Raw genomic sequence first — 144,179 nt, forward strand, 5'->3', positions numbered from 1 at the left:
GGGGGTCTAGTTTCCAAAATGGGGTCATTTGTGGGGGAGCTCCAAAGTTTGGGCACAGAGGGGCTCTCCAAACGCAATGTGGCGTCCGCTAACAATTTGAGCCGATTTTCCATTCAATTTGTTAGCGGATACCATGTTGCATTTAGAGAGTCCCTGTGTGCCCAAACATTGGAGCTCCCCCACAAGTGACCCCATTTTGGAAACTTGACCCCCCAAGGCACCTATCTAGATGCATAGTGAGCACTTGGAACCCCTAGGTGCTTCACAAATTGATTCGTAAAAATGAAAAAGTGTTTTTTTTTTCACTTTTTCATTATTACGAATCAATTTGTGAAGCATCTGGGGGTTCCAAGTGCTCACTATGCATCTAGAAAGGTGCCTTGGGGGGTCTAGTTTCCAAAATGGGGTCACTTGTGGGGGAGCTCCAAAGTTTGGGCACAGAGGGGCTCTCCAAACGCAATGTGGTGTCCGCTAACAATTTGAGCCGATTTTCCATTCAATTTGTTAGCGGATACCATGTTGCATTTAGAGAGTCCCTGTGTGCCCAAACATTGGAGCTCCCCCACAAGTGACCCCATTTTGGAAACTAGACCCCCCAAGGCACCTATCTAGATGCATAGTGAGCACTTGGAACCCCTAGGTGCTTCACAAATTGATTCGTAAAAATGAAAAAATGTTTTTTTTTTCACTTTTTCATTATTACGAATCAATTTGTGAAGCATCTGGGGGTTCCAAGTGCTCACTATGCATCTAGAAAGGTGCCTTGGGGGGTCTAGTTTCCAAAATGGGGTCACTTGTGGGGGAGCTCCAAAGTTTGGGCACAGAGGGGCTCTCCAAACGCAATGTGGTGTCCGCTAACAATTTGAGCCGATTTTCCATTCAATTTGTTAGCGGATACCATGTTGCATTTAGAGAGTCCCTGTGTGCCCAAACATTGGAGCTCCCCCACAAGTGACCCCATTTTGGAAACTAGACCCCCCAAGGCACCTATCTAGATGCATAGTGAGCACTTAGAACCCCCAGGTGCTTCACAAATTGATTCGTAAAAATGAAAAAGTGAAAATAAAACACTTTTTCATTTTTATGAATCAATTTGTGAAGCACCTGGGGTTCCAAGTGCTCACTATGAATCTAGATAGGTGCCTTGGGGGGTCTAGTTTCCAAAATGGGGTCACTTGTGGGGGAGCTCCAATGTTTGGGCACACAGGGACTCTCTAAATGCAACATGGTATCCGCTAACAAATTGAATGGAAAATCGGCTCAAATTGTTAGCGGACACCACATTGCGTTTGGAGAGCCCCTCTGTGCCCAAACTTTGGAGCTCCCCCACAAGTGACCCCATTTTGGAAACTAGACCCCCCAAGGCACCTTTCTAGATGCATGGTGAGCACTTGGAACCCCCAGGTGCTTCACAAATTGATTCGTAAAAATGAAAAAATGAAAAAAAAAACACTTTTTCATTTTTATGAATCAATTTGTGAAGCACCTGGGGTTCCAAGTGCTCACTATGAATCTAGATAGGTGCCTTGGGGGGTCTAGTTTCCAAAATGGGGTCACTTGTGGGGGAGCTCCAATGTTTGGGCACACAGGGACTCTCCAAATGCAACATGATATCCGCTAACAAATTGTCGGCTCAAATTGTTAGCGGATATCATGTTGCATTTGGAGAGTCCCTGTGTGCCCAAACTTTGGAGCTCCCCCACAAGTGACCCCATTTTGGAAACTAGACCCCCCAAGGCACCTATCTAGATGCATAGTGAGCACTTGGAACCCCAGGTGCTTCACAAATTGATTCATAAAAATGAAAAAGTGTTTTTTTTTTCACTTTTTCATTATTACGAATCAATTTGTGAAGCACCTGGGGGTTCCAAGTGCTCACTATGCATCTAGAAAGGTGCCTTGGGGGGTCTAGTTTCCAAAATGGGGTCACTTGTGGGGGAGCTCCAAAGTTTGGGCACAGAGGGGCTCTCCAAACGCAATGTGGCGTCCGCTAACAATTTGAGCCGATTTTCCATTCAATTTGTTAGCGGATACCATGTTGCATTTAGAGAGTCCCTGTGTGCCCAAACATTGGAGCTCCCCCACAAGTGACCCCATTTTGGAAACTAGACCCCGCAAGGCACCTATCTAGATGCATAGTGAGCACTTGGAACCCCTAGGTGCTTCACAAATTGATTCGTAAAAATGAAAAAGTGTTTTTTTTTTCACTTTTTCATTATTACGAATCAATTTGTGAAGCATCTGGGGGTTCCAAGTGCTCACTATGCATCTAGAAAGGTGCCTTGGGGGGTCTAGTTTCCAAAATGGGGTCACTTGTGGGGGAGCTCCAAAGTTTGGGCACAGAGGGGCTCTCCAAACGCAATGTGGTGTCCGCTAACAATTTGAGCCGATTTTCCATTCAATTTGTTAGCGGATACCATGTTGCATTTAGAGAGTCCCTGTGTGCCCAAACATTGGAGCTCCCCACAAGTGACCCCATTTTGGTAACTAGACCCCGCAAGGCACCTATCTAGATGCATAGTGAGCAGTTGGAACCCCCAGGTGCTTCACAAATTGATTCATAAAAATTAAAAAGTGTTTTTTTTTTCACTTTTTCATTGTTACGATACAATTTGTGAAGCACCTGGGGCTTCCAAGTGCTCACTATGCATCTAGATAGGTGCCTTGGGGGGTCTAGTTTCCAAAATGGGGTCACTTGTGGGGGAGCTCCAATGTTTGGGCACACAGCAGCTCTCCAAACGCAACATGGTGTCGCTAACAATTTGAGACAATTTTGCGTTAAATTTTTTAGCGGACACCATGTTGCATTTAGAGAGCCGCTGTGTGCCCAAATATTGGAGCTCCCCCACAAGTGACCCCATTTTGGAAACTAGACCACCCAAGGCACCTATCTAGATGCATAGTGAGCACTTGGAACCCTCAGGTGCTTCACAAATTGATTCATACAAATGAAAAAGTGTTTTTTTTTTCACTTTTTCATTGTTACGAATCAATTTGTGAAGCACCTGGGGGTTCCAAGTGCTCACTATGCATCTAGATAGGTGCCTTGGGGGGTCTAGTTTCCAAAATGGGGTCACTTGTGGGGGAGCTCCAATGTTTGGGCACACAGGGACTCTCTAAATGCAACATGGTGTCCTCTAACAAATTTAACGGAAAATCGGCTCAAATTGTTAGCGACACCATGTTGCGTTTGGAGAGCCGCTGTGTGCCCAAACATTGGAGCTCCCCCACAAGTGACCCCATTTTGGAAACTAGACCCCCCAAGGCACCTATCTAGATGCATTGTGAGCACTTGGAACCCTCAGGTGCTTCACAAATTGATTCATAAAAATGAAAAAGTGTTTTTTTTTTTCACTTTTTCATTGTTACGAATCAATTTGTGAAGCACCTGGGGGTTCCAAGTGCTCACTATGCATCTAGAAAGGTGCCTTGGGGGTTCTAGTTTCCAAAATGGGGTCACTTGTGGGGGAGCTCCAAAGTTTGGGCACACATGGGCTCTCCAAACACAACATGGCGTCCGCTAATTATTCAAGCAAATTTTACAATCAAAAAGTCAAATGGCGCTCCTTCCCTTCCGAGCCCTGCCGTGCGCCCAAACAGTATTTGTTCCCCAAATATTGGGTATCTGCGTGCCCAGGGGAAATTGCACAACAAATTTTGGGGTCCATTTTTTCTTGTTACCCCTGTGAAAATAAAAAAAATTGGGTCTAAAGTAACATTTTTGTGAAAAAAGTTAAATGTTCATTTTTTTCTTCCACATTCAAAAAATTCCTGTGAAGCACCTGAAGGGTTAATAAAGTTCTTGAATGTGGTTTTGAGCACCTTGAGGGGTGCAGTTTTTAGAATGGTGTCACTTTTGGGTATTTTCTGTCATAAAGACCTCTCCAAGTGACTTCAAATGTGATGTGGTCCCTAAAAAAATGGTTTTATAAATTTTGTTGGAAAAATGAGAAATCGCTGGTCAACTTTTAACCCTTATAGGTCCCTAACGAAAAAAAATTTTGGTTCCAAAATTGTGCTGATGTAAAGTAGACATGTGGGAAATGTTATTTATTAACTCTTTTGTGTGACATATCACTCTGATTTCAGGGCTTAAAAATTCAAATTTTGAAAATTGCAAAATTTTCAAAATTTTCGCCAAATTTCCATTTTTTTCACAAATAAACGCAAGTGATATCGAAGAAATTTTTCCACAATCATGAAGTACAATATGTCACGAAAAAAAACAATCTCAGAATCAGGGGGATCCCTTGAAGCGTTCCAGAGTAATTACCTCATAAAGTGACAGTGGTCAGAATTGTAAAAATTGGCCCGGTCATTAACGTGCAAACCACCCGCGGGGCTTAAGGGGTTAACTATCCAGACATTTGTTGGGAATCTCTCTCAAGTAAAACTAACAGGTCAAGCAAATTCTTATCCTCTCTTGCTGACAACTTTATCTTCCAAAAGGTAGGGGAGAAAACAAGGGGATCTGCTACTTTGGATCTAATCCTTATAAACAGGGAGGAAATGGTTGAGGAGGTAAAGGTGGCTGGGACCCTAGGAGGCAGCGATCATGCTATTATAGAATTTTGGATAACTAGAGGAGGAAGACATGTGAAGACTCAAACTTCAAGGTTAGATTTTAGAAAGGCAGATTTTAAGAGACTCAGAAAGAGAATAGGAGGGATCCAATGGCTGGATGTCCTTAAGGACAAAAATGTCCAGGAAGGATGGGAAATTTTTAAAAATGAGATTCTCAAAGCACAATCGTTAACAATCCCGAAAAGTAGGAAGAATGGGAAGCATTTAAGGAAACCAGGATGGATGAACACAGAACTTAAACACATGCTAAAAAGAAAGAAAGAAATGTTTATTAAATGGAAAGAGGGAGGCATATCTAAAGAAGATTATAATGCAGTCTGCAGATCCTGCAGGGCACGTATCAGGTTAGCTAAAGCTGACAATGAATTAAGGCTTGAAAGAGATGTCAAACGCAATAAAAAAGGATTTTGAGGGTATGTCAAAAGTAAAAGAAAGCTATAGGATTTTTACAGGATGAAAATGGAGAAATGGTAAGAGAGGATGTTGAGAAGGCCGAACTTTTTAATTCCTATTTTGCATCTGTTTTCTCTCAGAAAGAAAATGTAACATCAACTGATCTTCACTGTCCTTTTAAAGGAATAGAAGAATCCAAGTTATCTGTAAACAGAAAGATTGTGAGGGAATATTTAGCTAACATAAATGAGTTCAAGTCTCCAGGTCCAGATTAATTACACCCCAGAGTACTGAAGGAGATCGTAGAAGAAATTTTAGAACCACTCTCCATAATCTTTGAAAATTCTTGGAGAACAGGAGAAGTCCCAGAAGACTGGAGAAGAGCAAATGTTGTTCCTATCTTCAAAAAGGGGAAGAAGGTGGACCCAGGGAACTATAGGCTGGTGAGTCTGACTTCTATACCAGGAAAGATCTTTGAACAAATTGTTAAACAACATGTATGTAAGTACATGGATAAGAATGAAGTGATTAACCAGAGTCAGAATGGGTTTGTAACTAACAAGTCATGTCAGACTAACTTAATTTCCTTCTATGACAGAATCACTGACTGGGTGGATCAGGGAAATGCTGTAGATATAGTATATCTTGACTTCAGCAAAGCATTTGACAAAGTATCTCACACCATCCTTATTGAAAAAATGACCAAGTATGCAATGGACCAAGCAACTGTTAGGTGGATTCATAACTGGCTTAGTGATCGGACTCAAAGGGTGGTTGTAAATGGCTTCACATCCAGTTGGATGAATGTCTCAAGTGGGGTACCACAGGGCTCCGTCCTGGGACCTGTATTGTTCAACATCTTTATCAATGATTTAGATGAAGGAATTGAGGGTAAACTGATTAAATTTGCTGATGACACAAAGCTAGGAGGGATAGCTAATACTAGAGAAGAGAGAGAGAGGATTCAAAAAGACCTAAATAAACTGGTGCAGTGGGCAGCAACCAACAGAATGGTTTTTAACAGGGAAAAATGCAAAGTACTACATCTGGGCAATAAAAATGAAAAAAGCATATACAGAATGTGAGGAATAGAGCTAAGCAACAGTACATATGAAAAAGACTTAGGTATACTAATAGATCATAGACTGAACATGAGTCAACAGTGTGATGCAGCAGCAAAAAAAGGCAAATACAATTCTGGGATGTATTAACAGAAGCATACAGTCTAGATCACGTGAAGTCATTATCGGTTTTTACTCCTTTTGGTCAGACCTCATCTGGAATACTGTGTACAGTTTTGGGCACCACATTTTAAAAAAGACATAGACAAACTGGAGCAAGTTCAGAGAAGAGCGACCAGAATGGTGACTGGTCTGCAAACCATGTCCTATGAGGAACGGTTACAGGATTTGGGAATGTTTAGCTTGCAAAAAAGAAGACTGAGAGGAGACTTAATAGCTGTCTACAAATATGTCAAAGGCTGTCACATTGTAGAAGGATCATCTTTATTCTCATTTGCACAAGGAAAGACTAGAAGCAATGGGATGAAACTAAATGGGAGGAGACACAGATTAGATATTAGAAAAAACTTTTTGACAGTTAGGGTGATTAATGAGTGGAACAGGCTGCCACGAGAGGTGGTGAGTTCCCCTTCAATGGACGTCTTCAAACAGAGGCTGGACAGACATCTGTCTGAGATGATTTAGTGAATCCTGCTTTGAGCAGGGGGTTGGACCAGATGACCCAGGAGGTCCCTTCCAACTCTACCATTCTATGATTCTATGATTCAGAGGATTGTTCCGCAGCGGCGGCCTCCATTAGCCGCACTCCACAGGTGGCGTAGTCGGACATTATAAAACCCATATATACAAATTACCTTTGGATTGACCGCCCTGGGTCACGGACCGGGTCACCGCCACAGTCACTACAACCCCCAGCATCTACCGGCCCGGCACCGGGTACCCCACGGCCCAGGGGGCGCGTCAACTTTGGCGTAGTCGGCAGGATTCGAAACCCACCCGTTTTCATCGGTATTGTGCGCCTAAAGACTGTTTTACTGTACTGAATGTGGTGCCCGCCCCAGAAGAACGGGCATCAATATGTGCGCGACCAAAAACAACAATACAGAACCTCCCATCGTGGGCCGGATTCCAGAATGGCGCCAAAAGCAGAGCCCACCCCAAACAACAGTGATTATGTATGTGGATGTGTCCATCGACGTGGGGGGGCTGCCCCTGGGAGTGACCGACAGCAGACTGCCCTGAAAGGGGAGAGGAGAAAGGAAAACTGGGAGACAGGGTGTGGTCTGGACCAGTACAGGCAGACCGCACCCGGGAGAGGATATGGAGCGTAGCAGCACCAGCGCACCTGCCAGCAGCCTGCTGCCGGCTGAAGCACCCTATACCCTGGAGGAGCTAGTGGCCAAGCTCCCCCGGGAGGATACAGAATTCCTCCACTCCAGCATGGAAGACCTGGGCCGGAGAATGGCAAGGGCCCAGCGGGACGCCATCGAGGAATGGAGAAGAGAGATGGAGCAGAGGACGGCGGCCCGGCAGCCAGCAACGCTGCCAAGCACCGGCAGCACCCTGGCCTCCGAGGACCGAGACCAGCGTCAGGAGGCAGCGTGTGACGCGGGAGCGACCGCAGGAGCAGGTAGGAGGAGTCTCCCTGTCCCGGGCGCTGCAAGTGCCGACCTGCTCCTGGGCCCCCTGGTGGAACCGCTAACCCCGGGCGCCGCCGAAGCCACCCCACTCCTAATACCTGAACCAGGCCCTCCAGCCCTAGGCGAAACCGCAGCCGGCCCACCCTACTCACACCAGGGCAGCCCTGTACCTGCGAGCGCATCCCAGGCCCCGGAACCGTCACCTCCGGGCACCCGCGACACCGGCCTGCTCCTCGGCCCTCTCCAGGAACCGCCCCATCCGACACCCGCATGGGTGTATGGGCGTCACCCATGGGACTGGTCTGCGGAAGTAGAGGACCAGCGGCCCTCGCTCCTACCCGCTCCGCAGCCCGCCGCCGTCGACCTGAAGCCGGAAGACGAGGCCCAATTTGAATGGGATCACACTGGGGAAGACCTGATGGGGTTTACTCAGGAGTCAAGGGCAGCGGCGGCTCGCAGGAAGGAGTTCTGCCACCAACAGCTGGCGCAGTTAGAAAAGGAGCGCAAATTACGGCGCGTGCGGTGGGAGAAGTTAGAGGCCAGAAATATGGAGAAGGCCCGAGCCCGCAAAGACAGGCAAGCAGCTGGTGGTCCCAGAGTCACCGGGACCGTGGTCAAGTTTAATCTGGACGCAGGATGGGGGTTCATCCGGGACCCGCTGTCCGACACAGATCTCTTTGTAAACAGGAGAGATGTGGAATCCCATTTACAGGAAGGACACGCAGATCGGGACCTGTATCCAGGGGACCTCGTGTCCTATACCAGGCACCGAGGCGAAAGGGGCTGGTATGCCCTGAACGTCCACCGGGTGGAGGCAATGAGCCACTCTCAACCCTACAGTGCTGAAGACCCGGCTGGGTCAGCCTGCGGTGGACCAGAGCTTCCCCGGAGGGAGCACCCCTACTGTAGCACAGTAAGCGGGACTGAACTGATATTGTAAATAGTTACCCATCTGGGTGCAGGAAAAAGTTATGTGCCGGTTTTCTTTTGAAGATGTTGATCCAGTTACCCGTAAGGGTGTAAAGACATTTAGCCTGTGGACGGTGAACAGCTAAAAACTCTCTATTGTACATAGTTGTGACACGCCCCCTGGACCTTGGGGATACCCGGAGCCGGGCCTGTAGATGCTGGGGGTCGTATTCACCGTGGCGGTGACCCGGTCCGTGACCCAGGGCGGTCAAACCAGGGTAGTCTATGTGTATCCGTTTTAAATAGTCCGACTACGCCACCTGTGGGATGCGGTTATTGGGAACCGCGCTGCGGAGCAGTCCACTGAAGCTGATGGTGTGTGCAGCAAGGTGATGAGACTCCCCACAGGAAGAGTGGAGCTTCAGGGCAGCGTGTATGGATGATGGTGGTGATAGTGTCGGGATCAGTAATGATAACACGGAGTCTTTGCAGTGCAGTCCTAGGGTCTTTACTGGTGACAATTATATAAGCCCCAACGGGAGTACTTGCTAGGGATGAGGGCCTGGTCAGTCTGGGAGCAATCCTAGAATCCTCCTGGCCAGGTGGAGTTGTAGGCCTGCCGTTCTGACTGTACTCTTTGGCTATCCCGCTTATAGTCGTGTTGTAGCCCACGTGTTATGCACACGCCCGGGCTAAGCGGCGTGTGCGTGTGTTTGGTAGTGATTCCACTGGACCGTGCCGGAGAGTGAATGCCTGGAGGGGCGTGACTAAGTATTCACCCGATCCGACCAGGGTCGCACGACGGCATACGACGCCAGTGCACCAAGGAGGAACCGAGCAGAGGGACCAGGTGCTACTCCAGGACAGACCCCGGACACGGCTGTTGACCCACACAGGGGAATACAGGAACAGGCTGGTAGGCTGGCACACAGACTGGTGGGTATAGGCAGGCACGACTGGTATGCAGGCAGGCGGGTATGCAGGCAGGGGGGTAAAGGCAAGCACAGCTAGAGTGCAGACAGGGAGGCACTAGCAGGTAGGAACACAGGCGGGATAGGACCCAGTACACACCGGGACTCAGGAACAATACAGGCAGAGGGGTACAGGCAGGGCAGGACAGGACTGCCGGAGCAGCGGGCAGAAGCAGGGCAGGACAGGACTGCCGGAGCAGCGGGCAGAAGCAGGGCAGGACAGGACTGCCGGAGCAGCGGCCAGAAGCAGGGCAGGACAGGACTGCCGGAGCAGCGGCCAGAAGCAGGGCAGGACAGGACTCTGTTCACACGGAACAGACAGGAAGGGAAAGACTGAGCCAGACACCCACAGGATACTTGCAGAGACAACAAGCAGGAGATAGGTACGAGTTCAGACTCTGCAGAAAAAGGAAGGGAACGGACATAGAGGCAAAACAGGTAAAGGATAGGAGAGAGTTCAGACTGGAACTGAGTGTACGGAGGAGACCGACACTGCAGCGGGATACAGGAGCGGGTCTGGGAATACTGCCCCCAGAGAGGCGGGACGAACAGGCAAGGAGCGTGTTCAGACAGGACAGACAAGATACAGGAGCGGGTCTAGGTAATCGGCTCCTAGAAGGCGGGAGGAACAGGCTAGGAGCGTGTTCAGACAGGACAGACAAGATACACAGAAAGGACTCAGTTCAGACACGGGAACAAATACCGCAAAGCAGGAGACATACAGGACTTAGTTCAGACACGGGAACTAATACCGCAAAGCAGGAGACATACAGGACACAGTTCAGACACGGGAGCTGATACCGCAAAGCAGGAGAAATACAGGACTCAGTTCAGACACGGGAACTGATACAAAAAGCAGGAGACATACAGGACTCAGTTCAGACACGGGAACTAATACCGCAAAGCAGGAGACATACAGGACTAAGTTCAGACAGGCCTGGAAATACAGCCTCCAGGAAAGGCAGACAAGGAAACAAAGACGGGACCTGGCACCTTCAGAGTGCAAGCACACACTGAAGGAAAACACTATGCTCAGGCAGGGATAGAAGGGAGCTGCTGAGCTATATACCAAGTGTCAGACAGCAATAGGCTGAGGACGCACAAGGGGTGTGACCCACAGCAGGTACAAAAGGCAGGAAGTGATCGGGCGCCGCCCTTAAGCAGCAGAGACAGACACAAACAGACAGCATGGAGGGAAGCCAGAGAGACATTCTGGACAGGAGATCAAGTGCGCCCTCTTGCACAGTGGGAGATGGACCACCATGCAAGGACGCCGCCAGGTATGTTACAGTACCTCCCCCCTTACGCCCCCTCTTCTTCAGGCCTGCCAGAATCTTCCGCAGGGAATTCGAGGGCCAGTCGTTCACTGGGTTGGAGGGGGACAGAGACTTAAGGGTAATCTCTGCCTCGAGGTACATCTTGTCAAGCTCACAGGAAGAAATAGACGGGTTATCAGGTACATAATGAGGAAAAGTCACTGTCTCTTTGTTATCTGGTGGTATCCTGGAGGATTCAGGAAACAACTGGAGGTCCTCCGCCGGGTCAGAAGAGTACAGAGGCTCAGAGAAAACAACTGCTTCAGAGTACACTAGGTCGGACTCACTGGAGGAAGCAGGCGAGGTATCGGGTACCAAGTATAGGAAAGTCTCTGTCCATTCACCACCAGGTGGCACCCCGAAGGGTTCTGGAACCAGCTGGCGGTCCTCCGCCTGGTCAGAGGGGTGTAGAGACTCACGGGTAACCTCTGCTTCAGAGTACACTAGGTTGGACTCACTGGAGGAAGCAGGCGAGGTATCGGGTACCGAGTATAGGAAAGTCTCTGTCCATTCACCACCAGGTGGCACCCCGAAGGGTTCTGGAGACAGCTGGCGGTCCTCCGCCTGGTCAGAGGGGTGTAGAGACTCAGGAGTAACCTCTGCTTCGGAGTACACTAGGTCGGACTCACTGGACGAAGCGAGCGAGGTATCAGGTACAGGATATAGGAAAGTCTCTGTCCATTCACCACCAGGTGGCACCCCGAAGGATTCTGAACACAACTGGAGGTCCTCCGCCTGGTCGGAGGGGTGTAGAGACTCAGGAGTAACCTCTGCTTCGGAGTACACTAGGTTGGACTCACTGGACGAAGCGAGCGAGGTATCAGGTACAGAGTATAGGAGAGTCTCTGTCCTTTCGCTACCAGGTAGCACCCCGAAGGGTTCAGGAGACAACTGGAGATCCTCCGCCTGGTCGGAGGGGTGTAGAGACTCTGAGGTAACCACAGCTTTGGAGCATCCTTGGACATGCACACCGGTTAAAGAGAAAGAAGCATCTGATGCCGGGTGCAGGAAGTTCTCCTGTGTGGAGTCTGGATGGGCAGAAGTCTCTTCGGGCAGGAGAACTGGTGCACTACCCACGCACATTACCCATTGGGGTTTCTCCGGGATACAGGGAGATGAAGCTTCAGTAGGGACTTCAAGGTTGGGGTCAGGAGGTCTCAGGGAGGACAGACCCTGGCGTGACGGCTTGCCTCTAAGTCTAGCACGTCTGGACTGCCTCTTGAGGTTGAGAGAAGTATTCCGGAAAGCGTAGTCACCCTGTGAGGATTCTGGGTGGGCAGTAGTCTCATTGGGCTGGAGGACTATTGCGCTACCCACACACATTACCCATTGGGGCTGCTCCGGGATATTGGGAAGTGAAGCTTCAGCAGGAGCCTCCGGGTTAGGATCATCGAAGACCATTAGAAAGGCCACCAGGAAGGCCATTAGGTCCCGGAGGATCGGATCCTGTGTTTCATATAGGGGGTTGATCCATTCCAAGGCATCACCCGCCAGGTAAGACATCATAAAGGCCACTTTAGCCCAATCGGAAGGAAAATAAAGAGGGTAGGCCTTAAAGTGTAGCATGCATTGCTCCACAAATGCACGACACTGTCTTGGATCCCCATAGTAACGTGGCGGATCCGCAGGAACGAGAGCTGATAGATCCATCTGGACGGGTGCGTAATTCGCCTGGAACTCAGCTAAGGGAAAAAAAAAATTTATTTATTTTATTTTAATGCATGTATTCGCTGGAAAAACTTCTCAAAGAGCGAAGGCCGTGGGGCTCAACGGGAACCATGGGCTGAGCATGCTGTTATGCACACGCCCGGGCTAAGCGGCGTGTGCGTGTGTTTGGTAGTGATTCCACTGGACCGTGCCGGAGAGTGAATGCCTGGAGGGGCGTGACTAAGTATTCACCCGATCCGACCAGGGTCGCACGACGGCATACGACGCCAGTGCACCAAGGAGGAACCGAGCAGAGGGACCAGGTGCTACTCCAGGACAGACCCCGGACACGGCTGTTGACCCACACAGGGGAATACAGGAACAGGCTGGTAGGCTGGCACACAGACTGGTGGGTATAGGCAGGCACGACTGGTATGCAGGCAGGCGGGTATGCAGGCAGGGGGGTAAAGGCAAGCACAGCTAGAGTGCAGACAGGGAGGCACTAGCAGGTAGGAACACAGGCGGGATAGGACCCAGTACACACCGGGACTCAGGAACAATACAGGCAGAGGGGTACAGGCAGGGCAGGACAGGACTGCCGGAGCAGCGGGCAGAAGCAGGGCAGGACAGGACTGCCGGAGCAGCGGGCAGAAGCAGGGCAGGACAGGACTGCCGGAGCAGCGGGCAGAAGCAGGGCAGGACAGGACTGCCGGAGCAGCGGCCAGAAGCAGGGCAGGACAGGACTGCCGGAGCAGCGGCCAGAAGCAGGGCAGGACAGGACTCTGTTCACACGGAACAGACAGGAAGGGAAAGACTGAGCCAGACACCCACAGGGTACTTGCAGAGACAACAAGCAGGAGATAGGTACGAGTTCAGACTCTGCAGAAAAAGGAAGGGAACGGACATAGAGGCAAAACAGGTAAAGGATAGGAGAGAGTTCAGACTGGAACTGAGTGTACGGAGGAGACAGACACTGCAGCGGGATACAGGAGCGGGTCTGGGAATACTGCCCCCAGAGAGGCGGGACGAACAGGCAAGGAGCGTGTTCAGACAGGACAGACAAGATACAGGAGCGGGTCTAGGTAATCGGCTCCTAGAAGGCGGGAGGAACAGGCTAGGAGCGTGTTCAGACAGGACAGACAAGATACACAGAAAGGACTCAGTTCAGACACGGGAACAAATACCGCAAAGCAGGAGACATACAGGACTTAGTTCAGACACGGGAACTAATACCGCAAAGCAGGAGACATACAGGACACAGTTCAGACACGGGAGCTGATACCGCAAAGCAGGAGAAATACAGGACTCAGTTCAGACACGGGAACTGATACAAAAAGCAGGAGACATACAGGACTCAGTTCAGACACGGGAACTAATACCGCAAAGCAGGAGACATACAGGACTAAGTTCAGACAGGCCTGGAAATACAGCCTCCAGGAAAGGCAGACAAGGAAACAAAGACGGGACCTGGCACCTTCAGAGTGCAAGCACACACTGAAGGAAAACACTATGCTCAGGCAGGGATAGAAGGGAGCTGCTGAGCTATATACCAAGTGTCAGACAGCAATAGGCTGAGGACGCACAAGGGGTGTGACCCACAGCAGGTACAAAAGGCAGGAAGTGATCGGGCGCCGCCCTTAAGCAGCAGAGACAGACACAAACAGACAGCATGGAGGGAAGCCAGAGAGACATTCTGGACAGGAGATCAAGTGCGCCCTCTTGCACAGTGGGAGATGGACCACCATGCAAGGACGCCGCCAGGTATGTTACACCACGTCCCTGAGTGTGACGTGCTGTGCTCACCCGTATGGCTGGCGACTCGAATCCAGTGTATTCCTCGCTCCTCTGTGGCGGTACTGGTCCTTTCGTGTGGCTGAGCCTCCGGGCTTCTGTTGGGCCAGGAGCCCTGCAATCCCCTGCCCTGCGGTATCTGCTGCTGGACCTGAAGGGTCCCACAGCCTCGGACTCCGGTGTCCGGTCCTCTGTGTGCACTGGCCAGGACGAGCTAACTCCAGCTCCAGTCTCTGGCTCTTTACTCCTTTGTGTCCTATCGACTCCTGACACTGACTAGACTCTGCTTAGACTGACTAACCCCGCCTCCAGACCCAGTTATAAAGGGCAGGATCCTCCCCTTTCTGGCCTGGGGCAGGAGGTGTTGCATGTAGTGTGTTCCCTGACCAGGGAACTCCTGTTTTGCTCCCAACATGGTATCACTACCACTGTGGCAACCAGACCCTCTGGGGTGCTATAGTTGCACTTCTTAAAGTGTCCCCTATTGGTTTTCTATTAATGCAACCTATGACCTCAGAACAAAAACCCGTTGGAGGTGGCCGAAGACGTGGTCCAACACCTGGATCATCTATGCCCTGCAGCCACCCCAGGGCCTCCGTTGAGGGTTTTGGACGGGTCCCTCATGTTCGTGTTTGCTAGTTTGCACTTTACTAAAAAAATGGACACCTGGTTGCAAATTGCACTGTGACCAGTTGACGAAAGTGTTATATGAAGAATGTGTTGCCAAGGAAAATTTTTAATATGATAAATGCTTGATATGAAGAAAAATGTTTTATATGTGACAGATGTGTTTATAAAAGTGAAAAGAGTTTTATAATGTTTTATAAATGTGAAGAAAGTCTTATAATATTACTGAAAGAGAAAATGTACCAGTACGTTAAAGAAAAAGAGTCTCCCATAAAGGGAAGAAATGTTGTGTTTATAATTTTCTATGTGATGCATCAAAAATTTTGCATGTCTTAATTTACCCTGTCTTTTACTCTGTTCCAGCCCGCGGACGTGCTGTGTTTTACCAGGGGGGTGTGTGGCGCCCCTGAGGGTTCGGTCGCCACAGAGGTATTGCATCTCATCCAGAGGTGTGGTACCTCACTCTCAGGTAAGGAAGGAGTACAGTTCAGGACCCTAACACCTGCATTCACTACACCACATTTCCGGGGGACAGGACGAGATTGCTCCTACGGGAGAGCACAGTCCCTGGTCCCTGGCTGGAGTGGGGGGAACCACCTAGAGAGGGGGAATCATGTAGTGGATGGGGTGGAGGAAGTAGATCCTGGGAGCACTTGAAAGGAAGCTGTATTAAATGGGAAACCATCTTAGATTAATGTTCATTCAGAGGAGGAAAGTGTCAGGAGCAGAGGCTCTGTAGGAGCTCTGCTCCAGAGGCGGGCCTAGTCAGGAGGCCTGAGCCTGAGAGGAAGGAGAAGCAAGGAGGAGAGGGAGCAGGAAAGGCTCCAGGAACAAGAAGCGAAGGGACCCTAGGGGTACGGGCCGTGCAGAAAGCCACCCGTATGCCCGCTGCTACCAGGAGGTAGAGGGGTCAGGCCAGATAAGGGGAACTGGTCCCTCAACTAGTGGAGAACTGCAAGGCTCAACTAGAAACCGGAGGCTGCAGCACTTTATGTACCGTTAGCCAAAAGTCCACAACAGTCTCACTAAGAAGGTAGCCACATAGGACCCAGGGGACAGAACAGACGTCGCCCGCCAAGACCCGAGGGTACCGGATTGGAGTCACTAGGTGTGAGGTGCAGGGAGAAGGCCAGAGAAAGGACACACAGAAGGGGGTCCTGCTAAGTACTCCGGATCTACCTGGGGGTGGACTGAACCCCTCACTGAGTACGCACAGCACGACGTGGGAAGTTATGATCTGCAGTTATAACTTGGAAAGCAACAACTGTGAGTAAAGACCCTGGGACTGCACTATACTGACTCTGTGGTTATTACTGACTCCCTGCACAACAATCACCACCATCCACACACACACTGCCCTGAAGCTAACTCTTCCTGTGGGGAGTTATACCACCCTTGCTGCCAAACTATCAGCTTCAGTGGACTGTTCCGCAGCGGCGGCCTTCATTAGCCGCACTCCACAGGTGGCGTAGTCGGACATTATAAAACCCATATATACAAATTACCCTTGGATTGACCGCCCTGGGTCACGGACCGGGTCACCGCCACAGTGACTACAAACCCCAGCATCTACCGGCCCGGCACCGGGTACCCCACGGCCCAGGGGGCCCGTCACATCCACCAACGTCACGTTGCACCACAGACTGTCCAGGAGTTGGCGGATGCTTTAGTCCAGGTCTGGGCGGAGATCCCACAGGAGACCATCCGCAACCTCATCAGGAGCATGCCCAGGCGTTGTAGGGAGGTCATACAGGCACGTGGAGGCCACACACAATACTCAGCCTAATTTTGACTTGTTTTAAGGACATTACATCAAACTTGGATCATCTTGTAGTGTGTTTTTCCACTTTAATATTGGGGGTGACTCCAAATCCAGGCCTCCATTGGTTAATAAATTTGATTTCCATTGATGATTTTTGTGTGATTTTGTTGTCAGCACATTCAACTTTGTACAGAACAAAGTATTCAATGAGAATATTTCATTCATTCAGATCTAGGATGTGTTATTTGAGTGTTCCCTTTATTTTTTTGAGCAGTGTATATAGATTCTATAGAACAGGGAGTTTTGGCTATCCACCTTTTGGAAGCCACAATAATAGGTTCTGACCAGTGACAGAACCAAAGTTCTGTGGGCCTAAGGGTGAAATCTGGACCTGGACACTTTCCTCCCACCCACCAGCATGTTACCCAAATGCATGGACATCAGTAGTAAACACATATTTGGTTGCACCCCTTAAAAAAATTGTTAAATATATAAATCTCAAAGAAAACACAATATGATCATTTTCTAAGTAATACTTCTAAATAATACAGTCATACAGTTAGCAAATAACCAATATCATTAACAAATAATTACGGTCATAATTAGTGTTGAGCTACCCCCGTAGTGTTCGAGTTCGGTTCGGTTCGTCGAACACCCGTGTGTTCGTCGAACTGTTCGTCGAACACCTTCGAACACCGTTAAAACCAATGGCAGGCAAACAAAAACACATAGAAACACATAGAAAACACCTTCAAAGGTGTCCAAAAGCTGACAAACTGCTCAGAAGACACAACTAACACATGGAAAAGTGACAAGTACATATAGTCATGCGAAAAGAAAAGAGGTGGAGGAGTAAAAGGAGGGGGAGACACAGATATAGGCATGTCATGCTCTTCTAAAATCCAAAAAGTGAGAAGCCGACACGTTCAGTCCGCTCCTGCCCGTGCCACCTCCGTGTCGCCGGGTTTGTGCCAGAGCCGCCGTGAACCCTGACGGCCAGCCCCCCTCTCCCAATACTGGTGCCTGTCCGCTGGTGGGTCGAGAGAGCCCCCCTGTGGTGGAGGCAGCTCTAAGCTTTTTAATTTAAATTGTCTCTCTAATTTGAATAAATACACTTTAAATCCATTTACAAGGATCTATTGGAGGGCAAGTCTCATGCCAGCAGCCGCGTAATTCCAGCTCCAGTAGCGTCCACTAAAGCTGCTGCAGTTAAAAAGCTTTTATAAGGATCGAGCTCGGCTGTCCACCGCAAGGCATCCTACTGCCAGTCCCAGCCCCTATGCCTTGGGGTGCCTCCTGATGCTCTTCACTGAGTATCCCGTGGTCCCGAAGCATTTCCTTTGAAAAAATTAAGTGTCCAAACTACAGGTGGTGTAGCTTGCTTAACAGCCGGGATAATCCGCTGACTAGCAGACACTGCTACTAGGCACAAAGTATTTCCTGGGCTAGATGCAGTTAAAAATTTGTAATTAGATATTCTCGTTGGATGCTGAGAAAGCATTCCATAGAGTCTCCTGGCACGCCATATATGATTCTCTTAAAAAGCTTGGGGTAGGGGTCTAGGGGACCCTTTTATAGCCAAAATCACGGCCCTGTATCGCAATACGTCACCTAGGCTGAAGATAAATGGAACTGAAGCACCCTGAGGGCTCGGTTGCTACAGAGGTATTGCACCTCACCCAGAGGTGTGATATCTCACTCTCAGGTAAGGATGGAGTGTGGATCAGGACCCGACACCTGCATGCATTACACCACATTGCCGTGGGGCAGGGCGACCAATATGCCCCTGAGATGGGCACGACAGTCCCTGTCCCTGGCTGGAGTGGGGGGAGGGAACACTGAGGAAGGGGAACCCTGTAGTGCAGGAGCAGGGAGAAAGCAGTTCCTGGGTGCATTGAGAAGGGAATATAAAAGGTGGGCACCATCTTAGTTCAGTGCAGAGAAGTCTGAGCAGAAGTGGCAGGGAGCAGGGGCTCTGCATGAGCTCTGCTCCGGAGGCGGGCCTGGAAGAGGGAGAAGGAAGGAAGAGGAGCGGAGAAGGCTCCAGGAACGAGGAACGAAGGGATCCCAGGGGTGCGGACGGGCGAGTCGCCACTGCACGCCCGAATCCACCTGCATGGAGGGGTCAGGCCAAAGGGGGAGACCGGTCCCCGAAACTAGTGGAGGCAGGAAACGACCCTCAGCTAGAAACCGGAGGCTGTGACATTTTATGTGGCGCAGCCCCTCGCTACACCCGCTAGGAGGGCAGCACATAGGGTCAGGGAAACTGGCGCCAAGTTTACCAAGAGGAGGCCCGAGGCAGCCGGACAGAAGGGTTGGTAAGAAAGGCCAGACAAAGGACACACAAAGGGGGTCCTGTGAAGCATTCCAAAGTTATCTGGGAGTTGTCTGAGCCCCTCACCTGGTGAGCACAGTACGACGTGGGCAGCCGTTACCTGCAGACGTGGTCTGGATAATAAGAACTGTGAGTAAAGGCCCTGGACTGCATCACTGACTCCGTGTCGTTACTGCTGCTGCCCTGCACCATCACCCCCATCCTCCGCATACACTGCCCTGAGGCTATACTCCTCCCGTGGGGAGTTATGCTACGCTCTGCTGCACCCACAACACCAGCATCAGCGGTCTGCCCTGCAGCGGCGGTTCACTCTGACCGCAATCCACGGGTGGCGTAGTCGGACATTTAAACATCAAAACCACATAAATAGTTCCGCCACTGGTTTGACCACCCTGAGCCACGGAACTGGGTCGCCGCCACAAAGACTACAACCACCAGCATCCACCAAAAAGGGTCCGGCTCCGGGTGTCCCAAGGCCCAGGGGGTGCATCAGAACATTTTCATCACCTTTCACAATCACCAATGGGACAAGGCAGGGATGTCCTCTGTCCCCTCTCTTATACATCCTAGTGACGGAGCACCTGCTCTCATCAATTCGCCATAACCCCAATATTAGGTGGATTGAGGTGGGAGGCACCGAGTACAAGTGCTCTCTATTTGCTGATGATGTACTAGTATATATCACTCAATCACATATATCCATCCATGCTGTTATGGCTGAAATAGATCACTTTGTTACATGGTCAAATTTTAAAATCAATGCAGCGAAGTCTGAGGCCCTCGATGTCTCCCTCCCCAAATCCATATAGGATTCCATCCAGTCCAACTTTCCCTTTGCCTGGCCCTCACAGGGTATCAAATACTTAGGAATTCCTATTCATAGAGACCTCTCCCATCTATGTTATCTTAATTTTGGGCCCTTTATTGAACAACTCCATACAGACCACGGTTGGCAAGTTAGAACTGTAAGATTCACTACGTGAACCACTGGTGTTTTGTGGAAAAGCACATGTACACTGTGTTCCAAATTATTATGCAAAAAGTGTTTAGGAGTGATAAGGGAAGAATTTGTTTGTTTGTCAGTTAAACTCATTGATGGTGATGTGTGTCAGGACTCTTTATATCACTGTAAGCAATTGCAGACACCTGTGCTAATTAGTTTGGCAGGTGTGTCCAATGAAAGGCAAGACTACTTAAGAAGGCTGTCTCACATTATTAAGCAGCCTACATTTTCTGCCAAAATGGGAAAGAAAAAGGATGTGTCGGCTGCTGAGAAGCAACAAATTGTTGAGTGTTTAGGTCAAGGCATGACTACAATCAACATTGTGCGATGATCAGGATGAAGTGTCTTGGCAATCAAGAAGTATGTAGCTGATTCACAGTACACACGTGTGCGTGCTGATAAGGGCAAATTGAGGACTCTTTCCTACAGGCAATTACGTCAGGTTAAAAGAGCAGCGGCAAAAAAGCCTTGTCATAGCAGCAGACAAGTTTTTGAAGCTGCTGGTGCCTCCAACGTCCCCCGAACAACAAGATGCAGGGTCCTTCAGAGGTTTGCAGCTGTGCATATGCCATCCTGTCGACCTCCTCTATCCACTTCACACAAGCAGAAATGGCTCCAGTGGGCCAAACATTAAATGAAGACTGATTTCAAAACTGTTTTGTTCACGGGTGAGTGCCGTGCAGCGCTCGATGGTCCAGATGGATGGAGTGGAGGATGGCTGGTTGATGGACACCCCATGCAAACACGGCTACAGCGCTAACAAGGAGGAGGTGGAGTAATGTTTTGGGCTGGAATCATGGGGAGAGAGATTGTCGGCCCCTTTAGGATCCCTGAAGGCGCTAAAGATGAACTCCATAATGTATGTGGATTTTCTCAAACAGCACTTCCTGCCATGGTTCAAGAAGAAGAACCATGTATTTCACAGCAAGATCATTTTTTTCATGATAATGCACCATCTCATGCTGCACATAAAACATCTGCATCTCTGGCTGATATGGGCATAAAAGGGGACAAACTTATGGTGTGACCCCCATGCTCCCCTGACCTCTACCCCATTCAGAACCTCTGGAGCATCATCAAAAGGAGTGTCTATGATGGCGGGAGGCAGTTCACATCTAAGCAACAGCTCTGGGAGGGTATTCTGTCCTCATGCAAAACAATTGAAGCAGAAACCATCCAAAACCTGACAAATTCAATGGACGAGAGAGTTCAGAAGCTCCTTTCGAACAAGGGGTCCTATGTGAAAATGTAACATCACCTAGAATAAAGTTTTGAGTTGAAAACTGTTTGATTTCAGTTTCTAATAACCTGCTAATGCTTATAATTTCAAAAATGACCATTTTTTTGGTCTTTATTAAAATGAAAAGGTTGATCGAAAAGTTTGGGGGATCTAAGAGTGTGGCAACCCAGTAGTCATGATTACTTCGAATTCTGACAATATGAGGGTCATGTTGCAGGTAGTGCAGCAAGAAGGCACTTATGTGTCTTGCGCATCTCGGAGCCCCAAAATTATTTTCCGGGCTAGATGCAGCTACAAATTATTATTAATTTTAAATCTGGTGGAGCTTAGTATAGATGGCCTAATAGGATCAGTGCTGCACACTGCTACAAAGCCCAAATTATTTTCCAGTCAAGATACCGATAAACATGATTAGTAATTTGAAAGCTTAAAACGGTTGGTAGGGTGATTTTAACCAATCATCAAGCTTTTACTCTCCCCAGGATGACACAGGGGTAGAAAAGTCGTTTCGGATCCATGATTTGTTCATCTTTATGAACGTGAGTCTGTCTACATTATCAGTGGAGAGCCACGTGCGCTTATCTGTCAGCACACCACCAGCAGCGCTGAACACACGTTCAGACAGAACGCTGGCTGCGGGGCATGACAAGATCTCCAAGGCGTAAGTGGCTAGCTCCGGCCATTTATCCAGATTGGAAGCCCAAAAAGAGCAAGGGTCCAGTGACACAGTCATGGCTTCAATGTTTACTTGGAGATACTCCTGTACCATCGTCTCTAGGCGTTGACTATGTGTCAGACTTCTTGTCTCCTGTGGCCTTGCAAAGGATGGGCTAAAAAAGTGGTGAAATGATTCCGCAAAATTGATGTTACCAGCAGATACTGTGGTTCTGTTACGGTTTGAGTGCTGAACACTTGACGGTCCCACGGTTGGCAAGTTGGAACTGTGAGATTCACTACGTGCACCACTGGTGTTTTGTGGAAAAGCACATGTAAGATTCTGCAACAGTCTCTGCTGATACTCCTGCATGCGTGCATCCCTTTCTATGGCAGGAATAATTTCTGCAAATTTACTTTTGCACCGGGGATCTAACAGTGTGGCAACCCAGTAGTCAGGATTATTTCTAATTCTCACAATTCGAGGGTCATGTTGCAGGTAGTGCAGCAAGAAGGCACTCATGTGTGTTGCGCATCCAGGAGCACCAAGTCCCTGTTGTGTTGGTGGCGAGGTAACAATCATGCTTCCTTCCCCTGTCCTCTCCCCCCAACCTCGCACAACAGAAATGTGATCAAGGTCTCCCTCATCTGATGAGTCTTCCATCAGTTCGTCCTCCACTTCTTCCTGGGCTCCTGCACCTTCCTCACTAGTTTGGCTGCTACCATGCGCCCTGGTAAAACCATCTCCCCCACCCTCACATGCCTGCCGCCTTGGTGCTGCCGACCGTCTGGACCTTGCAGATGTTAGCCCTTCCGCATACAACTCCTCCTCCTCTACTTCCTCCACCTCCTCTTGTGCCACCACCTGACTCCGAATTCTGTTTAACATGTGCTCCAGCATGTAAATCACCGGAATAGTCATGCTGATAATGGCATCGTCAGCACTAAACATCTTCGTCGTCATTTCAAAACTGTGCAGAAGGGTGCATAGGTCCCTGATCTGAGACCACTCCTCCAGCGTGATTTGCCCCACCTCTGGATCTCGTTGGCCCAGGCTATACGTCAGAATGTATTGCACCAGGGCTTGTCGGTGCTGCCACAGTCGCTGCAACATGTGCAGAGTTGAATTCCACCGGGTAGGCACATCGCATTTTAGCCGGAGAAGTGGCAGGCCCAACGACTTCTGTAGAGATGTAAGTCGCTGAGCTGCGGGATGCGAACGGCGGAAGTGAGCACACAGCGACCGTGCCCTCTGCAGAAGGCCATCTAGTCTGGGATAGTGGGCTAAAAATTGCTGGACAACCAGGTTCAACACGTGAGCCATACAAGGCACGTGTGTGACATTACCCCGGCGAAGGACCGCACCCAGGTTTGCAGCATTGTCGCACACGGCCTTCCCTGGTTTCAGGACCAGTGGAGACAACCATTCATGAAATTGGTTCTCCAGAGCTGACCACAACTCCTCAGCTGTGTGACTCACGTTTCCCAGACATTTCAAAGTAAAAACCGCCTGATGACGTTGAGCCCTACTGCCAGCATAGTAAGGAGGTGTGCAGGATCCCTTCTGCGCAGTTAGAAAGCTTGTGGCATGACCAGACAGGCTTTGGGTGCAGGTGGAAGACCGAGAGGAGGTTGAGGAGGCAGAAGCAGTGGAGGAACTTTGACATAAAGAGGATTGACGCACAACTCGTGGGGACGGCAAGACTTGGACAGCAGGCCCTTGTCCTGCTGTCACCATAGTTACCCAGTGCCCAGTCAGCGACATGTAACGCCCCTGTCCATGCCTACTCGTCCAAGTGTCTGTGGTGAAATGCACCCTGTCACACACAGAGTTTCTCAAAGAAGCGGTGATGTTGTGTGCGACATGCTGGTGGAGCACAGGCACACCTTTCTTTGAGAAGTAGTGCCGACTGGGCATCTGGTACTGGGGCACTGCGACGGACATAAGGTCTCGAAAATCCTCTGTGTCCACCAGGCGGAAAGGCAGCATTTCTGTAGCCAAGAGCTTGCAGATGGTGAAATTCAACCTCTTAGCTTTCTCATGGCTAGGAGGAAATGGTCTTTTACTTGTCCACATCTGAGGGACCGAGGGCTGGCTATTGTGCTTAGACGGGGTTGATAAGGGTGTCCCCGGCAAACTGCCGGTCTGTGAGGAAGATGCAGGCGGACATGTTAGGTTGCCTTGATCCAAAGGTGGTGCTATCGATGTCGGACAGCGCTCAACACCAGCTGGTGTTACCACCTCCAAAGAAAATGATGACCTGCCAATCACGTTGGCTGTTGCGGGTAAAGAGGTGGCAGGTCTGTGCCCCAAAACAGGTGTGACTGCTGTCCCCCCAGTCACAGAGGATGAAGAGGCCGCGGATGCACAAGATATGGCAGACGGTGGTTGGCCCGGCCGGCTAGGCCGCATTGTAGCACACTGAGCTTCCCACTGCAACTTATGCTTCATGTCCATGTGCCGGTTCATGCATGAAGTACTCAAACTATGTATTTTTTGGCCTCTACTTAGCTTTTGCTGACAAATGTTACAGATAACACGAGTTGGGTCATCTTTATCGATCTGAAAAAATGCCCAGGCTATGCAAGGCTTAGCACCCATGCGACCTGAAGAGCCACCACGACTTGTGGTGAGAGGCAGAGTTGTGTTTGAGGATGCAGTTGTTGACGTGCTTCCAGTACTACGTCTCTGTCCAGGAAGGCGCAACCTGACCTCGTCGTCACTAGCATCTTCCTCCACCTTCTCTGCTGACCTCATCTCTTGGCTGACTGTGGGTTGACAGTAAGTGGGATCTCCAACCTCATCATCATCACCCTGTGCGTTATCACACCCGTCGTCCTCAGAGCCAACCTGTTCCTGCCCTGACAAAAAACTAAAGTTGTCGCTCCAATCAGGTATTTGAGTCTCATCATCGTCTTCCTCATTGTCTCCACCAACAGGAGTTACAGTTTGGGAATGAGGGTCTACATTATGGTCAGAACCTTCTGCGTCTGGTCCTGGATACGATTCATAAAGATTCTGGGCATCAGTGCAGATCATTTCCTCGTCTGGATTCACAGAAGCTCTGGAGCCGACCTCTGATTCCCACGCTATAGTATGAGTAAACAGCTCTGCAGACTCAACCATCTGTTCTACCTCATACTCAGACGGGCAGCTGGAGATTTGGGAGCTGTGAGGAAACAAGTGCGATTGGGGTGACACCTTTGAGGACTGGAGTATTTGTGATGTTGAAGTTGATGTGGAGGAGAGCCCACTTAAAGGAGCACTTGATATCCGTTGAAGAACCTGCTGTTTTTGTGCCTCATCTGGAATTTGTAGCGATTGGCGTGGCCGTAAGAAAGGGATCTTATCACATTGTCCACTAAAAGAAGTAGACATTTTAGTTTGGCTGGAAGATGGTCTTTCTTCTGCAGATGTTACTGTTGCTTTAACACCTACCCCACGGACACAACCTTTTTTCCCCTTCCCAACACGCCTATTCCCCTTTCCACCAGCAGCAGGCCTTTTTCCACTCATTTTGGTGGTTAACTAATTCACAACTCTGGAGTTGTTTGCACAAAAAAACAATGGATGGGAACCGAGCAGAGCTGAGTGGCCAAACTGTGGTATTAGGCCAAAACTATTGGCTGGGTTAGATGCAGAAAAAAATTATATTCAGTTTGCAACCTGATGGAGGTCAGTATAGATGGACTAATAGAACAAGTCCCACACACTGCTAGAAGCCCAAATATTTTTTCAGAGCTAGATGCAGAAAAAAATTATATTCAATTTGCAACCTGATGGAGGTCAATATAGATGGACTAATAGAATGATGCTATGCCCAAAAGATTTTACTTCACTAGGTGCAGTAAAAAAATTGGTATTCTATACACAGGTGGTATATCTTGCAACACAGATAGGCTACTCCACTGACTAACACACTCTGCAATAGGCCAAAAAGGATTAGCTTTGCTAGATTCAGCCAAATGCTGTGAAAAAAACTTGCACAGCACTGGCACAGACCTGCCTGGCAAAAACTGATAGGAACTGATGTAACCTAGTCCTGAAAAGGACTCCAATTACAATTAGTCTTTACTCCCACAATCTATCTATTTAAGAGCACAGACCTGCCTAATAAAAGTCGTAGGAAATGCTGTAACCTAGTCCTTAAAAGGACTGCAATCACAACTATTCCCTACTCCCAAGCTATCTGTAGATTTGTGCGAAAATTGGCTTGAAATTAACAAGGTATAGCGCACACAGCAACAGCGGTGCCGTCTAACACGCAGCTGCAGCAGTGAGAAAATGGTGGCGACGGGGAAAATGGCTTGGTCTGATAGGGCAAGGACATGTGACTTACACAGCCAATGACACATGCCCTTGCTTGTGTGAAAAAAGCACTTCGCTCCGTGTGTGCGCTGCTGATAGGCTGACAGATTGCACCTCCCCACTGTAAATGCGGGAAAGAGAAAAAAAAATGGAGATCTTCATTATTCCTGCAGAGATCCATCCCCTGCCCCTCCCCCCACCCCGCTGTACACTCAAACTGCGTATTAACATTAATTTTCATCATTACTGAGAAAAAATCCAGTTATGATTTTGGTGCACGAACAGTTATCGAACATAACCTCGAACAGCCGAATTTTTCTCAAATCGTTCGTGTTCGCCGAACGGCTCGAACACCGCCCAAAACAGCTCGAATTTGAGATTGGCGAACAGTTCGAGTAGAACAACGCTCATCTCTAGTCATAATCACCAGATTTTAGTGCTGAACAAATAACAATTCCTAAATAGTTCCAGATTTGTACATAAACTTCATTTACTTAATACAAAATGGAGAGGTAGAAGTTCAAAATACCTAAATAAAAGAATACTTATTTAAATTGATTTAAAAGTCATAGAAGACATAGTTTAAACATGGTTTTGATCAGTTGTATGCCAATGATCAATTTTCAAACCACGTTTAAACTATCGCTTTTAAATCAATTTAAATAACAAGTGCTCTTTTATAGCTATTTTGAACTTCTACTTCTCCTTTTTGTATGTCCTGCTGAACAAAACCCACTATACCCAGAACAATAATACCATTGTACAGTGTCAAAATAATGTCGCTACACAATGACCACATATTGCCACAACAAAGTGTCTGAGTATAACCACCATCCTGTCACTGAACAAAGACCACTAAACCAAAACCAATATAGCTATAATACCGCACAGAAGGGACAAATTCCACCACACCATGACCATATATCACCAACACATGCATTGGTGATGAAATGATACCACCATGCTAATCATTAAAAAATCACATTGTAACTAATACCAATGTTACCCCATATAGGAACAATATAGTGGTAGATACCAGTTATACATGGATGCTCTGCAGACTATATATATTTATACATTGCAGGTAAATCCATCCAGTGATCACCCCTAATGTCTCCAATTTAAGTAATTAATTTCCACTATTCCTCCTCATCTGGTGCAGATCGCTATGACTTCTTCATGGTGCTTCCAGGGGTGTACATAGGAATCATGGGGCCCCATAGCAGAAGCTCTAATTGGGCCCCCTCCCCCCCAAAAAAGTTAATAATTGTCGGGTCACCAAAGATCAGATCTCACAACTTTCCATCCTTTAGGCTGCGTGCCCACGTTGCGGATTACAAGCGTTTTTGATGCGGAATTTCCGCAGCGGAAACTCTTGTAAAACGCATGGTAATCCGCACCCCATGGTCCCCAATGGGATTCCGCAAGTTCTATGCACATGCTGCGGATTTTTCCGCAGCGTTTATGCTGCGTTCAAAAATCCGCAGCATGTCAATTAATTTTGCGTTTCCGCAAGCGGAATTGCCTTTGTCCAATGCATAAAAAATGCAAGGCAATTGCGCATGTGGAAAACGCACGATAAACGCGAGAAAAACGCGCAATAAACGCGTGCGGAATTCCGCATGCGTTTTTCCGGGAGAGGACTTGCAGAAATGAAGCAGAAATTTTCTGCTTCATTTCTGCAACGTGGGCACGTAGCCTTACATAGTAATTTTCCTCCTGCTGAAATCCTACATCTCTCTTTCATTGCCCCATAAAGTGTGATGCCAATAAAAGGGACCCCCAAACACAGTATGATATGACCATGGTGAATTCCTCCACATGCGCAGTATAATGACTCTACTGTACCCCACCTCAACTCCCAGGGCAAAGTATGCTGACCCCAACACAGTATGATCCCCCAACTGTGAGCCCCTAGAGCTAGAGAGGATTGTACATAATAAGGGAGGGTGTTATACATGATAAAAGAGGAAACGATATAACTAAGGAAGTTGACTCGCCCCCTGGGCCTGTGTTGTGCGTGCACGTGTGTGCGGGGAATACCCGGAGCCGGATCGCTGGGGGTTGTAGTCTCCGTGGCGATGACCCGGTCCGTGCCCAGGGTGGTCAAATCAGTGGCAGGGTTATTGGTATGATGATGGTCCGACTACGCCACCCGTGGATTGCGGTCAGTGGGGACCGCCGCTGCAAGGCAGACCGCTGAGGCCGGTGTTGTGTGTGTAGCTAAGAATGGGATGACTCCCCACGGGAGAAGTATAGCCTCAGGGCAGTTGGTGTGGATGATGGGAGTGATGGTGCACGAGCGCAGCAGGAACAACTCAGAGTCTGTGCAGTGCAGTTCAGGGTCTTTACTGGTGTTATAAAGCAGACCCTCCCGGGAGTACTGGTTAGCAATAGAGGCCTGGTCAGTCTGTGAGCAAGCAGGATGTCCCCTGGCCAGGTGGAGTTGTAGGCCTCCCCGTCTATCTGCACTCTTCCTGGCTACCTTGCTGTATGCGGGTAGAAGTAGCCCACGTCCCTGAGTGTACCGTGTGGTGCTCACCCGTATGGCCGGTGACTTGGGGCCTTCTGTTAGCCTCCGCTCCACGATGGCGGTGCTGGTCCCTTGCTTGTGACCGTGCCTCCGGGCTTCTATGGCCAGAGGACTTGGAATCCCCTGCCGGTTGGATTCTGCTGCTGGACCTGGATGTCCCCACAGCCTCGGACTCCGTGTCGGGTCTTAGATTCTTCTGCCAGGACGAGCTATCTGGCTTCCAGCCCCTGGCACTCGCTCCTGCTCCTACAGAGCTCCTAGTTCTTGCTTTCTCTCTCCAGGCTCTGACTGACCTAATCCCGCCCCAGACCCAGTTTATGAGGGCAGATTCCTCCCCTCCCAGGTCTGGGCGGGCGGTGTTGCATGCTTAGGGCTCCTGACCAGAGAAACCTCCCACTTGCTCTCAGACGTAATATTTCTATTACTGTGGTAACCAGACCCCTGGGGTGCCACATTCCCCCTAGTAAAATTTAGTACTCCGGGAGTAAACATATTTTTATAGAAACATAAATGCAGGGTATAACAATAACAAGACAACATGAAAAAGTACATTTTGTGGTCATGGCGTGTCCGTAACCGGGTGTCCATATCACCCAAGGTGAAGTTTTTGAGAAGAGGTAGGGGACCTGTCCAAAGAAAACCCCTTGCGTTGGCCTTGGGCGTGGCTGCAAGGCGAGCTAACTACTTTGGACCACAAGGAGGCCACGCCAGACAGGTTTTCTCTTCTGCGGCCATCTTCGCAAGAGGCACTATGTGCAACTATCTGCAAGAATTGTTCCGGTTATCCAGCGTCCATAACCTGTTAGTCCATAGAAATCTGCAGGGTAACTGAGAAACATAATTAATAACAGGCAACAACAAAAACCATAAGCATTTTCAAGAAACAGGTAAATTTACAGTGCATTACTTTATATTTTCCAGCGGGCGGGCATCTGACCTCTAGTGACTCTAGTGGACCTACGGAGCTCACTAACTGGTCCTGCACTACAGGGGGTAGGAGGTGTTATGGGTAAGCTGGGCAGCTGTCTGCGTACTCCTTGACTCACTGGGGGCACGGCAGGCTCACTACTAGCAGAGGGTTGATCCTCCCGCGCTGCTGGTGTGGACTCTTCTGCCTCCTGGGCCGGCTGCTGTTCCAGCTCTACCTGGTCTTCTGTAGGCACTTGAGGGGCTGGCTGGAGAAAGGTGAGGACGGGCACCACGATAGCGTTGTTTACTTGTGTCCAGGACCGGGGAAAGTCTCCGAGTACGGTGCTGATCATTTCCTCCTTTTCCTCTGCGGGTAGAGGGTTTTCCTGATCTTCATCCGTGCTTTGCAACTTTTCGGGGCACTTTTTCAGGTGGTCTCTGGAGACAGTGGCTGTGGTCTCTCCTCCATCCCTGCTGATGACGTACACCTTTGGATTATTGGGGCTTGAGGGCAGTACGGTGTACGGGTCCTTTTCCCACTGGTCGTCCAACTTATGGAGCCGCCTTTTTCTTTTCAAGACCTGCTCTCCAGGTACCAGGGGAACAGCGGGAGCTTGTTGGTTATAAGTCCTCTCCTGCCTTTCTCTTGATTGACAGAGACTTCGCTCGACGCTCTCCTGTACTTTCCGGTACTGCTGCTGCCGTTCTGTATCCCAGTCTGCCTCTGGCGAGGTGTCCTCGGGTGTCAGGACTCCCATATCCAGGTCAACAGGCAGCTTACCAGGTCTTGCTCGCATTAGGTAAGCCGGGGTACAGTTGGTGGAACCTACGGGGATGTGGTTATACAGGTCCACCAGATCAGGCAGTTTCTCAGGCCACAGGCTGCGTTCTTCCAGGGGCAATGTTTTTAGCAGATCTATCACCACCTGGTTCATCTTCTCGCAGAGTCCATTGGTTTGGGGGTGATAGGGCGTTGTTCTTATCTTCCGGCAGCCGTACAGGTTGCAGAACTCCTGGAAGACCTCCGCTTCAAAGGCTGGTCCTTGGTCTGTCAATACCTGTTTCGGATACCCGTGTGGGCGGCAGAAATGCTGCTGGAAGGCCCTAGCTGCTGTTTGAGCTGTTAAGTCTTTGACGGGGACCACCACTAGGAACCGGGAGTAGTGATCCACGATGGTTAGGGCGTAGACATACCCGCTTCTGCTTGGAGCCAGTTTAACATGGTCCAGAGCGACCAGTTCCAGCGGCTGCCTGGTGATGATGGGCTGCAGGGGAGTCCTCTGGCTGGCACGGTCCCTTCTTCTTAGATTGCACGGGTCACAGTCTCTACACCATCTCTCAATGGCTCCTCTCATGCCTATCCAGTAGAACCGTTCACGCAGCAGGAACTCCAGCTTCTTCCATCCGAAGTGCCCTGCCCCACTGTGGTAGGCCTCCAGCACCATAGCTGCGTCCCGTCTCGGTACCACAACCTGCCAGATCAGTTCATGTGTCCGGGAATTGACCATTCAGCGGCACAACTTCTCCTTGTAGAGAAACAGTCTGCTTTTTTCCGTCCACAATTGCTTGGTCTCTTCCGGAGCGTCTGGGTTCAGGCGGGCGTCAGCCTGGGTCAGCATCTCCTTCACCAGACGGACTGCGGGGTCACTGTCTTGCGTCTCCGCCCAGTTGTAGTGGGGTAAGGGGTTGAACGTAGCGGATCGCTGACCCCTCACACGGTGGGAATACTGGGTAATCCCATGACGGTGGAACGCAGGGAGTTCGACCTCTTCCAGTTCTTCTGGATCTTCCCCTCCGTCCGGTAGGTTTGGCATCCTGGACAGGGCTTCCGCGTTGGTATTGGAGCGTCCTGCCCGGTATTTGATAGTGAACTCATAATTGGACAGGCGGGCCATCCATCTCTGCTCCAGGGCACCAAGTCTTGCAGTGTCCAGGTGTGTCAACGGGTTGTTGTCCGAGTACACGGTGAACCTGGAAGAGGCAAGGTAATGCTTAAAACGTTCGGTTACCGCCCACACCACTGCCAGGAACTCTAGCTTGAACGAGCTGTAATTCTCAGGGTTTCTTTCCGTGGGTTGCAGTTTTCGGCTGGCGTAAGCAATTACCCGTTCTCTCCCCTGCTGGATCTGGGACAGTACGGCTCCTAACCCGATGTTGCTTGCGTCCGTGTGGAGGATAAAGGGCTGGCTGTAATCAGGGTACGCCAGGATTTCCTCCCCCGTGAGGGCCATCTTCAGCTGGCGGAATGACTCCTCTTCCAGCTCTTCCCATCTGAAGGGTGGCTTCTGGTTTTTGGCCTTCCTGGACTGGCCTATCAGGAGGTCCTGCATAGGAGCTGCCTTCTTGGTAAAACCGGGAATGGATCTTCGGTAGTAGCCTACCAACCCGAGGAACTGCCGCAATTCCTTTATGCTGGATGGTCTTGGCCAGTCCTTAATCACGGTGATCTTGTCAGGGTCGGGAGCCACTCCGTCAGCACTCACCACGTGTCCCAGGTACTGTACCTTTGGCTTCAGTAGATGACACTTTGAGGGTTTTACCTTTAGGCCATAGTTTGCCAGGGCTTCAAAAACTTCTGCCCGGTGTTCCGGATGGTATCCCGTGGGGATGTGATGTTCTACCCCCTTTACTCGCCCGAAGTCTAGCGGGTGTTTACTAAACACTCTCTCGTACTCGGATCCACCCGGTGGACTCCCTGTTTTTGGTGTGAGGGAGTGGAGTCAGTACCCAAATGCAGTTGCTGGCACCAGTCCCCCATTTGTTTCTTAGAGCCGTTACCTTCCTCTGGTTGAGATGGAAGCAAGGGTTCCATGGCCTGTACGGAGTTCTGGTTTATGGTGAACAATTTGGCTAGCGTGGCATACCGGGGCAGGTGTACTTCTCTCTCCCCGATGTTTATGATGCGGACTGGTACCCTCCCATGGCGTACATCAACCACCCCCCGCGCTGTCAAAATGGTGGGCCTACTATCTGAGTAGATAGGTTCCACCATTGCTTGGTGGTCTCTACCTCTCAGACCAATAGCTGCCCGGCACCAAATCATCATCTCACTCTTCGGGGGCATGGCAATAGGGAACGGGTCACACATTCTCACGCTACCTATCTCACCACCAGATAATTCCACTTGTTGCCGCTTCATCAGTGCCCGGATCTCCTTTTGGAGCACACGCTGCTGGCTGGAACTGGCGTTCTTGGCAACCTGTTGCAAAATAAGAATCACCTCTGCAAGACAGTTTTCGATTACGTTAGTACCTAGGGTTATTTTTGGGTGACTCTCGCGACGGTCAATGTCCACAATGATCAGTCCTTGTGCCGGCAGTTCAACTTTACCGACCTTGATGGTCACCTCTTTAAATCCTATCTGTGGCACGGGCTGACCATTGCTGACGATAATGCTCAGGTGGTCATCTGGGTAGCGGGTTATGTCCGAGTCATTCCAGTACCGCTTGAAGAGCACGTACGGGATGGTAGTCACCTGTGACCCAGTGTCTAGTAGGGCACTCATAGGAATGCCATCTAGTACCACATGCAAGACCGGACGTCCCACTACGTATTTGTCACGCCAGCTCGATGGGCCTGATGATCTTATGCCTGGGGGTTGGCCCTCTACCCCAGGTTGTGCCCGTTTAAATGACAGTTCCTTGCCATATGTCCTGGTTGATTGCAGCGGCGGCAGATGGGTTGTCCGTCCTCGTATCGGTCGCTGGGTCTTCCTCTGGCCAGTGGGGTCCTCCTCAGTCGGCGCCATGGGACGTCCTCCGGTCCGGATGCCAGCTGGATCTTTCCTGGAGAAGAGACCTGTAAAGACTGCATAGTCCTGGTTAGCACGGCAACGCTCTTAGTCAGCTCTTGGACCTGGTGGTGCAGGTCTGTAGCCGGGTCATTGTTCAAAGGCTGCGCATCAGCTCCCACAGGCCCTGCAGACAAGGGCGCCGCGTCCTGGTGATAAGTGATAGCAGGGCGCCTGTGGGTCACAGCGCCACCTGGTGCCGGTTCTCGGAGCACCCGGATGGCTCTGTCCTTGAGCTGTGCAAAGTCCATGTCAGGGTCCTGTAAGGACATTGCCCGCAACTCGGTTCGGTGGGCATTGCACAGTAGACCCTCAATAAATTGTTCGGTCAACAGCTTGTCTTCATTCCCCACGCTGTCAGGGTCTGCCTGCTTAATGGCTCTCAGGGCCTCTTGTAGGTTTAGAGCATAGTCTCTTATACTTTCGTGCGCCCGTTGTTTGCACCCGTAAAATCTGAGTTTTATTTCGGCTAAGGTTCGGGTATCAAATGTGTCTTTCAGCCGGGCTAGTATTTCTCTGACAGTCCTCTTCTTCCTAGGTGGCCAGGACTTTACCTCCCTTTGGGCTGCCCCGATTAACTGGGCCACCAGGATGCTCACTTTTTGCTCTTCCATGAGGGGGTATACCTGGAAGAGGCTATCCAGTCTTTCCCTAAAGTCACTTAGGGTATGTGACTCCCCTGAGTACTGGGGTAGCCAGGTTGCCCCCGGGATATAGGGCATGGTGAATGGCATGACCGCAGCAGCGGTTGCGCTGGCGGCAGCTGTGGCGGTGGAGCTTCCCTCTGTATCCGACATTCTCTTTCCCCCCCTAGTGGACCGTGGCCTACCTTGCGATGATCCTCTTCCGTAGGCCGCGGCTCCGCAGTCGATTGTCGGGGTTGAGGACCTTGCGTCGTGCTCCTGTGACGTCAGCGTCGCTCTCTCTCCCTTCCAGGACCTTGCGCAGCGTCAGTGCGTGGGGCGGAGCTTCGGACCCTGCGCGCTTTCGATGTCCACGCCCCTCTTCTTCCCGCGCGGCGTCCTTAAGATGGCGTCCGATGGCGGGAACCGACTCCAGATGGCGGGAAGACCGCTGCAGACGGCGGGAAACGGCTGCGGATGGCGGGAAGCTTCTCTCAGGTAAGTGCAAAAGTCTTTTTCAGGCACGCAATACCCGTTGGTGGCGGGTTGGTTTGAACTACGCCAAAGTTGACTCGCCCCCTGGGCCTGTGTTGTGCGTGCATGTGTGTGCGGGGAATACCCGGAGCCGGATCGCTGGGGGTTGTAGTCTCCGTGGCGATGACCCGGTCCGTGCCCGGGGTGGTCAAATCAGTGGCAGGGTTATTGGTATGATGATGGTCCGACTACACCACCCGTGGATTGCGGTCAGTGGGGACCGCCGCTGCAAGGCAGACCGCTGAGGCCGGTGTTGTGTGTGCAGCTAAGAATGGGATGACTCCCCACGGGAGAAGTATAGCCTCAGGGCAGTTGGTGTGGATGATGGGAGTGATGGTGCACGAGCGCAGCAGGAACAACTCAGAGTCTGTGCAGTGCAGTTCAGGGTCTTTACTGGTGTTATAAAGCAGACCCTCCCGGGAGTACTGGTTGGCAGTAGAAGCATGGTCAGTCTGTGAACAAGCAGGATCTCCCCTGGCCAGGTGGAGTTGTAGGCCTCCCCGTCTATCTGCACTCTTCCTGGCTACCTTGCTGTATGCGGGTAGAAGTAGCCCACGTCCCTGAGTGTACCGTGTGGTGCTCACCCGTATGGCCGGTGACTTGGGGCCTTCTGTTAGCCTCCGCTCCACGATGGCGGTGCTGGTCCCTTGCTTGTGACCGTGCCTCCGGGCTTCTATGGCCAGAGGACCTGGAATCCCCTGCCGGTTGGATTCTGCTGCTGGACCTGGATGTCCCCATAGCCTCGGACTCCGTGTCCGGTCTTAGATTCTTCTGCCAGGGCGAGCTATCTGGCTTCCAGCCCCTGGCACTCGCTCCTGCTCCTACAGAGCTCCTAGTTCTTGCTTTCCCTCTCCAGGCTCTGACTGACCTAATCCCGCCCCAGACCCAGTTTATAAGGGCAGATTCCTCCCCTCCCAGGTCTGGGCGGGCGGTGTTGCATGCTTAGGGCTCCTGACCAGAGAAACCTCCCACTTGCTCTCAGACGTAATATTTCTATTACTGTGGTAACCAGACCCCTGGGGTGCCACAATGGCGCTATACATAATAAGTGAGTACACTATATACTAAGGGACTGTGCTATACATAATAAGGCTACATTGCTGCATCTGTGTGCAGTGTCGGTGCGCTGCCCTGTTTTACCGACGCACTGAGCATGTCCTATTCTAATCCTCAAAATCGGATCAGAACAGGACATTCTCTGATCCTCTTAGATCTCATTCTCAGATCCGTGATTTTCATGGATGTGTGAATGGATCTATAAAACTGTACGAGTCCGTAGACCATCCTATAAAAATATCTGGCAGCACGCGGACATTTCACACAAATGTGAGAACGTGGCCTAAGGGATTTTACAGACAACATTATCAATCCAAGTCACACAGTGCAGATACAGAATAATATTTACATCCAGTCACCGCTGACTTGTCATATGATCAGAGCCGGTTTCTGCTGCTTCTTCTCCATCAGGTCAGACCTTCATGTCGACATCTCCCAGCCACAACTCATCTTGTCACGATGATCTCCAGCCTAGAGAATAACAAGGTCACATATTGTATGTATACATGTGTCTCCCCCGCTCTGCGTCCTCAAATACAGATATGTACCCCCCACCCATTAATATACTATTAGCCACTTAGTAATCAAAAGATAAAGTAATAAGCAGCACTGTGCCCCCCATTAACTATCATCTCCACTGGCCAATAATATAAATTATTCAGTCTCTGTGACTCTCCCCAATTAACTGTAAGGCTATTTGCACACGGAAAACATACAAGGTTTTATAGTACAAGCAAAGTGAAATCCCTATCATTGCTCTCTCCCAGCACCCCCATCATTGCTCTCTCCCACCACCAACATCATTGCTCTCTCCCAGCATCTCCATCATTGCTCTCTCCCAGCACCCCCGTCATTGCTGTCCTAGCTCCCCCGTCATTGCTCTGTCCCAGCACCCCCATCATTGCTCTCTCCTAGCCCCCATCATTGCTCTCTCCTAGCCCCCCATCATTGCTCTGTCCTAGCACCCCCATCATTGCTCTCTCCCAGCCCCCCATCATTGCCCTGTCCTAGCACCCCCATCATTGCTCTCTCCCACCACCTCCAACATTGCTCTCTCCCAGCACCCCCATCATTGCTCTGTCCCAGCACCCCCATCATTGCTCTGTCCCAGCACCCCCATCATTGCTTTCTCCCACCACCTCCATCATTGCTCTCTCCCAGCCCCCCATCATTGCTCTGTCCTAGCACCCCCATCATTGCTCTGTCCCAGCACCTCCATCATTGCTCTTTCTCAGCCCCCCCATCATTGCTCTGTCCCAGCACCTCCATCATTGCTCTCTCCCAGCACCCCCCTGTCATTGCTCTCTCCCAGCAACACGTCATTGCTCTCCCCTTCCCCACCACCCCCATAATTGCTCTCTCCAGCCCTATCAGTCCCATTATTGCTCTTCCCAGCCCCATCACTCCTCTCCCCAACCACATCAGCCCCATTATTGCTCTTCCCAGCCCCATCACTCCTCTCCCCAGCCCCATTATTGCTCTTCCCAGCCCCATCATTCCTCTCCCCAGCCCCATCAGCCCCATTATTGCTCTCCCCAGCCCCACCATCCCACCATTGCTCTCCCCCCACCTCCCCTCCCCAGTGTTTCAGTAAAAAACAAACAAAAAAAACAAAAAAAAACAACTTACCTCAGCTCACTCCCCTGCAGCAGCATCCTCCTGGTTGCCGGCAGCTTTCTTCCTGACCCAGGCATGCGCTGCATGATGACGTCATCAAGTTGCGCGTGCCTGGGTCAGGGAGGAAGCAGAGGACGAACCCTCCAGCTCCGCTGCTATTCTCCTCCTGACAGCAGCGGAGCTGCAGGGATCGCTCCCTGACTGCCGTGTGCAGGGAGCAGCTGCACCTTGCGGGCCCCTTGGCGCAGCTGCACGGTGGGGACCCGGCGCAGCAGCACCGGTGGCGGTATGTCCACCCCTGGACTGCTATGGGGCCCCCCCCGACTCACGGGCCCCATAACAGTCACGTGGTCTGCCGCCATTGGCTGTACGCCACTGGGTCCTTCTCTGCAGAATGTAACACACGCATCTATGGAAGATCGCTAGTAGAGTACCTCCGCACTTTTCCCCCTCTTTTAGAATGTGCCAGATAAAGACAAAAAATGACCATCACAGTAATGGTGTCCCCCATTGTGGCTCCCATTCAGCAGTAATGCTCTTCTTCGCATAGCAATAAAAAAAAAGCAAACATAACATTTCCATACTTCTCACCTGTCCCCGCTCACAGGACGAGCAGCTCCTTCTTCCTCCTCCTGTTGCTGGCTTTTGGCCAGTGGATAGTAGAAGTATTGCAGGACAGGAAGCCGGTGGCTCTCTATTCGACAAGAGTTTTTAAATGGATGTGTGCCTGAGGATGCACGCCTAGCTGAAAATAGCACTGGCCACTGGCGGGTCCCTCAGCTCTCCGGGCCTGGTCGCACCCCCTACGATTGTGATCGTTACACCTGTGTAGCTGACTGTTTATGGAGAGTCTCCATGTGCAACATGGTGCTGGGCAGTAGCTATGGACGAGGTATGCTCCATAAAAACGGGGTCCTGCCTGGGTGTGTGTGGTTGAGTTGCTGCTGCTGCGGACACCTTCGGGTTCAGCTCTGCCATGATTTGTGCAGTGCCGGACCCCTTTCACACCAGGATGAGAAAACCAAACCAGATTGTAAAAGTACAGTTCTTTTTACTGACCATCAAACTTATATACCGAGGGTAACAGGAAATAAACTTGTTGTTTTCTTCTGCACAGTGTAGAGGCACGTAGACAGTGACACACTACTTGAAATTAAAATTACTGTAGAACTGCAGGCTAAGCTGAGGGCCTCCATAATCCCAATGTAGCGCCACCCGGGTCAATGTGTTTCGCTGTGACTACTAAACTTCCTGGGAACAACGTAAGGGAGCTTCTTTGTCTGTCACCTTACTACACGTGCCCCGGCCTTGCTGACACGGTCTCTCTAATGGTAGTTTCCAGGTCCAGCCAACACTAAGAAATTTCCCACCAGTCTCTTAAAGACGTTCTTAAAAGTCTCTTGCTGTAGGTACCTGCTTAAATTAGAACACTGCCACCACTGTAGAATTCTTGCTTGTCTTGTTCACTTTCCTAGTCTCTTCCCACACACACACACATGGTGCTGATCTCCTTCCTCTCTGGGTGTCCTTTCTTGTCTCTTGTTTACTCACTTCTCACCCCCCAAAACAGGAACTGACACACAGGTCACCTTCCCAACCATAGGCTGGCCCTACAGTTAACCCTGTCTCCCCTAACTAAAAGGAACTGCTACCTCAGTACAATACACTACATTTAAAACAACAGGGGTTTCCAGAGAGGTGCCACACCATCCGATCCACACTATAAATGCTACAGTTATTTTTTCCAATTTACCGCTCATTCTAGCTCCTGCCACAACATCCAAAACTAATCCTAGTTACAGGCCATGTTTTCCATCTAGAATTCCCGAGGCTTATGGTGTTTCTGAATCTTCACAAACGGTGCTTATAGCAAAATAGTACTTACTACAAGGCGATGCCACCTAGAAGTCATCCCTGGAGATGTCCTCTCTTCAGTGATGAATCACATCTCACAAAATTCTTAACATCTACTGTAAAATGTTGTGGAGGATAAGTAATTGTACAGGCTGTTTTATGGATTGTGACACCTTATTTCTAGATAAAATGTTGAGGCAATACTTCAGCACAAGACATTGTGGACAATTGTAACTTCCTTCTTGGTAACCATGACTGTGCTCCATAATAACAAGGAGGGGAGACTCCATAATAACAAACATGTTTTAGAATGAGATAGTCATCCATCTATTTATACATCATAACCATAAACCATTTCTTTCTTTCTCTCGCGCTCTCTCTCTTTTTTCTCTTTCTCTCTTTTTCATTCTTTCTTTTTATCTTCTATCTCCGACTCAAATTTCAATTTTAGTAACAATATTAACTTTAATACTATATCTCTTTCATTCTCTTTCTTCTTTTCTTTATTTTTTCCCTCTTGTTCTTTCATTTTTTCTCTTTTGTTTTCTTTCTTTTGTGCTTTCTTACCTTTTTTACTCTTTATATTTTCTTTCTTTCATTCTTTCTTTCTCTCGTTTTCTTTTTCTATCTTTTTTTCTCTTTCTTTCACTCTTTCTTTCTCTATATTTTTTCTCTCTTGTTTTTTTTCTTTCTTTCACTCTTTCTTCTCTTTTTTACTTTCTTTTTTTCTTTCATTCTTTCTCTCTCTTTCTTTCTTTCTCTCTCTTTCTTTGTTTTTTTCTTCTGTCTCCGACTCAGGTTTCAATTTCAGTAACAATATTAATTTAGTGCTATAGAAAATATTAAGTTAAATAAAAAAAATATTTTACCTTAGTTTACCTGATGCATCTGTGCTGCAGCATCCGGTGGTCAGGATTAGAGATGAGCGTTGTTCTACTCGAACTGTTCACCAATCTCAAATTCGAGCTGTTTTGGGCGGTGTTCGAGCCGGTCGGAGAACACGAACAATTTGAGAAAAATTCGGCTGTTCGAGGTTATGTTCGATAACTGTTCGTGCACCAAAATCATAACTGGATTTTTTCTCAGTAATGATGAAAATTAATGTTAATACGCAGTTTGAGTGTACAGCGGGGTGGGGGGAGGGGCAGGGGATGGATCTCTGCAGGAATAATGAAGATCTCCATTTTTTTTTCTCTTTCCCGCATTTACAGTGGGGAGGTGCAATCTGTCAGCCTATCAGCAGCGCACACACGGAGCGAAGTGCTTTTTTCACACAAGCAAGGGCATGTGTCATTGGCAGTGTATGTCACATGTCCTTGCCCTATAAGACCCAGCCATTTTCCCCGTCGCCACCATTTTCTCACTGCTGCAGCTGCGTGTTAGACGGCACCGCTGTTGCTGTGTGCGCTATACCTTGTTAATTTCAAGCCAATTTTCGCACAAATCTACAGATAGCTTGGGAGTAGGGAATAGTTGTGATTGCAGTCCTTTTAAGGACTAGGTTACAGCATTTCCTACGACTTTTATCAGGCAGGTCTGTGCTCTTAAATAGATAGATTGTGGGAGTAAAGACTAATTGTAATTGGAGTCCTTTTCAGGACTAGGTTACATCAGTTCCTATCAGTTTTTGCCAGGCAGGTCTGTGCCAGTGCTGTGCAAGTTTTTTCACAGCATTTGGCTGAATCTAGCAAAGCTAATCCTTTTTGGCCTATTGCAGAGTGTGTTAGTCAGTGGAGTAGCCTATCTGTGTTGCAAGATATACCACCTGTGTATAGAATACCAATTTTTTTACTGCACCCAGTGAAGTAAAATCTTTTGGGCATAGCATCATTCTATTAGTCCATCTATACTGACCTCCATCAGGTTGCAAATTGAATATAATTTTTTTCTGCATCTAGCTCTGAAAAAATATTGGGCTTCTAGCTGTGTGTGGGACTTGTTGTATTAGTCCATCTATACTGACCTCCATCAGGTTGCAAACTGCATATATTTTTTTCTTCATCTACCTCTGAAAAAATATTGGGCTTCTAGCTGTGTGTGGGACTTGTTCTATTAATCCATCTATACAGACCTCCATCAGGTTGCAAACTGAATATATTTTTTTCTGCATCTACCTCTGAAAAAATATTGGGCTTCTAGCTGTGTGTGGGACTTGTTGTATTAGTCCATCTATACTGACCTCCATCAGGTTGCAAACTGAATATATTTTTTTCTGCATCTACCTCTGAAAAAATATTGGGCTTCTAGCTGTGTGTGGGACTTGTTGTATTAGTCCATCTATACAGACCTCCATCAGGTTGCAAACTGAATATATTTTTTTCTGCATCTACCTCTGAAAAAATATTGGGCTTCTAGCTGTGTGTGGGACTTGTTCTATTAATCCATCTATACAGACCTCCATCAGGTTGCAAACTGAATATATTTTTTTCTGCATCTACCTCTGAAAAAATATTGGGCTTCTAGCTGTGTGTGGGACTTGTTGTATTAGTCCATCTATACTGACCTCCATCAGGTTGCAAACTGAATATATTTTTTTCTGCATCTACCTCTGAAAAAATATTGGGCTTCTAGCTGTGTGTGGGACTTGTTCTATTAATCCATCTATACAGACCTCCATCAGGTTGCAAACTGAATATATTTTTTTCTGCATCTAGCTCTGAAAAAATATTGGCCTTCTAGCAGTGTGTGGGACTTTCTCTATTAGTCCATCTATACTGACCTCCATCAGGTTGCAAATTGAATATAATTTTTTTCTGCATCTAACCCAGCCAATAGTTTTGGCCTAATACCACAGTTTGGCCACTCAGCTCTGCTTGGCTCCCATCCATTGTTTTTTTGTGCAAACAACTCCAGAGTTGTTAATTAGTTAACCACCAAAATGAGTGGAAAAAGGCCTGCTGCTGGTGGAAAGGGGAATAGGCGTGTTGGGAAGGGGAAAAAAGGTTGTGTCCGTGGGGTAGGTGTTAAAGCAACAGTAACATCTGCAGAAGAAAGACCATCTTCCAGCCAAACTAAAATGTCTACTTCTTTTAGCGGACAATGTGATAAGATCCCTTTCTTACGGCCACGCCAATCGCTACAAATTCCAGATGAGGCACAAAAACAGCAGGTGCTTCAACGGATATCAAGTGCTCCTTTAAGTGGGCTCTCCTCCACATCAGCTTCAACATCACAAATACTCCAGTCCTCAAAGGTGTCACCCCAATCGCACTTGCTTCCTCACAGCTCCCAAATCTCCAGCTGCCCGTCTGAGTATGAGGTAGAACAGATGGTTGAGTCTGCAGAGCTGTTTACTCATACTATAGCCTGGGAATCAGAGGTCGACTCCAGCGCTTCTGTGAATCCAGACGAGGAAATGATCTGCACTGATGCCCAGAATCTTTATGAGTCGGATCCAGGACCAGACGCAGAAGGTTCTGACCATAATGTAGACCCTCATTCCCAAACTGTAACTCCTGTTGGTGGAGACAATGAGGAAGACGATGATAAGACTCAAATACCTGATTGGAGCGACAACTTTAGTTTTTTGTCAGGGCAGGAACAGGTTGGCTCTGAGGACGACGGGTGTGATAACGCACAGGGTGATGATGATGAGGTTGGAGATCCCACTTACTGTCAACCCACAGTCAGCCAAGAGATGAGGTCAGCAGAGGAGGTGGAGGAAGATGCTAGTGACGACGAGGTCAGGTTGCGCCTTCCTGGACAGAGACGTAGTACTGGAAGCACGTCAACAACTGCATCCTCAAACACAACTCTGCCTCTCACCACAAGTCGTGGTGGCTCTTCAGGTCGCATGGGTGCTAAGCCTTGCATAGCCTGGGCATTTTTTCAGATCGATAAAGATGACCCAACTCGTGTTATCTGTAACATTTGTCAGCAAAAGCTAAGTAGAGGCCAAAAAATACATAGTTTGAGTACTTCATGCATGAACCGGCACATGGACATGAAGCATAAGTTGCAGTGGGAAGCTCAGTGTGCTACAATGCGGCCTAGCCGGCCGGGCCAACCACCGTCTGCCATATCTTGTGCATCCGCGGCCTCTTCATCCTCTGTGACTGGGGGGACAGCAGTCACACCTGTTTTGGGGCGCAGACCTGCCACCTCTTTACCCGCAACAGCCAGCGTGATTGGCAGGTCATCATTTTCTTTGGAGGTGGTAACACCAGCTGGTGTTGAGCGCTGTTCGACATCGATAGCACCACCTTTGGATCAAGGCAACCTAACATGTCCGCCTGCATCTTCCTCACAGACCGGCAGTTTGCCGGGGACACCCTTATCAACCCCGTCTAAGCACAATAGCCAGCCCTCGGTCCCTCAGATGTGGACAAGTAAAAGACCATTTCCTCCTAGCCATGAGAAAGCTAAGAGGTTGAATTTCACCATCTGCAAGTTCTTGGCTACAGAAATGCTGCCTTTCCGCCTGGTGGACACAGAGGATTTTCGAGACCTTATGTCCATCGCAGTGCCCCAGTACCAGATGCCCAGTCGGCACTACTTCTCAAAGAAAGGTGTGCCTGCGCTCCACCAGCATGTCGCACACAACATCACCGCTTCTTTGAGAAACTCTGTGTGTGACAGGGTGCATTTCACCACAGACACTTGGACGAGTAGGCATGAACAGGGGCGTTACATGTCGCTGACTGGGCACTGGGTAACTATGGTGACAGCAGGACAAGGGGCTGCTGTCCAAGTCTTGCCGTCCCCACGAGTTGTGCGTCAATCCTCTTTATGTCAAAGTTCCTCCACTGCTTCTGCCTCCTCAACCTCCTCTCGGTCTTCCACCTGCACCCAAAGCCTGTCTGGTCATGCCACAAGCTTTCTAACTGCGCAGAAGGGATCCTGCACACCTCCTTACTATGCTGGCAGTAGGGCTCAACGTCATCAGGCGGTTTTTACATTGAAATGTCTGGGAAATGTGAGTCACACAGCTGAGGAGTTGTGGTCAGCTCTGGAGAACCAATTTCATGAATGGTTGTCTCCACTGGACCTGAAACCAGGGAAGGCCGTGTGCGACAATGCTGCAAACCTGGGTGCGGCCCTTCGCCGGGGCAATGTCACACACGTGCCTTGTATGGCTCACGTGTTAAACCTGGTTGTCCAGCAATTTTTAGCCCACTATCCCAGACTAGATGGCCTTCTGCAGAGGGCACGGTCGCTGTGTGCTCACTTTCGCCGTTCGCATCCCGCAGCTCAGCGACTTACATCTCTACAGAAGTCGTTGGGCCCGCCACTTCACCGGCTAAAATGCGATGTGCCTACCCGGTGGAATTCAACTCTGCACATGTTGCAGCGACTGTGGCAGCACCGACAAGCCCTGGTGCAATACGTTCTGACATATAGCCTGGGCCAACGAGATCCAGAGGTGGGGCAAATCACGCTGGAGGAGTGGTCTCAGATCAGGGACCTATGCACCCTTCTGCACAGTTTTGAAATGGCGACGAAGATGTTTAGTGCTGACGATGCCATTATCAGCATGACTATTCCGGTGATTTACATGCTGGAGCACATGTTAAACAGAATTCGGAGTCAGGTGGTGGCACAAGAGGAGGTGGAGGAAGTAGAGGAGGAGGAGTTGTATGCGGAAGGGCTAACATCTGCAAGGTCCAGACGGTCGGCAGCACCAAGGCGGCAGGCATGTGAGGGTGGGGGAGATGGTTTTACCAGGGCGCATGGTAGCAGCCAAACTAGTGAGGAAGGTGCAGGAGCCCAGGAAGAAGTGGAGGACGAACTGATGGAAGACTCATCAGATGAGGGAGACCTTGATCACATTTCTGTTGTGCGAGGTTGGGGGGAGAGGACAGAGGAAGGAAGCATGATTGTTACCTCGCCACCAACACAACAGGGACTTGGTGATCCTGGATGCGCAACACACATGAGTGCCTTCTTGCTGCACTACCTGCAACATGACCCTCGAATTGTGAGAATTAGAAATAATCCTGACTACTGGGTTGCCACACTGTTAGATCCCCGGTACAAAAGTAAATTTGCAGAAATTATTCCTGCCATAGAAAGGGATGCACGCATGCAGGAGTATCAGCAGAGACTGTTGCAGAATCTTACATGTGCTTTTCCACAAAATACCAGTGGTGCACGTAGTGAATCTCACAGTTCCAACTTGCCAACCGTGGGACCGTCAAGTGTTCAGCACTCAAACCGTAACAGAACCACAGTATCTGCTGGTAACATCAATTTTGCGGAATCATTTCACCACTTTTTTAGCCCATCCTTTGCAAGGCCACAGGAGACAAGAAGTCTGACACATAATCAACGCCTAGAGACGATGGTACAGGAGTATCTCCAAGTAAACATTGAAGCCATGACTGTGTCACTGGACCCTTGCTCTTTTTGGGCTTCCAATCTGGATAAATGGCCGGAGCTAGCCACTTACGCCTTGGAGATCTTGTCATGCCCCGCAGCCAGCGTTCTGTCTGAACGTGTGTTCAGCGCTGCTGGTGGTGTGCTGACAGATAAGCGCACGCGGCTCTCCACTGATAATGTAGACAGACTCACGTTCATAAAGATGAACAAATCATGGATCCGAAACGACTTTTCTACCCCTGTGTCATCCTGGGGAGAGTAAAAGCTTGATGATTGGTTAAAATCACCCTACCAACCGTTTTAAGCTTTCAAATTACTAATCATGTTTATCTGTATCTTGACTGGAAAATAATTTGGGCTTTGTAGCAGTGTGCAGCACTGATCCTATTAGGCCATCTATACTAAAGCTTCACCAGATTTAAAATTAATAATAATTTTTAGCTGCATCTAGCCCGGAAAATAATTTTGGGGCTCCGAGATGCGCAAGACACATAAGTGCCTTCTTGCTGCACTACCTGCAGCATGACCCTCATATTGTCAGAATTCGAAGTAATCATGACTACTGGGTTGCCACACTCTTAGATCCCCCAAACTTTTCGATCAACCTTTTCATTTTAATAAAGACCAAAAAAATGGTCATTTTTCAAATTATAAGCATTAGCAGGTTATTAGAAACTGAAATCAAACAGTTTTCAACTCAAAACTTTATTCTAGGTGATGTTACATTTTCACATAGGACCCCTTGTTCGAAAGGAGCTTCTGAACTCTCTCGTCCATTGAATTTGTCAGGTTTTGGATGGTTTCTGCTTCAATTGTTTTGCATGAGGACAGAATACCCTCCCAGAGCTGTTGCTTAGACATCATAGACACTCCTTTTAATGATGCTCCAAAGGTTCTGAATGGGGTAGAGGTCAGGGGAGCATGGGGGTCACACCATAAGTTTGTCCCCTTTTATGCCCATATCAGCCAGAGATGCAGATGTTTTATGTGCAGCATGAGATGGTGCATTATCATGCAGAAAAATGATCTTGCTGTGAAATACACGGTTCTTCTTCTTGAACCATGGCAGGAAGTGCTGTTTGAGAAAATCCACATACATTATGGAGTTCATCTTTAGCGCCTTCAGGGATCCTAAAGGGGCCGACAATCTCTCTCCCCATGATTCCAGCCCAAAACATTACTCCACCTCCTCCTTGTTGGCCCTGTAGCCGTGTTTGCGTGGGGTGTCCATCAACCAGCCATCCTCCACTCCATCCATCTGGACCATCGAGCGCTGCACGGCACTCATCCGTGAACAAAACAGTTTTGAAATCAGTCGTCATGTAATGTTTGGCCCACTGGAGCCGTTTCTGCTTGTGTGAAGTGGATAGAGGAGGTCGACAGGATGGTGTATGCACAGCTGCAAACCTCTGAAGGACCCTGCATCTTGTTGTTCGGGGGACGTTGGAGGCACAAGCAGCTTCAAAAACTTGTCTGCTGCTATGACAAGGCTTTTTTGCCGCTGCTCTTTCAACCTGACGCAATTGCCTGTAGGAAAGAGTCCTCAATTTGCCCTTATCAGCACGCACACGTGTGTACTGTGAATCAGCTACATACTTCTTGATTGCCAAGACACTTCATCCTGATCATCGCACAATGTTGATTGTAGTCATGCCTTGACCTAAACACTCCACAATTTGTTGCTTCTCAGCAGCCAACACATCCTTTTTCTTTCCCATTTGGCAGAAAATGTAGGCTGCTTAATAATGTGAGACAGCCTTCTTAAGTAGTCTTGCCTTTCATTGGACACACCTGCCAAACTAATTAGCACAGGTGTCTGCAATTGCTTACAGTGATATAAAGAGCCCTGACACACATCACCATCAATGAGTTTAACTGACAAACAAACAAATTCTTCCCTTATCACTCCTAAACACTTTTTGCATAATAATTTGGAACACAGTGTACATGTGCTTTTCCACAAAACACCAGTGGTTCACGTAGTGAATCTTACAGTTCTAACTTGCCAACCGTGGTCTGTATGGAGTTGTTCAATAAAGGGCCCAAAATTAAGATAACATAGATGGGAGAGGTCTCTATGAATAGGAATTCCTAAGTATTTGATACCCTGTGAGGGCCAGGCAAAGGGAAAGTTGGACTGGATGGAATCCTATATGGATTTGGGGAGGGAGACATCGAGGGCCTCAGACTTCGCTGCATTGATTTTAAAATTTGACCCTGTAACAAAGTGATCTATTTCAGCCATAACAGCATGGATGGATATATGTGATTGAGTGATATATACTAGGACATCATCAGCAAATAGAGAGCACTTGTACTCGGTGCCTCCCACCTCAATCCACCTAATATTGGGGTTATGGCGAATTGATGAGAGCAGGTGCTCCGTCACTAGGATGTATAAGAGAGGGGACAGAGAACATCCCTGCCTTGTCCCATTGGTGATTGTGAAAGGTGATGAAAATGTTCTGACGCGCCCCCTGGGCCTTGGGACACCCGGAACCGGACCCTTTTTGGTGGATGCTGGTGGTTGTAGTCTCCGTGGCGGCAACCCGGTTCCGTGGCTCAGGGCGGTCAAACCAGTGGGGAACTATTTATGTGGTTTTGATGTTTAAATGTCCGACTACGCCACCCGTGGATTGCGGTCAGAGTGAACCGCCGCTCCAGGGCAGACCGCTGAGGCTGGTGTTGTGGGTGCAGCAGAGCGTAGCATAACTTCCCACGGGAGGAGTATAGCCTCAGGGCAGTGTATGCGGAGGATGGGGGTGATGGTGCAGGGCAGCAGCAGTAATGACACGGAGTCAGTGATGCAGTCCAGGGCCTTTACTCACAGTTCTTATTATCCAGACCACGTCTGCAGGTAACGGCTGCCCACGTCGTACTGTGCTCACCAGGTGAGGGGCTCAGACAACTCCCAGATAACTTTGGAGTGCTTCACAGGACCCCCTTTGTGTGTCCTTTGTCTGGCCTTTCTTACCAACCCTTCTGTCCTGCTGCCTCGGGCCTCCTCTTGGTAAACTTGGCGCCAGTTTCCCTGACCCTATGTGGTGCCTTCCTAGCGGGTGTAGCGAGGGGCTGCGCCACATAAAATGTCACAGCCTCCTGTTTCTAGCTGATGGTCGTTTCCTGCCTCCACTAGTTTCGGGGACCGGTCTCCCCCTTTGGCCTGACCCCTCCACGCAGGTGGATTCGGGCGTGCGGTGGCGACTCGCCCGTCCGCACCCCTGAGATCCCTTCGTTCCTCGTTCCTGGAGCCTTCTCCGCTCCTCTTCCTTCCTTCTCCCTCTTCCAGGCCTGGGCCTCTGTTACTAGGCCCGCCTCCGGAGCAGAGCTCATGCAGAGCCCCTGCTCCCTGCCACTTCTGCTCAGACTTCTCTGCACTGAACTAAGATAGTGCCCACCTTTTATACTCCCTTCTCAATGCACCCAGGAACTGCTTCCTCCCTGCTCCTGCACTACAGGGTTCCCCTTCCTCAGTGTTCCCTCCCCCCACTCCAGCCAGGGACAGGGACTGTCGTGCCCATCTCAGGGGCATATTGGTCGCCCTGTCCCACGGCAATGTGGTGTAATGCATGCAGGTGTCGGGTCCTGATCCACACTACATCCTTACCTGAGAGTGAGATATCACACCTCTGGGTGAGGTGCAATACCTCTGTAGCAACCGAGCCCTCAGGGTGCTACAGTTCCATCTATCTTCAGCCTAGGTGACTTATTGCGATACAGGGCCGTGATTTTGGCTATAAAAGGGTCCCCTAGACCCCTACCCCAAGCTTTTTAAGAGAATCATATATGGCGTGCCAGGAGACTCTATGGAATGCTTTCTCAGCATCCAACGAGAGTATCTAATTACAAATTTTTAACTGCATCTAGCCCAGGAAATACTTTGTGCCTAGTAGCAGTGTCTGCTAGTCAGCGGATTATCCCGGCTGTTAAGCAAGCTACACCACCTGTAGTTTGGACACTTCATTTTTTCAAAGGAAATGCTTCGGGACCACGGGATACTCAGTGAAGAGCATCAGGAGGCACCCCAAGGCATAGGGGCTCGGACTGGCAGTAGGATGCCTTGCGGTGGACAGCCGAGCTCGATCCTTATAAAAGCTTTTTAACTGCAGCAGCTTTAGTGGACACTACTGGAGCTGGAATTACGCGGCTGCTGGCATGAGACTTGCCCTCCAATAGATCCTTGTAAATGGATTTAAAGTGTATTCATTCAAATTAGAGAGACAATTTAAATTAAAAAGCTTAGAGCTGCCTCCACCACAGGGGGGCTCGCTCGACCACCCAGCGGACAGGCACCAGTATTGGGAGAGGGGGGCTGGCCGTCAGGGTTCACCGCGGCTCTGGCACAAACCCGGCGACACGGAGGTGGCACGGGCAGGAGCGGACTGAACGTGTCGGCTTCTCACTTTTTGGATTTTAGAAGGGCATGACATGCCTATATCTGTGTCTCCCCCTCCTTTTACTCCTCCACCTCTTTTCTTTTCGCATGACTATATGTACTTGTCACTTTTCCATGTGTTAGTTGTGTCTTCTGAGCAGTTTGTCAGCTTTTGGACACCTTTGAAGGTGTTTTCTATGTGTTTCTATGTGTTTTTGTTTGCCTGCCATTGGTTTTAACGGTGTTCGAAGGTGTTCGACGAACAGTTCGACGAACAGTTCGGCGAACACACGGGTGTTCGACGAACCGAACCGAACTCGAACACTACGGGGGTGGCTCAACACTAGTCATGATACTGGTGCACGGAGGTCCGAGTGCTGGTCTGGTCCGACCGAGGGTGCACGAGATCATGACACCAGTTGGGATGATCAGCCTGGTATGGCCGGGCACTAATGAAGGCCCCTGGGAGTTAGGTGGTGATGAGCAGTGCTGGATGATTAATCTTTCCCAACCAGGGCTGGCTCCCAGGGGACTTGGATCAGGAATGGCGCAACAGAAAATAATCAGCATTAGACGGAGTAATTACCAGTTTGTACCTTTTACTGAAGTTTTGCAAACAGTTCCAGAAGCTTCCATATGTGGCGCCCCTGCGGTTCAGTCGCCCCAGAGGTACTGCATCTCACCCAGAGGTGTGGTACCCCACTCTCAGGTAAGGACGGAGTACTGCCCGGCACCCACCCACCTGCATCCAACACTACACCATTCCAGACCAGCAGGAGGGGCAAGATGCATGCATACAGTGCTGAGCCCTGTCCCTGGTTGGAAGGGGGGGCGACGGGAGAGGGGGAACCATGTAGTGGGTGTGGGTGGAGGAAGAAGTACAGTGGAGAACTTCAGTAGGAGTATATAAAGAGGGAACCATCTTGGGAGAGAGAGTCCAGTCAGAGAAGACAGTCTGAGGAGAAGGAGTGGGAGCAGGAGCTCTGTAGGAGCTCTGCTCAGAGAAGAGGGCCTAGACAGAGAGGCCCAGGAGGACTGGCAGGACGAGGACGGGAGCAGAGGGAAGGCTCCAGGAATGAGGGGATCCCAGGGGCATGGTGAGTGTGGAAGCCACCCGTGCGCCCGAATCTGTAGGAACGTGGAGGGATCAGGCCGCAAAGGGGACCGGCCCCTAACTAGTGGAGAACTACAAGGCTCACCTAGAAACCGGAGGCTTCTGTACTTTCAGGGTGCAGTTGCTCATAGCTGCAACTATATCGCCGAAAAGGTAGCCATATAGGATTCAGGGGACTGCAGGTTGCCCGCCAAGATCCGAGGTTACCGGCTTGGGACACTGGTTGTGAGGCGCAGGGCCGGAGGGTGAGAGCCAGCGCAGGAAGACGACCGAGGAAGGCACATAGAACGGGTTCCCGTTATGTATTCCTGAAACACCTGGGAGTTTGCTGAACCCCAGCCTCGGTAAACACAGGACGACGTGGGAGGTTACTCTGGTCCTGGTAACCTGGAGTGCAACAACTGTGAGTAAACCTTGAAGACTGCACCCCACTGTGTCCTGGCATTATTATCTGCACCATTCCCTGCACCACACTGCACAACAACATCTACCTGATAATCATCACAGCACCGCCCTGGAGCTTAGCTCTACCTGTGGAGAGCTGAACCAACTCTGCTGCATTACCAACAACTCCAGAAAATCTGCACCGCAGTGGAGGCTCCATATAACCGCATACCACAGGTGGAGTCACGAACATTAAACTATAAAAATTATAATCCCCTTTCAACCGTCCCCCTTTTATTGACCGCCCTGGGTCACGAACCGGGTCTCTGCCACTGTGACACCCCCAGCATCGACCGGCCAGGCTACTGAGTACCCCACAGCCCAGGGGGTGCGTCACATACAATTCACATACAGAGTTTTGGATGGACTTGCACGGTGAGAACTCAGTTTCTCTGCTGTCAGGTTGCGTAGCCTTTCTGCTGCTAAGTATGTCTCTGGGTAGTGTTGAGCATTCCGATACTGAAATATCGGGTATCGATATTACCCCCTTCCCAGGCTTCAAACATCTGCCCCAGCCGTCTGCTTAACCTCCGCTAAAGACTAAAATTACGGGGAACCCCACGCCAATTTGTTTTTTAATAAATCCTTTATTTTAACACTAAATGACAAGTACAGTAATCAACACTATCACTGTACTTCTTATATATGTGACTGACATGTTTCTATCTATCTACCTACCTATGTGTGATGCTCTATTCTTTCTTTTCTAAATTGTCGGGTACCGATGCTGAATTGCCGGCCGGCTTTTTTAAAGAGATGGTGCATGAAAACACTATTATTTTTTTTAATAAATCCTTTAACACTATATGACAAGTACAGTAAGCAACACTATCACTGTACTTCATATATATGTGACTGACATGTTTCTATCTATCTAATCTATGTGTGATGCTCTATTCTTTCTGTTCTAAATTGTCGGGTACCGATGTATGCCGCTGCTGAATTGCCGGCTTTTCATGTAATACATTCTACATTATTCTTAGTTGTTTTCCTTCATGTAGAATTAACCTACAAGGTAAGAAAAGGTTTATTTTCATTCCGATATTTGTGTCCCATTGACTTGCATTGGTTTCCGGTATCGGAAATGGCGATATCCGATATTTTTTGGGTATCGGTCCGATCCAATCCGATCTGATATTTCCCGATATCGGAAGGTATCGCTCAACACTATCTCTGGGGTTTTTATAAATAAAGAAGTTCCTTGGGGGCGGGCCTTGGCATATGAAATAATTCATGCTCTGCCCCTTCAGGCCGTTTTTTATTTTTAACACATTGGAGAATTATAAATACTAAATCAATGCAAATGTCTGTTGTACATGTCGTGCTCCAGATTTATTATGTTTAGACACTTTTTGCACCAAGTTAGACAGTATTTGACTGTTTAAGAAAGAGGGGTGCGGCTTAAACTGTGCCTATATTTTTCGGCAAAATATTAGTCTAAAATCAGCCAAGCAATGGCGTCAGATAAAGGGTCTGAGACATCATTTGTGTTTTATCTTTTTCACTTCTCTTTTTTTTTCATCTTGTGGTTTATATTGCCATTTTGTACATCAAAATGTTTAAAATAGCGAATGTAGTTCGTCAATTTTTTTTTACAAAAAATAAATAATGCTCCATTTTTTCGTCATTAACTTTTTTTTTGTAACTTTTTACCCCAAAAAAAGTCTCATGTGCTGATAAAATGTTGCCAAATTTGGGTTAAAATTTCATACGTACATAAAATCGCTCCTGGGAGGAGTAGAAAAAGTTTTGCAACTTTTTAAAAGTTTGCATATGGTGAATCAACTGAAACGTAAAATGCCAAACATAAAAAAACAGCAGGTAAACACATATAGAAATAGACTTTAAAAAATGCACAAATTAAAAGAATTAGCTGCAAATAAAAAAAAAGGTGAAATGCACCAAAAAATAGACAAAAAGAATGCAAATTGAATAATAAATTGGGACGAAAGTGTCTACTACTTCTCATTTAATAAGTTTGGCCAATCTTCTGGTCTGGTCTGCTGCAGATTGCTGGGGTATATAGTTCCACACAGTACACACTGTATGCCGATCTCTTATTTTTGCCATTTCTACACATCTTCCCTTTACTTTACTGTAGATAATTCCTGTGCGTGCCGTTGAGATAGCATTACAGGTCTTCACCTCCAGGCTGATCCGGCTAATGACTGCGCTGCGTCTCTCTCCAATACAATTAATGTCACAGGAGGTGACGGCAGTAAGAGCACAGATCAGCTCATAATGCTTCAATATGAAGCCGCAATACTCCGGACATATAGACATATCTATTCAGCTGATCTGTATGTAACTGGGTTATCTATTAATTCTACAGCAATTCTGTTGAGCGCCCTCTGCACCTTCTCCAGAATATAATACTAGATTCTATACGCTGCAAGGAAAATGATTCAACCCTCGATATAAATTAGAATTATTAATAAAATGTAAAAACTTTCTGCTGTTTGTAATAAACCAATGAGACAAGAATTTAAATCACTAACTCAACATAACCAATATATCAAGTGGTTTCTCCAAATTCAGCCCAAAATACCACTTTCACTGAGTCTTAGAATTATTCAGCCCTTCATGACAGGTATCTTTACTATATAGTAGAGCCCTTCTGGCTGTTATAACCTGCTACAAACATGATATATAGCCAGACACCAGCTTCTGGTTGCTGAGGGATCTTAGCCTATTCCTCATGGGCAATGGCTTCCATGTTACTAATATTCTTGGGTGGCCAAGAGAGTGGTCCAAAAAGTTAAGAGAAGAGATCATTGCACAAACAAGAAAAAGGAGAAAAGAGATACTGAGACATTGAATGTTCCTAAAGATACAGCTGGAGTTCTCAAGTGCAAAGTTAATGGAACACTGGTGACACTACCTGGACTTGGCAGAAAAAGGAAGCTGTCACCGGTTGTCTCTAGCTTCCTGAGGAGTCAGGTGCTCAAACACCCTTGATTAACTAGAAAAAAACCTGCAACAACATTTGTAGGCACGTAGGTGTCAGTTTGCCCAGTAAGGTGCATCTTAAACGCTGAAAGTCACCATGCCTGGACTTCAAGACGTGCACCTGTCCTGGTCCAAAAGTACAAAGAAAGTGATTTCAACAGGGAAGCAAGGTGGAGGCTCTCTGATGTCTACAGTGAGGGATGGCAGTGGGTTGGTGATGCCTACAGTGAAGTATCGTGGTGGTTCAGTGATTTCTACAGTGCCGCATGGTGGTTGCACAGTGATGCCTACAGTGAAGGATGACAGTGACTCAGTGATGCCTACAGTGAAAGATGATGGTGACTCAGTGATGCCTACAATGCAGCATGGTGGTTGCACAGTGATGCATACAGTGAAGCATGAAGGTGGCTCAGTGATTTCTACAGTGAATGATGGCGATGGCTCAGTGATACCTACAGTGAAATATGGCAGTGGCTCTGTTTTGTTCTGTGGCTGATTTTGCTTCCTTTGGAACTGGAAACCTGCAGCGTGTGGAAGACAAGATAGATTAAATCATGGTGATGCCTATTGAGAAGTATCGTGGTGGCTCAGTGACTTTTACAGTGAAGCATGGCGGTGGCTCAGTGATGCCTCCAATGAAGCATGGTGATGGCTTGGTGATGCTCTGGGGCTGCTTTGCTTCCTCTGGCTCTGGAAACCTGCAGCATGTGGAGATGAATTAAATCACATATCAGGAAATCCTAGGAGGAAATGTCATGCTTTATGTGAGGAAGCTGAAGCTCGGGTATCTTTGGACCTTGGTTTCAGAACAAGTCATGGGAGATTCTGGAGTTGTCGTTACAGTCACCTGAATTGAACCCCATGAAAAATCATTGTTGGTATTTGAAGAATACAAGAATATTAGTGAGCAGGAGGCCATAATTAATGGGCTAAGATTCGTCAGGAGCACTGCCAGAGGAAAGCATTAGACATTAAATATTATATTTAGTGTTCAGTTTTAAGAAACTACAGAGAGGTTGGAAAAAAACAAAATTGGGCCTCTTGTATGAAAAACTGTTTGCAAAAATTTTCAACAAACCTGCTTCTCCTAGACACCAGTTTATAAAACAAGGTAACAAGTATGACATATGTCAGCAAAAAAAAGGCCCATGGCACATCAAGAAGTCTTGGCACATTGGTTCAATTTGGTACCAGAGAAAGCGCTTTAACTCCATGAGGCCCTGCGATGGCTTACATTTTCGTCACAGGATTGTGTGCATGGTGTATAGAGCAGGCTCAAGGGCTAAGCCTTTTCCATACCAGATGTCAGCAGGGCCGGCATTGGGGGAGAGGGGGTCAAACTGGGCCCCCACTCCCCAAGGGGCATCCAGCCAGGGACGTGCCTGTAATAATAGCAGACCACGCTGCCTTTATGGGACCTGTGATCCCGGGGGGCCCGATGTCAGTGCCAGCTCAGGGCGCCCCCCTGCCCGGCATCGTTCAGTCAGCTGTAGTGGCATCCGCTCCCTGCCCCTTCATTCTACCTTGGCATCTGACATCTCAGCTAACGGGCGGGATGATGTCACTTCATCGCATCACATTGTGCCGGGCAGTGGGGCTCCTGAAGAGACGCACTGTGGAGACTGGAGCAGCAGGGGAACAGAGAGAGGTGAGTATGTATTTACTTTTTTAAATCAGTGAGTACATTGTGGTGGCCATAATACTGTATGGAGGACTATTGGTTGTACATTTTACTATATGTACTATATGGAGGACTATATGGGGTGCATTATACTATATGAAGGACTATGGGGGGTATATTATACTATATGTGTCACGGGTGTATCAGATGTGACAGACAGTCACTCTGCTGGTGGCTGCAGAAGATCTCTTTGTTTGGTATTGCAGATACCTTCTTAAATCTGTCTTACTTTAGGACCCAGTGGCTACTTCCCTCCTGCTCTGATTGATACCCTGACCTGGGCGCTTAAGTACTTTCAGTTTGCTTCAGGGAGGCGCCGGTGATATTCACATGTTCCCTTGTGAAGGATTGGAGCTATTGCAGTCTGCTTACTTCCTTTATAGTGGGGACTGACCAGTGCTAATACCCTATCCGGGGCCTAGCTCAAGGGATTTACAGGGCTTAGGTTTCCTGTTCGGCGATTGGTGAGGACCAATATAGGGACGGTAGGGGAGACAGGGTGATATTAGATCAGCCTAGGAGGTCTCCACTCCCACTTTCCCTAGTGTCTGGGCTCCCTTCCCCTCATCCCTTTGTGTTGCACTTTGTCTTTCCTACACTGTGCGTGACATTATAGAGGACTATGGGGAGTGCATTATACTGTCTGGTGGATTATGGGGTGCATTATACTATATGTTGTACTAAGGGGTGTATATTATACTATATCGAGGACTATGGGGGGCATTGTACTTTATGAAGGAATATGAAGTGCAATATACTATATGGAGGCCCATGGGGAGTGCAGTATATTATATGGAGGACTATGGAGAGTGCATTATACTATATGGAGGACTATGAGGCCCATTATACTATATGGAGGATTATGGGGTTGCATTATACAATATGGAAAGCAATGTGGGGCCTACTATACTATATGGAAGGCAATGTGGGGACCATTATAATATTTGTAGAGCTATGTGGGGGCCATTATACTGTATGGAAAGCATTATACTATTTGAAGGACTATAGAGGGTGCATTATACCAGTGTTCCCCAACTCCAGTCCTCAAGGCCCACCAACAGATCATGTTTTCAGGATTTCCTTAGTATTGCACAGGTGATGGAATTATCAACTGAGCAATACTAAGGAAATCCTGAAAACATGACCTGTTGGTGGGCCTTGAGGACTGGAGTTTGAGAACCCTGCATTATACTATATGGAAGGCAATGTGGGGCCCATTATACTATATAGAGGGCAGTATGGAGACCATTATAATATTTGGAGGATTATGTGGAAGCTGTTATAATATTTGGACGGCCATGATAATATTTGGAGGGCTATGTGGGGGACATTATACTATATATAGGGCTATGTGGTAGCCTTTATACTCTATGGAGGGCTATATGGGTGCCATTATACTGTATACAAATAATTATACAGTGTGAAGGTTTGTGTTGGGTCCATCATACTATGTGGATGGCTGGATGCCATTATACTGTATGTAAGACTGTGTGGAGGCTAATTATACTGTTTGAAGGACTGTGTGAGGTCCATTATACTATGTCTCTGTATGTATGTCCATGCATGTGTCGGTATGTAGGTGCTCCGTCCATGCATGCATGCATGTGACGCGCCCCCTGGGCCTGTGTTGTGCAGGGGAACCCGGAACCGGGCCTGTTGTAGAATGCTGGGGGTTGTAGTCTCCGTGTGGCGGTGACCCGGTCCGTGCACAGGGTGGTCAAACCAGTGGCGGTCTAAATGTTGTAATAAGTGTCCGACTACGCCACCCGTGGATTGCGGTCAGTGGGGACCGCCGCTGCGCTGCCGACCGCTGAGGCTGATGTTGGTTGCGCAGCCGAGTATGGGATAACTCCCCACGGGAGGAGTATTGCCTCAGGGCAGCTAATGTGAGAGATGATGGGAGTGATGGTGTGAGCGTCCCAGTACTAATGGTGCTGGTGCGGCAAGTAATCACAGAGACGTGTGGTGCAGTTCAGGGTCTTTACTGATGGTACAAGGCAGACCCTCCCGGGAGTACTGGCTAGTATAAGGGGCCTGGTCAGTCTGCAAGCAAGCAGGAGTTCCCCTGGCCAGGTGGAGTTGTAGGCCTCCCCGTTTATCTGCACTCTTCCTGGCTACCTTGCTGTCAGCGGTTACAAGTAGCCCACGTCCCTGAGTATACCGTGTGGTGCTCACCCGTATGGCTGGTGACTTGGGGCCTTCTGTTAGCCTCCGCTCCTGGATGGCGGCGCTGGTCCCTTCTCTGTGACTGAGCCTCTGGGCTTCTATGGCCAGAGGACCTGGAATCCCCTGCCGGCTGGTTTCTGCTGCTGGGTGTATATCAGTCCCCACAGCCTCGGACTCCTGTGTCCGGCTTTAGTATCTTCGTCCAGGGCGAACTCTGCTCAGCTCCAGCCCCTGGACTTCAGCTACTGCTCCTACAGAGCTCCTGATCTCACTTTCCCTCTCCAGACTCTGACTCCTCTAATCCCGCCCCAGACCCAGTTTATAAGGGCAGATTCCTCCCCTCCCAGGTCTGGGTGGGCCGTGTTGCATGTTTAGGGCTCCTGACCAGAGAAACCTCCCACTTGCTCTCAGACATAATATCTCTATTACTGTGGCAAGCAGACCCCTGGGGTGTCACATTCCCCCCTAGTAAATTTTAGTACTCCGGGACTAAACACATTTTTAAAGAAACATAAATACAAGGTATAACAATAATAAGACAACATATTTACAAGAAGCTTTAGTCTGTAGAGGTCACGGCGTTTCCGTGACCGGGTGTCCATATCACCCAAGGTGAAGTTTATGAAACAAAGGGGGTGTCCATGTCACCCAACAAGGCGAAGTCTTGGCACAGAATAGGGGACCTGTCCAAAGCAAACCCCTTGCGTTGTCCTTGGGCGTGGCTGCAAGGGTAGAGCTAGCTACTTTGGGCCGCAAGTAGGCCACGCCAGACAGGTTTTCTCTTCCGCGGCCGTCTTCGCAAGAGGCACCAAGGTGCAACTATCTACAAAACTGTTCCGGTTATCCAGCGTCCATAACCTGTTAGTCCATAAAAATCTGCAGGGTAACTGAGAAACATAATTAATAACAGGCAACAAACATAAACCATAAACATTTTTCAATAAACAGTCAACTTTACAGTGCATTGGTTTAGATTTTCCAGCGAGCGGGCATCTGACCTCTAGTGACTCTAGTGGACCTACGGAGCTCACTAACTGGTTCTGCACTACAGGGTGTAGGAGGTGTTATGGGCAAGCTGGGCAGCTTTCTGCGCACTCTTTGGCTCACTAGGGGCACAGCAGGCTCACTACTAGCAGAGGGTTGATCCTCCTGTACTGCTGGTGTGGACTCTTCTGCCTCTTGGGCCAGCTGCTCTTCCAGCTCTACCGGTTCCTCTGTAGGCACTTGCGGGGCTGGCTGGAGAAAGGTGAGGATGGGTACCACGACAGCGCCGTTTACTTGTGTCCAAGACCGGGGGAAGTCTCCGAGTACGGTACTGATCATTTCTTCCCTTTCCTCTGCGGGTTGAGGGTTTTCTTGATCTTCTTCAGGGCTTTGCAGCTGCTCGGGACACTTCTTCAGGTGGTCTCTGGAGACAATGGCTGTGGTTTCTCCTCCATCCTTACTGATTACGCAGATTTTTGGGTTCTCATGGCTTGATGGCAGTACGGTGTACGGGTCCTTCCACTGGTCATCCAACTTGTGGAGCCGCCTCTTCCTCTTCAAGACCTGCTCTCCTGGTACCAGGGGAACAGCGGGAGCATACTGGTTATAAGCCTTCTCTTGCCTTTCTCTAGCTTGAGACAGACTTCGCTCGACGCTCTCCTGTACTTTCCGATACTGCTGCTGCCGTTCTGTATCCCAGTCTGCCTCTGGCGAGGTGTCCTCAGGCGTCAGGACTCCCATATCCAGGTCAATAGGCAGCTTACCAGGTCTTGCTCTCATTAGGTAAGCCGGGGTACAGTTGGTGGAACCTACAGGGATGTGGTTATACAGGTCCACCAGATCGGGCAGTTTCTCAGGCCACAGACTGCGTTCTTCCAGGGGCAATGTTTTTAGCAGATCTATCACCACCTGGTTCATCTTCTCGCAGAGTCCATTGGTTTGAGGGTGATAGGGCGTTGTTCTTATCTTCTTGCAGCCATACAGGTTGCAGAACTCCTGGAAGACCTCCGCTTCGAAGGCTGGTCCTTTGTCTGTCAACATTTGGTCCGGGTACCCGTGTGGACGGCAGAAGTGCTGCTGGAAGGCTCTAGCTGCTGTTTGAGCCGTTAAGTCCTTGACCGGGACCACCACCAGGAACCGGGAGTAATGATCTACGATTGTGAGGGCGTAGACATACCCAGATCTGCTTGGAGCCAGCTTCACATGGTCCAGGGCTACCAGTTCCAGTGGCTGTCTGGTGATGATGGGCTGCAAGGGAGTCTTCTGGCTGGCACGGTCCTTTCTTCTCAGGTGGCACGGGCCACAGTCTCTGCACCACCTCTCGATGGCTCCTCTCATGCCTACCCAGTAGAACCGTTCACGCAACAAGAACTCCAGCTTCTTCCATCCGAAATGCCCTGCTCCGTTGTGGTATGCCTCCAGAACCATAGCCGCGTCTCGTCTTGGGACCACTACCTGCCAGGTCAACTCATGCGTTCGAGAGTTAACCATTCTCCGGCACAGCTTCTCCCTGTAGAGGAACAGCTTACTTTTCTCCTTCCACAGTTGCTTGGTCTCCTCCGGAGCGTCTGGATCAAGACGGGCATCGGCCTGGGTCATCATTTCCTTCACCAAATGGACTGCGGGATCACTGTCTTGCGTTTCCGCCCAGTTGTAGTGGGGCAAGGGACTGAACGTCACGGAGTGCCTGTCCTTCACACGGTGGGAATACAGGGTAATCCCATGACGGTGGAACGCAGGGAGCTCAACTTCTTCCAGATCTTCTGGATCTTCCCCTACGTCCGGTAAGTTCGGCATTCTAGACAGGGCATCCGCGTTGGCATTTGAGCGTCCTGCCTGGTATTTGATGGTGAATTCAAAGTTGGACAGGCGGGCCATCCATCTCTGTTCCAGGGCACCGAGCCTTGCAGTGTCCAGGTGTGTCAACGGGTTGTTATCCGTGTACACGGTGAATTTGGAGGAGGCAAGGTAATGCTTGAAACGTTCGGTCACTGCCCACACTACTGCCAGGAACTCCAGCTTGAATGAGCTATAATTCTCAGGGTTCCTCTCCGTGGGCCGTAGCTTTCGGCTGGCGTAAGCGATTACCCGTTCTTTCCCTTGCTGGATCTGGGACAGTATGGCTCCTAGCCCGATGTTGCTTGTGTGCGTGTGGAGGATAAAGGGCTGGCTGTAGTCTGGATATGCCAGGATTTCATCCCCCGTGAGGGCCATCTTCAGCTGGCAGAAGGACTCCTCTTCCAGCTTTTCCCACCTGAAGGGCGGCTTCTGGTTTTTGGCTTTCCGAGATTGACCTATCAGGAGGTCCTGCATAGGGGCTGCCATTTTGGTGAAACCGGGAATGAATCTTCGGTAGTAGCCTACCAACCCGAGGAACTGTCGCACTTCCTTTATGCTGGAGGGTCTTGGCCAGTCCTTAATCACGGTGATCTTATCAGGGTCAGGAGCCACTCCGTCAGCACTCACCACGTGTCCCAGGTATTGCACCTTTGGTTTCAGGAGGTGACACTTGGAGGGTTTCACCTTTAGGCCGTAGTTTGCCAGAGCTTCGAACACTTCTGCCAGGTGTTTCAGGTGGTCCTCGTAGGTCTTGGAATAGACGATGACATTGTCTAGATATAACAGGACCGTCTCGAAGTTCCGGTGTCCCAGACAGCATTCCATCAACCGTTGGAAGGTTCCTGGTGCGTTGCAGAGTCCGAACGGCATACAGTTAAATTCGCTGAGACCCATCGGGGTGGTGAATGCGGTCTTCCCCCGGTCCGCCTCTGCTACAGGAACCTGCCAGTACCCGCTAGTGAGATCCAAAGTAGAGAAGAAGTTAGCAGATTTTAATGCAGCTAAGGACTCTTCTATCCTTGGTAACGGGTACGCATCTTTGTGTGTGATACGGTTGACCTTCCTGTAGTCTACACACATTCTCATGGTGTTGTCTTTCTTTTTCACTAAGACTAGTGGAGCTGCCCAGGGGCTACAGCTGTCCCTGATTACCCCAGCCTCCTTCATGTCTCTAAGCATCCCCTTGGCGTGTTGGTAGTGTGCCGGGGGTACGGGTCAGTATCTCTCCTTTATGGGAGGATGGTCTCCCGTGGGGATGTGGTGTTCTACCCCTTTTACTCGCCCGAAGTCTAGCGGGTGTTTACTAAACACTCTCTCGTACTCTTGAACCACCCGATAGACTCCCTGTTTCTGGTGCGAGGGAGTGGAGTCAGTACCCAAATGCAGTTGCTGACACCAGTCCTCCATTGGTTTCTTAGAGCCGTTACCTTCCTCTGGTTGAGATGGAGGCAAGGGTTCCACGGCCTGTACAGAATTCTGGTTTATGGTGAACAATTTGGCTAGCGTGGCATACCGGGGCAGGTGTACTTCTCTCTCCCCGATATTTATGATGCGAACGGGCACCCTCCCATGGCGTACATCGACCACCCCCCGTGCTGTCAAAATGGTGGGCCTACTGTCTGAGTAGACGGGTTCTACCATTGCTTGGTAGTCTCTACCTCTAAGACCAATAGCTGCCCGGCACCAAATCATCATCTCACTTTTTGGGGGCATGGCAATAGGGAACGGGTCACACATTCTCACGCTACCTATCTCACCACCAGATAGTTCCACCTGTTGCCGCTTCATCAGTGCCCGGATCTCTTTTTGGAGCACACGCTGCTGGCCAGAACTGGCGTTCTTGGCAACCTGCTGTAAAATGAGAATCACCTCTGCAAGACAATTTTCAATCACATTAGTTCCCAAGGTTATTCTAGGGTGACTCTCATGACGGTCTATGTCCACTATTATCAGTCCTTGTGCCGCCAGTTCGACTTTACCGATCTTAATGGTCACCTCTTTGAATCCCACCTGCGGCACGGGCTGACCATTGCTGGCGATGATACTCAGGTCGTCATCTGGGTAGCGGGTTATGTCCGAGTCATTCCAGTACTGCTTGAAGAGCACGTACGGGATGGTGGTGACCTGTGACCCGGTGTCTAGTAGGGCACTCATAGGAATGCCATCCAGTACCACAGGCAAGATTGGACGTCCCCCTACGTATTTATCACGCCAGTTTGATGGGCCTGATGGTCTTATGCCTGGGGGTTGGCCCTCTACCCCAGGTTGTGCCCGTTTAAATGACAGTACCTTGCCACATGTCCGGGTTGATTGCAGCGGCGGCAGATGGGTCGTCCGTCCTCGTTGTATCTGTCGCTGGGTCTTCCTCTGGCCGGTGGGGTCCTCCTCAGTCGGTGCCACGGGACGTCCTCCGGTCCGGATGCCAGCTGGATCTTTCCTGGAGAAGAGACCTGTAAAGACTGCACAGTTCTGGTTAGCGCGGCAACGCTCTTAGTTTAGCTGCGCAACCAACATCAGCCTCAGCGGTCGGCAACGCAGCGGCGGTCCCCACTGACCGCAATCCACGGGTGGCGTAGTCGGACACTTATTACAACATTTAGACCGCCACTGGTTTGACCACCCTGGGCACGGACCGGGTCACCGCCACACGGAGACTACAACCCCCAGCATTCTACAACAGGCTCGGTTCTGGGTTCCCCTGCACAACACAGGCCCAGGGGGCGCGTCAACTTTGGCGTAGTCGGCAGGATTTCGTGCCCGCAACCACCGGGTACTGCGTGCCTGAAAAAGAGACTTTTATACTTACCTGTGGTGAAGTTTCCCGCCATCCGGAGCCGATTCCCGCCATCAGACGCCATCTTGGACCGTTTCCCGCCGTCATCTGCCTTCTTCCCGCCATCCGCAGCTGCTTCCCACCTTCGGACGCCATCTTCGGGACGCCGCACGGGAAGAAGAGGGGCGTGGACGCCGAAAGCGCGCGAGATCCGAAGCTCCGCCCCACGCTCTGACGCTGCGCAAGGTCCTGGAAGGGAGGAAGAGCGACGCTGACGTCATCGGAGCGCGACGCCAGGTCCTCAACCCCGACGATCGACAGCGGAGCCGCGGCCTACGGAAGAAGAGCATCGCAAGGTAGGCCACGGTCCACTAGGGGGGAGGAGGATGCCGGATACCGAGGGGAACTCCACTGCCACAGCCACCGCCAGCGCAACCGCTGCAGCAGTCATGCCATTCACCATGCCCTATATCCGAGGGGCAACCTGGCTACCCCAGTACTCAGGGGAGTCACATACTCTACATGACTTTAGAGAAAGACTGGATAGCCTCTTCCAGGTGTACCCCCTCACAGAAGAGCAAAAAGTGACTATGCACTGAACCTACAAGAGGCCCTGAGAGCCATTAAGCAGACCGACCCTGACGGCGTGGGAGACGAGGACAGGCTGTTGACTGAACAATTTATAGAGGGTTTATATTGCAATGCCCACCGAACCCAGTTGCGGGCAATGGCCTTACAGGACCCTCATCTGGGATTTGCACAGTTCAAGGACAGAGCCATCCGGGTGCTCCGAGAACCGGCACCAGGTGGCGTTGTAACCCACAGACGCCCCACTACCACTTACCACCAGGAGGCGGCGCCCTTGTCGGCAGGGCCTGTGGGAGCTGATGCGCAGGCTTTGAACAATGACCCGGCTCCAGACCTGCACCATCAGGTCCAAGAGCTAGCTAAAAGCGTTGCCGCGCTAACCCGAACTGTGCAGTCTTTACAGGTTTCCACTCCAGGGAAGATCCAGCTGGCATCCGGACCAGAGGACATCCCGTGGCGTCGACCAAGGAGGACCCCGCCGGCCAGAGGAAGACCCAGCGACCGATACAACGAGGACGGACAACCCATCTGCCGCCGCTGCAATCAACCCGGACATATGGCAAGGTACTGTCCTTTAAACTGGCACAACCTGGGGTAGAGGGCCAACCCCCAGGAAAAAGATCATCAGGCCCATCGAACTGGCGCGACAAATATGTGGGAGGACGTCCAGTCTTGCCTGTGGTACTGGATGGCATCCATATGAGTGCCCTACTGGACACCGGGTCACAGGTTACCACTATCCCCTACGTGCTCTTCAAGCAGTACTGGAATGACTCGGATATCACCCGCTACCCTGACGACGATTTGAGTATCATTGCCAGCAATGGTCAGCCCGTGCCACAAATTGGATTTAAAGAGGTGACCATTAAAATCGGTAGAGTTGAACTGGCGGCACAGGGACTGATCATTGTAGACATTGACAAGCACGAGAGTCACCCAAAGATAACTCTAGGAACTAATGTAATTGAAAATTGTCTTGCAGAAGTGATTTTCCTTTTACAGCAGGTTGCCAAGAACGCCAGTTCCGGCCAGCAGCGAGTGCTCCAGAAAGAGATCCGGGCACTGATGCGACGGCAACAGATAGAACTCTCCGGTGGTGAGATTGGTAGCGTAAGAATGTGTGACCCTTTCCCTATTGCCATGCCCCCAAAAAGTGAAATGATGATTTGGTGCCGGGCAGCTATTGGTCTGAGAGGTAGAGATTACCAGGCAATGGTAGAACCAGTTTACTCAGACAGTAGGCCCACCATTTTGACAGCACGGGGGGTGGTCAATGTACGCCATGGGAGGGTGCCCGTTCGCATAATAAATATCGGGAAGAGGGAAGTGTACCTGCCCCGGTATGCTACGCTAGCCAAATTGTATACCATCAATCAAAACTCCATACAGTCTGTAGAACCCTTGCCTCCATCTTCCCCGGAGGAAAGTAACGGCTCTAAGGAAACAATGGAGGACTGGTGTCAGCAACTACATTTGGGTACTGACTCCACGCCCTCACACCAGAGACAGGGAGTCTATCGGGTGGTTCAAGAGTACGAGAGAGTGTTTAGTAAACACCCATTAGACTTCGGGCGAGTCAAGTGGGTAGAACACCGCATCCCCACGGGAGACCATCTTCCCATAAAAGAGAGGTATCGACCCGTACCCCCTGCACACTACCAACACGCCAAGGGGATGCTTAGGGACATGAAGGAGGCTGGGGTGATCAGGGATAGCTGTAGCCCCTGGGCAGCTCCACTAGTCTTAGTCAAAAAGAAAGACAACACCATGAGGATGTGTGTAGATTACCGGAAAATCAACCGTATCACACACAAGGATGCGTACCCCTTACCAAGGATAGAGGAGTCTTTGGCTGCTTTAAGATCTGCTAACTTCTTCTCTACCTTGGATCTCACTAGTGGGTACTGGCAGGTTGTTGTAGCAGAGGCGGACCGGGAGAAGACTGCATTCACCACACCGATGGGACTTAGCGAGTTTACCTGCATGCCGTTCGGACTCTGTAACGCACCAGGAACCTTTCAACGATTAATGGAGTGCTGTCTGGGCCACAAAAACTTCGAGACGGTCCTGTTGTACCTGGACGATGTCATCGTATATTCCAAGACTTATGAGGACCACCTGAAACACCTGGCGGAAGTGTTCGAAGCTCTGGCAAACTACGGCCTAAAGGTAAAACCCTACAAGTGTCACCTCCTAAAACCAAAGGTGCAGTACCTGGGACACGTGGTGAGCGCTGACGGAGTGGCTCCCGACCCTGATAAGATCACCGCAATTAAGGAATGGCCAAGTCCCTCCAGTGTAAAGGAAGTGCGGCAGTTCCTCGGGTTGGTAGGCTATTACCGCAGATTCATCCCCGGTTTCACCAAAAAGGCAGCTCCTATGCAGGACCTCCTGATAGGCCAGTCCCGGAAGGCCAAGAACCAGAAGCCGCCCTTCAAATGGGAGAAGTTAGAAGAAGAGTCCTTCCGCCAGCTGAAGATGGCCCTCACGGGGGATGAAATCCTGGGGTACCCTGATTACAGCCAGCCCTTTATCCTCTACACCGACGCAAGTAACATCGGGCTAGGAGCCGTACTGTCCCAGATCCAGCAGGGGAAAGAACGGGTAATCGCTTACGCCAGTCGAAAACTGCGACCCACCGAAAGAAACCCTGAGAATTACAGCTCATTTAAGCTAGAGTTCCTGGCAGTGGTGTGGGCAGTCACCGAACGCTTTAAGCACTACCTCGCTTCTTCCCGGTTCACCGTGTACACGGATAACAACCCGTTGACACACCTGGACACGGCAAGACTCGGTGCCTTAGAGCAGAGATGGATGGCCCGTCTGTCCAACTACGAGTTCACAATCAAATACCGGGCAGGACGCTCCAATACCAACGCGGACGCCCTGTCCAGGATGCCAAACCTACCGGACGTAGGAGAAGATTCAGAGGGACTGGAAGAAGTCGAACTCCCCGCGTTCCACCGTCATGGGACTATCCAGTATTCCCATCGGGTAAGGAGTAAGCAAGCCGCTACGTTTAACCCCTTGCCTCACTACAACTGGGAGGAAACGCAAGACAGTGACCCTGCCGTCCGACTGGTGAAGGAAATGCTGACTCGGCCAGAGGCTCGCCTTGACCCAGGCGCTCCGGAGGAAGCCAAACAACTGTGGGCTGAGAAGAGTCGACTGTTCCTTTACAAGGGGAAGTTGTGCCGCAGAATGGTTAACTCCCGGACGCATGAACTAATCTGGCAAGTAGTGGTGCCACGAAGAGACGCAGCCATGGTGATGGAGGCATACCACGACGGGGCTGGACACTTCGGATGGAAGAAGCTGGAGTTCCTGCTGCGCGGGCGGTTCCACTGGGTAGGCATGAGGGGAACCATCGAGAGGTGGTGCAGAGACTGTGGCCCGTGCAACCTAAGAAGGAAGGACCGTGCCAGCCAGAAGACTCCCCTTCAGTCCATCGTCACCAAGCAGCCGTTGGAACTGGTAGCCTTGGATCATGTAAAACTGACCCCAAGCAGAAGTGGCTACGTCTACGCGTTAACCATTGTGGATCATTACTCCCGGTTCTTGGTTGTCGTCCCCGTTAAGGACTTAACAGCTCAAACAGCAGCTAGAGCCTTCCAGCAGCACTTCTGCCGTCCACACGGGTACCCGGACCAAGTGCTGACGGATCAGGGACCTGCCTTTGAAGCGGAGGTCTTCCAGGAATTCTGCAATCTGTATTGCTGCCGGAAGATAAGGACGACACCCTATCATCCGCAAACTAATGGACTTTGTGAGAAAATGAACCAGGTGATAATGGATCTTCTGAAAACGTTGCCCCTGGAAGAACGCAGTCTGTGGCCTGAGAAGCTGCCCGACCTGGTGGACCTATACAACTACATCCCTGTAGGTTCCACCAACTGTACCCCGGCTTACCTAATGAGGGCAAGGCCTGGTAAGCTACCTGTTGACCTGGAGATGGGAGTCCTGACACCCGAGGACACTTCACCGGAAGCAGACTGGGACACAGAGAGGCAGCAGCAGTACCGGAAAGTACAGGAGAGCGTGGAGCGAAGTCTCTGTCTCGCTAGGGAAAGACAAGAGAAAGCTTACAACCAGTATGTTCCCGCTGTTCCCCTGGTACCCGGAGAGCAGGTCTTGAAGAGGAAGAGACGGCTCCACAAGTTGGACGACCAGTGGGAGAAGGACCCGTACACCGTACTGCCCTCAAGCCACGACAACCCGAAGGTTTGTACCATCAGTAAAGACGGAGGGGAAACCACAGCCATTGTATCCCGGGATCACCTGAAGAAGTGTCCCGAACAGCTACGGAACCCAGAAGGAGAGCAAGAAGACCCTCAACCCGTAGAGGAAAGGGAAGATATGGTTAGTACTGTGCTCGGAGACTTCCCTCGGTCCTGGACTCAAGTCAATGGTGCAGTTGTGGTACCCGTCCTCACGTTCCTCCAACCAGCATCCCAAGTGCCTACGGAGCAACAGGTAGAGCTGGAAGAGCAGCCGGTACAGGAGGCAGCAGACTCCACACAAGCAGAACAGGAGGATCAACCCTCTGCTCATAGTGAGCCTGCCGTACCCCTAGTGAGCCAAAGAGCCCGTAGACAGCTGCCCAGTTTACCCTTGACAGCTCCTACACCCTGTAGTTCAGGGCCAGACAGTCAGCTCCGTAGGTCCACTAGGGCCACTAGAGGCCAGTTACCCGCACGTTGGAGGATTTGAAGTGTTTAAATTGTTTTATTTGTGGTCACCTGTCTGTTACTTGTAAATAATTATGTGTTTCTAGTTATTTTTAGGAGTCCTTGGTGGATTTATCGGGAATCCTTGTACAATTGGTTGGAGCGTAACCTAGGAATGGACTAAAGACTGTTAAGGACTCGGGGCAGGACAGACCCCTACCTGGTTACGTCTCCCTGTTTGGTGAAATGGACACCTTGCTTTTCTTCAAAACTGCACCCGGTTGCGGACACGCCGTAACCATTTTTATGTGTTTTTCTTATTGTATTAATATTGGTTATACCTTGTTATGTTTTTCTAAAAAAAAAAAAAATATGTTTAGTCCCGGAGTACTAAATTTCACTAGGGGGGAATGTGGCACCCCAGGGGTCTGGTTTCCACGGTAACAGCAATGTTATGTCTGAGAGCAGGTGGGAGGTCTCTTGGTCAGGGATCCTATGCATGCCACACCTCCTGCCCAGTCCTGGGAGGGGAAGAACTTCCCCTATATAAACCTAGGGCTGAGGCAGGGTTAGTGAGTAGAGAAGAAGTAGAGACAGAGAAGAGAAGCAGATATAGGAAAAGAACATCAGGAGCTCTGTGGGAGCAGTGCTATAAGGAGTCAGGGGCTGGCAGCTGCAGAGCTCGCCCTGACTGAGAAGCTATCACCGGACCCGGAGTCCGAGGCTGTGGGGACTAATCTTTACCCAGCAGCAGAAACCGCCCGGCAGGGGATTTCAGGTCCTCTGGCCAAGAAACCCGAAGGCACGGTCACACGCGTGGGACCAGCACCGCCGTCGTGGAGCGGACGCCACAAGAAGGCCCCGAGTCACCGGCCATACGGGTGAGCACCACACGGTACACTCAGGGACGTGGGCTACTTTTACCCGCCTCTAGCAAGGTAGCCAGAAGAGTACAATTAGTTGGGGATGCCTACAACTCCGCCTGGCCAGGGGAAATCCCATCTGCTCAAAGACTGACCAGGCCCCGATCGCTAGCCAGTACTCCGGGAGGGTCTATCTTTATCACCAGTAAAGACCCTGAACTACACCGCATCGTCTCTGAGTGATTCCTGCTTCCCCCATCAGCCACGTCGGCTGCCCTGAGGCCATACCCCTCCCGTTGGGGGTGATACTATCACGCTGCACAATCCTACCACCGGCCTCAGCGGTCTGCCCTGCAGCGGCAGCTCCTTCGCTGCATTCAACGGGTGGCGTAGTCGTCCAACATCTACCGCTAATACATCGCCGCTCAGTTCGACTCCCTGGGCACGGACCGGGTCACCGCCACGAGACTACAACCCTCAACAGATCCGGCTCCGGGTAAGTGACGCGCCCCCTGGGCCATATTCTTTTAAGGGAATACCCGGAGCCGGATCAGATGGGGGTTGTAGTCTCCGAGTGGCTGTGACCCGGTCCGTGCCCAGGGTGTCAAGCTCAGTGTGTGGCAGTCCTTACTGATGTTACTAAAGTTCTTTATGTCGACTACGCCACCCGTTGAATTGCGGTCACTACGGCCGCCGCTGCAGCAGGGTCCGCTGAGGCTGATGGTGTTTGTGCAGCTTAGGTAGTATAACCCCCAACGGGAGGGGTATAGCCTCAGGGGGTCAGGTGCAGAGGATGGTGGTTGTGGAAGTGCAGGGATGATGGTAATGAGAGTCAGAGTCGGGTTGTGCAGTTCAGGGTTCTTTACTTACTGCAGATGTTCCGGTCACTCCGGCCTTGAGTGACCACCCGAGCCGTGCTGCGTCCACCAGGTCCTGGACTCGGCCAACCCCCAAGTAGTTCTGGAGCATGGTTCTGAGCTCCCGTTCTGTCCTGTCCTCGTCTCTGGCCTTCCCCACCAGGGATCCACCTATGTCCGGCTCCCTCGGGCCTCTTGTTGGCGAACCCTTGTCACTGGGTTCCCTGACCCTATGCGTGGTCTGCCTTCTGAGTGGATATGGTGGGTGGCCGTGGCAGATGCTGCCCACGGCCTCCGGTCTCTGGCTGAGGTATGTTGTAGCCCCCACCAGTTTGGGATCCGGTACCCTGTTGCCAACTCTTCACCCTGTGATTATATTTGGGCTCTCAGAGTTCTTTCTTTCTCCCCCTCTGGGTCTTTCTTGCTCTCCTCTCTCACTCTTGGGCTGGGGCTGCTCTGCTCTTCTGCTCTCTTCAGGTTACACTCTGACAGACTGACTGACTGACTGACCCTGATCTTAGATGGTGCCCACCTTATATACTCCCTCTATGTGTGAGCTCAGGTGACCAGCACCCAATGAGCTCCTAACTTTACCCAGGCTGCTCCCCCTATCTGCCCCTACACTACTGGGATGTACCACCCCCCTCCCACTCCAGCCAGGAACAGACTCTGTCGTACCTGCACATTTCTAAGTGGGAGTACCGTTGGTCTGTTCCTCGGAAATGGGATGTGTGTAGTGCATGCAGCTTTCTGAGCTCAGCTCCACACTCCATCCTTACCCGGGAGTGGAATATCACACCTCTGGGTTGAGGTGCAATACCCCTGTAGCAGCCGAATCCTCAGGGTGCTACATTCCCCCCTGGCAAATCACAGCACGTCCTCGGGCTGTAAGATATAAACAACATCCAAAACATACAATTTTTGCATAAACTACATAATAAAACATCATATAAAACTTTTCATATAAAACTTTTCATATAAAACTTTCTTGTCTTCTGGTACCTCCGGTCACGGTGCAACTTGTGACCGGGTAAAGTGCTACAGTCTCTTAAAGAAAATGGTTTCCTATAAAACCGGTAGGGGGCGCTTTAGGAAGCGCAACTATATACAAAGGGATATGGCCGCTCTCAGTCCTCGGCCAGGTATTAGGAAAGGGATGACCGCTCTCAGTCCTCGGTCAGTGGGGTTAAGGGACACACGGGTTAACAGTTCAGTTCTCTGGTCCCAACGGGGACTATATTAGCAGCAACGTTTCACTGTGCCCCGACGGGCAACTATATACAGCTTCTACTCTGCTGTACTCAACGACGACGTCCTCCTGCTCTTTCTTTGTGATTAACTTTAGCTTCAGACCCGTCCGGGTCCTCTTGCTCCTCCTCACACCGCAGCTCCTCCTCCGTCAGGCGATGCACATAGAGGGCGTAGGGTCCTTTGGCACACTTGTGCCGGGTGAAGGTGACCTCGTCCCCTATATAAAGGTCACGACCTCTGTGTCCCTCCGGTAGGTGAGACTCAACGTGTCTCCTTGTCACGAAGACGTCGCCTGGGGTGCGGTGATCTCGGATGAAGCCCCACCCGTGCTGCATATTAAACTTGATCACAGTCCCGGTGGAAGGGGGACCATGAGCTGCACGGGGACTCCTCCTGGCCCGGCTCTTCTGCTCCGCGCTCCTTATCTGCGCTTGTTGTTCTCGGACCCGCCTCTCTCTCCGCTCCCTCTCAAAGACCTCGAGCTGCTGGCGGCAGCACTCTGCACGCTCCGCTGCGGCTGCCCGAGTCTCCTGAGTGAACCCCATGAGATCTTCTCCGGTGGGGTCCCACTCAAACTGTGCCTCCTCCAGCGGGGGCGAGGTCCTTTTTACGGGCTTCGGAGCCGGGATCAGGGGCTCACACATGGGCCTTGCCCTCTTTTGGAGCTCTTGTTCGTAGTACTCCCTGGGCCAGACAAAGGGCTGCCCGTCCGGCCATGTGTGTTGGGCGAACAGATCTTCTCCCAGATGCGGCGCTCTTGGTTTTATGGGCGCGGTGGTGGTGGCGCCCGGGTTGCCCAGGCCTTGCGGCCAGGCCTGGGGCACCTGGAAAGTGAAGGGCACCGTAAGGACGGCGGCGCCCTGGGCTACTTGGCCCTGCGACCAGGCCGGTGGCTCCGCGGAGGTAGGGGGCGCTGTTGGTATTGCGGCGCCCGGGGGTACTAGGCCTTGAGACCAGGCTGGTGGTACTTCCTGCTTGGTCACGCTCTGGGTCGAGGCGTGTGACGTCACAGGGGTCGCGGCTGCGGCTTCCGGTTGAGGCCTAGTCTGTGGCGGTGACGTTGCGGTTACGGGCACGGCAGGGGGTACTTCGGGCTCTGCGACGGGGAGCTGGGGCAGGTACGCGGTTTCCCGGTTTGGGGTAGAGACGTCCCCTTTACCTGCCTCCATTCGTTCGGCTCCCTTCTCGGCGCCGTCTCCGGCCTTGAGTCCTCCTGCGCCATCCTCAGAGGCGGTCTGTCTCCTCGTCTCGGGTGGCGTGCTCCGCGGACGGGTTCTTGTCTGCTGGGCCATCTCTCGGCTCCACTCCGCCAACGTCTCTCGCTGCACCCGAGCCATCCTCCGTGCTAGGCCCTCCAGCGCAGTCTGTGCACACTCCCGATCTCGGGGGAGCTGTGCCAGGACCTCCACTAAGCCTAGTGGGGTCGTTGCTTCTAGCAGGCTCCTGACCAACGGGTCGGTGCTGCTCTGCTCTCCTTCCGTTGTCTCCAGCAGGTCTTCTGGAGTGGCGACCGACAACAGGCTCCTGACCACTGGGTCGGTGCTGCCTGGAGTGGCGGCCCGCATCAGGCTCCTGACCACTGGGTCGGTGCTGCCTGGCTCTCCCTCCATCTCCGGGTAGGCTCTTTCTGGACTCTGCTCCAGGCTTCTTGTCTCCGGGTGCGCTCTCTCCAGACTGCTCCAGGCGACACCCATCTTTGTTCTCTTGTTCTCAGTCCTCCCACTTCGAGGGCGGTCCCGGGGCCACTTGGTGATTGTCAGCTCCAGGGGCAGTTCTTTCACGCTGACAGACACCTCTAGCATCACAGTCTCTGTTGGTGGGGGCGGTTTCCACTTTTGGCGCCATTTTCGGTCCTGGCCCACGATGGGAGGTGGCCTCTTGCCACCCTCTGGCACGCCCATAATGGCGTCCGCTCTTCCAAGGCGGGAAACCTTTGGAAATGGCGGGAATCGTCTCCCAGTGGCGGGAAACTCTGCAGATGGCGGGAAAAAGCTGTTAATGGCGGACAACCGGCGGGAATCGATCTGTGATGGAGTCCGATGGCGGGGACCCTCCGGAACCGGCAGGAGACTTCTTTTTGAGGTAAACTTGTTCTTTTCTTCAGGCACGCAGTACCCGGGTGTTGCGGGCACGAGATCCTGCCGACTACGCCAAAGTTGACGCGCCCCCTGGGCCATATTCTTTTAAGGGAATACCCGGAGCCGGATCAGATGGGGGTTGTAGTCTCCGAGTGGCTGTGACCCGGTCCGTGCCCAGGGTGTCAAGCTCAGTGTGTGGCAGTCCTTACTGATGTTACTAAAGTTCTTTATGTCGACTACGCCACCCGTTGAATTGCGGTCACTACGGCCGCCGCTGCAGCAGGGTCCGCTGAGGCTGATGGTGTTTGTGCAGCTTAGGTAGTATAACCCCCAACGGGAGGGGTATAGCCTCAGGGGGTCAGGTGCAGAGGATGGTGGTTGTGGAAGTGCAGGGATGATGGTAATGAGAGTCAGAGTCGGGTTGTGCAGTTCAGGGTTCTTTACTTACTGCAGATGTTCCGGTCACTCCGGCCTTGAGTGACCACCCGAGCCGTGCTGCGTCCACCAGGTCCTGGACTCGGCCAACCCCCAAGTAGTTCTGGAGCGTGGTTCTGAGCTCCCGTTCTGTCCTGTCCTCGTCTCTGGCCTTCCCCACCAGGGATCCACCTATGTCCGGCTCCCTCGGGCCTCTTGTTGGCGAACCCTTGTCACTGGGTTCCCTGACCCTATGCGTGGTCTGCCTTCTGAGTGGATATGGTGGGTGGCCGTGGCAGATGCTGCCCACGGCCTCCGGTCTCTGGCTGAGGTATGTTGTAGCCCCCACCAGTTTGGGATCCGGTACCCTGTTGCCAACTCTTCACCCTGTGATTATATTTGGGCTCTCAGAGTTCTTTCTTTCTCCCCCTCTGGGTCTTTCTTGCTCTCCTCTCTCACTCTTGGGCTGGGGCTGCTCTGCTCTTCTGCTCTCTTCAGGTTACACTCTGACAGACTGACTGACTGACTGACCCTGATCTTAGATGGTGCCCACCTTATATACTCCCTCTATGTGTGAGCTCAGGTGACCAGCACCCAATGAGCTCCTAACTTTACCCAGGCTGCTCCCCCTATCTGCCCCTACACTACTGGGATGTACCACCCCCCTCCCACTCCAGCCAGGAACAGACTCTGTCGTACCTGCACATTTCTAAGTGGGAGTACCGTTGGTCTGTTCCTCGGAAATGGGATGTGTGTAGTGCATGCAGCTTTCTGAGCTCAGCTCCACACTCCATCCTTACCCGGGAGTGGAATATCACACCTCTGGGTTGAGGTGCAATACCCCTGTAGCAGCCGAATCCTCAGGGTGCTACATTAGCTCCCGTGCGCGCGATGCCGCGCGAAGCAGCAGGCCCAGGGGCGCGTCATATGTATATACATGTGTGTGTAACATGCAGTTTGTGTATAGGTGTGTGTCACGTACTGTGTTTGTTTAGCATTCACATTTATGAATACCGGTAGCCAAGACAGGAGTCCATAAGTGTAAACATCAGCAATTGCCTAATAGACGAGCAAAATGCTGCCTATTCAAGGGGGGATTGGATTGTTTATGCCGGACCAAAAATCATTGTTCTCAGCAGCACATCGCCTGGTGCAAACTGCAGATATTCTGCTGATAACAAGATGCTGGGGACCGATTGATCTATCAGTGATTGTTCTGTGCCATCATTCTTCCTCAGCCAGTGTAAAGAGGTCAGGAAACAAGCACCAAAAGACTTCAGTATTGTTGATCTCGCTCGTTTAATGGCCTGAACTCAGCGCATGTAAATGCAATGTAAATGTTTCTATGTGATGGAGCAATATGTGAGCGTTTAGGACCCCACTTTAAACTTTTGCCCAGGGCCTCACTTTGTCCAATACCGGCCCTAGACGCCGGCTGTGTTTCACAGGCAGCATCTGACTCCAACAGCAGTGACCGGCACTACATTTGATCCTTGTTATTTAAACATTTAAATTCCGCTGTCAGTCACAAAATCTTTTAGGGTACCCAAAATCTTTATAGCTTCTAAATGTAAAAAAAAAAAAATGTACCCATTCAACTGATATCCACTGAAAATTTTGCAGCACTGAAATAAATATTTTATAAATCTGATGAAAGTCTCTCTATAAAATGATTAAGTCTTAATTACATAAGAACTGACAAACGTTCACTCATTCTAGAGTCCATAAAAAGTGTTGTAAAGGTCTCATTGCATAAGAAGTCTGGAGGGGACGAAGAACGTTTCCTCCATTAGATGCCGCCTCACTGCTTTATTGTCTATAAGGACGTGCAAGTTATTTCAACCGTGCAATCAAATGACTCACATAAAACTCTAACCACAGGAAAATCCACCAAGCGTAAATGAACAATTCCAGTCATATGTGGAAATCCTACTACTATGTGGTTAGGTCCATTTTATTGGCCATAGGGAGCAGTATTATAGTAATCAGTGTTTCTGCAGTAAAATATTCTCTTTAATTTATCAGTCTAATGCAGGGATGGAAACTGACAATGAAGGGCTCCTCCTGTACAGGACTGTCTGGCCCTTCCTGTATGTATATGTGGTGCCCCTGCGGGTTCAGTCGCCACAGAGGTACTGCATCTCACCCAGAGGTGTGGTATCTCACTCTCAGGTAAGGATAGAGTGCTGCCCGGGACCCTAACACCTGCATTCAACACATTCCACTTCAGTGGGGGCAGGGCGAGATTGCTCCTAAGGGAGAGCACAGTCCCTGGTCCCTAGCTGAAGGGTGGAACTATGTAGTGGGTGTGGGTGGAGGACGTAGTTCAGGGGAGCACAGGAAAGGAAGTGATATAAAAAGGGGAGCCATCTTGAGAGAGTGAGGTCAGTCAGAGGAGGAGAGTGTGTGGAGCAGGGGCTCAGCAGGAGCTCTGCTCAGGAGGAGGGCCTAGCAGAGAGGCCCAAGACTGAGAAGGAGAGGAGGAAGGAGAGAGGAGCAGGAGAGAAGGCTCCAGGAGGAACGAGGGGATCCTAGGGGTACGGGCAGTGCTGGAGGCCACCCGTACGCACGAATCTACCAGGACGTGGAAGGATCAAGCCGCAGAGGGGACCGGCCCCTAAACTAGTGGAGAACTACAAGGCTCAGCTAGAAACCGGAGGCTTCTGTACTTTTAGGGTGCAGTTGCCACAGCCACAATTACATCGCCGAAAAGGTGGCCACAGAGGGTCCAGGGGACTGCAGGTCGCCCGACAAGACCCGAGGCTACCGGCTTGGGACACTGATTGTGAGGCGCAGGGCAGAAGGGTGAGAGCCAGCGCAGGAAGACGACTGAGAAAGGCACACAGAAAGGGGTCCCGCTAAGTGCTCTTGAATTACCTGAGGGATTGCTGAACCCCTGCCTGGTGAACGCAACGCGACGTGGGAAGTTACACCGGTACCTGTAACTTGGATTGCAACAATTGTGAGTAAACCTTGAAGACTGTACCCCACTGTCTCCGTGAATTACTGCTGCGCCATCACTCCCTGCACTACACCGCAACATCTATAATAACTCTACAGTGCCCTGGAGCTAAGCTCTACCTGTCGAAAGCTAAACCAACTCTGCTGCATTTACACCCGCTCCAGAGGACCTGCTCCGCAGCGGCTGCTCCATATAGCCGCATACCACAGGTGGCGTCACGAACTATATATAAAAACTATAAATCCCCTGTAAATATACCCCCTTTTTATTGACCGCCCTGGGTCACGGACCGGGTCACCGCCACTGTGACATCTCCCCTATCAACGACCGGCCCGGCACCGAGTATCCCACAGCCCAGCGGGCGTGTCATAAACGTTCACATTAGACAACTACATACACCCACATTTATAAAATATGCATATGTTAATACATTACATGTGCATACACACAGTACATCATGCGCACAACTTTTATTTTACCCCTAATATAAAGGTATACACAGATTTACAGGTATATAGAGATGCATCTTTATATGACAGTACATTATACCTGTAAGGAGGAAAAATACCATTTTGATTTTTAGACATAGAAAATTCTTCTATATATAAAATACCTACATGCTAATACATTACATGTGCATATGTGGCGCCCCTGAGGGTCCAGTAGCCACAGAGGTACTGCATCTCACCCAGAGGTGTGGTTCCCCACTCACAGGGAAGGACGGAGTACTACCCGGGACCCACACACCCACATTCAATACACTTCACTTCAGGAGGGAAGGGCGAGATTGCTCCTAAGGGAGAGCACAGTCCCTGGTCCCTAGCTGGAAGGTGGAACTAAGTAGAGGAGGTGGGTGGAGGAAGTAGTTCAGTGGAGCACAGACAGAAAGAGTATAAAAGGCAGATAGAAACATCTAGAAAGAGCTCAGAGGTTCAGGTTCAGAGGAGAGACAATTGGGAGTGGGAGCTCAGAAGTAGCTCCGCTCAGGAGAGCAAAGAAAGGGAGAGAGGAGTCGGGCCTAGTGAGAGAGGCTCAGGAGGAGAGTGAGGAGAGAGGAGCAGTGGGACAGGCTCCAGAGACAGAAGGGATCCCAGGGGCACGGCAAGTGCAGGATGCCACTCGTGCGCCCGAATTCACGCTGACGTGGAGGGATCAGGCCGCAGAAGGGGACTGGTCAGAAAAAAGGGAGAACAACCAGGCTCAGCAAGCCAAACGGAGGCTGCAGCCTTTTCAAGGTGTTGCAGCCAAAATCCACAATTACATCGCTGAAAAGGTGGCCACATAGGGTCCAGGGGACTGAGAGCAAGTCGTCCGACAAGGCCCGAGGCCACTGGCTTGGGACACTGATTGTGAGGCGCAGGGCAGGAGGGTGAGAGCCAGCGCAGTAAGATGACCTGGAAAGGTACATAGAGCGGGGTCCCGTCCAAGTGCTCCTGAGATACCTGAGAGTTTGCTAGATCCCTACCCCGGAGGACACAGGACGACGTGGGCGGTTGCACACCGGTAACTGTAACTTGGAGAACTTAAGAACTGTGAGTAAAGCCTGAAGACTGCACCCCACTGTGTCCTTGAATAATTGCTGCACCATGACCTGCATTACACCGCACCAACAACATCTACCTCCACAATTCTTCATATACTGCCCTGGAGCTTAGCTCTGCCTGTGGAGAGCTGAACCAACTCTGCTGCATCACTGACGTGCCCCCTGGGCCGTGGGGTACTCGGTAGCCAGGCCGGTCGATGCTGGGGGATGTCATGGTGGCAGTGACCCGGTCCGTGACCCAGAGCAGTCAATTAAAGGGAAAGTAAAAGGGTAATGAAGTTTTTAGAGATAATGTTCGTGACGCCACCTGTGGTATGCGGCTATATGGGGCCGCCGCTGCGGTGCAGATCCTCTGGAGCTGATGGTGACGCAGCAGATTTGGTTCAGCTCTCCACAGGCAGAGCTAAGCTCCAGGGCAGTATATGTAGAATTGTGGAGGTAGATGTTGTTGGTGTGATGTAATGCAGGTGATGGCACAGATAATGAGTCAAGGACACAGTGGGGTGCAATCTTCAGGCTTTACTCACAGTTCAAAGCAGTTCCAAGTCACTGCTGCGGCCGGGAATGACTGCCCACGTCGTCCTGTGTCCTCCGGGGTAGGGATCCAGCAATCTCTCAGGTACCTCAGGAGCACTTAAACGGGACCCCGTTCTATGTACATTTCCAGGTCGTCTCACTGCGCTGGCTCTCACCCTCCTGCCTTGCACCTCACAATCATTGTCCCAAACCAGTGGCCTCGGGCCTTGTTGGGCGACTGGCAATCCCTTGGACCCTATGTGGCCACCTTTTCAGCAATATAATTGTGGGTTTTAGCTGCAACACCTTGAAAATGCTGCAGCCTCCAGTTTGCTAGCTGAGCCTGGGTGTTCTCCACTAGTCTGGGGCCCGTCCCCTTCTGCGGCCTGATCCCTCCACGTCCGTGTGAATTCGGGTGCACGGGTTGCTTCCTGCACTCACCGTGCCCCTGGGATCCCCTCTGTCTCTGGAGCCTTTCCCTCTGCTCCCATTCTCTCTCGCTTTACTCCTGGACCTCTCGCACTAGGCTCGGCTCTTCTCTCTCCTGAGCAGCGGAGATCCTCCTCAGCTCCCACTCCCAACTGTCTCCTCTCTGTACTGACCTACTTCTAGATGGTTCCCCTTCTTCTTATACTCTTCCTGTCTGTGCTCCCCTGATCTTCTTCCTCCACCCACCTCCTCTACCTAGTTCCACCCTCCAACTAGGGACCAGGGACTCTGCTCTCCCTTAGGAGCAATCTCGCCCTTTCCTACTGAAGTGGAGTGTATTGGATGTGGGTGTGTGGGTCCCGGGTAGTACTCCATGCTTACCTGAGAGTGGGGTACTACACCTCTGGGTGAGATGCAGTACCTCTGTGGCAACTGGACCCACAGGGGCGCCACATCACCATCAGCTCCAGTGGATCTGCACCGCAGCAGCAACCCCATATAGCGGCATACCACAGGTGGCGTCTCACGAACATTATCTCTAAAAACTTGATTCCCCTACTACTTTCCCTTTAATTGACCGCCCTGGGTCACGGACCGTGACATCCCCAGCACCAACCGGCCCGGCTACCGAGTACCCCACGGTCCCAGGGGGCGGGTCAACTTGGCGTCACGAACAGGATGAACCAACCCATTATCACGGGTCCTGTGCGCCTATAGACTGTGCTTGTTATTAAAGCAGTGGCACCTGCCCCAGAAGAACGGGCGCCATTATGTGTGTGATAAAGGGCGAAAAGAAACCTCCCATCGTGGGCCGGGTCCCAGAATGGCGTCCATAGAGTGGTGGAGGAGGAAAACGTACCCCTGCCGTCCGAAGCAGATGACCCGGCTGGGCCATCTAGTGGTGAACCATTGTTCCCCCGGAGGGAGCACCACTACTGAACTATTCAGTTAGGAGTTAAAAACTGTATATAGCTACCCGGAAGGGTATTGAAATAATCTTGTGTGTCATATAAAAAAAAAAAATTTTTTTATAGTTTTTGTAGTTACCTGGTTAAAAAGACTTATAGGTTGTGGACGTTGAACAGCCAAAAAACTTTAATTTGTAAAAAGTTAGCACTTCTTAAGGTGCTTCTTGTTGGTTTTATCGGCCACTGAACGAAAACCCGCATCCAATACACTCCACTTCAGGAGGGAAGGGAGAGATTGCTCCTAAGGGAGAGCACAGTCCCTGGTCCCTAGCTGGTGGGTGGAACTAGGTAGAGGAGGTGGGTGGAGGGAGTAGTTCAGTGGAGCACAGACAGAAAGAGTATAAAAGGCAGATAGAAACATCTAGAAAGAGCTCAGAGGTTCAGGTTCAGAGGAGAGACAGTTGGGAGTGGGAGCTCAGAAGTAGCTCCGCTCAGGAGAGCAAGGAAAGGGAGAGAGGAGTTGGGCCTAGTGAGAGAGGCCCAGGAGGAGAGTGAGGAGAGAGGAGCAGTGGGACAGGCTCCAGAGACAGAAGGGATCCCAGGGGCACGGCAAATGCAAGATGCCACCCGTGCGCCCAAATTCATGCTGACGTGGAGGGATCAGGCCGCAGAAGGGGACTGGTCAGAAAAAAGGGAGAACAACCAGGTTCAGCAAGCCAACCGGAAGCTGCGACATTTTCAAGGTGTTGCAGCCAAAATCCACAATTACATCGCTGAAAAGGTGGCCACATAGGGTCCAGGGGACTGAGAGCAAGTTGCCCGACAAGGCCCGAGGTCACTGGCTTGGGACACTGATGGTGAGGCGCAGGGCAGGAGGCTGAGAGCCAGCACAATGAGACGACCTGGAAAGGTACATAGAACGGGGTCCCGTCCAAGTGCTCCTGAGATACCTGAGAGTTTGCTGGATCCCTACCCCGGAGGACACAGGACGACGTGGGCTGTTGCACACCGGTAACTGTAACTTGGAGAACTTGAGAACGGTGAGTAAAACCTGAAGACTGGACCCCACTGTGTCCCTGAATAATTGCTGCGCCATGACCTGCATTACACCGCACCAACAACATCTACCTTCACAATTCTTCATATACTGCCCTGGAGCTTAGCTCTGCCTGTGGAGAGCTGAACCAACTCTGCTGCGTCACCATCAACTCCAGTGGATCTGCACCGCAGTAGCGGCCCCATATAGCCGCATACCACAGGTGGTGTCAAGAACATTATCTCTAAAAACTTTATTCGCCTACTACTTTCCCTTTAATTGACCGTCCTGGGTCACGGACCGGGTCACCGCCACCATGACATCCCCAGCACCGACCGGCCAGGCTACCGAGTATCCCACGGTCCAAGGGGGCGCGTCACATACACATAGTACATACAGTGGTGGCCAAAAGTATTGGCACCTCTGCAATTCTGTCAGATAATACTCAGTTTCTTCCTGAAAATGATTGCAATCACAAATTCTTTGGTATTATTCTCTTCATTTAATTTGTCTTCAATGAAAAAACACAAAAAGAATTGTCCTAAAGCCAAATTGGATATAATTCCACACCAAACCGAAAAAAGGGGGTGGACAAAAGTATTGGCACTGTTTGAAAAATCATGTGATGCTTCTCTAATTCGTGTAATTAACAGCACCTGTAACTTACTTGTGGCACCTAACAGGTGTTGGCAATAGCTAAATCACACTTGCAGCCAGTTAACATGGATTAAAGTTGACTCAACCTCTGTCCTGTGTCCTTGTGTGTACCATATTGAGCATGGAGAAAAGAAAGAAGACCAAAGAACTGTCTGAGGACTTGAGAAACCAAATTGTGAGGAAGTATGAGCAATCTCAAGGCTACAAGTCCATCTCCAAAGACCTGAATGTTCCTGTGTCTTCCGTGCGCAGTGTCATCAAGAAGTTTAAAGCCCATGGCACTGTGGCTAACCTCCCTAGATGTGGACGGAAAAGAAAAATTGCCGAGAGATTTCAACGCAAGATTGTGCGGATGGTGGATAAAGAACCTCGACTAACATCCAAACAAGTTCAAGCTGCCCTGCAGTCCGAGGGTACAACAGTGTCAACCAGTACTATCCGTCGGCGTCTGAATGAAAAGGGACTATATGGTAGGATACCCAGGAAGACCCCACTTCTTACCCCGAGACATAAAAAAGACAGGCTGGAGTTTGCCAAAACTTACCTGAGAAAGCCTAAAACGTTTTGGAAGAATGTTCTCTGGTCAGATGAGACAAAAGTAGAGCTTTTTGGGAAAAAGCATCAACATAGAGTGTACAGGAAAAAAAAAGAGGCATTCAAAGAAAAGAACACGGTCCCTACAGTCAAACATGGCGGAGGTTCCCTGATATTTTGGGGTTGCTTTGCTGCCTCTGGCACTGGCCTACTTGACCGTGTGCATGGCATTATGAAGTCTGAAGACTACCAACAAATTTTGCAGCATAATGTAGGGCCCAGTGTGAGAAAGCTGGGTCTCCCTCAGAGGTCATGGGTCTTCCAGCAGGACAATGACCCAAAACACACTTCCAAAAGCACTATAAAATGGTTTGAGAGAAAGCACTGGAGACTTCTAAGGTGGCCAGCAATGAGTCCAGACCTGAATCCCATAGAACACCTGTGGAGAGATCTCAAAATGGCAGTTTGGAGAAGGCACCCTTCAAATATCAGGGACCTGGAGCAGTTTGCCAAAGAAGAATGGTCTACAATTCCAGCAGAGCATTGTAAGAAACTCATTGATGGTTACCGGAAGCGGGTGTTCGCAGTTATTTTGGCTAAAGGCTGTGCAACCAAGTATTAGGCTGAGGGTGCCAATACTTTTGTCTGGCCCATTTTTGGAGTTTTGTGTGAAATGATCAATGATTTGATTTTTGCTTCATTCTCTTTTGTGTTTTTTCCTTGCAAGCAAATTAAATAAAGATAATAATACCAAAGAATTTGTGATTGCAATCATTTTCAGGAAGAAATTGAGAATTATCTGACAGAATTGCAGGGGTGCCAATACTTTTGGCCACCACTGTACATGCACACAACTTTTATTTTACACCTAATATAAAGGTATATACAGATTTACTGGTATATAGAGATGTATCTCTATGTGCCAGTACAATATGCCTGCAAGAAGGAAGAATACTAGTTAGTCTTTAGACAGAGAAAATTCTTCTATAATTATCAGAGCAGCCTGTGGTTAATTTCAAAGGTTTCTGTCTGCTATGCTACAGGCTGTGAGTTTGAATCCTAGAGAAAACCATACTGTTAACTATGTAAAAGCATTTACTAGGCTCAGATAGATGCCAAGGAGGCATTTCTCCAATGTAAGGGAAGGAAAATCTACAAAGGGAGAAAAACATTGCAGTACAACAGATATTCCTCTCCCTGTGCCACTAGACATGCAATATATCCACCCCCGGTAATGGTTGACAAATGGTGACAACTATTTTTGTAAGTCATAAAAATGCCAGGAACAGTTGTCAGTTCTACTGCCTAGTCCTTTTGGTCACAATGATGGCAGAAAGTCTGACCCTTGGGAGAGAATTATTGCTCCATCCTAAGACATGATGGAAGCCGAGTGACTTTATATTAAAGAGGTGGACTACTTTAGCTTTAGTGTTCGGAGTTTAGCAACACTGGCATAAGGAACGCTGGAGTAAGAGGCGCTTTAATATATTAAGCAACTTTTAATAGATTGGGTGCATCTTATGCTGAGAGTGAAGGCAGAAAATCAAATCTACAGCAGCCATTGCCAGTGTAGATTTCATCTTTCTGGCAGAAATTATAGTCACGCTGGGGGTGTCCTTGCCTTTCAGCTACTATTTTTTATTAGAAAAGTGCTATGAGCAGTGAAATTTTTTTTAAAAAGTTGCAAACGATGGAGTTAACATGGCAGGGGCTGTAATTTGCAACTTTTTTTTACACAAGAATATGGGCATATGAGCAGTAATAAACTCCCTCCCACCCCACTAACATTTTGAAAAACTTTTTAAAAGTTTTGTGCTATTTGTGAGCCACACCCCCTGGTTCACATCCTTCTCTTTTCCCCGGCAATGCACTGCTCCGTCCATAATATGTAGATCTGCACATGTATGCACACATGAGACGTTCTTCTGCAAACTGCAATGCAATCCTGAGCATGCGCTAGTTTCCTAATTGTCCAAGATTTGTGCATGCACAGAGGAAACTTGCTTGCGAGTATTGTATTTAACGCAAACATTTTTTAAAAGAATTCGTCAGCAAGTTACCTATTTTAATTAGAAATTGCTCCCCTAAAGTAGACTATCCCTTTAAATTACAATAATATTTCTGAAACCCGATCTCCTCATATCAGCTTAGTGTATGTTCACGATTGCAGATCTTGTATTTCTTCACTGCAGATTTCTTTTTAGTGGTATAGTGGGGGTTCCCATAGAAACACATCTAGGAACGTTTTTTCTTTTTAAACATTGCTTCTTAACAAATAAAGCATGTCTATTGACATTTACAGCATTTTTAGATGTGATCAGGGACAGGTCAAGTTCTTTGGAGGCCTCTGGGCAAAACATTATGTGGGGGGCCGCGCTCGCTGCTGTGCAAGGAAGAGAGACAAATGGGAGCCTATATTATTAGAAGAAAAGACAGCGTGAAAGTGAAAAATCCAAATATTACAGCTACAATTTATACAATATAAGTAGTGCAACAATGCCAACAGTCAACTATCACCGAGGGCAGAAAAAGTGCCCCAATAATGCCACTATAACCTGGGTAAGTACCAGTACTAGTCAATGCACAGGTAACAATGTTCAGGTTCAAGCATTTGGTATTTAAAGGGGATCTACCAGCAGATTTCACAACAATAACTGCATAAATATTAGATAGTTCTCTTAGATATGATGAAGCTGGTGTACTTACTTTGAAAATCCATGTCAGAGTGGCTGTATAATCCTTTACAAAAGTTTCCATGCCTAATATTAAAATTAGCATTTTATGAGTCCAGTTTTCACTCAACTTGAGCTCAAAAAATGTTTATTATTATTTGAGGATTATGCAGCCGTTCTGACATAGTTTTTCAAAGTAAGTACCACAGCCTCATCAGGTCTAAGAGATTTATTTAATAGCGTATTGCAGTTTACATTGTGAAATCTGATGTACAACAGTCTGAAGATGATAGAAGAGATGAGAAAGACGGTACAAGGAGAATCAAATTTGCCTAAAATTTACTAAAAAATCAGATTAGCCTTAATCCAATTTTTTTGTGGCCGGCCTTCTTTTTTGCTGGATTGTAGAGAACTGGGAAAGAGTTTAAAAAGTAAAAAAAAATAAATAGTATACTTATCTATTACGTTGCTGCAGGCCCGCAGCTCCCTGCCCGATTCTCCGCTGGCTCCCTCTGAATCCGGACTCTTCCGGTCTTCATGGCGGAGGAGTAAGATAAGTATAGTGGGACAGACTTATTAAAAGTGTCTTAAAAGGACAACTGTCTTTGTAACCCCATAGCAACCAATCAGAGTGCAGCTTTCATTTTACCAGATCAGTTTATGAAATGAAAGCTGCACTGTGATTGGTTGCTATGGGCAACAAAGCCAGTTTTGCTTTTAGACACTTTTGATAAATGAGGCCTAATGTGTTTTTGGTTTGCTTTTTAGCTCCTGCCCTCAAAAGAACCCAACAACGGGTGACAGAAATTTTGTTGGAGTCATATGAATCGAATACCGAAAATTTCAGACTCAACCGAATCGGAAATTTGGGGAAAATGTTTAATGAATTTGTTACTGATTGATGCGTTCGTCTCTAGGGGGTCTCCAATTGTCCGTCAGTTGTAGGGTTAAATGTAAATAATCTGTAATACATATATAACGGGATTATTTATGGCATGGTAATGAGGATGGCCGCCATGGCCTTACACGTGGAGGACCGTAGAGGCACGTACAATAATCTGTAATACTTATATAACTGGATTATTTATGGCATTGTAATGAGGATGGCAGCCATGGCCTTACACGTGGAGGACCGTAGAGGCACGTACAATAATCTGTAATACTTATATAACGGGATTATTTATGGCATGGTAATGAGGATGGCCGCCATGGCCTTCACACGTGGAGGACCGTAGAGGCACGTACAATAATCTGTAATACTTATATAACGGGATTATTTATGGCATTGTAATGGGGATGGCCGCCATGGCCTTCACACGTGGAGGACCGTAGAGGCACGTACAGCAGATATACAGGATCCATACCTAGAATGAACGCACTCGGGGTTTATAAATAGAGCATCGATCGGCTGCAGTGACACCATCCACATTCAGGTTCAGATCTCGCGGAGAAGAGGAAGCCACTGCTTGTACCGTGCCCTGGTATATTAGCTGGAATGAAGTACGTTATTATCAGGAGGAATCTTCATTGTATCCAGCGCGTACAGAGCACAGAACTAACACGGAAAGTTAATTAGTGACAATGTCAAACTAAAATCACTCGACTTTCTCATCCTCTCGGGAATCCGGAAGCGACCGAGACCCCAAAATGCTAGAACCGGCATCCAGGATGGATGATGAAAGCCTGGAGAGGAGAACAAAGGCAGAGGAGACATAAAGAGAATGAGAGATAGAAGAGAATGATAGAAAGAATCTCAATGAAAAGCCGAACGGGAGGTGATTGATGGCAGAAAGACAGATCGTAAAAATAATGAGAAATTCGGTAATTGGGGCAGGACCTAAGAGAATAGCTAACAAACAATGGCCTAAAGAAGGAGACAACCGGTCGCCTATAAGCCATCGTAGAAGCCATGATTCAGTACATCCTGAACTGATCAATTACACGCTGGGAGGGGTAGCTTTATGATACGACACCTTGAGTATAAATCTAAAAAATAATGGGGTTGTCCAGAATTTCCAAAAATTGTCCTGTACTTGTCAGCAGATTGTATTGGTGACATAGCTAAAAAATATTCTCTGGTGGAGCTGAGCTGCAATACCAGACACAACCTGTCGACTAGTGCGGAGCTATAGATAATATTATAAGAACATAGTGACGCGCCCCTGGGCCTGTGTCGCGCTGCGTTGCGCACGCGGGAGCTTACCCGGAGCCGGATCTGTTGAGGGTTGTAGTCTCGTGGCGGTGACCCGGTCCGTGCCCAGGGAGTCAAACTGAGCGGCGATGTATCAGCGGTAGATGTTGGACGACTACGCCACCCGTTGAGTACAGCTAAGGAGCTGCTGCTGCAGGGCAGACCGCTGAGGCCGGTGGTAGGATTGTGCAGCGTGATAGTATAACCCCCAACGGGAGGGGTATGGCCTCAGGGCAGCCGACGTGGATGATGGGGGTAGCAGGAACCACTCGGAGACGGTACGGTGTAGTTTAGGGTCTTTACTGGTGACAAAGATAGACCCTCCCGGAGTACTGGCTAGCGATTGGGGCCTGGTCAGTCCTTGAGCAGATGGGATCTCCCCTGGCCAGGCGGAGTTGTAGGCCTCCCAAACTAACTGTACTCTTCTGGCTACCTTGCTAGAGGCGGGTATAAGTAGCCCACGTCCCTCAGTGTACCGTGTGGTGCTCACCCGTATGGCCGGTGACTCGGGGCCTTCTAGTAGCTTCCGCTCCACGACGGCGGTGCTGGTCCCATGCGTGTGACCGTGCCTTCGGGTTTCTTGGCCAGAGGACCTGGAATCCCCTGCCTGACGGATTCTGCTGCTGGGTAGGAGTTAATCCCCACAGCCTCGGACTCCGGGTCCGGTAAGAAATCTTCTCAGTCAGGGCGAGCTCTGCAGCTGCCAGCCCCTGACTCCTTGTAACACTGCTCCCACAGAGCTCCTGATGTTCTGTTCCTATATTTGCTTCTTTTTTCTGTCTCTACTTCTTCTCTACTCACTAACCCTGCCTCAGCCCTAGGTTTATATAGGGGAAGTCCTTCCCCTCCCAGGACTGGGCAGGAGGTGTGGCATGCATAGGATCCCTGACCAAGAGACCTCCCACCTGCTCTCAGACATAACATAGCTGTTACTGTGGAAACCAGACCCCTGGGGTGCCACATTCCCCCCTAGTGAAATTTAGTACTCCGGGACTAAACATATTTTTAGAAAAACATAACAAGGTATAAACAATAATAATACAATAAGAAAAACACATAAAGATGGTTACGGCGTGTCCGCAACCGGGTGCAGTCTTTGAAGAAAGCAAGGTGTCCATTTCACCAAAACAGGGAGACGTAACCAGGTAGGGGTCTGTCCTGCCCCGAGTCCTTAACAGTCTTTAGTCCGTCCTGGGTTACGCTCCAACTATGTACACAGGATTCCCGGTAAATCCACCAAAGACTCCTATAAACAACTAGAAACACATAATTATACACAAGCAACAAGAAAAACAGGTAACCACAAATAAAACAATTTATACACTTCAAATCCTCCAACGTGCGGGTAACTGGCCTCTAGTGGCCCTAGTGGACCTACGGAGCTGACTGTCTGGCCCTGAACTACAGGGTGTAGGAGCTGTCAAGGGTAAATTGGGCAGCTGTCTATGGGCCCTTTGGCTCACTAGGGATATGGCAGGCTCACTGCAAGCAGAGGGTTGATCCTCCTGATCTGCTGGTGTGGGGTCTTCTGCCTCCTGGACCGGCTGTTCTTCCAGCTCTACCTGTTGCTCCGTAGGTGCTTGGGATGCTGGTTGGAGGAAGGTGAGTACGGGTACCACAACTGCACCATTGACTTGAGTCCAAGACCGAGGGAAGTCTCCGAGCACAGTACTAACCATATCTTCCCTTTCCTCTACGGGTCGATGGTCTTCTTGTTCCTCTTCAGGGTTCCGTAGCTGTTCAGGACACTTCTTCAGGTGATCCCGGGATACAATGGCTGTGGTCTCCCCTCCGTCTTTACTGATGGTACAGACCTTCGGGTTCTCGTGGCTTGAGGGCAGTACGGTGTACGGGTCCTTCTCCCACTGGTCGTCCAACTTGTGGAGCCGTCTTTTCCTCTTCAAGACCTGCTCTCCGGGCACCAGGGGAACAGCGGGAGCATACTGGTTGTAAGTTTTCTCTTGTCTCTCCCTAGCCTGACAGAGACTTCGCTCCACGCTCTCCTGTACTTTCCGGTACTGCTGCTGCCTCTCTGTGTCCCAGTCTGCTTCTGGTGAAGTGTCCTCGGGTGTCAAGACTCCCATTTCCAGGTCAACAGGTAACTTACCAGGTCTCGCCCTCATTAGGTAAGCCGGGGTACAGTTGGTGGAACCTACCGGGATGTGGTTGTATAGGTCCACCAGATCGGGCAGCTTCTCAGGCCACAGACTGCGTTCTTCCAGGGGCAACGTTTTCAGAAGATCCATTACCACCTGGTTCATTTTCTCACAAAGTCCATTAGTTTGCGGATGATAGGGTGTCGTCCTTATCTTCCGGCAGCCATACAGATTGCAGAATTCCTGGAAGACCTCCGCTTCAAAGGCAGGTCCCTGGTCCGTCAGCACTTGGTCCGGGTACCCGTGTGGATGGCAGAAGTGCTGCTGGAAGGCTCTAGCTGCTGTTTGAGCCGTTAAGTCCTTGACGGGGACGACAACCAAGAACCGGGAGTAATGATCCACGATGGTTAACGCGTAGACGTAGCCACTTCTGCTTGGGGTCAGTTTTACATGATCCAAGGCTACCAGTTCCAACGGCTGCCGGGTGACGATGGACTGCAGGGGAGTCTTCTGGCTGGCACGGTCCTTCCTCCTCAGGTTGCACGGGCCACAGTCTCTGCACCACCTCTCGATGGTTCCCCTCATGCCTACCCAATGGAACCGCCCGCGCAGCAGGAACTCCAGCTTCTTCCATCCGAAATGCCCAGCTCCATCGTGGTATGCCTCCATCACCATGGCTGCGTCTCGTCATGGCACCACTACTTGCCAGATTAGTTCATGCGTCCAGGAGTTAACCATCCTGCGGCACAACTTCCCCTTGTAAAGGAACAGTCTACTCTTTTCTGCCCACAGTTGCTTGGCTTCCTCCGGAGCGTCTGGGTCAAGGTGAGCCTCTGGCCGAGTCAGCATCTCCTTCACCAGCCGGACGGCAGGGTCACTGTCTTGCGTTTCCGCCCAGTTGTAGTGAGGTAAGGGGTTAAGCGTAGCTCCTTGCTTACTCCTTACCCGATGGGAATACTGGATAGTCCCATGACGGTGAAACGCGGGGAGTTCGACTTCTTCCAGTCCCTCTGGATCTTCTCCTACGTCCGGTAGGTTTGGCATCCTGGACAGGGCGTCCGCGTTGGTATTGGAGCGTCCTGCCCGGTATTTGATGGTGAACTCGTAGTTGGACAGGCGGGCCATCCATCTCTGCTCTAGGGCACCAAGTCTTGCCATGTCCAGGTGTGTCAACGGGTTGTTATCCGTGTACACGACGAACCGGGAAGAAGCGAGGTAGTGCTTAAAGCGTTCGGTGACTGCCCACACCACTGCCAGGAACTCTAGCTTAAATGAGCTGTAATTCTCAGGGTTTCTTTCGGTGGGTCGCAGTTTTCGGCTGGCGTAAGCGATTACTCGCTCCTTCCCCTGCTGGATCTGGGACAACACGGCTCCTAGCCCGATGTTACTTGCCTCGGTGTAGAGGATAAAGGGCTGGCTGTAATCCGGGTACGCCAGGATTTCATCCCCCGTGACGGGCCATCTTCAGCTGGCGGAAGGACTCTTCTTCCAACTTCTCCCATCTGAAGGGCGGCTTCTGGTTCTTGGCCTTCCGGGACTGGCCTATCAGGAGGTCCTGCATAGGAGCTGCCTTTTTGGTGAAACCGGGGATGAACCTGCGGTAGTAGCCTACCAACCCGAGGAACTGCCGCACTTCCTTTACACTGGAGGGACTTGGCCATTCCTTAATTGCGGTGATCTTATCAGGGTCGGGAGCCACTCCGTCAGCGCTCACCACGTGTCCCAGGTACTGCACCTTTGGTTTCAGGAGGTGACACTTGGAGGGTTTCACCTTTAGGCCGTAGCTTGCCAGAGCTTCGAACACTTCCGCCAGGTGTTTCAGGTGGTCCTCATAAGTCTTAGAATATACGATGACATCGTCCAGGTACAACAGGACCGTCTCGAAGTTTCTGTGGCCCAGACAGCACTCCATTAATCGTTGGAAGGTTCCTGGTGCGTTGCAGAGTCCGAACGGCATACAGGTAAACTCGCTAAGTCCCATCGGGGTGGTGAATGCGGTCTTCTCCCGGTCCGCCTCTGCTACAGGAACCTGCCAGTACCCACTAGTGAGATCCAAGGTAGAGAAGAAGTTAGCAGATCTTAAAGCAGCCAAAGACTCCTCTATCCTTGGTAAGGGGTACGCATCCTTGTGTGTGATACGGTTGATTTTCCGGTAATCTACACACATCCTCATGGTGTTGTCTTTCTTTTTGACTAAGACTAGTGGAGCTGCCCAGGGGCTACAGCTATCCCTGATCACCCCAGCCTCCTTCATGTCTCTAAGCATCCCCTTGGCGTGTTGGTAGTGTGCAGGGGGTACGGGTCGATACCTCTCTTTTATGGGAGGATGGTCTCCCGTGGGGATGTGGTGTTCTACCCCCTTGACTCGCCCGAAGTCTAACGGGTGTTTACTAAACACTCTCTCGTACTCTTGAACCACCCGATAGACTCCCTGTTTCTGGTGTGAGGGAGTGGAGTCAGTACCCAAATGTAGTTGCTGACACCAGTCCTCCATTGTTTTCTTAGAGCCGTTACCTTCCTCCGGGTGAGATGGAGGCAAGGGTTCCACAGATTGTATAGCATTTTGGTTAATGGTATATAATTTGGCTAGCGTGGCATACCGGGGCAGGTACACTTCCCTCTTCCCGATATTGATTATGCGAACGGGCACCCTCCCATGGCGTACATTAACCACCCCCCGTGCTGTCAAGATGGTGGGCCTACTGTCTGAGTAAACTGGTTCTACCATTGCCTGGTAATCTCTACCTCTCAGACCAATAGCTGCCCGGCACCAAATCATCATTTCACTTTTTGGGGGCATGGCAATAGGGAAAGGGTCACACATTCTCACGCTACCAATCTCACCGCCGGAGAGTTCCACCTGTTGCCGTCGCATCAGTGCCCGGATCTCTTTTTGGAGCACTCGCTGCTCGCCGGAGCTGGCGTTCTTGGCAACCTGCTGTAAAAGGAAAATCACCTCTGCAAGACAATTTTCAATTACATTAGTTCCTAGAGTTATCTTTGGGTGACTCTCGTGTTTGTCAATGTCTACAATGATCAGTCCCTGTGCTGCCAGTTCAACTCTACCAATTTTAATGGTCACCTCTTTAAATCCGATCTGTGGCACGGGCTGACCATTGCTGGCGATGATACTCAAGTCGTCGTCAGGGTAGCGGGTAATATCCGAGTCATTCCAGTACTGCTTGAAGAGCACGTACGGGATGGTGGTGACCTGTGACCCGGTGTCCAGTAGGGCACTCATAGGAATGCCATCCAGTACCACAGGCAAGACTGGACGTCCTCCCACATATTTGTCGCGCCAGTTCGATGGGCCTGATGATCTTTTTCCTAGGGGTTGGCCCTCTACCCTAGGTTGTGCCAGTTTAAAGGACAGTACCTTGCCATATGTCCGGGTTGATTACAGCAGCGGCAGATGGGTCGTCCGTCCTCGTTGTATCGGTCGCTGGGTCTTCCTCTGGCCGGTGGGGTCCTCCTTGGTCGACGCCACGGGATGTCCTCCGGTCCGGATGCCAGCTGGATCTTCCCTGGAGTAGAAACCTGTAAAGACTGCACAGTTCGGGTTAGCGCAGCAACGCTTTTAGCTAGCTCTTGGACCTGATGGTGCAGGTCTGGAGCCGGGTCATTGCTCAAAGCCTGCGCATCAGCTCCCACAGGCCCTGCCGACAAGGGCGCCGCCTCCTGGTGGTAAGTAGTAGTGGGGCGTCTGTGGGTCACAACGCCACCTGGTGCCGGTTCTCGGAGCACCCGGATGGCTCTGTCCTTGAACTGTGCAAATCCCAGATGAGGGTCCTGTAAGGCCATTGCCCGCAACTGGGTTCGGTGGGCATTGCAATATAAACCCTCTATAAATTGTTCAGTCAACAGCCTGTCCTCGTCTCCCACGCCATCAGGGTCGGTCTGCTTAATGGCTCTCAGGGCTTCTTGTAGGTTTAATGCATAGTCCCTTATACTCTCATGTGCCCCCTGTTTGCACCCGTAGAATCTGAGTTGATCTCGGCTGAGGTGCGGATATCAAAGGTGTCCCTCAGCCGGGTTAGTATCCCTGCGACAGTCCTCCCCCCAGGTGGCCAGGACTTTACCTCCCTTCGGGCTGCCCCAGTTAATTGGGCCACCAGGATGCTCACTTTTTGCTCTTCTGTGAGGGGGTACACCTGGAAGAGGCTATCCAGCTTTTCTCTAAAGTCATGCAGGGTATGTGACTCCCCTGAGTACTGGGGTAGCCAGGCCGCTCCCGGGATATAGGGCATGGTGAAAGGCATGACTGCAGCAGCGGTGGCGCTGGCGGGGGTTGAGGCAGTGAAGCTCTCCTCCGTATCCGACATCCTCCTCCCCCCTAGTGGACCGTGGCCTACCTTGCGATGATCCTCTTCCGTAGGCCGCGGCTCCGCAGTAGATCGTCAGGGTTGAGGACCTTCCGTCGCGCTCCTGTGACGTCGGCGTCTGCTGGGCTCCTTCCAGGACCTTACGCGACGTCCGGACGTGAGGCGGGGCTTCAGTTCTCGCGCGCTTTCGGAGTCCACGCCCCTCTTCTTCCCGCGCGACGTCTTCAAGATGGCGTCCAACGTCGGGAAAACTCCACGGAAGGCGGGAAGAAGGCTGAAAATGGCGCCGGATGGCGGGAATCTTTACCGATGGCGGGAAGAAGGCTGAAGATGGCGCCGGATGGCGGGAATCTTCACCACAGGTAAGTTTGAACAGTCTTTTTCAGGCACGCAGTACCCGGTGGTTGCGGGCACGAAATCCTGCCGACTACGCCAAAAGTTGACGCGCCCCTGGGCCTGTGTCACGCTGCGTTGCGCACGCGGGAGCTTACCCGGAGCCGGATCTGTTGAGGGTTGTAGTCTCGTGGCGGTGACCCGGTCTGTGCCCAGGGAGTCAAACTGAGCGGCGATGTATCAGCGGTAGATGTTGGACGACTACGCCACCCGTTGAGTACAGCTAAGGAGCTGCTGCTGCAGGGCAGACCGCTGAGGCCGGTGGTAGGATTGTGCAGCGTGATAGTATAACCCCCAACGGGAGGGGTATGGCCTCAGGGCAGCCGACGTGGATGATGGGGGTAGCAGGAACCACTCGGAGACGGTACGGTGTAGTTTAGGGTCTTTACTGGTGACAAAGATAGACCCTCCCGGAGTACTGGCTAGCGATTGGGGCCTGGTCAGTCCTTGAGCAGATGGGATCTCCCCTGGCCAGGCGGAGTTGTAGGCCTCCCAAACTAACTGTACTCTTCTGGCTACCTTGCTAGAGGCGGGTATAAGTAGCCCACGTCCCTCAGTGTACCGTGTGGTGCTCACCCGTATGGCCGGTGACTCGGGGCCTTCTAGTAGCTTCCACTCCACGACGGCGGTGCTGGTCCCATGCGTGTGACCGTGCCTTCGGGTTTCTTGGCCAGAGGACCTGGAATCCCCTGCCTGACGGATTCTGCTGCTGGGTAGGAGTTAATCCCCACAGCCTCGGACTCCGGGTCCGGTAAGAAATCTTCTCAGTCAGGGCGAGCTCTGCAGCTGCCAGCCCCTGACTCCTTGTAACACTGCTCCCACAGAGCTCCTGATGTTCTGTTCCTATATTTGCTTCTTTTCTCTGTCTCTACTTCTTCTCTACTCACTAACCCTGCCTCAGCCCTAGGTTTATATAGGGGAAGTCCTTCCCCTCCCAGGACTGGGCAGGAGGTGTGGCATGCATAGGATCCCTGACCAAGAGACCTCCCACCTGCTCTCAGACATAACATAGCTGTTACTGTGGAAACCAGACCCCTGGGGTGCCACAATAGCACCTACTTGAACCATTACACATTCTCAACCTTGCCTTGATGAGTACTTTTGAGGGTTGTGAACGTTTCAAGATCTTCTGCATGAGCTAGGGGCGCTTTATACCACCACTGATGGAAGGAAGGGACAAGCTCATTACAACTTACTTTGTGGTCAGGAATACCTCGTTAGCTCACTCGGACTGTAGGACAGCTCTATGTCGCTAGAGGAGGTGAAGACCCGTAGGTTCCACACAACGTTGACTGCCTTCACCCAAGATTTACCCTCATGGCCACCAAGGCTGTATTAATGGAAGAGTAATGGAGAACCTGCCAGAGGCCTAAACTGTTTGGTTGCCTCCATCGATCAGGTCTTTCAAGTGTTTCCCAGCAGTAAGGCCTCATTCACACGTCAGTATTTTTGCACCATTGTATGCCAAAGCCAAGAGTGGAACTTACAGAGAAAAACTATAACTGAAAGATTGACAGCTGTTCTGTGTTTTGGAGACAGTCCTGGTTTTGGCATACAAATACTGATGAAATACGGATGCAAAAATACTGACATGTGAATGAGGACTTGGTGACAATACTTGTACTAATATATATCACTAAGGGCTCAATCAGACTTCAGTAATTTTCCTCATACGCAAAAAAAAATTTACCACTTTTCGTTAGAGTGCTGGATATGAGTTTCATCAGAGTTTGGTGGGTGTCATTTTTTTCCATCAGAGTTTCATCAGTTTTTGTCATATGAAAAAAAGTTTCTATCAACCAGTCATTCAAAAGTGGACCTCACTTAGATGGCATATGGATGACATCTGATTTTTTTCACAGACCCATAGACTTGCATTGGTGAGTTTGATCCATGACTCAGATCAAAATCGAACATGGGAACAGCCACAGATTATAATGAGTATGAGTTCTAACGCGAATAGGACTTATACGTGAAAAACTGACATCTAAATGAACCACGTTCAGTATTTGGTCAGTATTTTACATCAGTATTTGTAAGCCAAAACCAGGAGTGGGTGATAAATATGGAAGTGGTGACGTGTTTCTATTATACTTTTCCTCTGATTGTCCCACTCCTGGTTTTGGCTTACAAATACTGATGTAAAATACTGACCAAATACTCAATGTGTGCAGTAGTGATCAGTTAGAATGGATCCAGCAGCAATCCGTTAATAAAAAAAAGTTTTGCAGACACAACTTTTTAGTCCATTTTTAAATAAGTGATCTCTGCTGGATCCGTTTTTTTAACTTTGAAGTCTATGGAAAAAGGAGCCGTTAATTAGTCATTCGTTTTTCTTTTATTTGTAATGGATCCATTTTTTTGCTTACTGTATCCAGTAAGCAAAAACTGATCCATTACTAGATCCGGTAAGCAAAAAACAGATCCGTTACTAGATCCAGTAAGCAAAAAATGGATCAGTTACAATGAAAGAAAAACAGGTGGCTGGTTAACAGATCCGTTTTCCATATACTTCAGGGTTAAAAAAACCCGGATCCAGCAAAGATCAGTTATTTCAAAGCGGACTAAAAAGTTGTGTCTGCAAAACTTTTTTGCCAACGAATTGCTGCTGGATCTGTTCTAACGGATCATTACTGGACATTTGAACATAGCCTAACAGTTGGAGATCCTTTGTCTCTGTTTGGAGATCCAGTGTCTAACTGATCCATTGGCTGAGTGTTCATAGTTTTCGCTGTTAGGAGAGGGAAAAGGTGTCTGCCAGACACTTAAGTCTCCACTTAGGCCAAGTTCACACGTTCAGTATTTGGTCAGTACGTATTTGTAAGACAAAACCAGGAGTGGGTGATAAATACAGAAGTGGTGACGTGTTTCTATTATACTTTTCCTCTGATTGTTCCATTCTTGATTTTGACTTACAAATACTGAGGTAAAATACTGACCAAATACTGAACGTGTGAACGTGACCTTAAGGTGACCCTCCACATGCAAAGTGAAAAGGAACTGTACATTTCTCAGGTATAATCTCCCCGCCCGGTACCCACCATTTCCCTCTTCCACTCGGCGGTAAATTTCTCCTTCCTCTGAGGCGGCCACTGCAGTGACGTAGGAGCATGGTAATAAGCCTAAACCATACATCCCATGAATTTCATATCCTACAGCACAGGAAAGGCTAGGGAGGTGTAGTACACACTTACAATTGCACCCCCATGCCATTTCGGTGGCCATCTTGAATGCAGGAGGAATGGACCGCCAATGGAGGAGAAGGAGGAGGCAGGAGGCAAATGGAAGCCTCCAGGTAGGGAAATTATACATGAGGAATGTTTGGTCCTTTTCAAACCCAGGGTAGAGGGTCAATCTAAGGTGTCCATATATATTAGGTGAATGTTGGTCAAACTCGTAAATTTCAGTGGGACTGCACAACTATCTAATATGTATTGGGGTCTCCTGACTCTTCACCTCTGCTTGCCCAAGCTGAACATGTGTATGACTGAGGCTGACAGCTATGTAATGTATATTGACCAACCTTAGCTTCAGGGGAACAATGGATTGGACTTGGACATGATAAAATACAGTAAGCCCCATCCTTGATTCCCCCAACATCAGACATTAGGAAACAGTCAGGCTGTCCCCATACAGATTAGACAGCGGTAGGGGCCACCATCGATCATGTTTTCACTCTGGTGTCTCTCATATGCAATAGAGCATCAGTTCCCATCACAATCAGTTCATGTAATATGCAAGATTTACTGTAATCTTACAACGGAAGGGATTTGAGAATGGAGCTGAATGAGAGTGCGGAGGAGGAGTAGGAAAAGACAATGACAATCAAGAGAGAAGCATGAGGAACGAAGACATGGGCACGCAGAGATACCAGCGAGGCTTCAGTCGGAGATATATAGCGAAAACTAAAAACAAGCTGGAGATAAAGGATTCAATTAGTGAGAGAGAGGCAGGTTCTCCATCTCCCACGTCGAAGAGCATAGGCTGAATACCGTCACTATCTAATACTCCCCCCATCCTCTTTTATTGTCTCGATCAATTGTTGAATGTCCCCTCCTTCCTATCCCCCTCCCAACTCTAACTTTGTTTCCATGTCTAGCAATTTTACAATTGTTATTTAAAGTAGGTGACTCATTTACAAAAAAATTCATATACCCTATTACAGAATTATAAATTAATAGAGCGGGGTCTTCTGTTCAAGATCCTCATCTCTTGGCCATGGTGGAGAGTGGCTACAAAGAGTATCGATCACTCTGGAGGACCTGTATTACACAGACAGCCCCAGTATGTGAATGGAAAATATGTAATGCTTGATTTCACCTGTGGTGGCGCTGCAGGGAAAATGAACACTTACAGCCAGGTTTCTTCATAAACTACAGCTGATCATTTTGGATCCCAGCAGCAGATATCTTTGTAATCAAGGGATCATTTTAACAGGTAGAGGTTGTCCAAAGCTGAAAACAATTCTTCCCAGCTGTAGTTGTGACTGGAGGAACCAGAGACACAGTCAAACCTCCAGTGATTTAGCAATTATCACCTATCTATTAGATAGGTGATATTTTGCTGTAACTAAAATACCCATTTAAAGGGTCCTGTAAAATAACACTATTAACCTGCAGATATGGGGTTAATCTGCAGGTTAATAGTGCTCTGACACTGTGCGGTGCTGGCACTGAGAGCCCCACTGCCTGGAGGAAATTAACCTTATTCCTCCCGGCAGGCTCGCTCCTTCAGTCACAGCACAGTTTCAGTCACCGCTCAGTGCATAGAGAGAGGCGGCTGTAACCGCACCCCTGGCACTGACTGACATCCAGCTCAGCATCAGGGCCGGCTGTCAGTCAGTGCTGGGGGTGTAGTTACAGCTGCCGCTCTCTATGCACGGAGCGGTGACTGAAAGAGCGAACCTGCCGGGAGGAATAAGGTTCATTTCCTCCCGGCAGTGGAGCTCTCAGTGCTGGCACCGCACGTGTCAGAGCACTATTAACCTGCAGATTAACCCCGTATCTGCAGGTTAATAGTGTTATTTTACTAGCCATGCTTTCAGTAATGCACCCGGGCAGCGTTGTGATGCTATTTACCTGCAGATTAACACTATATTTGCAGGTAAATGATGTTTTCCAAGGTGACAGGTTCCCTTTAAATCAGGCTCATGGTAATAAAACGAAGATAATTTTTTTTCTTAATACTGCTCCCATGGAAATGTTCTTCAAGAATCCTTCTCGCTCCTTATTTCCCAGCTCTCCTTTAGTCATCCTGACTCTTCCATAGCTCTCCCTCCCTTACTCTTATCTCCATAATCCCTCTATTGTCTCTTCATTCTGTATCTTGTCTCCTACACTTGCAACCTTCTCTCCTGCTTGGTCTGTTATTCTCCATGGTCTACCTCTACCTCCACCTTCTGCACCTTCTGCTCTGCTTTGCTTAGTGTCCCCAAATAATGTGTGTATGCCCCCCCCATCTTTTACCCTCATATGTTTCTGTTTTGTCCACTCTTCCCCATTATAATTCCTTCTTGTGTTACACCTTCTTCTAGATTCCCTTTCCCTCAATTCTCTCCAATGTCTGTCTGACTCTTTTCCACCCGCTAATACTCTCGTTTTCTACGCCGTTAATTCTCATCCTCATTATATCTCTTTTACCCCTCGCCTCCCCCTCCTTCGCTCCGTCCCTTCGTCTCTCTCGCTCTCTGACTGATATATTGTTCCATTAAAGCTTTCACAACCTTTTAAGAAAATAAAATCAGCAGAGAGAGAGACGAGGGCTGAATGAAAAGAGCATGAAAAGATTTTGGATAGCAAAAGGAGGACGAAGGGTAGAACAGCCAAATGTCACATAGGAGGAAAATATATATATATATAACTCTCTTACCAGTAAAGATTAGTCACCACTTACTGAAATAAATCATCCTGCAAGTAAAACCTCCAGAAGGAAATAGTCTCAAGAACTTTCCCAGATAAACCTCTAGGTAGTCCTTTCTAGTGCACCTGACGCACGTGGAGAAACAGATGAAGATGTTGTAACACCTTTAATGAAGTGCTCTTAATTAGCATGTAATTAACACTTATTTCATTAGCAGGTTTCTTCCAGAGTATTACGAGACCATGTCACGGAATAGCGGAGGGTATTGGTGTAGTGTAATTAGTACAGGAATAGCAGAATGAAGCTATCAAGATAGGACAATGTTGGGATGGGACAAGCGAAAAACAAACTCATCCCTTACACTTGGGGATCCATGGTTTGCCCTGTTAAAAGGATCTGTCACTTACCTAAAATTTGTAATTTTTTTTACCTGGTGTAAATGCCGCCGTTATCCTGAATCCGGCGATGTTTTTCTTTTGTTCCTGCGCCTCTCCTTTCCTGAGATATGGCCTCCTCTTCTTTGTATGTAAATCTTCTCATTTAGCAAAGTGGGCGTCTTTCTCAACTCTTCTCTGTGGGCGTCTTTTTTTGAGGACCACGCCCAGTAAACTAAAAAGACTAGATTTCTATACAGGGAAGAGGAGGCTATATCTCAGGAACGGAGAGGCACAGAAAGAAAAAAAAAACAGCGCCAGATTCAGGAGAACAGCGGCAATTACTACAGTTTAAAAAAATACATATTTATGCCAAGTGACAGCTCCCTTTTAAGATGGCCATATTCCTCAACCTTTGGCCAAAACCTCGTTTAGTCGTCAGCTATTACTCTTGTATCCCTAAAGCTGCATGTTCAGCTTGGCTTGTGTTCTTTGTAGGGATGGGGGATTATGCTGCTGGCGATGGCCTTACTTCCCTTAGAGCAAAGGATTGGGCATGTTGAAATCTAACATGTCCAATACTTTTCTTTACCCTAACATCAGTATTCACGAAAAGTAGGGACACCCCAATACACATTAGATGGTGTGGCTAGTAATCTGTAAGTTCGGCGTATACTCTTTTAATGTGTATGATCACTTTTATATGAGAGAATAAGAGCTTTATCATAGGCACTAGTAACTGAGCTAGTTAATGTGCAATGTCCTATATTATATGACAGGGCAAAGACAGGATATTTTTTTGAGAATCATACTTCTCCATAAAATAATGCTACTTGTAAGTCTATAACTCTCAGTCTCGTTGAAGTGTTCATGCCATGTACCTATGAACAGCAAAAGTCATTTTCACATTTTTTCCTAAACCTAGGGCCACACTCAGACATTGAGAAATTCAGCTACAAACTGATTGCCCGCAAGGTCATCTGGCCGGCCTTTATTTGTTATCATATGAAATAATCCCATGCACCGAACTGTATTGCAGTCACATACGGCGACTTCATTATTTCTTGCCAGATGTCATTATCTCTGTAATATCTGACTGGGGGTCAAAATAACTGCAAGCTGCTTCACCGATCCAGAAATAAGATTGCAAAACCTTTGTTCGACTATGGTTACAGTGGTAAGAAAAGCACAAGAGTGTCCGCATTCATAAAAAGATATATATATATATACATATAAGAAGCATCTCACCTACATAGGCATATATGCACACATCAGTCATATATAATAAATGGAAGCCTCAACAATTGATTTACATATATCTATAAGGCACTTAGGGTAGTATAAAATGTCCATGCATAATAATTGTTAAGAGCAAATATAGATCATTGCATAAATATAATATCTAAGGATAACTACCAAAATAAGCACCATCAATGTAATTCATAAACAAATACCCCGAAAAGAAGGGAAGGGAGAGGGAAGAGGGAAGGGGTAGTAAGAGCACAAGAATGTGACCACCTGTAATATAATAAATGTAGTAGCAGGGAAAGGTATGGAAATGCCGTATGTTACCTGATAAGGGTGATGAGGTAGAATGCGGAGCACACCCCGACGCGCGTTTCGGACGCTGAGGACCTTCGTCAGGGGGTGCGGATCCTTTGAACTGGAAGGTTTAAATAGGGGTGACTAGCCAGTCATAGTGAGCGGTATTAACCGTAAACACTGAGACACGGGAACCGGAAGTCCGGGATTGACGGGCCGGAAGGGGGTGGAGTCATTACTATATATAATTGCATACCAATGCAGCGCGGTCAAAGAAAATATTGCGCATGCGCCGTTCAGAGGGGCCGGGAGCCACTGACACCCGCGTCATGTGACTAATGACATAGGAGGTCCGAGTCACCTGACACATAGAGACGCCGAGCCAGAGACACCCGGAGCATGGACGGCGCATGCGCAAACCTCCGAACACACTGCATGGGTGATAGAATGTTATGGAGAAAAGAAGGGGAGAGAAACTAAGAGGCGGTGCCCAATCAAAGCATGAAGATAAGTGTGCAATATAACATCGCAGACAAAAAATGTGTAAGATACATGAATGTGAAAAAAACAGCAAGATAACAGCATAATATAAAAAATATAAAAAATACATAATGAAGATTATAACCAGAAGGAGAAAATAATAATAAGAAAAAATATATATAACCAGCACAGAGACCTGACATATATATAAATAAATACAGCATACACATCTACGAATAAAATATCACAAAATACATACAACTGTATGAACTGAATGACATTAATGAAAAAATAATAAATAATAAATGGATGAAATAGTATCAAATGAAATAAAAATAATAATAAATATAAAGTAATGATAATAATAATGATAATAAAAAATAATAATAATATCATATATCAGGATATCCAATGTAATAAAGTGAAAAGAAGAAAAAGTGTAATGTGATAATTATCCAAAAAAATGTGAATTGTGTGGGAATAATGGAAGTGTAGAATGAAATTATGTATAATGATGTGAGTGAATGTGTGCATAAAACGAGCACTGAAAAAAGTGTAGAATTATAAAATGTGAAAATGTGGGAAAAATGGGAGTGTAAGATAAAATTACGCATAAGTGATGAGAGTGAATATGTGCATAAAAGGTACTGAAAGAAAGTGAATAAATATCAAATGTGAAAATGTGAAATATATGAAAATGTAAGTATGTGGGAGGGTGAAAATATATATAAAGATATGTATTTTAATTAAAATATTGATTAATTAATTATATATATAGAGAGAAGCTCCTATAAGGTCAACTTAGTTTCCAATAAAGAGTCGAATATGAATTTCGTGCGAACACTGCCACTTGAACCCGAGACGTCCGTCATCACATAGTTGAAAGAAGATATAACCGAGAGAGGAAGGGAAAGGGGAAACAGGACTGGTCATCACCAACCAATGTCACATATAATGGAACGTGACCTATGATAAAGATATAAATATAAAATGTTAAAACCAATTAAAAACAAACATACAGTTCAAGGGCCGACGCCAGTTCACAGAAAGGGAACATAAATGATATTTTCATTCAGGCCTAAAGGGCAAACTGTTTTAAGTGTCCAGATCCATTTAGTTTCCATTTTAGCCAAAGACTTGCTAACTTTACCACCTCTGATGTTAGGTTTAATGTGGTCAATGCCAATTACCCGTAATAGAGAGGTATCACAATCATGATGTTGCTTGAAATGCCGTGGGAGTGTTTTTAACAGGGAAATGTCATTAATCCCTTTTGCTGCTCCTATACCTAGGACATGTTCCCTTACACGGACCTTCAGTTGGCGAGTAGTCAGACCTACGTAAATCAGTGGACATGGGCAGGTGGCATAGTATATCACTACCGACGTAGTACAAGAAATCGAGTGTTTGATCTGATATGTCAGCTGTCCATCAGAACTACAAAATGACTGGGCCCGTGTAATATTAGGGCATGCAACGCATTTGCCACACGGTTTGCAGCCATAAGATGGCTTAGAATTGGATAAAAATGTAGTCAATTCATTGGTGTAATGGCTATCCACCAAGTTATCACGTAGATTACGGGATCTCCTGAATGTAATATTAGGTTTTGGATCCAAAAAGTTGGACAGAATTGGATCTGATAATAGAATGGGCCAAGATTTCTCCAAAAAATATCGCATCAGCCGAGTCTGACCGTGATATTGTGTGATAAATCTGATACGTTTATTGGAAGTCGATGTCTTGTTGGAGTATAGAGTTGAATGTCTTGAGGTGTGTTTTGCTCTATTATATGCTCTTTTAATTGAGCGATGACTGTAACCTCTACTGAGGAATCTATTTTTGAGGTCAATTGCTTGTTGTTCAAAGTCTGTGTCATCAGAACAGATCCGACGCAACCTCAAAAATTGGCCCACAGGTATAGACCTGATCATAGCGGGAGGATGAGAGGATGAAGCTAACAAAAGTGAATTCACTGCTGTTTCTTTACGAAAAAGATCAGTTTGAAGGCAGTTCTGAGTGTCTCTCTTAATTTTGACATCCAGAAACTCGATAGAATCCCTATCACAGTGATAGGTCAAATGTATATTAAGGTAATTTTTATTGAGGTGCCCCATAAAGTCAGCAAGGTCATTCGTAGTGCCTTGCCAGATCAGGAATACGTCATCAATGTACCGCGTCCAAAAAAGGACGCGGTCCATTGCGGCGCACTGATCGGACATTTTTTTTTTTTTTTTTTTAATTTTTTTCTTTTTAAAGGGTCCTTCTACCTGCAGCTCCAGGGTACTGCCATGGGGGCATCTTTTGCACCATCTTATGCCAACCTTTTCCTGGGGTTGTGGGAGAGGGACCTTTTCCTGTCCGATCAGTGCGCCGCAATGGACCGCGTCCTTTTTTGGACGCGGTACATTGATGACGTATTCCTGATCTGGCAAGGCACTACGAATGACCTTGCTGACTTTATGGGGCACCTCAATAAAAATTACCTTAATATACATTTGACCTATCACTGTGATAGGGATTCTATCGAGTTTCTGGATGTCAAAATTAAGAGAGACACTCAGAACTGCCTTCAAACTGATCTTTTTCGTAAAGAAACAGCAGTGAATTCACTTTTGTTAGCTTCATCCTCTCATCCTCCCGCTATGATCAGGTCTATACCTGTGGGCCAATTTTTGAGGTTGCGTCGGATCTGTTCTGATGACACAGACTTTGAACAACAAGCAATTGACCTCAAAAATAGATTCCTCAGTAGAGGTTACAGTCATCGCTCAATTAAAAGAGCATATAATAGAGCAAAACACACCTCAAGACATTCAACTCAATACTCCAACAAGACATCGACTTCCAATAAACGTATCAGATTTATCACACAATATCACGGTCAGACTCGGCTGATGCGATATTTTTTAGAGAAATCTTGGCCCATTCTATTATCAGATCCAATTCTGTCCAACTTTTTGGATCCAAAACCTAATATTACATTCAGGAGATCCCGTAATCTACGTGATAACTTGGTGGATAGCCATTACACCAATGAATTGACTACATTTTTATCCAATTCTAAGCCATCTTATGGCTGCAAACCGTGTGGCAAATGCGTTGCATGCCCTAATATTACACGGGCCCAGTCATTTTGTAGTTCTGATGGACAGCTGACATATCAGATCAAACACTCGATTTCTTGTACTACGTCGGCAGTGATATACTATGCCACCTGCCCATGTCCACTGATTTACGTAGGTCTGACTACTCGCCAACTGAAGGTCCGTGTAAGGGAACATGTCCTAGGTATAGGAGCAGCAAAAGGGATTAATGACATTTCCCTGTTAAAAACACTCCCACGGCATTTCAAGCAACATCATGATTGTGATACCTCTCTATTACGGGTAATTGGCATTGACCACATTAAACCTAACATCAGAGGTGGTAAAGTTAGCAAGTCTTTGGCTAAAATGGAAACTAAATGGATCTGGACACTTAAAACAGTTTGCCCTTTAGGCCTGAATGAAAATATCATTTATGTTCCCTTTCTGTGAACTGGCGTCGGCCCTTGAACTGTATGTTTGTTTTTAATTGGTTTTAACATTTTATATTTATATCTTTATCATAGGTCACGTTCCATTATATGTGACATTGGTTGGTGATGACCAGTCCTGTTTCCCCTTTCCCTTCCTCTCTCGGTTATATCTTCTTTCAACTATGTGATGACGGACGTCTCGGGTTCAAGTGGCGGTGTTCGCACGAAATTCATATTCGACTCTTTATTGGAAACTAAGTTGACCTTATAGGAGCTTCTCTCTATATATATAATTAATTAATCAATATTTTAATTAAAATACATATCTTTATATATATTTTCACCCTCCCACATACTTACATTTTCATATATTTCACATTTTCACATTTGATATTTATTCACTTTCTTTCAGTACCTTTTATGCACATATTCACTCTCATCACTTATGCGTAATTTTATCTTACACTCCCATTTTTCCCACATTTTCACATTTTATAATTCTACACTTTTTTCAGTGCTCGTTTTATGCACACATTCACTCACATCATTATACATAATTTCATTCTACACTTCCATTATTCCCACACAATTCACATTTTTTTGGATAATTATCACATTACACTTTTTCTTCTTTTCACTTTATTACATTGGATATCCTGATATATGATATTATTATTATTTTTTATTATCATTATTATTATCATTACTTTATATTTATTATTATTTTTATTTCATTTGATACTATTTCATCCATTTATTATTTATTATTTTTTCATTAATGTCATTCAGTTCATACAGTTGTATGTATTTTGTGATATTTTATTCGTAGATGTGTATGCTGTATTTATTTATATATATGTCAGGTCTCTGTGCTGGTTATATATATTTTTTCTTATTATTATTTTCTCCTTCTGGTTATAATCTTCATTATGTATTTTTTATATTTTTTATATTATGCTGTTATCTTGCTGTTTTTTTCACATTCATGTATCTTACACATTTTTTGTCTGCGATGTTATATTGCACACTTATCTTCATGCTTTGATTGGGCACCGCCTCTTAGTTTATCTCCCCTTCTTTTCTCCATAACATTCTATCACCCATGCAGTGTGTTCGGAGGTTTGCGCATGCGCCGTCCATGCTCCGGGTGTCTCTGGCTCGGCGTCTCTATGTGTCAGGTGACTCGGACCTCCGATGTCATTAGTCACATGACGCGGGTGTCAGTGGCTCCCGGCCCCTCTGAACGGCGCATGCGCAATATTTTCTTTGACCGCGCTGCATTGGTATGCAATTACATATAGTAATGACTCCACCCCCTTCCGGCCCGTCAATCCCGGACTTCCGGTTCCCGTGTCTCAGTGTTTACGGTTAATACCGCTCACTATGACTGGCTAGTCACCCCTATTTAAACCTTCCAGTTCAAAGGATCCGTACCCCCTGACGAAGGTCCTCAGCGTCCGAAACGCGCGTCGGGGTGTGCTCCGCATTCTACCTCATCACCCTTATCAGGTAACATACGGCATTTCCATACCTTTCCCTGCTACTACATTTATTATATTACAGGTGGTCACATTCTTGTGCTCTTACTACCCCTTCCCTCTTCCCTCTCCCTTCCCTTCTTTTCGGGGTATTTGTTTATGAATTACATTGATGGTGCTTATTTTGGTAGTTATCCTTAGATATTATATTTATGCAATGATCTATATTTGCTCTTAACAATTATTATGCATGGACATTTTATACTACCCTAAGTGCCTTATAGATATATGTAAATCAATTGTTGAGGCTTCCATTTATTATATATGACTGATGTGTGCATATATGCCTATGTAGGTGAGATGCTTCTTATATGTATATATATATATATATCTTTTTATGAATGCGGACACTCTTGTGCTTTTCTTACCACTGTAACCATAGTCGAATAAAGGTTTTTTATTATACCTTATGTGTCATATGATATATTTTTTTGGACATAACATTCGGCAATTTCTCTTGGTTGTTGCATGTTTAGCCGAATGGTCTGCCATTCGTTGTCCATATAGCACACATTCCTTCATCATCTGGATGTTTTATATTGACCAAATTGGTCTCTGATGAAACTCCAATACATGTGGCTATATCCTATGTGTCTGCATATTCAAGTATCAGGACTATATAGGACAAATCGTCATAGGCAATGATACAAAGGGAAGGGAGAAACGATCAAAAAGTCCAAATATATATGTTTAAAAAATAGACAATTTTATTAAGCAAATATAATTACAGGTAAAGGGAGAAAGAAGTGCATGAGTGCAATAATTCAAGCATGGGGAACACAGAGGTGGAGCAATAAAATCCTACATCAGCAATGACACAGTGGTACATAGTAATACGTACAAATGTTATAGGTACCCTATATGACTCGCCCCCTGGGCCGTGGGGCACTCGGATCCGGGCAATAGGGGAACGATGGGGGTAGTAGTGGCAACCCGGTTCCGTGACTCAGGGTGGCCAGGCCAGTGGTAGTCCGTTATGCGCTGATGATTATGTCCGACTATGCCACCCGTGGATTGCGGTTATTAGGAACCGCCGCTGCATGCAGACCGCTGGGGCTGATGAGGTGTGCAGCTAGGGTAGTGTGACTCCCCACGGGAAGAGTGCGGCCCCAGGGCAGTATAATGGATGGTGGGAGTGATGGTAGTGAGAGTCCCAGTGCTGATAGTGCTGGAGGAGCAAGGAGCACACAGACAACAGGTTACAGTCCAGGGTCTTTACTAAAACAGGTAAACTGACCCATAAACAGTCCCGGCTAGGAGGGGACCTGGATGTCTGAGAGCAATTGGGAGATTGGCCCTGGTCAGGGTGAGGGTGTAGGCCTACCGTGCTTTCTGCGCTCCTTCTGGCTATCTCCTCCTTATAGGGTAACAGCCCACGTTTCCGAGCTCTCCGTGTACTCTCGCCTGTATGACCTGCGACGTGGGTTCCTTTCTGCTCCCAGCCTTGTACGGCTTTGCTGGTCCCTTCTGTTGTGGCAGGGCCTCCAGGCTTCTTAGGCCAAGGAATATACAGTCCCCTGCGGACTGGTTATCTGCTGGGGGATGCGGAATCCTCCCAGCCTCAGACACCAAAGTCTGGTAAATTAAGTCCGTTATCTGCCAAGACAGGCTCTCTTCGCCTCTTGTCTCTGGCTTGTGGCTCTCCTCCTGCCACACTTCCTCTTAGGGTGCAATACAACTATCCCTCTCTGCTCTGGGACCTGAATTCTGAGACAGGTCGTCCAGTTCTCTCTAACCCTGCCCCCAGTACCAGCTTTTATAGGGGCAGCCTGCTCCCCCTACTGGCCTGAGACAGGAGGCATTGCATGCTAATGTTCCCCTGACTAGAGAACCTCCCCCTTGCTCTCAGACACAGCTTTAATATATTTTGTGGCATCCAGGCCAGGGTGACACATTCCCCCCTAGTGAATTTTAGTACTCCGGGACTAAACAGTAAACACAGATAATATACATGACTATAAAACATTAACAGACAGACGACGCACAGATTGAGTTCTTAAGGTCACAGTGTGGTCTGTGACCGGGTGTCCATACCACCAATACAACGGGGAGCCTTAACCAGGTGCGGGTCTGTCTTAGCCCCAAGTCCTTTACAGTCTTAGTTCATTCCTGGGTTAGGCCCCGAACGCAGTCCATACAAGGTCCCGGTTATAAAAAGTCCATAACCTTTGAGTCCTTACGGTAACTGCAAGAAACTGAAATACACTATTAATAATCATGCAGGTAACTTTGGCAAACATTGCAACATTTGGCAACAAGGTTATTTACAGTTTTAGTGCACCCTATATTCTCCAGCGAGCGGGTATCTGTCCCTTTGTGCTCCTGGTTGACCTCCTTAACCCACTGTCTGGTGGTGGACTGACTTGGCTTTCCTCACTAGCGTTAGGGGTGCAGCTACCAGCTGGGTGTACAGGTAGGGCAGGCAGCTGTCTGCGGGTCCTTTGGCTTACCGCAGGCATGGCAGGCTCACTGTCAGCCGAGGGTTGACTCTCCTGGGCTGCTGGTGCAGGCTCTTCTGCCTCTGGAACCGCTTGCTCCTCTTCACCTTCCGGCTCTGGTGTTGGTTGTTGCTGTGCCGGTTGCAGGAAATGCAGGACGGGTACCACTATGGCATCATTTATGCGAGTCCAGGACTGAGGGAACTCTCCGAGAACGGTGCTGATCATTTCTTCCTTGTCCTCTGCGGGTTCAAGGTCACTCTGATCCTCTTCTGCACTACGGAGTTGCTCGGGGCACCTTTTGAGGTGGTCTCTGGAGACGACACTAGTGGTTTCTCCTGCGTCCTTGGTGATTACGCACACCTTTGGGTTGTTGTGGTCAGACTGCAGTACGGTGTAGGGTTCCCTTTCCCACTGGTCGTCCAACTTATGTAGCCTTCTCTTCCGCTTCCGGTCTTGCTCACCAGGTTCTAGGGGACCAGCAGGGGCGTGTTGGTTGAAGAGTTTTTCTTGCCTCTCTCTCACCTGGGCCAGGCTCTTCTCCACACTCTCCTGTACCTTCTTGTACTGCAGTTGCCTTTCCGTATCCCAGTCTGCATCCGGGGAGGTGCCCTCAGGTGTTAGGACTCCCATCTCCAGGTCTACGGGCAGCTTACCTGGTCTGGCTCGCATCAGGTAAGCCGGGGTGCAGTTGGTAGCGTTCACCGGGATATGATTGTATAAGTCTATCAGGTCCGGCAGTTTTTCTGGCCACAGGCTGCGTTCCTCCAGGGGCAACGTCTTCAGGAGCTCAATAACTATATTGTTCATCTTCTCACACATCCCGTTGGTTTGTGGATGGTAAGGCGTTGTCCGAATCTTCTTACAGCCATAGAGGTTGCAGAACTCTTGGAAGATTTCAGCCTCGAACGCTGGGCCCTGGTCTGTCAGGACCTGTTCCGGATACCCGTGTGGACGGCAGAAGTATTGCTGGAAGGCTCTGGCCGCTGTTTGGGCTGTCAAGTCCTTTACCGGGACCACCACTAGAAAACGGGAATAGTGGTCCACGATTGTCAGGGCATAGATGTATCCTGACCGGCTGGGAGCCAATTTGACATGGTCCAGAGCTACCAGCTCAAGAGGCTGCGTGGTGACGATGAGCCTCAAGGGTGTCTTCTGGCTGGCACGGTCCTTCCTCCTTAGGTGACAAGGGCCACAGTCTCTGCACCATTTTTCTACAGCTCCTCTCATGCCGGCCCAAAAGAACCTTCCTCTTAGCAGGAACTCCAGTTTCTTCCAACCGAAGTGCCCCGCTCTGTCATGGTAAGCCCCCAGGACCATAGCTGCATCCCGCCTTGGGACCACGACTTGCCATGTCAGCTCGTGCGTCCGGTGGTTGACAATCCTTCTGCACAACTTGCCTTCGTAGAGGAACAGCTTGCTCTTCTCGTTCCATAGCTGCTTGGCTTCCTCTGGGGCATCCGGATCCATGCGGGCGTCTTCCTGGGTCAACAGATCTTTCACCAGGCGGGTGGCAGGGTCACTATCTTGGGTCTCGGCCCAGCTGTGGTGAGGTAGGGGATTGATCATCACGGTTGTTAGATCCTCCTCCTTCACGCGGTGGGAGTATTGAGCGGCTCCATACCGGTGAAACGCGGGGAGTTCTACCTCCTCCAGCTCTTCTGGGTCTTCGTCACCTTCAGGTAAGTGAGGCATTCTTGATAGGGCGTCCGCGTTGGCATTGGTTTTGCCTGCCCGGTACTTGATCACGAAGTCATAGTTGGAGAGACGGGCCATCCACCGCTGTTCCAGGGCACCCAGTCTTGCATTGTCCAGGTGTGTCAACGGGTTGTTGTCCGTGTACACGGTGAACTTTGCGGAGGCCAGGTAATGCTTGAAGCGTTCCGTCACGGCCCACACCACCGCCAAGAATTCTAGCTTGAAGGAGCTGTAATTTTCAGGGTTCCTCTCGGTGGGCCTCAGCTTCCGACTGGCGTATGCGATCACCCATTCTCTCCCTGTTGGTTTTGGGACAGTACGGCTCCCAGTCCCACATTACTGGCGTCTGTGTGGAGAATGAAAGGCTGGCCATAATCAGGGTAGGCCAGGATCTCATCCCCTGTGAGGGCCATCTTTAACTGGCGGAAGGACTCCTCTTCCGGTTTATCCCACTTGAAGGGTGGCTTTAGACTTCTGGACTTAGACTGTCCGATCAGGAGGTCCTGCATAGGAGCTGCCATCTTGGTGAACCCGGGGATGAACCTTCGGTAGTAGCCTACCAACCCGAGAAACTGTCTCACCTCTTTGATGTTCGAGGGGCTTGGCCAGCTCTTGATTGCCGTGACCTTGTCAGGGTCGGGGGCCACTCCTTCCGCGCTTACCACGTGCCCTAGGTACTGGACCTTTGGTTTCAGCAGGTGACACTTCGATGGTTTCACCTTCAGGCCATAGCCTGCCAGGGCTTCGAACACCTTGGCCAGGTGCTTTAGATGGTCCTCGTAGGTCTTCGAATAGACGATCACGTCGTCCAGGTAAAGGAGGACCGTCTCGAAGTTTCGGTGCCCTAGACAGCATTCCATCAGCCGCTGGAAGGTCCCTGGTGCGTTGCAGAGCCCGAAAGGCATGCAGTTGAATTCGCTCAGTCCCATCGGGGTGGTGAAGGCGGTCTTCTCCTTGTCAGCCTCTGCCACAGGAACCTGCCAGTACCCGCTAGTAAGGTCCAAAGTAGAAAAGAAGTTAGCAGATTTTAGTGCGGCTAAAGACTCCTCTATTCTAGGCAGCGGATATGCGTCTTTGTGGGTGATACGGTTGATTTGTCTATAGTCCACGCACATTCTCATGGTGCCGTCTTTCTTTTTCACCAGAACCAAGGGGGCTGCCCAGGGGCTACTGCTATCTCTAATGACCCCAGCTTCCTTCATTTCTCTTAGCATGCCCTTTGCGTTCTGATAATGTGCAGGGGGTACAGGCCTGTGTCTCTCTTTTATTGGTGGGTGGCTCCCTGTGGGGATGTGGTGTTCTACCCCTTTTACTCTGCCGAAGTCTAGCGGGTGATTACTAAAGACTCTCTCGTACTCCTGTACCACCCGGTAGACTCCTTTTTTTTTGTGCAGGGGAGTGGAGTCAGCACCCAGGTGGAGTTTCTGGCACCAGTCCTCCTTTTGTTTCTGGGAGCCATTACCCTCCGCCTGTGGAGATGGAGGCAAGGGTTCCACGGCCCTGATAGCTTGGTGTTCGACAACAAACAGTTTGGCGAGTGTAGCGTACCTGGGTGAATGTACTTCCCTCTCTCAAATGTTGAGGATGCGGACGGGCACCCTCCCATGATGGACATCAACCACCCCCCGGGCTGTCAAAATGGTGGGCCTGCTGTCTGAGTACACGGGTTCTACCATGGCTTGGTAGTCTCTACCTCTCAACCCGATTGCAGTCCGACACCAGATCATCATTTCACTTTTGGGAGACATGGAAATGGGGAATGGGTCACTCAGTCTTACGCTACCGATCTCACCACCAGACAGTTCTACCTGCTGCTGTCTCATCAGGGCTTTTATCTCCTTGTTGAGGACTCTCTGTGGGCTGGAACTAGCATTCACCGCCACCTGTTGTAGAATTACAATTACCTCTGAAAGACAATTTTCAATCACGTTAGTACCCACAGTTATTTTAGGGTGACTTTCACGACGGTCAATGTCCACAATAATTACTCCCTGTGCCAGTAGTTCAACTTTACCAATTTTAATGGTCATCTCCTTGAACCCCATCTGCGGCACGGGTAAGCCATTACTGGCGATGATGCTCAAATTACTGTCTGGATACCGTGTGATATCAGCATCAGTCCAATACTGCTTAAAAAGTACATAAGGGATAGTGGTTACTTGCGACCCAGTATCCAGCAAGGCGCTCATGGGGATACCGTCCAGCACCACGGGTAAAACCGGGCGCCCCCCAACGTACTTATCACGCCAATTATAAGGGCCTGGTGATCTTATGCCTGGGGGTTGGCCCTCTGCCCCAGGTTGGACCCGTTTAAATTACAGTACCTGAAATGTGTCCGGGCTGGTTGCATCGACGGCAAATGGGCTGTCCATCCTCTGCGTAGCGGTCTGTGGGCCTCCCTCGGAACGACGGGATCCTCCTCTGTCGACGCCACGGGACATCCTCCGGGCTTGAAGCCAACTCGATGGGTCTTGACGGGTCCACTTGCAACGCCTGGACGGTCCTGGTCAACGCCGCGACGCTCCTTGTCAGCTTCTGGACTTGGTGATGCAGGTCTTTCGACGGGGCTTGATTCAGGGCCTGTGCATCAGCCCCCACAGAGTCCATAGAGGAGGGCGCCGCCTCCTGGTGGTAGGTGATAGCAGGGCGCCGGGGGTTTATAGCGCCACTGGTTGCGGATTCACGGAGCACCCTTATGGCCCTGTCCTTAAATTGGGCAAAGGTCAGATCAGGATTCTGAAAGAACATGAGGCGCAGTTGGGCCCTGTGGGCGCTAGACAGCAGACCTTCTATGAATTGTTCTGTTAGCAGCTTATCCGTTTCCTGCACACTGCCAGGGTCAGTTTGTTGAATAGCCCTCAAGGCTTCCTGCAGATTTAGGGCATAGTCTCTGATGCTGTCCTGTGCCCGCTGCTTACATCCATAGAACCTCATTTTAATCTCAGCGGAGGTACGTGTGTCAAAGGTACCCCGCAGCCGGGCCAGAATACCCTTCACAGTCCTTTTCTCCTCAGCGGGCCATGACTTTACCTCCCTTTGGGCTGCGCCAGTTAACTGCCCTGTCAATATGCTGACCTTCTGTTCCTCTGTCAGGGGGTAAACTTGGAACAAACTGTACAGCCTTTCCTTAAAGTCAGTTAGGGCATGGGGCTCCCCTGAGTACTTGGGCAGCCAGGCCGCTCCAGGGATGTAGGGCAAGGAAAAGGGCATCACCGCTGCTGCAGCTGCGTTGGTGGTAGTGGGCGCCACCGTGTCCGACATCTTCCTCCCCCCCTAGTTAAGCGTGGCCTACCTTCCGACGATCCTCTTCTGTAGGCCGCGGCTCCGCTGCTGCTGCTCTGGACGAGGACCTTGCGTCGCGTCCTGATGACGTCAGAGTCGCTCTCTCTCCCTTCCAGGACCTTGCGCAGCGTCGGTGCGTGGGGCGGAGCTTCGGATCTCGCGCGGTTTGGACGTCCACGCCCCTCTTCTTCACGCTCGGCGTCCTGAAGATGGCGTCCGATGGCGGGAAAACGGCTGGAGATAGCGGGAACCGGTGGAAGATGGCGGGAGACGGCTGAAAATGGCGGGAAACGGCTCCGGACGGCGGGAAACCTCTTTTCAGGTAAGTGCAAAGTCTTTTCTAGGCACGCAATACCCGTTTGTGGCGGGTTGGTTTCAATCCTGCTGACTACGCCAAAACTGACTCGCCCCCTGGCCCGTGGGGCACTCGGATCCGGGCAATAGGGGAACGATGGGGGTAGTAGTGGCAACCCGGTTCCGTGGCTCAGGGTGGTCAGGCCAGTGGTAGTCCGTTATGTGCTGATGATTATGTCCGACTACGCCACCCGTGGATTGCGGTTTTAGGAACCGCCGCTGCATGCAGACCGCTGGGGCTGATGAGGTGTGCAGCTAGGGTAGTGTGACTCCCCACGGAAAGAGTGCGGCCCCAGGGCAGTATAATGGATGGTGGGAGTGATGGTAGTAAGAGTCCCAGTGCTGATAGTGCTGGAGGAGCAAGGAGCACACAGACAACAGGTTACAGTCCAGGGTCTTTACTAAAACAGGTAAACTGACCCATAAACAGTCCCGGCTAGGAGGGGACCTGGATGTCTGAGAGCAATTGGGAGATTGGCCCTGGTCAGGATGAGGGTGTAGGCCTACCGTGCTTTCTGTGCTCCTTCTGGCTATCTCCTCCTTATAGGGTAACAGCCCACGTTTCCGAGCTTTCCGTGTATTCTCGCCTGTATGACCTGCGACGTGGGTTCCTTTCTGCTCCCAGCCTTGTACGGCTTTGCTGGTCCCTTCTGTTGTGGCAGGGCCTTCAGGCTTCTTAGGCTAAGGAATATACAGTCCCCTGCGGACTGGTTATCTGCTGGGGGATGTGGAATCCTCCCAGCCTCAGACACCAAAGTCTGGTAAATTAAGTCCGTTATCTGCCAAGACAGGCTCTCTTCGCCTCTTGTCTCTGGCTTGTGGCTCTCCTCCTGCCACACTTCCTCTTAGGTGCAATACAACTGTCCCTCTCTGCTCTGGGACCTGAATCCTGAGACAGGTCGTCCAGTTCTCTCTAACCCTGCCCCCAGTACCAGCTTTTATAGGGGCAGCCTGCTCCCCCTACTGGCCTGAGACAGGAGGTACTGCATGCTAATGTTCCCCTGACTAGAGAACCTCCCCCTTGCTCTCAGACACAGCTTTAATATATTTTGTGGCATCCAGGCCAGGGTGACACATATATATATATATATATATATATATATTTAATGTTATAGGTACCCCTATATTCTAAGCCTATGGCATAACATCAAAAATCATCCAGCCATCAATGGTTCAGATATATAGCAGGTAATGAAGGCTTTACATGCTGGCAACATAAAACACAGTACAATACCTTTTGATGTGTATATAGAGAAAGAGGGGGAGGGCTCCACCAAATAGCGCGTCCGGCCCGACGCGCATTTTGGGGCGGATGTGCTGTTTGGTGGATATTTGGACTTTTTGATCATTTTTTTATCCCTTCCCTTTGCATGATATAGAGCATAAGGAGCTAAGCAGAATGATATATAGATTTTTTGGGAAATATTCAGTATAAATTGTATTTTTTTCATTTTTATGTTTAGGAGTCCAGTGGGTGGCCCTACTCACAGGAAGTCGGTCGATCACTAAGTAGGACTGCCCACTGGATTTGAAAGTATAGAAAGAAAAAGACTTAATTAAGTTAAGCTGAATCTTTTTCCACAAACCTGTATATCAATCTGCTCTGCTCCTCCTGCTCTGTAACATGCTGTTTAAGGATCAGACACCAAGTTTAGTGTGAAAAGTTCCCTTTAAATATTTACTATCAGTTTTACCCAGAGATTTTAGCGGATCACTAGGGTTTCCATTAGAAGGACATTTTGCATTCAGCCTAATAGCAAAAGTCCCTTCTAATAAGTAGGGATTTCATTTTTAACCTTAATGCACAAAGCAGATAGACATGTATAGCATACGGCCATAGATTGGCTACGGCAGCCATGTGAGAAATGTACATAGGACCAATGGGAACCATTGGAACAATGGAGGAATTTAAGCTGTGACTAAAGTTTATTTTTTATTTTATAACACTTGTAAGACACTTTCTTGAAATCCTATACTACTTCATTCTACTAATAGTTCCTGCTGCATCGATGAGAACATGCTTGGTCTCCAGACATTATGGGCACTATGATGTCTTCTTGATTGAAATACTATTGTGCCATAGCTCTTTGTATCATATTGGGGTTGTATAAACATTTTTATAAGACTCATTTTCACTTTTTTTTTCCAAAACTTGCATAGTCAAGTTGCCCATTGACACAGTGGATATGTAGAGACGTGGACGTATTTGGGTCAGTACAGGAATAGCAGGGTGGCGGAAAGGTGTAGTGATAGCAGAAGGTATGTTGATGAATGTGCCGGAGCTGTACAATAAGGCTCTAGGGAAAGTGATTGAGTGGGTACATGTAGGTCATCTTCCTCTTCTGTCTGTATATTTAACATCAATTTGATTCCCGTATTTTATATTTAGACCGAGAACATTTGGCGCCCAGGAGTCCCCGAGTCGTCTCTGACAGATTGTGATGAGTGACACAATGTGTTAGCTGCGGGATTTTAATACATTTTCCAGCACAGAAGTCAGCTGCGTATTTCTTTGTAGTATTGTTTTTCTCTATGTGTCCTAAAACATGGCTTGTCACAGCAGAGCTCACATGAACAATGGTCATGTGGCAGCCCCAAGATGTGTGTTTTGTCAGCCGCTGGCTGGAGTCCAGTCCTTGATGAGAACTGGGAGTTTATCCAGCAGGAGTTGAACACTTACAAATGATTCAGAGCAACCGGGTGGGGAGCGCGGTGCACGGAGAACCAAACGAGACGAGAATCTGTGATAGAAACACAGAGAGACTGAAGGTAATGGACCAACGAAGATGAGGAAGGTAGTGGAGAGGGGGGAGAGGACCTTCAGCAAGTCGGACCTACTTGTGGAGCAAGTTTCCGTGTGTCTTGCCATCCAGAAGCTTGTCAATGCCAATCAGTGCTTAGTTAACTGGTGTATCATTATGCGGCACAGCAAGCCCTGTCAGTCAGAGACTGCCAATCTATGGCTCCCATGGTGTTGGAGAATTAAAAGGCTAAGTATAACGTATAGCTAGAAGCAAACATTCTCAACATTATGTGATTTCGGCATTAAAGTGGTTGTCCATTCCTCTTTTTCTCTCTAAAACTTGGACTAAAAACCTATACTTGTCTGATTTTCAACAGCTTGTCCAAAGTGCTGGCCCTTGTCCCCCACTGGTCTCCTTGCTTCCTCTATCAATGTTGATGAGTGTAAGACCACTGTGGCCACCTATTAATACCCCACTATTTCTCTGTAGTGTTGTTTGAGTCCTCCACTGGCCTCTTTGTTTCCTCTTTCATTGGTGATGGTTGTAAAACCACTGTGGCCATCTACTGATCCTACAATTCTTCTTCATAGTGCTGCCCCTTGTCCCCCACTGGTCTCTGCTTCGTCTAACGTTGGGGACAGACATGTGACTGTTGCGTACATTGATAAATGTGACGCCCAGCTGCGCTTGGTATCACAGATCCTAGAAGGGTGTATTGATGGATTCCGCCACAAGAGGCCCCCATAACCATTCACACATCTCCACCTTCCACCTGAGACCACCAGAGGGAGCCCGTTAGGGATAGATAAATAGGGAAGGTGGAGCCAGGCAGCAGTTAGTTGTTAGTCTATTCTGGAGTCAGAGTCTAGTTCAGTCTGGTTTAGCAGTGAGTCCAGTACAGCCTGAGAGGAGTTACCTCAGAGGACAAAAGCCTGTTCCAGCTCCTGCAATTGCTATCCTGCAGTGGAGCTTATCAAGATCCAGACTCAGTTGTAGCTCAGAGAGGTGAATTTTAGGTGTGTCGGCACCATAAGATCGGTGAAGCGCGGCAAGCTGCCGTTAGTGTGAGTAGCCTAGTGAGGGCCCGAGTAGGCCGAAGGCGAGTGGAGAGTTAGCAAAAAGGGGGCGGAGGAGCTTAATGGGCTCACCCCGAAGCATTTACCGGACACCGGGTCCGAAGTTTACCGGGATCTCTAAGACCCAGTAAGACATAACCGGAATCCCTGGAGAACTACAAGTCCCAGGATCGCTAAAGTGCTGATACGTAACAGAGCCAGGAGATACATAGGCCCCGCAAGCTGAAGAGCGTGTACTCCAAGAAAAGGCCCTACCACAAGGTCAGTCAGCGCAGGACAGAGACAAAGTTAGGCTTAGCTCCAGGCAGGTCAGAAACTTACTACGCAGAAGCAAGAAACAGGAGGCCCAAAACCCGCTCATTGGGGAGGATCCTCATATGCACCCTTCACCCTACAGTGCTCCGGGACGTGCCTGAATTTCCATCAGTAAAAGGTACTGAAGTGACTATCGTGTTGGTCCTTGCTCTTGCTCTGACCCGGCTGGGTCTCGCCTGTCCTGCATCCCATTCCCTACACTGCCCTGAGGCCTACCTCCACCTGTGGGGAGCTATACCATCAAGCTGCCTTATCATAGGCCTCAGTGGACTGCGCAGCGCTGGTGATTCTCACCAGAAGCCACAGGTGGCGTCATGAACTTTCATAAACTTAACAAACTAAACCACCTCTTTTAAAAAGAGACCCCAGGGTACAGGCCCGGGAGCCGACCATCGCGACATCCCCAAGGCCAGGCTAAAGGCCCAGGTACCGAGTCTTCCCCATCCCCTGGGCTAGTCATAGACTTCAACGATCACATGCTTCTATGACCGAAACAGGATAAATAGAGTTGGTCTCTGTACATTATGTTCTGATCATATGGATATGTGACCCCCTTCAGCTATTTGGACAAATGCTCATTCCTAAGAGAAGAGGAAGGAAGGAGACCAGTGGCTGGCTTGGGCAGCACTATGAAGAAACATTGGAGGACCAGTAGATGGCCACAGTGGTTTTACACCCATCACCAATGAAAGAGGAAACAAAGAGACCAGTGGAGGACCTAAACAGCCCTACTGAGAAATATTAGGGTATCAATAGGTGGCCACATTGGTCTTACACCCATCAACATTGATAGAAGAAGCAAGGAGACCAGTGTTGGACCTGGGTAGCAATATGGAGAAGCAGTGGAGGATCAGTAGATGGCTGCAGTGGTCTTACACCCTTCACCAATGATAAAGGAAGCAAATAGACCAGCGGTAGACCCAAGCAGCACTACAGAGAAGCATTGGTAGATCAGTAGGTGGCGCAGTGGTCTTATGCTCATCACCGATGCAAAGAGGAAGTAAGAAGACCAGGCCGTAGTACCAAGAAGCAGTGGTGGACCAGTAGGTTCATTTAGTTTTGATTTTTAGACACACAGGATCAGATGTTGAGTACAAATGGTGTTGACAACCCCTTTAAGTAGTACTTACCGCAATATAAATAATACCATTATATAATATTTCACTGGCAATGAACTATGTAAAATGTATGGCTTTATGGATAGCTTTCTACTAGCTAGATTTTGAGCAATTGTCCATCGAAACGGACTTCTAAGAAATGGAAATTTGCTCCAAAGTCGGCATTTCTGGGGCAGTGTTTAAAAGTGTACCATAGTCTGGGGATTAAAATGTGGGGAGGTATGGCTTTATCTTTGCACAACATGACAGGTAATTGTTACGGATCCGAGTGGTGGAACCTCTGTGCTGCGGCGCAAGGAGAGACCAGAGGGGCGTAACTAGGTATCAACTCGGACCGACCAAGGTCGTACGGCGGCTCAATCGACTCCGTGACCAGGGAGGGACCAAGCAGAGGGACCAGGTTCTACTCTGGGGACCGACTTTGTATGAGAGCAGGTGACTCCCACGGGTCAGAAGGCAGGGACTGACCGGTATATCAGAAGAGCACGGCAGGCAGGCTGACGGGTGATCCGGGCAGACGGACTGGCAGGCAAGGCAGGTAACAGGCAGGAGCCTCCAGGTAGGCTGGCTGGTAGGCACGGCAGGTAACAGGCAGGTGCTTCTAGGTAAGCGGGCTGGCAGGCACGGCAGGTAACAGGCAGGAGCCTCCAGGTAGGCTGGCTGGCTGGCACGGCAGGTAACAGGCAGGAGCCTCCAGGTAGGCTGGCAGGTAACAGGCAGGTGCTTCCAGGTAAGCAGGCGGGCAGAGCCTATAGACTGGTGGACTGGCAGTAGGCAAACTGTCAGGCTGGAGAGTAGACAAGCAGACGGACTGGACTAGTAGTCCGGATGGCGGACTGGACTTGTAGTCTGGCTGGCGGGCTGGACTTGTAGTCTGGCTGGCTGGACTTTTTAGGATGGCGCGCGCGGCCCCTTTAAGAGGGCGGGAGCGCGCGTGCCCTAAGCATAGGGCCAGGGAAGCTGCGTGCACCAGCAGCAACTGCAGGAAGGCCAGAAGACGCCAGAGCAGAACCGCGGCGGTAAGGGGGACGGCGTCTCTGCCGGGCAGGAGGCAGAGGCGCCGATGCTACAGTAATCTATTACCGTAACCGTGATGATGTGATGACTTCACTCACGACTGTAGATTCATCCACCCCCCCAACATTACAGGAGCTTGTAACTAACAAAAAAGAAGAGAATCAATATGACATTTCAGACACTTTGCAGAACATTGTATAAGCCTGAGATCGTTCATCATGATCGGAGCTGTCCGCAGAATTGACGGGTGATTCGTCTTAATTGATCGTTGATATAGTAACCTATACACGGTGACAATTCCCTGATCGGTTGTAATATGTCTTTATTATAGACTGATATGTGACTCAACACACAGGGTATTGGTTAATGTGTGGGTGACTTTGTAATGAGGGGGTTGTATTACATACCTAAACAAATTTGTGACTGTCATTCCATAAAGAGGTTGTCCGGTTTCGAAACTCCATTATCAAATATTAAGTAAATAAAGCAGAGTTCAACATTCAGGACCCATATCTAGTAACCGGAGTGACTACAAAGAGCTTTGGAGGACCAGGCATGTCCATGCATTATTACATGAACAGCCCACTGATTTTAAACAGAGATTGTGCAATACTTTATTCTACCAGTGGTGGCACTGCAGAATAATTAAAAACATGCTGCAAGGTTTTTCCAGCTGATCGATGTGATTGCTGGGGAAGCGGGATAGCCTGTGATCAGCTTATCATTAGGGGACCTTGTAAATAAAGGTATTTAATAAAGCAGTTTATATTTTATTATAGGGTAGTAGGTGGAGTCTTGAAGTCTCTTCCCTTTCGATCTAGACTTAATATAGCTTAGATATGGATAATAGTTGTACAGGCGATTGGTCCTTTTTTTTTTACCATATGGAAAAACTGATGATAGTTTATTTATTTTTCTTGCTTAAATAGCACCATTAATTACACAGCACTTTACAGACATCATCATCACTGTCCCCATTGGGGCTCACAATCCACATTCCCCATCAGTATGTCTTTGGAGTGTGGGAGGAAAGCAGAGAACCTGGAGGAAACCCACACAAACAAGGGGAGAATATACAAGCTCCTTGCAGATGTTGTCCTTGGTGGGATTTGAACACAGGACCCCAGAGCTGCAAGGCTGCAGTGGTAACCACTGAGCCACTGTGCTGCCCTGTTGCATCTTAATGGTTTTTTTCCAAGATTTAAAGGTATCCTTCACCGATGCCGAGAACAGTTGAAGGCCAAGAATGCACACTTCAACTCCATTCTTTGTCTATGGACAACCGACTATGGAGCCTCTTTATCGGGATCTTTGAGGGATCCCGCCAGTGATCAGTAACTTATCCTCTACACCATGGATAGGGCATAACTTCCAATCTTGGGAAAATCCCTTTAATCAACGTTTTACCTTGATTCATTGCCATCTTCATGTTGCCGTATGATCTACCTCCAGGGTTGCTAGCAATCTTGTTTTGCAACTCAGTGTTGGTACAACAGCAGACGAACAGGAAACAATTTATGTTACTCTTATGTAGTTTTGTTTGCCCACTTTTATAAAATTGGTCGTGAGCAGCTTCTAGACTGCATCCCCGCTGTGAAGCCTGATTCATGATGTTGCTGCAGACACTGTATCCTTTGACCCCCAGTAAAGGCGATCGTGCTGCATAACAAATATCCCAAAGTCCAAACCTAGCAAATCACACAGAAGTCTGCTTGCTTTTATCGCCTTGTCAAATTTGTCAATTTAACAGAAATCCTCAAAAATGTAAAATAGCAAAAGCTGCTCAATATTTAAATTAAAAGATTTTGCCTCCTAAGATGGGGTTTTGGTATATTGCTAGTGACTCGCCCCCTGGGCTGTGGGGTACTCGGAACCGGGCCTTCTAGTGTACAGTGCTGATGTGGGTAGTAGTGGCAACCTGGTCCTGTGGCTCAGGGTGGCCAGACCAGTGGCAGTATTCTATATGTTTTGTAATGTCTGACTATGCCACCCGTGGATTGCGATCAGAGTGAACCGCTGCTGCAGAGCAGACCGCTGAGGCTGTTGTTGTGGGTGCAGCAGGGAATAAGTTCAACTCCCCACAGGAGGAGTGTAGCCTCAGGGCAGTGAGCGTAGATGGTGGGGGTTGTGGTACAGGGCGTCCCAGTACCGTTAGTGCTGGCACGGTAAGAAACACAACGACAACGTGTTGCAGTCCAGGGTCTTTTACTCACAGTTCGTATACTCCAAGCCACTTCTGTACAGGCAGTGACTGCCCAAGCCGTGCTGCGTCCACCAGGTGAGGGGCTCGGTCAACCCCCAGGCAATTCAGGAGTATGGCACAGAACTCCCTTCTATCCTTCCTCTGGCCGTGCCCCACCAGTGACCAAACTTCTGTCCGGCTGCCTCAGGCCTTCTCTGGGAGAACTTGGCGCCAGCTTCCCTGGCCCTATATGGTGCCTTCCTAGTAGGGTTAGCGAGGGGTCGCACCAGTAAATGATCACGACCTCCGATTCTTGGCTGAGGATTATTTGCCTCCACCAACTTGGGATCCGGTACCCTTTCCTTGCCTGACCCGTCACCCGTAATCTCCTGGGTCCTTAGGGTCCCTTCTACCTTCGTGTTCCTGGGCCTTTCTATTCTGTTCCTTTCTCTTTCTGTTCTGTTCCTTTTCCTTCTCTGTTCCGTTCCTTTTCCTTCTCTCCCTCTCGTCCTGCCTGTGTCCCTAGGCCTGGCTCTGGAGCAGAACTCCAGCGGAGCCTCTGCTCCCCTTCTCCTCCACTCTCACTTTCTCCTCACAGACTGTTCTAAGATGGTGCCCACCTTTTATATCTCCTCCTCCGTGTCTGAGCTCAGGTGACCTGCATCCAATGAGCTCCTTCCTATGCCCAGAAACCAGCCCCTATCTGCTCCCACATCACTAGGGTCCCCCCCCTCCCCACTCCAGCCAGGGACATAGTCAGTCGTGCCTGCATACTAATGGGAGCACCGTAGAGCTGTCCCCCGGAAATGAGGAGTGTATATGTGTGCAGCTAACTGAGCCCTGGTCCATACTCCATCCTTACCCGGGAGTGGAATACCACACCTCTGGTTGAGGTGCAATACCCCTGTAGCAGCCGAACCCTCGGGGCGCTACATTCCACCCTGGTAAACCACAGCACGTCCTCGGGCTGGAAAAGAGTAAAGACATTTGAATACAAGACATGCAAAACTTTTTCAACAACTTTTTACATTAGAAGATGGACGACGTTGTTCAATTCCCTTTATGGGAAACACTTTTCTCTTTTTCAACACTTTCCTTTATAAGACATTGTTAATACTACCGGAACTCTTTTGTCATATAAAACATCATATAAAACATTTGCATTATTACCTAGCAGCATATAAAACTCTTCATATAAAACATTTTTAAGTAAAACATATTCTTGGGTACTGGCCGCGGTGCAACTTGCGACCAGGTGTTCATTCTTCTTAAAAGTGCAACACTCTAGCAAACTTGTCTTGAGGTAGATGACGCGCCCCCTGGGCCTAGTGTACACGTGTGTGGGTTACCCGGAGCCGGGTCTCTGGGGATTGTAGTCTCCGTGGTGGCGACCCGGTCCCGTGGCTCAGGGTGGTCAAACCAGTGGCAGTCTTGTATAAGTTTTAGGTTAATTGTCCGACTATGCCACCCGTGGATTGCGGTCAGGGTGTACCGCCGCTGCGAGGCAGTCAGCTGAGGCTGGTGTGGTGTGCGCAGCTAAAGATGGGATAACTCCCCGCGGGAAGAGTATGGCCTCAGGGCAGGGAATGTGGATGATGGGGGTGATGGTGCACGGGCGTCCCAGTACTAGTAGTGCTGTATGCGGTGAGAAAGCAGGAGCGACTCAGAGTCTTTGCAGTGCAGTTCAGGGTCTTTACTGATGATATTAAGGCAGACCCTCCCGGGAGTACTGGCTAGCATAAGGGGCCTGGTCAGTCTGTGAGCAAGCAGGAGCTCCCCTGGCCAGGTGGAGTTGTAGGCCTCCCCGTCTGTCTGCACTCTTCCTGGCTACCTTGCTGTAAGCGAGTAGAAGTAGCCCACGTCCCTGAGTGTACCGTGTGGTGCTCACCTGTATGGCTGGTGACTTGGGGCCTCCTGATAGCGTCCGCTCCTCGATGGCGGTGCTGGTCCCTTGCTCGTGACTGAGCCTCCGGGCTTCTATGGCCAGAGGACCTGGAATCCCCTGCCGGCTGGTTTCTGCTGTTGGACTTAGAGGTTCCCACAGCCTCGGACTCCGTTGTCCAGTTCTTAGATTCTTCTGCCAGGGCGAGCTCTGCTTAGCTCCAGCCCCTGGCACTCAGCTCCTGCTCCTACAGAGCTCCTAGCTGTTGCTTTCCCTGTCTCTTTCTCTCTCCTGACTCTGACTGAACTAACCCCGCCCCAGATCCAGTTTATATAGGGCAGGTTCCTCCCCTATTTGGCCTGGGACAGGAGGCTTTGCATGTTTAAGGGCTCCTGACCAGGAAACCTCCCACTTGCTCTCAGACGTAATATTTCTATTACTGTGGCAACCAGACCCCTGGGGTGCCACATTCCCCCCTAGTGAATTTTAGTACTCCGGGACTAAACACATTTTTAAAACATACACAATTACAAGGGTATAAACAATAATACAACAACATATGTACAAGAAGTTTTAGTCTTTAGAGGTCACGGCGTGTCCGTAACCAGGTGTCCATGTCACCCAACAAGGTGAAGTCTTGGAACAGAGTAGGGGACCTGTCCAAAGCAAACCCCAAACGATGGCCCTGGGCGTGGCTGCAAGGCTGAGGCTAGCTACTTTGGGCCACAAGGAGGCCACGCCAGACAAGATTTTCTCTTCCGCTGCCATCTTCGCAAGAGGCACCAAGTGCAACTATCTACATTGTAGTTCCGGTTATTCAGCGTCCATAACCTGTCAGTCCAAATAAACCTGAAGGGTAACTAGAGAAACATAATTAGTAACCAGGTAACAAAAACATAAACCTTTTTCAACATTGGCAATTTACAAGCAAATTCACATTGCATTTTAGATTCTCCAGCGAGCGTGCATTTGTCCTCTAGTGCTCCTGGTGGACCTACGTAACCCACTATCTGGTTCTGCACTACAGGGTGTAGGAGGTGTTGCGGGCAGGCCTCGCAGCTTTCTGCGTACTCTTTGGCTCACTAGGGGCAGGCTCACTACTAGCAGAGGGTTGATTCTCCTGGGCTGCTGGTATGGATTCTTCTGCCTCCTGGGCCGGCTGCTCTTCTGACACTCCCTGTTCTTCTGTAGGCCCTTGAGGGGCTGCCTGGAGAAAGGTGAGGACGGGTACCACGACTGCGTTGTGACTGCGTTGTTGATTTGAGTCCAGGACCGGGGAAAGTCTCCGAGTACGGTACTGATCATTTCTTCCCTTTCCTCTGCGGGTTGAGGGTTCTCTTGATCTTCGTCAGGGCTTTGCAGCTGCCCGGGACACTTTTTCAGGTGGTCTCTGGAGACAATGGCTGTGGTCTCTCCTCCATCCTTACTGATTACACAGACTTTTGGATTATCATGACTTGAAGGCAGTACTGTGTACGGGTCCTTCTCCCACTGGTCGTCCAACTTGTGGAGCCGCCTCTTTCTCTTCAAGACCTGCTCTCCAGGTACCAGGGGAACAGCGGGAGCATGCTGGTTATAAGCCTTCTCTTGCCTTTCTCTTGCTTGAGACAGACTTCGCTCGATTCTCTCCTGTACTTTCCGATACTGCTGCTGCCGTTCTGTATCCCAGTCTGCCTCTGGCGAGGTGTCCTCAGGTGTCAGGACTCCCATATCCAGGTCAATAGGCAGCTTACCAGGTCTTGCTCTCATTAGGTAAGCCGGGGTACAGTTGGTGGAACCTACGGGGATGTGATTATACAAGTCCACCAGATCAGGCAGTTTTTCAGGCCACAGACTGCGTTCTTCCAGGGGCAACGTTTTTAGCAAGTCTATCACCACCTGGATCATTTTCTCACATAGTCCATTGGTCTGAGGGTGATAGGGCGTTGTTCTTATCTTCCTGCAGCCATACAGGTTGCAGAACTCCTTGAAGACCTCCGCTTCGAAGGCCGGTTCTTGGTCCGTCAACACTTGCTCCAGATACCCGTGTGGACGGCAGAAGTGCAGCTGGAAGGCTCTGGCTGCTGTTTGAGCCATTAAGTCTTTGACAGGGACCACCACCAGGAACCAGGAGTAGTGATCTACGATGGTAAGGGCGTAGACGTACCCAGATTTGCTTGGAGCCAGTTTCACATGGTCCAGGGCTACCAGTTCCAGTGGCTGCCTGGTGATGATGGACTGCAGGGGAGTCTTCTGGCTGGCACGGTCCTTTCTCCTTAGGTTGCACGGGCCACAGTCCCTGCACCATCTCTCGATGGCTCCTCTCATGCCTACCCAGTAGAACCGTTCATGCTACAGGAATTCCAGCTTCTTCCAGCCGAAGTGTCCTGCTCCGTCGTGGTATGCCTCCAGAACCATAGCTGCCTCTCGTCTTGGGACCACTACCTGCCAGGTCAGCTCATGTGTTCGAGAGTTGACCATTCTCCGGCACAGCTTCTCCTTGTAGAGAAACAGCTTACTTTTCTCCTTCCACAGTTGCTTGCTCTCCTCCGGAGCGTCTGGATCAAGACGGGCATCAGCCTGTGTCAGCATTTCCTTCACCAGACAGACTGCGGGATCACTGTCTTGTGTCTCCGCCCAGCTGTAGTGGGGTAAGGGATTGAACGTAGCAGAGCGCCTGTCCCTTACACGGTGGGAATACAGGGTAATCCCATGACGGTGGAACGCAGGGAGTTCGACTTCTTCCAGTTCTTCTGGATCTTCCCCTACGTCCGGTAAGTTTGGCATTCTGGACAGGTCATCCGCGTTGGCATTTGAGCGTCCCGCCCGGTATTTGATGGTGAATTCATAGTTGGACAGGCGGGCCATCCATCTCTGCTCCAGGGCACCAAGTTTTGCAGTGTCCAGGTGTGTCAACAGGTTGTTATCCGTGTACACGGTGAACTTGGAAGAGGCAAGGTAATGCTTGAAACGTTCGGTCACTGCCCACACCACTGCCAGGAACTCTAGCTTGAATGAGCTATAATTCTCAGGGTTTCTCTCTGTAGGCCGTAGTTTTCGGCTGGCGTAAGCGATTACCCGTTCTTTCCCCTGCTGGATCTGGGACAGTACGGCTCCTAGCCCGATGTTGCTCGCGTCCGTGTGGAGGATAAAGGGCTGGCTGTAGTCAGGGTACGCCAGGATTTCATCCCCCGTGAGGGCTATCTTCAGCTGGCGGAAGGACTCCTCTTCCAGCTTTTCCCACCTGAAGGGCGGCTTCTGGTTTTTGGCCTTCCTGGATTGACCTATCAGGAGGTCCTGCATAGGGCCTGCCATTTTGGTGAAACCGGGAATGAATCTTCGGTACTAGCCTACCAACCCGAGGAACTGCCGCACTTCCTTTATGCTGGAGGGTCTTGGCCAGTCTTTAATCACGGTGATCTTATCTAGGTCGGGAGCCACTCCGTCAGCACTCACCACGTGTCCCAGGTACTGCACCTTTGGTTTCAGGAGGTGACACTTGAAGGGTTTCACCTTTAGACCGTAGCTTGCCAGGGCGTCAAACACTTCTGCCAGGTGTTTCAGATGGTCCTCGTAGGTTTTGGAATAAACGATGACATCGTCCAGGAGGCAAGGGTTCCACGGCCCTTACAGAATTTTGGTTTATGGTGAACAATTTGGCTAGCGTGGCATACCGGGGCAGATATACTTCTCTCTCCCCGATATTTATGATGCAGACGGGCACCCTCCCATGGCGTACATCGACCACCCCCCGTGCTGTCAAAATGGTGGGCCTACTGTCTGAGTAGACGGGTTCTACCATTGCTTGGTAGTCTCTACCTCTTAGACCAATAGCTGCCCGGCACCAGACCATCATCTCACTTTTCGGGGGCATGGCAATAGGGAACGGGTCACACATTCTCACTCTACCAATCTCACCACCAGATAGTTCCACCTGTTGCCGTTTCATCAGTGCCCGGATCTCTTTTTGGAGAATACGCTGCTGGCTGGAACTGGCGTTCTTGGCAACCTGCTGCAAAATGAGAATTACCTCTGCAAGACAATTTTCAATCACGTTAGTCCCCAAAGTTATTTTAGGGTGACTCTCATGACGGTCAATATTCACAATAATCAGTCCTTGTGCCGCCAGTTCGACTTTACCGATCTTAATGGTCACCTCTTTGAACCCCACCTGCGGCACGGGCTGACCATTGCTGGCGATGATGCTCAGGTCGTCATCTGGGTAGCGGGTTATGTCCGAGTCATTCCAGTACCGCTTAAAGAGCACGTACGGGATAGTAGTCACCTGTGACCCAGTGTCTAGTAGGGCACTCATAGGAATGCCATCCAGTACCACAGGCAAGATCGGACGTCCCCCTACGTATTTATCACGCCAGTTCAATGGGCCTGATGATCTTATGCCTGGGGGTTGGCCCTCTACCCCAGGGTGTGCCCGTTTAAATGACAGTACCTTGCCATATGTCTGGGTTGATTGCAGCGGCGGCAGATGGGCTGTCCATCCTCATTGTAGCAGTCGCTGGGTCTTCCTCTGGACGGCGGGATCCTCCTCTGTCGGCGCCACGGGATGTCCTCCGGTCCGGACGCCAGCTGGATCTTTCCTGGGGAGGATACCTGTAACGACTGCACAGACCTGGTTAATGTGGCAACGCTTTTGGTCAGTTCTTGGACCTGATGGTGCAAGTCTGCAGCCGGGTCTTTATCCAAAGCCTGCGCACCAGCTCCCACAGGCTCTGCAGACAAGGGCGCCGCCTCCTGGTGATAGGCAATAGCAGGGCGCCGTTGGGTTACAGCGCTACCCGGTGCCGGTTCTTGGAGCACCCGGATGGCCCTGTCTTTGAACTTTGCAAAGTCTAACCCAGGGTTCTGCAAGGCCATTGCCCGTAACTGGGTTCGGTGGGCGTTGGACAGCAGACCCTCAATGAATTGCTCAGTCAACAGTTCATCTGCATTCCGCACACTGTCAGGGTCTGCCTGTTTAATGGCTCCCAGGGCCTCTTGCAAATTCAAAGCATAGTCTCTTATACTGTCTTGGGCCCGCTGCTTGCACCCATAGAATTTCATTTTGATCTCTGCTGAGGTGCAGGTATCAAAGGTGTCCCTCAGACGGGCTAAGATCTCCTTCACGGTCTCCTTGTCCCTGACTGACCAGGACTTTACTTCACGTTGGGCTGCGCCGGTTAGGTGGCCTACCAATATGCTCACTTTTTGTCCCTCCGTCAGGGGGTATACTTTAAACAAGCTGTACAGTCTCTCTTTAAAGTCGCTTAGGGTATGTGACTCCCCTGAGTATTGGGGCAGCCAGGCCGCTCCGGGGATGTAAGGCATAGTGAACGGCATTACTGCGGCAGCGGCCGCGCTGGTGGTAGAGGGTCCCTCCGTGTCCGTCATCTTCTTTCCCCCTAGTTAAGTGTGGCCTACCTTCTGTTGCTTCTTCTCCGTAGGCCGCGGCTCCGCAGGCGATCGTCAGGGTGGAGGACCTTGCGTCGCGCTCTGGTGACGTCAGCGTCGCTCCCTCTCCTTCCAGGACCTTGCGCAGCGTCGGTACGTAGGGCGGAGCTTCAGGTCTTGCGCATTTTCGGCGTCCACGCCCCTCTTCTTCCCGAGCGGCGTCCCGAAGATGGCGCCCGATGGCGGGAAAACGACTGCGGATGGCGGGAAAACAGCTGCGAATGGCGGGAAAACGGCTGAAGATGGCGGGAACCGACTGAAGATGGCGGGAAACGGCTCCGGATGGCGGGAACCTTCACCACGGCAGGTATGACAGTCTTTTGAAGGCGCGCAGTACCCGGTGGTTGCGGGCACGAAATCCTGCCGACTACGCCAAAGTTGACGCGCCCCCTGGGCCTAGTGTACACGTGTGTGGGTTACCCGGAGCCGGGTCTCTGGGGATTGTAGTCTCCGTGGCGGCGACCCGGGCCCGTGGCTCAGGGGTGGTCAAACCAGTGGCAGTCTTGTATAAGTTTTAGGTTAATTGTCCGACTACGCCACCCATGGATTGCGGTCAGGGTGTACCGCCGCTGCGAGGCAGTCAGCTGAGGCTGGTGTGGTGTGCGCAGCTAAAGATGGGATAACTCCCCACGGAAAGAGTATGGCCTCAGGGCAGGGAATGTGGATGATGGGGGTGATGGTGCACGGGCGTCCCAGTACTAGTAGTGCAATATGCGGTGAGAAAGCAGGAACGACTCAGAGTCTTTGCAGTGCAGTTCAGGGTCTTTACTGATGATATTAAGGCAGACCCTCCCGGGAGTACTGGCTAGCATAAGGGGCCTGGTCAGTCTGTGAGCAAGCAGGAGCTCCCCTGGCCAGGTGGAGTTGTAGGCCTCCCCGTCTGTCTGCACTCTTCCTGGCTACCTTGCTGTAAGCGAGTAGAAGTAGCCCACGTCCCTGAGTGTACCGTGTGGTGCTCACCTGTATGGCTGGTGACTTGGGGCCTCCTGATAGCGTCCACTCCTCGATGGCGGTGCTGGTCTCTTGCTCGTGACTGAGCCTTCGGGCTTCTATGGCCAGAGGACCTGGAATCCCCTGCCAGCTGGTTTCTGCTGTTGGACCTAGAGGTTCCCACAGCCTCGGATTCCGTTGTCCGGTTCTTAGATTCTTCTGCCAGGGCGAGCTCTGCTTAGCTCCAGCCCCTGGCACTCAGCTCCTGCTCCTACAGAGCTCCTAGCTGTTGCTTTCCCTGTCTCTTTCTCTCTCCTGACTCTGACTGAACTAACCCCGCCCCAGATCCAGTTTATATAGGGCAGGTTCCTCCCCTATCTGGCCTGGGACAGGAGGTTTTGCATGTTTAAGGGCTCCTGACCAGGAAACCACCCACTTGGTCTCAGACGTAATATTTCTATTACTGTGGCAACCAGACCCCTGGGGTGCCACATAGACGTTGCAGTTCTTTTATAAAACCAATAGGGGGCGCTTTAGGAAGCGCAACTATTTACAGGGACGGCCGCTCTCAGTCCTCGGCCAGGTAGGGAAGGGGATGGCTGTTGTCAGTCCCCAGCCAAATTAGAAGAGGGGAGTGGCTGCTCTCAGTCCTCAGCCAGGTAAGGAAAGGGGGCAATTTTTAACAGTTCCATATCAGTCCCAACGGGGACCACGCTCTAATCTGGAAACAGTCCCAAAACAGTCTCTGCACCCTGACGGGTAACTATGTACACTGGCGCTTCTCCACTTTACTGTGAACGCTGACCTCCATATGCGCCTTGCTCCTGGTAATCTTCAGGCCCATCCGGGCCCTCTTGATATTCTTGGGCAGAGTGGCGCTGTTCCTCCTCTTCTACCACTCTGTGGACGTGTAGGGCATACCACCCCTTGACGCCTTGGTGTCTGGTGTAAGTCACCACGTCCCCAGGATACAGGTCTCGTCCTCGGTGACCCTCCGGCAGGTGACTCTCGACATCCCTCCGGGTCACGAACACGTCGCTGATGGTGTTCGGGTCTCTGATGAAACCCCAGCCGTGCTCCATTTGAAATTTCACAACAGTACCGGTGGCTCGGGGACCGCGGGCGGCTCGCCGGGTTCTCATTTTCTGCTCCGCACTTTGGACTTGTAATTTCTCCTGTTTTACGCGCCGCTCTCGCTGTTCCCTCTCGAATAGCGCCAACTGCTGGCGGCAGGACTCCGGTCGGCGGGCTGCGTCCGCCCCTGTCTCCTGGGTGAACCCCATTAGATTTTCTCCGGTCGGGTCCCACTCAAACTGGGCGTCCTCGAGCGGGGGCTGGGAGACTTCCATGGGCTCCGGAGCAGGTATCAGGGGTTCAGGTGGGGCTCCGGCCTCCGCGGACAGGCTTCTCTGGAGGCGGGGGTTAACATATCCGGGGGGCCAGATGAAAGGGAGCCCATCCGGACCGGTGTGCTGGGTGAACAGATCCGCGCCCAGGGGTGGTACTGCAGAAGCAGGGGGCGCTGGCGGGGCGGCAGCGCCCGGGGGCACTAGGCCTTGCGACCAGGCCTGCGGTGGTCGCCTTCTGGACGCACCCGGGGGTGGCACAACGGAGGCAGGGAGCGCTGGCGGGGCAGCAGCACCCGGGGGCACTAGGCCTTGCGACCAGGCCTGCAGTGGTCGTCTTCGGTCGCGCCCGGGGTCAGAGGGCACGGCGCGGGGCGGGGCTCAACGGCGGTGTCTACGGCCTGAGGCCCAGTTGGTAGCGAGGGAGGTGTGATGGCAGCTACGGCTCCCGGGGCTTCGGGTGCCGTGACGGCAGACAGGGACAGGGTTGCGGCCCTTGGACTCAGGGTAAGGACTTCCCCGTTACCTGCCTCCGCGGCTATGGCCTCCTCCGCGGCATCGTCCTCGGTCTCCGATCCACTCTCACCGCCCTCGGAGGAAGGCGTGCTGCTGGGTGGTGGCAGTGCCTCCTGCTGCTGGGTCACGGTCCGCCGGGCCATCTCTTCCTTCCACCCGGCAATCACGTCCCGCTGCGCCCGGACCATCCTCCGGTCCAACTCCTCCAGCGCAGCCCGCACATACTCCGGGTCTTCCTTGGGGAGTTGTGCTAGCAGCTCCGTGAAGCTGCATGGTGGTCTTCCTGCAGCAGGCCCCTCGCCAGAGTGCTGGAGCTGGCTCCTCTCTCCATCACCGGGTGTGGTCCGGTGAGACTGATCCAAACCACACCCGGCCCCACAGTTTTCTTCTCTTTCTGCCCCCATTGGGGGTGGTCTTGGGGCAATCTGCTGACAATCACTTTCAGGGGCAGCCCCCCACCTTGATGGACATCTCTACAGCTGCACTCATGGCTGTTGGGGGTGGTCTCCTTCTTTGGCGCCATTCTGGGACCTTTCCCACGATGGGAGGTGGCTTCCTGTTGTCTTTTGGCGCGCAAATTATGGCGTCCGTTCTTCTGGGGCGGGCGCCATCTTTAATACAGTGAAACAGTCTATTTTCAGGCACGCAATACCCGTTTGTGGCGGGTTGGTCACAATCCTGCCGACTACGCCGAAGCTGACTCGCCCCCTGGGCCGTGGGGTACTCGGAACCGGGCCTTCTAGTGTACGGTGCTGATGGGGGTAGTAGTGGCAACCCGTCCCGTGGCTCAGGGTGGTCAGACCAGTGGCAGTCTTCTATATGTTTTGTAATGTCCGACTACGCCACCCGTGGATTGCGGTCAGAGTGAACCGCCGCTGCAGAGCAGACCGCTGAGGCTGGTGTTGTGGGTGCAGCAGGGAATAGTTCAACTCCGCACGGGAGGAGTGTAGCCTCAGGGCAGTGAGCGTAGATGGTGGGGGTTGTGGTGCAGGGCGTCCCAGTACTGTTAGTGCTGGCACGGTAAGAAACACAACGACAACGTGTTGCAGTCCAGGGTCTTTTACTCACAGTTCGTATACTCCAAGCCACTTCTGTACAGGCAGTGACTGCCCAAGCCATGCTGCGTCTGCCAGGTGAGGGGCTCGGTCAACCCCCAGGCAATTCAGGAGTATGGCACAGAACTCCCTTCTATCCTTCCTCTGGCCATGCCCCACCAGTGACCAAACTTCTGTCCGGCTGTCTCGGGCCTTCTCTGGGAGAACTTGGCGCCAGCTTCCCTGGCCCTATATGGTGCCTTCCTAGTAGGGTTAGCGAGGGGTCGCACCAGTAAATGATCACGACCTCCGATTCTTGGCTGAGGATTATTTGCCTCCACCAACTTGGGATCTGGTACCCTTTACTTGCCTGACCCGTCACCCGTAATCTCCTGGGTCCTTAGGGTCCCTTCTACCTTCGTGTTCCTGGGCCTTTCTATTCTGTTCCTTTCTCTTTCTGTTCTGTTCCTTTTCCTTCTCTGTTCCCTTCCTTTTCCTTCTCTCCCTCTCGCCCTGCCCGTGTCCCTAGGCCTGGCTCTGGAGCAGAACTCAAGCGGAGCCTCTGCTCCCCTTCTCCTCCACTCTCACTTTCTCCTCACAGACTGAACACTGTTCTAAGATGGTGCCCACCTTTTATACCTCCTCCTCCGTGTCTGAGCTCAGGTGACCTGCATCCAATGAGCTCCTTCCTATGCCCAGAAACCAGCCCCTATCTGCTCCCACATCACTAGGGTTCCCCCTCTCCCGACTCCAGCCAGGGACATAGTCAGTCGTGCCTGCATACTAATGGGAGCACCGTAGAGCTGTCCCCCGGAAATGAGGAGTGTATATGTGTGCAGCTAACTGAGCCCTGGTCCATACTCCATCCTTACCCGGGAGTGGAATACCACACCTCTGGTTGAGGTGCAATACCCCTGTAGCGGCCGAACCCTCAGGGCGCTACACTAGGACATGCTATCTCCTTCTGAATGGTAGGGGGGTCTCTTGTCAGTTGGCAATTTTTGCAAAAAAATCTGCCACTTGTGATTTCACCCTAATACTGTGTATTATTCATAAACCCTACTGTAACAAATTCCGTGATGTGCACCATGTTCACACATTGTCTGCAAGGAGACAGAATGAAGATGTGTTAGTTGAGGGTTTCACCCTACTCCTGTTATGCACCTGTCTCTGCTGGATCGGGCTCCGCTTCCTTACCCTGTTAATGCTGCCCTTTGCTGTGCTCCACACCAGCTTTTACAAGTGGCTCGGCATGTCTCCAATGACTTGACGTCAGCAGAAGCATCTAAATCGCTGGCATGACCAGTCTGTGATTGCTCTGTGCCGGCGAAGAACAACATTTGACACAACAGGCAGGTAGGTAGCAATGTCCCGGATGTTCCCTTTAAGTGTCCCCCCACCCTGCCATAACCAAAAGCAATTTGTTGTTATCTGTATATAAAACTGGTAGAAAGCAAGTAAAGGGAACCTGTCACACCCAATATGTCTGATCTACCAGCATCATCTCACAGAACAGGAGAAGTTAATCAGATTGATATCTAGTTTTATGGGAAAAGCCTCAGTCCAGCATGCATTTTATTCTTTAAATACCTGCTCTTTCTATGCTTAGGAGTCCAGTGGGCGGTCCTATTCAGTGATTGCTGTCAATCACCAAGTAGGACCGCCTACTGGACTGGACAGAAAGCGAGAAAGTGAATATTGGTGAGTGACTGGTGACCAAACTAAGCTCCTTATAGTTTAAAAAAAATTGTTAAAATTTCCTGTATTAACTCGCACCAGGTAAAGCTGCTCTGGAGCACAAAATGCTGCTCGAGCAAATGGAACAAACAGGAAAATTACTGAGCAAATGTGTTTTTTTATCATTTGGGCAGACATACATTATAATTTCATGTATAGTGGGGAAAATAAGTATTTGATACGCTGACGATTTTGCAAGTTTTCCCACCTACAAAGAATGGAGAGGTCTGTAATTTTTATCCTAGGTACACTTCACCTGTGAGAGACTGAATCTAAAAAAAAACAACCAAAAAAACAGAAAATCACATTGGATGATTTTTACATAATTAATTTGCATTTTATTGCATGAAATAAGTATTTGATACAATAGAAAAACAGAACTTAATATTTGGCACAGAAACCTTTGTTTGCAATTACAGAGGTCAGACGTTTCCTGTAGTTCTTGACCAGGTTTGCACACACTGCAGCAGGGATTTTGGCCTCCTCCTCCATATAGATCTTCTCCAGATTTCATGATTCGGGGCTGTCGCTGGGCAACATTGAGTCTCAGCTCCCTCCAAAGATTTTCTATTGGGTTCAGGAGACTGGCTAGGCCACTCCAGGATCTTGAAATGCTTCTTACTGTGCCACTCCTTAGTTGCTCTGGCTGTGTGTTTTGGGTCATTGTCATGCTGGAAGACCCAGCCACAACCCATCTTAAATGCTCTTAATGAGGGAAGGAGGTTGTTGGCCAAAATCTTGTGATATGTGACCCCATCTATCCTCCCTTCAACATGGTGCAGTCGTCGTGTCCCCTTTGCAGAAAAGCACCACCAAGGTATGATGTTTCCCCCACCATGTTTCACAGTTGGGACAGTGTCCTTGGGGTTGTACTCATCATTCTTCCTCCAAAAACGGCAAGTGGGGTTGATACCAAAAAGTTATATTTTGGTCTTATCTGACCTCATGACCTTCTCCCATGCCTCTTCTTGATCATCCAGATGGTCATTGCGAACTTCAAACGGACCTGGACATGTGCTGGCGTGAGCAGGGGGACCTTGCATGCCCTGCAGGATTTTAGTCAATGATGTGTTATTAATGGTAATGTTTGACACTGTGGTCCCAGCTCTCTTCAGGTCATTGACCAGGTCCTCCGGTTTAGTTCTGGGCTGATTCCTGACCTTTCCCAGAATCATCCTTACCGCAAGAGGCGAGATCCTGCATGAAGCCCCAGACCGAGATTGACAGTCATCTTGTGTTTCTTCCATTTTCTAATAATTGTGCCAACAGTTGTTGCCTTCTCACCAAGCTGCTTGCCTATTGCCTCTAGCCCATCACAGCCTTGTGTAGGTCTACAATTTTGTCCCTGATTGGTCTCCTCAGATAGCTCCTTGGTCTTGGCCATGGTGGAGAGGTTGCAGTATGATTGATTGAGTGTGTGGACAGGTGTCTTTTATACAGGTAACGAGTTCAAACAAGTGCAATTAATACAGGTAATGAGTGCAGAGTAGGAGGGCTTCTTAAAGGAAAACTAACAGGTCTGTGAGAGCCAGAATTCTTGCTGGTTGGTAGGTGATCAAACACTTATTTTATGCAATAAAATGCAATTTAATTATGTAAAAATCATATAATGTGATTTTCTGTTGAAATGTACCTACGATAAAAATTACAGACCTCTCCATTCTTTGTAGGTGGGAAAACTTGCAAAATTGGCAGTGTATCAAATACTTATTTTCTCAACTGTATATAACTTATGGACCAGGAACAGTATAGAGTCAGAGATATGGGATAGAGTCAAAATTAAGATTATTTCCCAATTAATTTCTCCAACCTTTTCCCACATATTCACCAATAAATCTTATTTTCTATCCATTGGGTCTCTGGTGAGTGGGGTGACCTCAATGTTTCCCATACAGGGTAAAAGTTCATGGACTAGTAACTATTAAAAATTCACACTCCCCCTGTATTTACAGAGCACTCTTCATAGTACAGAGCAAAAAAACAAGTCAACAACATGATAAAACGCATCCAACAGAAAAATTATACCCGAGCAGCCCTTCCATATTTATGAGGTGTATATCAATAAATTATAATCAGATCATCGTTTACTGTGTAATCGTATCGTCCGTCACCAGGTCTCTGACCTAATTCTCTAAACCTAATACTTCAGTCAGTGGTTTAAGGGCAAGTCTAGAAAGTTATAAACTAATGGCAGCGGCACCCGCTGGTAGTTCCATAGGACACGTGGTGGTCACCATACACTGTCTGCTGGATCCAGTCCCAGTGTTAATGTTGGTTTAGATGTTTCCATCTAAATTGTGCAAATTGCCTCTGACCCGCACCAGTGTTTCTCTCAGCGTTTTTTGATAAATATATCAGAAAAGATTCTATTATTTTCTGTTACCTTCAAACCAGAATCAAAATACTGTAGATTGAACAACTGAGGCATTAGCATGGAAGTATGTGGCCAGGAGACGTGTGATTACAGGGCATGCAGCCCATATCTATGTATGGCCACAGTGCTGCTAGAAACCATTCATCCTCAACTTCCCATTTTCTCCTTTTATCCTTCATTTCTTTACTCCATCCCTTCCCTTCGTTTCTCCCTTTTCTTTACTGTTTTATTCTTTACTCTTCCTCATTTCCTTCCTCCCTTCCTTTCCTCCTTTTTATTCCTTTCCCCTTTCATCCTCCCTTTCTTTCATCCTTTCTTTTTTCATTCTCCTTTCCTTTACATTTCTTCGTTTCACTTCCTTCAATCTGTCATTTTTTCCATGCATCCTTTACATCTCTCTCAACTTCTCTTTCTTTTTTTCTTCTTTCTTTTCTTTTTCCTTCTTTCTTTTTCTTTCTTTTTCTCTTTCTTTTCTCTCTCTTATCTCTCATTCTTTTCTTTCTTACTCTTTCTCTTCTTTCTTTATCTCCCTTTTTCTTTCTTTCTTCCACTTATTTCTTTCTCTTTTTTTCTTTCTTTCTCTTACTCTTTATTTTCTCCCTTTCTTTTTTACTTCCTGTTTTTCTCTCCTTTTTTGTCTTTTTTCATCTCTTTTTCTTTCTTCCTTTCTTTCTTTCATTCTTTCTTTCTTACCTTCCTCATTCCTTCCTTCTCTTTATTTCTCTAATTTCCATTTCTTAATGTTTCTGTCTCTTCCCCTCTCTGTTCATTTCTCCATCTTCTCTGCTTTCCGTTTCTCCCTTTCATCCCTCGTTCCCTCCATAGTTTTCATTCTTTCTTTTTATTTTCCTTTCCTTCCTTCTCACAAATGAAGAATATTCTGGTCTATATTCTTCTTATGAGTGTGCCATCCAGATTACCATATAAGTCGAAAGACTATTTTTAAAAGGCCATTGAAATGTCATCCAACATCCAACTCACTTTTCATTTCCTTCCTACCGCTCATGCAAAGCCTTTTTCCTTACTTTCTCCCCATTCTTTTGTCCTTTCCATTCTTCTTACACTTGCATGTTATTCTGGTTTATATTCTACTTCGGGAATTGCTATGAACATTCACATAAATCCGCCCTTGCTTTCTTTTTATTCATTTCTTCTGGTTTACATTTCTGTGTATTGTATAATTGATACAAATTCTCAGATCCATTCTCATTCCATGATGTCAGAATAATTAGGATTTTAGGTTTCCTTTTACTCGCTGTTAGCATTTATTATTAGAGGAACCATGAAGGCAATACTATTTTTTTAGGAAACTGCTCATTTTGGTGCTGCTGGGAAAATGAGCGTAAGAAGGAGCTGATTGAAGTCAGTGGGCATTCACTGATCTCCATAGTTAGTAGTCATTTGGAGGATGATTGTGTGGCACCCCAGGGGTCTGGTTTCCACAGTAATGCAATGTTATGTCTGAGAGCAGGTGGGAGGTCTCTTGGTCAGGAATCCTATGCATGCCACACCTCCTGCCCAGTCCTGGGAGGGGAAGGACTTCCCCTATATAAAACTGGGGCTGAGGCAGGGTTAGAGGGAAAGAGTACAGAGAGAAGAGGAGAAGCAGCTATAGGAAAGAGAGATCAGGAGCTCTGGGGAAGTCGTGCTAAAAGGAATCAGGGGCTGGCAGCTGTAGAGCTCGCCCTGATTGAAGAGTTACCACCGGACCCGGAGTCCGAGGCTGTGGGGACTAATCCTTACCCAGCAGCAGAAACCGACCGGCAGGGGATTTCAGGTCCTCTGGCCAAGAAACCCGAAGGCACGGTCACACGCGTGGGACCAGCACCGCCGTCGTGGAGCGGAAGCCACTAGAAGGCCCCGAGTCACCGGCCATACGGGTGAGCACCACACGGTACACTCAGGGACGTGGGCTACTTTTACCCGCCTCTAGCAAGGTAGCCAGAAGAGTACAATTAGTTGGGGAGGCCTACAACTCCGCCTGGCCAGGGGAAATCCCATCTGCTCCAAGACTGACCAGGCCCCGATCGCTAGCCAGTACTCCGGGAGGGTCTATCTTTGTCACCAGTAAAGACCCTGAACTACACCGCATCGTCTCTGAGTGGTTCCTGCTACCCCCATCATCCACGTCGGCTGCCCTGAGGCCATACCCCTCCCGTTGGGGGTTATACCATCTACGCTGCACAATCGTACCACCGGCCTCAGCGGTCTGCCCTGCAGCAGCAGCTCCATAGCTGCATTCAACGGGTGGCGTAGTCGTCCAACATCTACTGCTAATACTCAGCCACACAGTTTGACTCCCTGGGCACGGACCGGGTCACCGCCACGAGACTACTACCCCCAACAGGCCCGGCTCCGGGTAGTCCCCGCGTGCGCAACGCTACACCAAGTAGGCCCAGGGGCGCGTCAACTTTTGGCGTAGTCGGCAGGATTTCGTGCCCGCAACCACCGGGTACTGCGTGCCTGAAAGAGACTGTTCAAACTTACCTGTGGTGAAGATTCCCGCCATCCGGCGCCATCTTCAGCCTTCTTCCCGCCATCGGTGAAGATTCCCGCCATCCGGCGCCATTTTCAGCCTTCTTCCCGCCTTCCGTGGAGTTTTCCCGCCGTTGGACGCCATCTTGAAGACGTCGCGCGGGAAGAAGAGGGGCGTGGACTCCGAAAGCGCGCGAGAACTGAAGCCCCGCCTCACGTCCGGACGTCGCGTAAGGTCCTGGAAGGAGCCCAGCAGACGCCGACGTCACAGGAGCGCGACGGAAGGTCCTCAACCCTGACGATCTACTGCGGAGCCGCGGCCTACGGAAGAGGATCATCGCAAGGTAGGCCACGGTCCACTAGGGGGGAGGAGGATGTCGGATACGGAGGAGAGCTTCACTGCCTCAACCCCCGCCAGCGCCATCGCTGCTGCAGTCATGCCTTTCACCATGCCCTATATCCCGGGAGCGGCCTGGCTACCCCAGTACTCAGGGGAGTCACATACCCTGCATGACTTTAGAGAAAAGCTGGATAGCCTCTTCCAGGTGTACCCCCTCACAGAAGAGCAAAAAGTGAGCATCCTGGTGGCCCAATTAACTGGGGCAGCCCGAAGGGAGGTAAAGTCCTGGCCACCTGGGGGGAGGACTGTCGCAGGGATACTAACCCGGCTGAGGGACACCTTTGATACCCGCACCTCAGCCGAGATCAAGCTTAGATTCTACGGGTGCAAACAGCGGGCACATGAGAGTATAAGGGACTATGCCCTGAACCTACAAGAGGCCCTGAGAGCCATTAAGCAGACCGACCCTGACGGCGTGGGAGACGAGGACAGGCTGTTGACTGAACAATTTATAGAGGGTTTATATTGCAATGCCCACCGAACCCAGTTGCGGGCAATGGCCTTACAGGACCCTCATCTGGGATTTGCACAGTTCAAGGACAGAGCCATCCGGGTGCTCCGAGAACCGGCACCAGGTGGCGTTGTGACCCACAGACGCCCCACTACTACTTACCACCAGGAGGCGGCGCCCTTGTCGGCAGGGCCTGTGGGAGCTGATGCGCAGGCTTTGAGCAATGACCCGGCTCCAGACCTGCACCATCAGGTCCAAGAGCTAGCTAAAAGCGTTGCTGCGCTAACCCGAACTGTGCAGTCTTTACAGGTTTCTACTCCAGGGAAGATCCAGCTGGCATCCGGACCGGAGGACATCCCGTGGCGTCGACCAAGGAGGACCCCACCGGCCAGAGGAAGACCCAGCGACCGATACAACGAGGACGGACGACCCATCTGCCGCCGCTGTAATCAACCCGGACATATGGCAAGGTACTGTCCTTTAAACTGGCACAACCTAGGGTAGAGGGCCAACCCCTAGGAAAAAGATCATCAGGCCCATCGAACTGGCGCGACAAATATGTGGGAGGACGTCCAGTCTTGCCTGTGGTACTGGATGGCATTCCTATGAGTGCCCTACTGGACACCGGGTCACAGGTCACCACCATCCCGTACGTGCTCTTCAGGCAGTACTGGAATGACTCGGATATTACCCGCTACCCTGACGACGACTTGAGTATCATCGCCAGCAATGGTCAGCCCGTGCCACAGATCGGATTTAAAGAGGTGACCATTAAAATTGGTAGAGTTGAACTGGCAGCACAGGGACTGATCATTGTAGACATTGACAAACACGAGAGTCACCCAAAGATAACTCTAGGAACTAATGTAATTGAAAATTGTCTTGCAGAGGTGATTTTCCTTTTACAGCAGGTTGCCAAGAACGCCAGCTCCGGCGAGCAGCGAGTGCTCCAAAAAGAGATCCGGGCACTGATGCGACGGCAACAGGTGGAACTCTCCGGCGGTGAGATTGGTAGCGTGAGAATGTGTGACCCTTTCCCTATTGCCATGCCCCCAAAAAGTGAAATGATGATTTGGTGCCGGGCAGCTATTGGTCTGAGAGGTAGAGATTACCAGGCAATGGTAGAACCAGTTTACTCAGACAGTAGGCCCACCATCTTGACAGCACGGGGGGTGGTTAATGTACGCCATGGGAGGGTGCCCGTTCGCATAATCAATATCGGGAAGAGGGAAGTGTACCTGCCCCGGTATGCCACGCTAGCCAAATTATATACCATTAACCAAAATGCTATACAATCTGTGGAACCCTTGCCTCCATCTCACCCGGAGGAA

Source organism: Phyllobates terribilis, unplaced genomic scaffold (assembly GCF_046119375.1).
Source record: "Phyllobates terribilis strain yellow unplaced genomic scaffold, ASM4611937v1 Scaffold_7__3_contigs__length_470593459, whole genome shotgun sequence".
NCBI lineage: Eukaryota > Metazoa > Chordata > Amphibia > Anura > Dendrobatidae > Phyllobates > Phyllobates terribilis.